Genomic DNA, 144179 nt, shown 5'->3' on the forward strand with positions numbered 1-144179 from the left:
TGATGAAAGAATATACAACCCCACCAGGATGCCAGCGTTTTCATAGAAACTGTACAATGTGAAGGAATGTATGGAGCAGGACTACATAGTTAACATTATCAGAATAAACAAAAAGTTTTACATCCATATGTTCTGTTACAGTACGAGTTGATTTCAATTAAATGTTTCTGGTCAGTTGTGTTTCAAAATCAAATCCTCCTCTCTCATTAAATATTAAGCATGTGTTTCTCTTTTGGTAGTGTCGCCTGACCCTTCCTTTCACTGCTTTCTTCTTTCGGAGAGGGTCACTGTTGGTCAGTTTTCTCTCTTTACTACCAGCGTCTGTCTGTGGGACCAGACTCCGTCGAGGTCTCCTGCAGCAGCAGACGGTGTCTGGCTCAGCCTCCTCCTGTGCTTTCTCTGGTACTACCCCTCCACACCTGCGATTTCCTGACTGCACGCTACGAGTTATAAAGCAATCTGAACGAGCGAGAGCTTCGAAAGGGGGAATGATGTACATTAAGGCAAAAGGGGAACAACAAATAAAAAGGCTCAATTAGAAACATTTGTTTTTCTCTGCATGATCATAGTTAGTGCTAAGGCCTCGTGGCTAAAAGGAACATTGATACCGAGATTCATCAATACTGATTTTTCGCTGGGTTTGGTATCTTTTCTCCAGTTCTTAACATTCAGTCTGCTCCAATTACAAGTTTATTTTGCAGAGCCTGCAAACTGTATAAACAGTCTCTGCTACAACAGGGCTACATATTGGTTATTGGTTGGTAGTGAGAGTAAGCACTACAGACAGTAAGCACTGCTTGTGCTCAACAGGCATGCTAAATAGACAATAAGTTTAGACATTAGTCTAAACATAAGGCAGCTTTTTTTTTTACCCTTATACTTGTTATTCCCTTGTTCACTTTGGCCCCACACCCCATTTGAAGGGGAGTGGGTGAATACATGTAGGGAGGGGAGGGTTCAAAATTAGCACCATTAGTTAATTTTGGACCCTGGGGAAGGGAGAGAGGCTCAGTAGAGCAGCTCTGAATGAATTGTTTTTACAAGGCAGGTATTGGTAATTATATCAAAAGACAGCAAGCAAAGGAAAGTTGAAGGGGTGGGTGGGGGAGGGGGGGGCTGCTATGATTAACAGTGATGTGAATACAGTCACATTACACAACCATTGATACAACCATTGATACAATTATATAAAAAAGGCAAACAAAAGTTGATTGTACAGTTGCTTTTCCACATGTACTTCATACTGAGAGAGGAAGACACCATTCTGGAGAGGTGGAAGGCGGGGTTAATCTCTTCAAGCAGCAAAAATCCGGGACAAAAGAAAAACAGGGCTAGGTGTGAGGAAGAAAGGTGCTATATGGCACAGACAAGTGGGTCGTTTGGAGTGAGGATGGCAGGTTGGTGAACAGAAGTCGTGTGCAATCAATGAATTGTTGGGAAGATAGGGAGGTGCTGTATGGACGGACGGATGAGGTGAATGTTGGGGGGCAGGGGGCTGCTGCTACGGATGCTGACAGAGAGGTGGGAAGAATGCCAGGGTGTTAAGACAGCGAGGCATTAACTAAGGCATGAAATGCACGACAAAGTCAAAACAAAGAAGGCAGAAATGGTGGACACAGGGTTGAGATGGGGGTGCGGCTGAGGAACCAACAGGGCTGGGGGATTTTGGTTCCCTTTGCCCCCGAACACAAAGGCCTCTTTTAGTCTTTCCAGTCTTTCTTGATGTTGAGGTTCCACTCCCAGCACAGGTGGTCGTGCTTGTCATCGTCAGTAAACCTGGATTTGATGACGTAGGTGCCGCGGGCCATCATGCCTTTAGGAGCCTCCTCAATCGTGGTCAGGAAGTCATATTCAGTGGGACGAGGCCCGTAGCTCCCCACCATGTAATCCGATTTATCAACTGTTAACAGATGAGAATGAAGATTATGGTCAGAGAGAGAAATGCTGTATTTGCGTAAATTATACAGTATCCTTATATATATATATATATATATATATATATATATATATATATATATATATATATATATATATATATATATATATATATATATATATATATATATATATATATATACACACACACACACACACACAAATCTTAATTTATTGACTTTTTGTATTTTGTCTTTTAAACCATTGGCTGTCATAGAGCTGGGCGATATGGAGAAAATCAAATATCACGAAATTCCCTAAATATCAATAGTATAGTATGTCAATAAAAAGTCATAAAATACTCATGACATAAAAAGTCAAAGTAGTCATGGTGTGTCATAGAAAGTCATAGTATAGTATGTTGAAAAGTCACAACACAGCATGTCGAAAACAAATCATAAAAAAAGTCATAGAATGCCGGAAAAAAGTCATAGTATAATATGTTGAAAAAAGTCACAAAGTTGTCATAGTATAGTATGTTGATGTCATAAAATAGCCATAGTACTGTATGTCGAAAAACTGTCACAGTATAGTATGTCACGAAAAAAGCCATAGTATAGTTTGTCGAAAAAAAATTATAAAAAGCCATAGTATAGTATGTCAAAAAAATTATAAAAAACCATAGTATAGTATGTCGCCAAATAAGCCATAGTATGTCGAAAAAAGCGATAAAAAGGCATATTATAGTATGTCGAAATTTTTTTTCATACAAAAGCCATACTGTAGTATGTTTGAATATAACTGGTGTGTTTGTGGACATCATTTCAAACAGGTCGACATCAAATTGTTCACTCACTCTTTATTCCTTTCCTGAATGTCTGCTGCACGTACTTCAGACCCGAAACAATCTCCCTGTTCACCTGAGGAGACACAAACGTTGTTAAAGACAACAACAGATTGGGGTTGCACGATATTGACAAAATGTGATACTGTGATATCGATTATGAATATTGCGATATTGATATTAATTTCGATATTTTTAAACATATGTAAAATTACAAAGGTTACAGGAAAATGCATCAAAATAGATTCAAAACAAATTAAACAAGTTTTCTTACAACACAAGGTTTATTTCAACTGGCTTGGACTGGTCCAACATGAATAAACAAATAAGGACCGTGTCTACAGAACAGGACATGTTTTACTGGTTGGACAGTATAAACTATATAAATAAAGAGAACAGGACAAAACTTTTCTTTCGCTTTTCTGATTCGTTCCGTTTTGTTGTCTCTATCAATTTCTTCACTTACACTGTCACTATCTGTTATCTGCTTGGCTAATAACAAGGGTTAGAAATTATAGGACTTGAGGCAAGGTGTCCCTGAGACTTTATAAAATGTCAAAGAATTGGGAAAAATGCAGAGTTGCTTTCATTGAGATAAATCGGAAGATAACATGACTGTGCTGCTCTTTTTACTGCTACTGTCCTGCTCCGGATACACATATCATTTAAGCATAGCATATCAATACCATATATACTGAATCAATATTATGACATGAGACTGAATATTTCCTGGGATCTTGCTATGTAGTACGATACAGCTTAAATTTCCTTTACAGGTCTTAAACTCCCTCCGTCTTTTTGCCATTTGCCTCAGAGCTCACACCAAACTCAGCTTCAGTTTATTGTGAGAGATATCGTCACATTAGTGTTGTGCTTCTAACTATGAACTTGTATTTTGCTAACAAGTAAAATATCTTCCACAATTATTTCTGGAAGTTATGTCTTCACAATTATCGGAATCTTTCAAACATTGTCATTGTCAAATTGAATTAACTCGGATGTGTTGGGACAATCACGTTTTCATGTCAGTGAATACCGAGAACAGATCCAATCATAACCCATGGAGTCAGACTATGACCTGTATATCGCTGTATCTAGCGCAGCTCTTACCTTAAAGCTGATCTTTATTTTGTATTCAACGCCCTCCTTCAGAACAAACGACTGCTTCTTAAAGGCCTCCAGGTCTCCTGTTACAAACCAAAAGGAAAAATGCACAGGCATCAATATTTTCTAAATACATTTTCAAACAGACAACAAAAAAAAAAAAAAACTAACAAAATTGGACAGAAATCATTGCTGGTCTGAGTGTTTGACACTGTTTGGGGAGTTGGGACTCTCAGGGATGTATCACCAGAGACTCTGACACATCATCTGACAAATGTTATCTTCAAATGTTCAAACTAATGGATATTCAACATCGTGTTGAAAACAGCAACAATAAATAACCTTATAATCATTTTCATGTTTTGTTTTATCAGATGGCCTACGTTTAGTCCATTTCTTTTGAACCAACTAGAGATCATTTTGTAATGTACATTTTGTCATGATCTTAAGATCATGACGTGAAATGTAAATGTTGCTCAGCCCCAGCAAACTAAAAACATTTTGTTACCGGTATACGTAACTTCTCATCAGGGTAAAAATTAAACATATTTCCCAAAATGTCTGAGCGCCACTTTAATGATAGCATGTGTGCCTGCTCACCTGCACACTGACACAAACATGCATTAACATACACATGAAGTCCATTTCAATCTTTCATATTTACCTGAATCTTACTAAGTGGTTCTAAAGGTTTTTTGGCTTATGACCACATTAAGCGTCTGTGTCACAGGGTGCATATCAGGTGCTAACGGCGGGTTGTTCCACTAATGTGGGCCCCCTCTTAGAGAAAATCGAGACAACTGCCCCTCCCCAACACAGTATAAAGATATAATGTTGCAATGGAGTCAGTAAGTTATGCTGTTGGCTACAACTTGAGCCTTGTTCTTTTTAGCCTATACTTAAAACATTATTAAAAGTATGCCGAACTAGCTACTGGCAGTTCCTGTTTGCAGTGTATCACTGGATTACTTCGATACTGAAAGAACTTCTTAGGCAAGTTCTGCAGTTATAAAGCAGTGTCTTTTATTCTATGATTTCTAAGTGGATTTATGAATTAATTTGTGATGAACATAGATAATAATGGACATCCTACTACTGTGTTGTTCACACTTCTACGGAGAAAAAAACAAAAAACAGATCCGAGGCAAATATGAGCAAAACGAAAATCTGATTTGAGCCACTTTTGCAGTCTGAACGTGGCCTATGTCACTGCAGGTGTATTGCTCAGGACCAAAGGAAGCGCAGTGTTGAGTGTAAAATTATTTGGATAAGCGGCTCTCGGGAAAGCTGCAAGCAGCAATACCACAGGCCAAACAACTGGCCTGATCCCAACAGGCACGTTCTGAACAGGCACTGCACTAATGACAGACCTAAATAATGCTATTCCCCGAAAGTATCAAGTGCAGCTATGACTGAGTTATTAGTTTAAGGAGTGGGATTTTTTATACAAGTTGTTTCAAACTACCTTAATTGCCTCCATGAAGTGTGTCGGCCTCTGGTGCTACTGCAACTTCTGACCGTGCTAATAAGAGGGCCAAATCAGTGTTAAAAACTATTAACTTTTTAACTTCTGTTTTATTTTAGAACACCTTTAGTTGAAGAGATCATTCTTACGTGAAGCTTGTGATGTTGATTTTTGTTTATAGTGTGTCTAAGGATTTATTCAACCTTATGGACATTGTGAAAGCTACAGTTAGTGGAGGAGTTGTAATGAACTGCATAATACTGAATGGTGCCAAAATTAGGGATGGGTATTGAGAACCGGAACTAAATTGGTACTCTTCGCCCACAAATCCAGATGAATATGGAGAGAAAAAAAAATAAAAAATCACACCCCTGAATATTTGCTAAATCATTATTTATTCTACAAATGTGTTTTCATTGCCTCTTTGCTGCATAAAGTCTTTACAGACAAAAGAATAAAGACACCTGGAACAAATGGAAGTTTTGTCCCTTTTGTGTCTTCCAAAATACTTGGATGGAAACATGGCTTTGTGTTTCCCCGTTGCATATTACCGTTGAATATAAAATCAAGCGTCCTTCTACATGAATTAACAGTCTTGAACCACTTTTTCGTTACGTTAGTTAGGCCTACACAACAGTTTTAGAACAAGCTATTTAAAATATGTTTACATGCAGCAGAGCGCAAGGTTTATTTGAAGCAGGCTTATATTAGAGACATGCCTTCATTTCTAATACATATATAAATATATATATTTGGGCATATGAAGCCTGCTTTTTTCTGATCTGCTCCTGTTTGCCCTGTCAAATTGGATTTACTGCATTATGCTGTTAATACAAACTCCTGTTTCAAAGTCTTAAAAAAAGATATTGCTGTAAAGAATTTTAGCATCCCATTAGGGAATATATATTTGGGGATATTTCAGGGTATTTTCTACTTTAAGAAGAGTTCATTTTTGATTATAGAATACGTTTTTTTGGATATGAAGATGGTCAGATTTAAGGAGCTGAATATCAGCATCACTGGCTATCTGTGACTTTAGGCTAAGATTACAGACAAAGTCTAAATTGTTCTGATCCTATTTGCAGGGTGGGAAGTGATCATTTTTAGCTGAGAAAGTAGGAGAATCATGTTTGATGCAGGAAAAGGTAGGCACAGGACAGAATGTTCTGGATGGATTCAAATCTAGGTCAGCTGGGGAACAAGCAGCTCCACAGACAGGGACTTACCTGCTAAATGGCCACTGGGACTATCATAAGTCCATTTTTACAGCCATCAGCCAAACAGAAACAAAAAAAAAATCCAATCTATGTACCTCATCTATGCCTCTCTACCTCTGTAGGCAATCAGTGAGTCCATATTCATTTACAGCATGCTCAGCACAGATTCAAACCTTCACAGACGGATCTGTAAATACAGTAACGTTGGATGAAAATCAAAATAGGTAAGAGTCAGTGCTGGAGTCAATAGTGGTGCTATATTTGACTGGGACAAACATAATTACTAGATACGGAAAACATTAGTGTTAAGATGATGTGTGGACAATGTGCTGGAGTAACATACTGTAGATTGTCAAAACTATTGAAGTTTGGATCAACAAGAGCTGCTTATGACCCCTTCAATTTATAATACCTTTATTTGTATAGCAGTTTCCAAAACCAAGTTACAAAGTGCTGAAATTGACAATGAATTTGCCGACTATCAAAATCAGCTGATGGCACCCACATTGCGGATAAGTGCCATCCCGTTTTCATTTATGCCAAACACTTAACAAGTAATATCTATTTCTGCTTCATAAAATCAGCCAGAACATGGACTCACCTTGCAGGTCCAGGACCAGGGGGTTGGGGGCGGTTTCACAGATCAGAGACATTCGGATCACTTGGACATTATTTACAGCGGGATCTGAGATTGGATCAAAGAAACAGATGGTTCAATTAACCAGAGAAATTGTAAGGCTGTCAAGTAAGAAACCAAACAGTGGTATTTGTTGTGACAACACCTGTCTGCACACAACTTAGACCAGGCTCCAAACAAGAGGCCTGCACATGACGTGTGTCCTGTAACCAGCAGTTGTCTAAGTGAGCAGGCTCAGGGGAAGTGAAATCAGGACAGCTCTGCTGTAGTTAGGACACCCTCAGCATTTATTAAGACTTAACTGTATTCTCAGAATGATCTTTACCAAGAGACAGCATACTGATTCATCTGGGGTTCAACATAGTGGAAAACACTTGGTAACAGATTGCCATGAATGTATGCATGTTGAATACAAACAACTCCCTCTAGGCTGTCTGATTTAACTTAGTTATGTGATGTGAAAATTTGGAAAGACAACCTATATTGCACCGTAGCCCTCTGTCAATCTCCATCTAAATTGAAATAAAATCTCTGACATGACCCACATCAAATCTTATGTTATGATATCAAACTTTGCTTGCCTGTTTGTCTAAGACAACTGTAAAGCTATTTGGTAAAAACACAGATGCTGTGACAGAAACACTTGAACTACTTTAAATCTCAAACTTTAGCTACAACTCTGATTTAGGGCTGAACGATTATTAATATTTATATCATAGTTGCATTTTGAAATTTTCTATTATTATTGTTAATTCTGTTAATTAAAAATATCTTGGCTGTTTGGTTAATATGCTCTCTTCATGCAGTGTATGTACTATTTACAGTTGGGAGAACAAGTGTTTGATACACTGCCGATTTTGCAGGTTTTCCCACTTACAAAGCATGTAGAAGTCTGTTATTTTTATCATAGGTACACTTCAACTGTGAGCGACGGAATATAAAACAAAAATCCAGAAAATCACATTGTATGATTTTTAAGTAATTAATTTGCATTTTATTGCATGACATAAGTATTTGAGACATCAGAAAAGCAGAACTTAATATTTGGTACAGAAACCTTTGTTTGCAATTACAGAGATCATAGGTTTCCTGTAGTTCTTGACCAGGTTTGCACACACTGCAGCAGGGATTTTGGCCCACATACAGACCTTCTCCAGATCCTTCAGGTTTCGGGGCTGTTGCTGGGCAATACGGACTTTCAGGTTCCTCCAAAGATTTTCTATTGGGTTCAGGTCAGGAGACTGGCTAGGCCACTCCAGGACCTTGACATGCTTCTTACGGAGCCACTCCTTAGTTGCCCTGGCTGGGTGTTTCAGGTCGTTGTCATACTGGAAGACCCAGCCACGACCCATCTTCAATGCTCTTACTGAGGGAAGAAGGTTGTTGGCCAAGATCTCGCGATACATGGCCCCATCCATCCTCCACTCAATACAGTGCAGATTTTAATCCATGACGGCATAGTGTGTTACTAGTGGTTTTCTTTGAGACTGTGGTCCCAGCTCTCTTCAGGTCATTGACCAGGTCCTGCTGTGTAGTTCTGGGCTGATCCCTCACCTTCCTCATGATCATTGATGCCCCACGAGATGAGATCTTGCATGGAGTCCCAGACCGAGGGAGATTGACCGTCATCTTGAACTTCTTCCATTTTCTAATAATTGCGCCAACAGTTGTTGCCTTCTCACCAAGCTGCTAGCCTATTGTCCTGTAGCCCATCCCAGCCTTGTGCAGGTCTACAATTGTATCCCTGATGTCCTTACACAGCTCTCTGGTCTTGGCCATTGTGGAGAGGTTGGAGTCTGTTTGATTGAGTGTGTGGACAGGTGTCTTTTATACAGGTAACAAGTTCAAACAGGTGCAGTTAATACAGATAATGAGTGGAGAACAGGAGGGCTTCTTAAAGAAAAACTAACAGGTCTGTGAGAGCCGGAATTCTTACTGGTTGGTAGGTGATCAAATACTTATGTCGTGCAATAAAATGCAAATTAATTATTTAAAAATCATACAATGTGATTTTCTGGATTTTTGTTTTAGATTCCGTCTCTCACAGTTGAAGTGTACCTATGATAAAAATTACAGACCGCTACATGCTTTGTAAGTGGGAAAACCTGCAAAATCGGCAGTGTATCAAATACTTGTTCTCCCCACTGTACATTTAGCAGAAGATGGTATTCTGGAAGAAGAAACAACTTTTTATGATAACTAACTAAACTAACAAAGTGGCAAGTCTTTAGCCATACACGCACGGGACTAGTGTTACCAGGGGACCTCATGTGATTTAGAAATAGGGTTGGGTAAGGAAACCTGGTAAATTCCCTAAATGACTGGTATCTACAGGACCACATAAATGTCTGCGCTGCTCTCTGCTGCTCCGGAACGGACGTTACAGGTAACAAAAGCAATGTATGTGATGCTAGTTAACACTACAATTGGCAGTAGGTAACGTTAGCCTACCATTAGCTAGTAGCTGGCTTAAACATAGTTAAAATGCTTACAGCTTAACAGTCTAACGTGTGGCTGTGTCACTGGAAAGGATTCCAACAGCATGACGTACAGCCGTCTGCAGCTAAAGACACAGAGAAGACTAGTTGCACTTTTCAGAACACCACGGCCACTGCCGTAATTGCCAGATAAACAACACTGACGGGACTTAATGGTGTGTGTACCTCGTAAGCTCCTGGTGCATTCAATGTTATTGTAAAGTACCCTTCTGCCATCTAGTGGTTCTTCTTTTTGGAATTTAACAGCAATGGACTGGTGAAATAAGTTATTATTTTATTGTTATCACATTTTAAATAAATCATTTAAATTTGATCTATCGCCTTAGCAATAAACAAGCCGTTCTTTAATGTCACAAACCTTCATTTTGTGCATTTTCTTTTTGTAAGTATCGTTTTTCACAGAAAACACAAAAACAGACATCTAACAACCCACACATTTCTGTTTCTTGATTTGTCTTCGCACACACACTTATTTAAGTCCACTTGAAGGGAATACTTTACAGGTGCATACATATTATAGATGCAGTAAAATACATATACAAAATCATGGGCCATTGGCATACAACAGGTCTTCATAATATTAAGCATTTCCCTCCATTCTCATCCGTATAAGTAACAGCATCTTCGCCATATATGGCGGCTGCCTATGAGCCTAGCCGTTTAGCCCTCTTTTTGGGCATCCCAAGCTAATGAAGCCCTTTCATGACAAGCCTGTGCGTGTGTCCTAAGCTGCCAAATATACACACAAATAGTTAGTACTAGGGATGCACCGATCCACATTTTTTCACTTCCGATCCGATCCCGATACCTGAATTTGGATATCGGCCGATACCGATACTATTCCGATACCAGAGCTGTGTTTGCTTTAATATTATTATTATTGTTGATTTTATGATGCTGAAATAAACTCCTCTCAACAGGCAAGTATGATATGTACGTATGTATGCATGTATGTCCCAAAAGGCAACTTGAGGTAAGTATAAGGTCAGAAAAGGAAGTCAGAAAAATAGGAAATCCTATTAACAGGAAAAATCCCATTCTGAAAACAAATATGCAACTGTAAGGGTTTCATATTGTCATGTCAATATTAATAAAATTCCTTTATTAAATTCCCAATACTTGAGTCTTGAAATATAAGAAAAGTGTGGGGTGGGGGATATTGGACGTCAGTGTACGGGCTTATCTGCTAACGTTAGCTGCCGACCGTTACCTTGAAACCATCCAGCAAATAGACGGTACCGTAGGGTGATTTAACGTCACCGCTTATTTTACACACAGTTTAACAACAACACTAAACGCTGAGTGAACATTATTAGCTACGTTTTTCATGTTGGTTTTGAGCAGTATGCACCCCCACTAACCTGGAAAACGGTTTTAAAACAGTAACGTTAATACAGCGTGTCGGGGGAATACAGCGTTCTTCTGCAACGGGAGTCAGAGGCAGAGGGACTGTCACAGCAGCTTTAGCTAACGTTAGCTTCTTGTCAACAAGTAAATTCATCAAAGAGAGGACGACCGTTCGCTTGAGTTCAGTAGAGCAGACGGCTCTACGACTTTATTACTTTTCATAAACAGCCGAAGGAACGGTGGTGCACATAGCGGAAACCCTGTTGTGCGTCTGCCCTATTTCTGATACCGTGGCGCTGGAAAATTTACCGTGGCGCACCGCCACTATGCTATCAACATAGAGGAAACACTGCTGCCTGGAGTTTACCTTGTTTTTGGAATCACTCCAGAAGTGATTTGCTCCTTTTGTCTTTCTAACCCCTGGCAAAAAAATCCTTGTGCTCTTTCGTGTGGGGCTTTTTTTAAATGTTTGATTGCGTTCGTAGTGTTGTACGACGCGAGAGAGCTTCCGTCTCTGAATTACGGCTTTGCAAACATTGCATTTTGCTGTCTTGCTCTGCGGTGTTTCTAGTGTAAAGTATTTCCACACAGCGGACACGTTGGCTAGCCACAATGCTGCTCAATGCTATCCTGCTAGCTGCCTGCAAATTGCGGAATGGATTTCCTGAGCGGGGCCGTGTCTCATAACTCTGTGTCTCATTGAGCCGCGCCTCCGTTCAAGAAATCCATTCCACAGTTTGCAGCCAGCTAGCAGACTAGCCGGCAGGAATCACCTGTGGAGTCATTTCAGCAAACAACGTTAAAGCGCAGATATGGCTCATGGATATCTCCGCAGATTGGATCAGGAAAATCCGATACGTGAATAACGCTGGTATCGATCCCGATACCGACACTGGATCGGATCGGCCCCATCCCTAGTTAGCACCTATAGCCTAGCTCTGAGATGGTGTTTAGGAGTGGTTGGTATTTAATGACCTTGGTCAAAAAAGCTTCCTCCGTGCTAGGATCAAAGGTGCATCCAACCTCTAAAACAAACACCTCACTGGACTCCTCATTTTACACACACACACACACACACACACACACACACACACACACACTTACCAGCTTCAGAGGCCCCATTGCCAAGCAGGGTTTCCTTATATTTGCGTAGGCTCTCATCATCCTTATCCATCTCATGGATCTCTTTTACCGACTTTTGGGCTGGTGGCTTGTAGTTCACCGGCTCTGGCTCTTCATTTTCTGCAGCAATAGCTGCTAGCTGCTCCGGAGTCACATCATCCTCAGCCATGTCTGGAGACAGAGTGGGTGCAAGGAGAGACAAATAAAGCAGGTAGGGTTAAGAAAAAAACGAAGGAAAGAAAAATGAAGAAAAACAAAGTCTTTTAAAACGCATAGCATGCAGAGAAATCCTCTTGTATTCCTAATGAACACCTGCCTCTTGGGAAAGAGGTTGTAAATCACTGGACAAACAGATGACCACAACAATAATGTAAGTGAGGAATGCTGATGGAAAGTGTTCAGCCTATTGGAGCTGTAGCTGCTCTGGTGTGCATCTGAGAGGTTATGCTGTTAAGGCGGCTGCAGCAGCATTTCTCCTCACACTCCTGATGCTGCTGACCTAACTCTGGCTGCTGTGTGATATCATCGCAACACATTTGAGAGTCATGAATGAGGCTTCATTTATCACGATACAATGCCTCTCCCTGGCAGGGTATTATTATTTTTGTGTCTGAATGTTCTTCACCAAATGGTATTTACCAATCTGAAGTACAAGCACAAGATTACTTTTGGGCACATAAAACACTGGATAGGGAGGTCATACAATTCATATGAAGAAATGAAGTTTAATTTTGACAGTAAATAGCCTTTTGTCTGTTTGTTTGTTTGTCTGTGAGCAGGATTACGGAAAAACTACTGGCCAAATTGTTTATGAAACTTGGAGGAAGGGTGTAGCATGGGCCAAGGAAGAACCCCATTCAAATTTGGAGCGGATCTAAATCACGGGGCAGATACACAAATTACTTTGCACTTTCGTTAACATTGCGACATAGGGCATTTACGCTGCATTCATGTGGTGTCGGAATAATCGAAAAAAAATTATCCCGATCATATCTTTGCTCTTCTTCGTTGTCATGCAAATACTGGAAACAGCTATCAACGTGTTGCTTAAACGCACTGAGCAATCAATCACATCTTCTTTGTAGCGTCCATGTTGTTTTAACTAAAAGCACTTGAACACACCAGAGTCGGAAAAACGACTTCCCAACTCGGAAAAGGGACCATCCAAGGAGCATGTGAACGCACCATTGGCCTTGGCGGAGGTCTGAGCTCTCCGACTGCCATTCTAGTTCATTCTTCATTTCCCTATGGCAGGGTCATCGCTTGCTAAGGAGGTCAGTGTTGGAAAAAATCCCTCTGCTGAAATATACTGAGTAACAAAAGCAGGAAGAGCTTTGTTCATGCCAAGAGACTTGGCTTTCACATTAAGGCCATCCCATCTGCGGAACTACACAGGCCTTGAATCCTTTTTCAAGCAATGCAGAACCTAAACACGCCCCTTGGCTGCCCGAGCTCCTCACAGGACGCTGATTGGATTACTTGCGTAACTGGAGGATTCTCTCATTACTACGTTACTAAGGCTAATTTAAAATTGTATTTGAAATGAGGCAGCAAACATAACTAGTACTCAGTTACAGTCAACAACTGTAAAGTCAGTGGTGATTATCACTATACAGATTCCTCCCGAACACACCTCTTCCCGAGTCTCTCCTCTGACCTGCAGAAACTAGCAGCCATCAGAGGAATGTCAGCAAGCAGTAATGGAACAAACTCTGCCGACTGAGATTTAGTCTGCAGTCACATATACGTGCCTGAGCAGGGTCCAAAAGAACTGCTCAAAAATTTCCTTTGCTCTTCCTTACTATTCCTACCCTGGAAATCCAGAGTTTTCGCGAGAGCACAATTTGAATTTGCTCAGCCAGAGTCACTCTGGCATTCAGTAATGATGCTCATTAACTATGCCCTTGTAGCCGAGCTGCACCAATCACATCGGTGTATCTGATATAGGCGGGCCAGAGGCATTAGTCATTAGTAAACATTGCAAGATGGCTACGGATTTCCAGGCTATACTATTCCACCACTATACACACAAATTATTGCACCTTAAGGAACTAACAAGTGCAAAGAAGCATCTGTAAAATATTATTACCTCAACTGGTTGCACAGATTTTCTTCAGTTTAGTTGAGGCAAGTTCTCTGGTACCTTATATATAATATATATATATATATATATATATATATATATATATATATATATATATATATATATATATATATATATATATATATATATATATATAATATAATTCAACTTTTATGGAAATGACAGTGTAGACCCAATAGGATGGATCATAAAACAAAACACTGCAGCAAAAGAGTCCACTATTTTTTATTGAACTTTCTTTTGATCTCAAAATGCACTCCACTGTTTTGCATAACTGACTTTGATATCGGCAAGAGACACAATCGTGATCAAGGGTTTTTGTAATGACAGGAGAGGTGCTGGTGGGGGAGAGGGCTTCAGAGTGAATGCATTATGTAACTGCCGGCATTATAACTATCTGTAACTATGGTGAAAAATCAAAAAGGTCCCTTTCTCTTCTATTTAGGTGGAAAGTCATATACATGACTGCAGTTGCAGAAGGTTGGTCTTAATGAGAGATGCTTATGATTTGTTTTTGAGATACCACTTGAAAAGGAAGTATGATTTCTTGATCATCCTATTCAGCTTGATCATGTGTGCTTTGTTTCTACAGTTCAAATGGCTTCAAGGACAAGAATTAAGGAGCTGGCCAAAACTAATATAAGAGGCCTCATCAAGCGCCGTCATGCAAAATATCAACATTAAGAAGAAATGTCAGGATTGCACTGGAATCCAATGTGACAGGCCCACCCCACCCAACTGCTCCCTACACAAGACAAAGCTAGTACCTTCAAATCCACATATACAGAGGAAATGCACAGGTGGCTGGAGTCTGCTTGACTCACTGTCTCACTAAAGTTTACCTCTTCTGTCTGGCATGGTTTTCTTCTGAGTAAATGTATTTAAGTATTGACAATAACAAACTACAGGGCAGCGGCACAACACATACGATCCCTTTCGGTCCCTACTGGGCTGGCACAAAAGAATAAAGTTAAAGAAATAAAGAATTATATGGAAAAGATGTAAACAAAAGAAATGTGTTTTCCCATTGTGATACACGTCTTATTTAGGTTTTTACTGGCACACCCATGTTACGAATTAGTGTAAATGAATAAAACAATATTTCCCGGAAAGAAGTGATAACACAAGTATGGCCTTTGCCAATGCTACTGAATTAGAAACGTCCACAAGTATGTCAAGTTAAGATTGCTGTCAAGAGGCTAGCCGCAGCTAACACGGTACCTTACATGTCATGACTGTGGTAAGTTAGCTAGCTAACGTTAGCTAACGCTACCACTGTAGACTGGCATCTTCTCAGAAAACCGTTACCTCTTTTGACATCAAACCCGGGTAGCGGCAGCACACTGCTAGCTTTATAAAAGTTACCTAGCCTGAATGATTAATTGAGTTATACTTAACAATAGGGCCTCAACCTTTCATCGCGTCGACCCTCTAATAAAGGGTGGGACTGAAGAAAGAGACTAGTGGTTGGCTAGCTGGTTCGCTGGGAACAATTCAGCCAAGCTAACCAGAGCCTGCGGCTAACATTAGCCTGACAAGTTATCATCAGTTGATGGAGAGCATGAGGGAAATCAAACCGGTTTCAGCGATGTAAACTAGTTCAGAATTTTCTAAAAAATGTTTTATTGACTGCCCTTGAAACTGAGGGACTTACCTTTATATTTAATGCAGTAGTGGTTTCAGGTGCCTTTACAGTAGCGTTAAGTGCGTTCGTCGCTCCAGTGCAAGTATGGCGAACAAGGGAACGGCGCCGCCCCGTGCGCCGCGCACGCACGCAACAAGGTTCCGGGAACAGGCCTGCGCACGCTGCACGCAAGTAAAGTGCAGTGCGGTGCCCGGCGGTGCCGCGCTCCACCAAACGTTTATTTATTTCTTGCATAGTTTACAAGCACAATTTTATGATTTGACTTTTACTCTGAATTGTAATAATTCTGGCGTCTCTTTTTATTCTTGGGCACTACAATTTGACCTAATTGGGGTACATGTCTAAGTTTATAACATACCTAATATGTCCAGGCATCCGTTTAATAAAGGGGGGGATTTTTAAAAACGTAAATAATCCTCTAGTTACAAATAAAAATACATCTGCTGAATCTGAATCAGACAGAATTCTTACTAGTTACAATTTTAAGTTTAGACATCCACAATACATTTGTGGATATATGCAACTGCAGTGTTTTCTAGTCATAATTCTAATTGTAGATATCTGAAATTGCATTTTACTAGTCATAACCAATTGTGGATATCTGTAATGACATTTGTGCCAGTATAAATGTATTTTAGTTCTCCAAAATTACATTATAAATCTAGTATGTTTTCCATATCAGCTGTCTGAAATTAAAATTTGTAAAAATTGGATTGTAGTTATCTGAAATTGGGAGTTTTCCCCTATGAGAATTATATTCCAGGTATCTAGAACATTCATTCTGGATAGGAAGAATGGCATTGTGGGTATCTGAAATGTTCTTTTCGACTAGGACGAACTGAACTATGGATATCTCCAATACATATCCGGTTAGGTATTACATGTCTTAAACGGCTTGCACCAGCTTATGCAAGCAAATGTTAGGTTGATGACCCTGTGTGACTGACATTACCCTTCAACACTCTGAATAGCTCAAGCTGATATTAATATACAAGTTGGTCTATATACTACAAGTGTTGAAGTTTGACCACTTAGATTTTAAGAAAATTCATACTGAAACAGAAAAAAATTGACAAATTGTTTTTCATTTGGTCATATTTGGTTTTTTCATTCATTTAAAAAAAAAAAAGCCAGATATTGTCACATTGAAGAGCAACTGCACATTTTCTAGGGAAGAGAAATCTCTAAATAAGCAAACACCAGAAAGACGATTCAATATAATTATTTATGTACAAAACCCTTTGAAATATGTCCATATGCCAAGTATACAGTACCAAATGATAGAACTGATGTACATTAACATTTTCACATTAAATTAAACAGTTTGTCAAACCATTGAATCACGATATGATGTAAAAAAAAAAAAAAAGAAGCTTTGTTGCAGATTTATAGCAATTGTCTATACATTTAGAAAAGAGCACAGGGGCTGGTGGCCTAGGAAATAAATCCTCAAAAACATAAAGTTGCTCCAGAATACATGGCTACAAAAATATTGAGAAACATTAAAAACAGAATATCTCAATAAAAATGGCTTAAAAACACAACAAAAAGTGTAATAAGGATCCATCATATCTGATCAACCCCAAAAAAAAAACCAAAAAAAAAAACAGGAGCAGCATCCTTTCTTCTAACTGGTGTCCATCTGAAAGTTATGAGAAACGTGATTATTAAATTAGCAATGAGTGTCAAACGTATGGTCAAAATATAGGAGGGAAAAAATGGTTTCATGTAACCAAAGTACATACTTTGGCATTGTAAGCATCCAACTGGGCGTCCAGCTCCTCTGCAGAAAGTTGGGGTCTGTTTCCACCGCCTCTTCCCCGACCCCTGAAACCTCCCCTGCCGCCACCTTGCCTCCTTTCGCCCCGGTCTCCCCCTTTACTCCATTCATTCCTTTCAACCTTGGGCTGTCCAAGCCTGCTGCGGTCAAACCCTCTGTTGGAACTGCAAAAAGAGCAGACATTTTAGATTACAATAAGCTCCAAATACTGATACATGAATGCTGTGACTGTTAGTAAAGCAAGCTTGTTTTACAAATGTTGCCCGGTTCCCTAATGGTTCACAATCACCCATCTTCTCAAACTGCAATCACAATACACACGACTTATGGGCATTCACACACTAAATAAGGCGATTTGCCACATGTTGGTGCAGCGGGGGGAGTCAATGAAATGGCCCATTTGTGCGACGGGCAGTTGCGTTCTTAAACCCCCTAACAAAGTACAAGTAGACAATATATTTCACAATTACCGTTTTCCATTAGATTGTTCATAGATTGACGTTGACATAGCGAGTGCTTTGTTGTTGCAGGAAACATTCAGCTATTACACAAACACCGAGCAGTTCAGAGGTTGCATTTCGTTTCTTTACCCTTGTAGTGTTTTAAAACGTTCTTGTGGCAGCAATAGAGGCAGTGATGTTTCCTGTAAACCATAGCTCAAAACACACTTAAAAGCCTGATCGCCAGTTACATGATTGGCCACCGCAGTGCGACGTGGGGATGCGTTTCTCCAAAAATTGGGTCAGTCTCAATTTTTTTTTGCTGCAGGGCCTCTGCGTTTCTTTTTTAAGTGTCCCCCCCCCCTGCATCAACCCCCGCCACAGCCTAAACGCACCACCGCCATTCAAAATGAGAGACTTGCGTTTTTGCCGGACCGCCGACGCAGGCAGTGTGAACGCAGCCTTACCTTTGTGTAGACGGTCTACTCTCTGTGTCGACGTCTGAAGTCACTTGCTGGATTTTCATGGGACGGCCTTAAAAAAAAAAAAACGTGTGAGAGAGCATTTTTTTTGGTACTAAACAAGCAAACATAGTATGACAATGCTAATGTAGCACGAGAACCAAATTCTCACCATCAAGTGGGACACCGTTATAATGCTTCATGGCTTTGAGTGCTTCCGCCTTAGTCTCAAAGTGAACATCTGCAGTCCCTTTACTGCGACCAGACCGGTCGTAGTGCACAGATGCTTTCTGCAATGTCCCAAACTCTGCAAACAACTCCTGGGGAGCAAGGTAAACAAAAATAATCAGTAAGTCATGTTCACAACAGGTTGAGACTAGCAAAGTGAATTAATGGGGTTTAGTAATTTACCTTGATATCTGAGTCAGAGACGCCAAAGTCCAGATTGGAAACCAGCAGCTTGCCACTACTACTTTCTACACTTCTTTCTGCTGCTGCACTTGGACCTCTGCGTCCACCAGCGTGCTCCTCAAACATGTCATGCTGCCATTTGTCTGGTAACTCTCTGGGCTGTGAAGAGCAACAAAAAGAAAACAAATGTCCCCAGGTTTAACGTGTTCTCTCAAAAACAATGAAACGGTGCACTGGTGATGTAATACAGAATAATATTACTTGACCGTAGAGCTGGGCAATACGGAGAAAATCAATCACAATATTTGTTACCATATACATCGATATTGTAGGGTTGACTACAATGAGGGTTTTGATAAATAACCATAAATAATGTTGATACAAAGACTAAATGGGTAAAAGAAAATAATAAAACCGCTAGAAAGTCTGGTAAGTTCAGAAAATGACATCACTAAACTGTAATGCAGCCTTTAAACCCAGGAGAAAAGAACACTCGAGTCAAATCACAATACCCAAAATTTAAGACAATTTTTCCCAGCCCTTCTTGACCACAAATTATAATACAGGTGAGTGATGAACAGGGTGATTCTTCGTTAAATACTAAATATGTCACACGTGTAGGATATAAAGGCTTGATTGAGATGATGCCAGGGAGGAACCACACAAGTCCAGCAGACTTTCCAGTAGATTTTATTTGTCACGTGCACAACAATAACAGAAGTAGTCGTTGGCAATGAAAATCCTAGGCTTTGGGCCTAGTTGTAGGTCTGATAAAGCTGAGTGTGTGTAGCGTTATGTGGTCATTGTGGTGTTTTTATATTAAAAAAAAGTCAATGGCCTTATATAATCAGTTTAGTAATTGGTTCATAAAAAGTATTGGGATTCCAGCCAGGGGCATCATCCAGTTCTTACAGAGAAATAGTCCAAAGAAAAAAAATAAAATAGGAGATAATGTAGTTTCTTCAATGAGAAAAACAAAGAAAAAAAAAATTCTTCCTGAGAAACTTTTCACTGGAGTGGATGAAAACTAGTCAAGTCCTTAGAAAAGTAAATCATTTCTGTTAACAGCATTTTCACTCTTTTCTTCCTACGGTTCCTTCCATTGGAAATCATTTTAAATGCTGGGTAATGTACATTTCAGGACACTGACAACTTTTCACTGAACGGCTTCAGACACAAAGCAGCACGTTATAGAGAAGCTTTGGTCTCACATGGGGGGGGGGGAAGTGTTTTAATGACGCCGACTAACGTTACCGTGTTTCTAAACACAGCTGAAGTTAAGAGCAGACAAAATAATGTAGACAAAGTAACGTAGACATTAAGTAATACAGGCGGGGCATGGCAATTTTCTTTCAGGTAATTCAGGATTCCTAGCTTCTGTAGCTAGTTAACCGTTAGCTGCTAACCACACGTCGTTACATTAGCATGTAACGCTAACGTGCTTTGGAAGCATTATGGACACATTATTAAAACACCTCGCCACGTTACTTTCATTTACATTTTCGCTCAACTGCAAAAGCTTCTCTCTCATACCCTGGTATACGGTGTGGCTCTGTTGTTTCTCTCACGGTTGAAGTTATTCTGTCGACTCCGCATCGGCCTCGACGATCCACCGGCCCGACCTGAACTTCCACCGGTCCTGGACGATCCTCCTGGGCGGCCGCTTCCTCCTTTCTTATTGAGCTTGATAATGTCGTCCAAAGACATACTCATCTTATCAGCCATCGTCGTGGCTAAGTTTTAACGCTGAAGACGAACAAAGGAATGTCGATATCGAGACGCGGTTGTTTATCAGCTGCTCTCCGGTGGCGCGGTGTTAAAACTAGCGGAAATTGCGTACATACTTTAACGAAGTGACGATATACCCGAAGTCCCGCCCTTTACTTTTTTTCTGAAAGCTTTATTGAAAAAGTTGAACAGGTTAAAAAAAAGTCAGCCAAGAGGCCGTTTATGATTAAGAACGTTTCTTGTTTTACACATGAATTTGTTATTGAAAAGCATATTTCCAAGAATTCAACATTTGACATTGAAAAAGTTTAACTGGTAATGTATTAGACCTTTTCAATGGAATTCATTTGCTAGGAAACAGCCTGGCCCCTTGTTAACTTCGTGAACTTGACTGGTACTTTTACAGTAGTAGGCCTATATAATGTTGAATTACATGATAAAAGAAACCCCACTCTGATAAAAAAAAAAAATCATAATAAGATTTTTATTGACATTTCTTTTATATTTGTCATCTGTCATATCATTTGAACAGTTCATTCCACTTTTTCAAAATTCATAAAGTAGCAATTGCACGTAAAAACAATTTTGAGGTAGTAGGGTTGCACGATATTGACAAAATGTGATATTGTGATATCGATTATGAATATTGCGATATCGATATTAATTTCGATATTTTTAAACATATGTAAAATTACAAAAGTTACAGGAAAATGCATCAAAATAGATTCATAACAAATTAAACAAGTTTTCTTACAATAGAGGGTTTTCACAGCGCGTCATCAGACCCGAAGTCGCCATGTTGGAGGTACTCCGCATCACAACAAAGCACAGGCACTGAAGTAGATCCCGAACGGCGTTAAGGAAAATGGTTAATTATTGCCGTGTTTTAGGTTGTACCAATAGGTCAGACCGAGAAAAACATTTGGAATATTATCGACTTCCAAAAATTATTAAAAACCAGGGAGAGGAATGTCAGAAGTTATCAGAGGAAAGGAGGTGCTTGCGGTTGGCAAAGCTCAACCAGGATCTACGAGGGAAAACTCTGTCTCGTTCGGTCTTTGAATTGAAAAAAAAAAATATTGAGAGTCACTTGGCTACACCTTGAGTATCACAATGATATCATACAGTTAAGGTTAGGTTGATTAAAGACATTATTGCATTACTTACTTTGACCTTCACAACACATTGGTCATTAATGACTTGGTACTGCGTCTCCCTTACCCATCCACACACCATCTGGTTATAAGCCTCCAAACTTTTGTAGGATTTAAGGTCTTCCCCTGTGTATGGGCTTGGTGAGAAAACCATGTAGTTGACTATATCGGGATATGCAACTGAAGGAAGAATCACCGGGTCGCCATGGATCCAAGAAGAGGGAGCCAACTTATAGGGATCTGCACCGCCAGTAAACTGTAATTTCTCAAAATATCGTGCCTTTTTTGTGGTCCAAGTCCTTCCATGCCTTTGCATCTTGGACGTGTTTTGATGAGCTTTTCTGTTGTTTAGACATAAAGTATTAAAGTATCCAAAGTGCACAATACTCCATTACTCCATTCAGTTGTTTACACCGAGTGCCTCCAAAATGCCGTGCATCCAGGTTACCGCCCAGAACGTGACGTCGGTGAACACCCTCTATACAAGGTTTATTTCCACTGACAGTCATATTGGACTGGTCCAACATGAATAAATAAATAAGGACCATGTCTACATAACAGGACATGTTTTACTGGTTGGACAGTATAAAAACAATAAATAAAAGAGAACAGGACACAACTTTTCTTTCGCTTCTTTGATTAGTTCGTCAGTTTTGTTGTCTCTATCAAATTCAGCTCCATGGGGTTTGTCACGTAGTGGACCCGTGCGCTGACGTGTACTAACATGTGCAAGTGGCACGGTAACTGGCCTATGCAACATGATCATTATAGCGTTTCAAGCAGGCTCTACATCCAACACAACTAAGCCACACAGCCAACGGACGAGACGCAGCGCTCCACAAAATAAACAAAATATTGCATACTTATTGCAACACTTTCGATATATTGCGATAACGATATTGAGTCGATATATCTTGCACCCCTATGAGGTAGTCAACTGGCTACCTCACTATTTCTGATAGAAGTATTGAACTTTTACTCTTGTATCTAAATGACCTGACTCATGTAACAACTAACTTGTTGGCAGAGAGTATACAGTATGACACTCAAAAACAAAAGTTACCTAACAGTTAAAGGAGAAATCCGGCCGATTTTTACCTGAATCTTGATCACTAGATGTCTCCGAGTACTGTCGATAGGAAAAAAAACGACCAAAATCGGTACTAGCAAACTGGAGTTGCTGCAGCTAATGGCCAGACCTCCCAGTTAGCTAAAATGCCAGTTAGTAGGCGCGTCTTATAAAGAGTGCATTTGTGCCTCTTAACAGACACAAAATGCAATTAAAATTTCTGTGCAACATGAACAGGGCCCTTACGTGACAACAAGATGCATTTTCAACTCAGACATTGTGAAGACACTGTTTAAATTCAAAGTTTGTACTGTCACCTACGTTGTCTCAATCCTGCCAGTAGCTACATTACATTTAACATTTTGAATTGTTACCTACTGAATTTTGTATAAACATATTTGCAGTACAATTAATATAAGAAGCCTGCACCTCTTTCCGTGCGTGCACCCCCCCCCCCCACCCCGGGTCAGCTACCACCACAAATAGAATCTAATTCTGTGGGAAACACTGAGTGGAGTAACTGCATTCAAATCAGTTTTGCATCCTGTACATATTTCATAAAACCACTAAAATGCATTTTTCCAGTATGTGACAAAGTGAAGTATGAAATATAGCATTGTAACATGTATAGAGCTGAAACAAGTTGTTAGGTTAGCGGTAGGTAGGTAGGTAGGTAGGTAGGTAGGTAGGTAGTTAGATAGATAGATAGATAGATAGATAGATAGATAGATAGATAGATAGATAGATCCCTGATCCCTTTACTTTATTAATTCCACTGTTACAGCAATTTGCAATTTTTGCAATTGGCAAAAAAGAAGGAAAGACAATGCAATAGTGCTAATACTTGACAGTTATAACATGTAGAGCTGAAACAAGTTGTTGTTCAATCAATAGATAGATAGATAGATAGATAGATAGATAGACAGACAGACCAGGGAGTCTGACCTGTTTACTTTCGTAGTTTGTGATTGTCATGACATTTGTCAGAGTTCTATCCAGAATCGGTTGAATCAAAACAAAAGAGCAAAACAAAGGTTGAGTACCAAGCTGTCTAAACTGTTCTGGTTAACATATTTTAGTCATCAGTATTAGATAGCTAATGTGTTTGCTTACTAGCTAACTAGGCTGCATGAAAATGGATAATGACGTTACTGAGGAGGAAAACCATGTTGGCACCACAGGCTGGAGGGGTTTCATAAAAAAAGCATGGGCTTACTTTCTGCAGAATAAATTTCAAGCAGCTGTTGTCCTGGGTAAGTGATGACTACAAGTTTAAGTTAACTAATGTTAGTTGGAAAGAAATATATAACTTATAGCTAGTTAACGTCAGCCTGACTAAAGCTTACTACCTCATTAGACCTCATGATTAGACCTAGCTTGTGTATCTGTCTTTTTTTTAGTGGAATTTAAGTCACTTCTTAAATCACTTTAGTTTATAAATAATTAAAAAAAAAAACATTTATACTGACTGACTGTTATAAGAATGTATTTGATGAGCCTCCTTAACAAAATATCGGTTATTTATCCTTTTTTTAATATTGTTGTGAAATGAATTTAAACATTATAGTGTGATTGTGTATCCTGTTACAACTGTATATATATTTTGTGTACGTTTTCATACCTCATTTACTTACTTTTCTACATTTACTTATTATTAATGTATTATCTGATTAGGAATCAGAAACTTTTTGTGTATTTCTGTTTATATAGGTTCTTTATGTGTTTGTATATTTTATGTTTTATGTGTTTTTTGTTGGTTTTTGCTCTCGGACCTTATATTGTGTATCGTATGTAACCTATTTGGCTTTTATTGTAATTGGTAATTGAATTAATGAATAAAATATAGCCTATTTAAAAAAAAAAAGCTTGTGTAGCTAGCTAACGTTAGCAGTTAACCTAACATAGGAAAGTTCATATTGGCAAAAAATATTTAAAGTGAGTGAAAGTGGAATTAAATCTTAACTGAAGGTGGCCGGGTTGGTTCAGTGGGTAGAGCAGGCGCACATATATTGAGAGACTTATGCCTCGACGCAGAGGTCCAGGGTTTGAGTCCGACCTGTGACGTTTTCCTGCCTGTGTTCCCCCTCTCTCCCCTTTCTCACCTAGCTGTCCTGTCAAAATTAAAGGCAGAAAAGCCCAGAAAAGGGCCTCCAAATTATTGTTAATTTTTGAAAGTTTTTTTAAAAATTAAAAAGTCTTAACATGATTCCAACGTATTATTAGCAAATATAAATCCCCACAGATGGTAGATTTACTGGCCAATAGGTAATGTAGTCACTAAGGTAGCCATCCACAGATACAATTCATCCCAAAGGATTGACTGTTTCACATTTGTTTCACATTTAAGGGTTAACATTAAAACATGATTTATAAAATCATGCCAACAATTATTAGGCTATTTGAATAGCTTAGTATTCTATGCAAAATAAATTATCTAAAAATGCTTTAGGGTGCCCTAAAAGTTATTGTAGGACCAGATTAATATGCAACTTCATTTTATACAATATATGTAGTAGGGGGTCCCTGATCCGTCTCTCTTTCAGTTAAGGGGTCCTTGGCTTAAAAAATGACAGCATTTCACTCTATTAGGTGTTTAGAATTGTATCTTAAAAATGAACAATCAGTCTAAATGTGTTTAAAGCACATAAAGATACGCAAAAAAACAAACAATACAGCCACATTTTAGCCTAAATACGACATAGGTTTTTATTGATCAATGTGTCTTTGCTTAACAATTTGATGTTCTTTATGGATTTCCACCTGTGATTTATGGTTGACTGAATAGAAAACCCCCTTTTTGTAAAAAGGTTTGGGTTTTGTTTTACCTCTATTTAGATTTCTTTGTTATTGTCTCACAGGCATTGCCCTGGGCTTGACTCTCAAGGCCTCTGCCGAGTTGGACACACTCGAACATCTCCACATCGGCTTTCCAGGAGAAATGCTCATGCGGATGCTTAAGGTGGTTGCCGTCCCTCGCATTATTACGAATATGATAATAGGTAAGCCACACAAGTAATGCTCACACTGTTAACTGTTACATTTGGTTATAAATGTTGTACACACTGCATTTAAAGAGAACACACTGGTGGTTTAACAAGTTTCAACTTATTCAAAATATATAGAGTGTTAAACCTTCAAGCGAGTCTTTGTAACTTTTAATGAACACCAGCCACTGTGGCCACAAGTCACAATTACAGGATAAGGGTAAATGCTAAAAGGTAGCAAGTATAGACGATTCAAGAATTCAAGAATCATCTTCATCAAGTCAACAAACTGACTTATTAATGTCACTTCCACAGCCAAGTAAGGCTGCAGCAGAAAAACTTTTATTGAGGGTATTGGAAGAAAAAAAAACTAAAACTACAGTATATCTTTCTGAAAAACTGAAACTAAACTAAAACTAGCAAAAACATTTACATAGTCTTGCTTTGAGGTCTAACAATCATGAATAATGTATTTCTGCCTCTTAAAACATTTGCCAAGCCTTGTTTTATGTTTTGAGACACTGGCTTGTGGTCTCCCTCTTCCTCTTCTTCTTGTCCTTAATTGGCACACAGACACATGTCATGACACGTTATATTCCTTAGCAGGGACTACTTCTTTGTTAGAAAGTGGTTCCAACGAAAACTGTCTACTGTTTGCTCTGTAGATTATCTAGAGTAACTGGAACATCCAGAAAAAAATGAGGTTCTGGTGAATCTTTGGTGAATAGTGACTTTATCATCTGATCTTCTGATCCTCTTCTCAGACCTGCAGCTACAACTCCTGGGATATGTTGTTGTTGGATGCTGTAAATAATGTTTTTACCATGTTACCTGCCATTACAGAAGAACATGTCCATTTTAAGTTGACACATCTCAGGATGAAAGGTGTATGTTTCCAGGGGGAAGCTTGAGGCTACACCTCATGGCCCCCCTGAAGCCTCAAGCTACCCTAATGAATTACTAGACTGATACAAAAAGTACAAATACTCTCATTTATTTAAGCTATTGTCGACAAGTATTGTCAATTGCTAAGTATTAGCTATCTATACATCTATCCACCTACCTACCTATCTATCTATCCACCTACCTACCTATCTATCTATCTATCTATCTACCTACCTATCTATCTACCTATACATCTATCTACCTACCTATCTACCTACCTATCTATCTATCTATCTAGCTATCTACCTATCTATCTACCTATCTATCTATCTATCTACCTACCTATCTACCTACCTACCTATCTACTTATATATCTATCTACCTACCTATCTATCTATCTATACATCTATCTACCTATCTATCTATCTATCTATCTATCTATCTATCTATCTATCTATCTATCTATCTATCCTAAAAACTACACTGCCTAAACTACACTGTCATCACGGCATGACGCTCACTTTTTCTTGCTAAACTCCACAACCACGGCCCATGTAGCCAGCTCGCAGTCACCTATTGGCAGCTAAACAACTGCCGCTGGTAGTGCTATGTAGTTGGCGTCCCAGAGCTCTGTAGCGGCTAAAAAACAACCAGCAACTGCTGCTCAGATTTTATTGTTCGATCACACTGTAGACTGTTCACGTTACAGCGCTTTACTTAGTTTAAAATACTTCTATTTAATATATGGTCTATGGTGAAGTAGCATTGATCACTTTTAGGGGGATTCTTCATTTCATTCTTAATTTTTTTTTTTTTGGGGGGCATCCCACCTACCTACCTACCTATCTACCTACCTACCTACCTATCTATCTACCTACCTACCTACCTACCTATCTATCTACCTACCTACCTACCTACCTACCCACCTACCTATCTACCTACCTACCTACCTATCTATCTACCTACCTACCTACCTATCTATCTATCTATCTATCTATCTACCTATCTATCTATCTACTCATCTATCTATCTATCTATCTACCTATCTATCTATCTATCTACCTACCTACCTACCTATCTATCTATCTACCTACCTACCTATCTACCTATCTATCTATCGCTAGTTTATCAAGATTCAAAACCCAAACTCGAGGCTTCAAAACAGCAGTCCACAAACCAGTGGGTGACATCACAAGTGCTACGTCCATTTTTTTTACCATGGAAATAATTTTTACAGTCTGTGGTGAAACTTTATACTTTTATATGACACTTCTATAAGGTGTGGCTGTTGTACACACAGGATGTGCTGGCTTCCTTTATGTGTAAGACAACATGTTTGACAGCTGGTTGACTGCTACTGCTAAACGTAACTGCGCCACAGTATTTTACACGTCTGACACCAATGTCTCACAATTTAGCGATGACATACTGTATGTCTTCTCACAGAGGTCTCAAACAACACACCTGAAGTCACTTGTTATTACTGAGATGTAACTGTGTTCCCCTCACTCTCCATTAACTACCCTTATGTAAGACTAATACATTACCTTGACCCTCCATACTGTAGTCTGCAGATTGTAGCTCATGTTGTTGTTTTTCCTAGGTGTTTCTTGTCTAGGTGTTCACTCTTCCAGGAAAATCATTCTACGTTCTGCAGCATACATTTTGTGCACTACTCTGATAGCTGTGATTATAGGTAAGAGAAATGTTGTTGTTGTTGTAAATGTTGTAAATGTTGTAGAAATATTGGTTTTACTAGGAAAGATGCCCTTTTTAATGATGAACACCTATGGCATTTTAATGTTTCCTTCTTTTTTAACTCGAGCATGTAAATGTCCTATTTAAAACTCACTCACTAGCCTCTGTCACCATTGTAATTGCAGTTTTTTTCAACCAGGTAACACATTTACTAATTTCTTGCATGATCATCTTCAAGAATGTGTTCTTTTCCATGTGTTATGCATATTTAACCTTTCTCCCAGCAGACAGTTTGTCATAGCAGTGAGCCAGCATGCGCAATACACAATAGAGTCAAAACTTGGACAATGACAAAGTGAAATCTACTAGGAGTTTATTATTATTATTATTCGTTGCACTTGTTTTTGATTAGTCAAAATGTCTGCTGTGAGCAAGGTCTATTATCACATAATCCAAGTAATGTTGAGTTCATTTGTGGTTACAAAAAGCTGCAGGGGGACTACCAAACCCTCACAGGTGTTTTCACTTTGTGGCTAATTACACTGCTGCTCAGGTAGGGGGTGGGCAGAGCGATGCTCGATCAAATATGCGATGTCATCCAACGTCATGAACCAATAACAAAGATGAAGTATCAGTTACAGGAGAGTGAGCCACAAGATGTGTTTTCTGCAACAAACGAGAGCCCCAAAAAAAATATATCCCCCTAGTGGGGACTGGGGAGCTCACCCAACAAATGTTACATAGATATAACTGTGCGTTTTCTAGGGACGCGCCGAATGTTGGGCCGAATAAGTGAAAATGCCGGATAAATTTTACCGAACAATTACGTTTTTTGATGACGCGATCAAATAGCAACCAGTTTGGAGTGAAAGTGTGCGCGCTTTATAAATGCAGCAAACGTGTCGGCAGTGTGGAAGCACTGTCAAAACTGTCAAAAAAACGGCAATATTTAACGATTCCGATCGTAGGTACTCCATGCACAAGCGCCGACAGCATGAGACTCTGCATGTCATGTCATCGATAAGAAGAGTGTTTCCTTTTCCTGTTTCGGGTTCTCAGAACGGGGTCAGGAAGCGGCAGTATTGACAACAGATGAAGGCACTGTGTCTTAAGAAGCTTGTGGTTTTATTATTAACTATTAACTCACTTTACATCGTCTTTGCTATTTTTTTCCCTCTCGCTTTCCCCTCGCACAGCAGCATTACCTGCTCCACATACTCACGGACGTGACTCACTCAACGCACCTGACATTCTCGCTCTAACTTGGCTAGGCTGATTTATATAGATAACTGAGACACTATGCCTCTAGAGTCGGTACTCGTTCACCGTCACTCTCTCACTCCCTTTACCACTCACTCCCCACACACACACACGCCGGCCCTGCTATTCTCTTAAAGAGTTCGACGCACACACCAACGCACAAGTATAAACTTCAGGCCACCTCATAGGCTACGGCGAAAGCTCTGCGTGGTACGGTGGCCGAGACGGTTCAACACAAACACAAAAGCCACAACACAAACGCAAAAGCCACAACACAAACGCAAACGCTACAACACAACGCAAAAGCCACAACACAAACGCAAACGCTACAACACAAATACAAAAGCCACAACACAAACGCAAAAGCCACAACACAAACGCAAACGCTACAACACAAACACAAAAGCCACAACACAAACACATAAGCGACAACGGAAGTAAGTGACAACGGAACTTTTCCTCCTGGGGCCCCTAATGATACTACAATTCACCATGGTAACAACCACAAACAAACTGGTCGGCGGAAATACTCACACGCACACATACACCGAGTTTGAACATATATTTCGTTAAAAAAAGCAACACAGCGGCTGCTGCAAAAGAGAGAGAATTTGCGTGGGACTAAATGCGTTCCAATATAGTGTATTAATTTCATTTAATCATAAGTATAATATTACTGGTGAACAGTGTTGGGAGTAACACATTACAAAAGTAACGCAATTACAGTAATGTATTCCTTTTCGCTGTAACGGAGTAACATAATGCATTACACCGCAAAACATTTCTTCACTGGAAAAAAAAAGCCGTGAGGATCAGGTGTAACAGGTGACGGTACGTCAGCGCGGATAGCAGTGTGTCCGAGCTGCTGACAGATATAAACATGTCGGGAATTAATGTTTAGGCTTGCTACACGTATATATCATTGCATTTTCTTAGCTGTGGAAAGTAACTATGCCGTACTTCAATACAACTGTAAAGTACTTTTAACTGAGTATTTTCATTTTCTCCTACTTGTCTATTGTACATTTTACTTCTCTATTTTTAGAGCTTTAGTTACTTCGCATATTCATATTAATTATACAAAATATTATGGATGATCTATGATGTATTAAAGTGGATGAAGAGGAGACGTTATTGATCCGGTGGTGAAATTTACAAGCTACCTGCCAAGTCAAACTTCTGCTATTATTTTGGTGAAAGTAACTCAAAAGTAATGCAAAAGTAGTGTAAAGCATTGCAATTCAGAGACAGTAATATTGTAATACTCTCAAATGACAGTAACTAGTAATCTATAATGTATTACATTTAGGCAGTAACTTGCCCACCCTGCTGGTGAACCTATAATCTATTTCATTTAGGTGCAATCCTGTGGGCGAAAAAGTCCTAGGCCTACTAATCCCACTGAAGCTGCAGCACCATCATTAACAGAATTATAATTCATAATCTTTTATTTCAAAGGATTTACATCATTCACCTGCAATACACTTGGAATTCCTTTTTAATGGCTCTTACTGGTTTGTGTCCAGCGAACACTACAAAAACTTTTAAAAAAAACGTTTCAGAGCGAGTCATATTCTTCTCACGGCGCTACAGTGGCTTTACTAATATGCTCCGCATCACCAATGTTGTAAAGGAAACTGCTGTTTGCAAAAAAACGTAATGCGACACAAAGAATGTGCTGGGATGTAGAGCATGTCCACGATGGGTGACGTTAGTGATATGAGGACGGATAAGGTTATGTAGGTTACATAACTGATAGACTGGGAAGAAAAAAACGATACCGCTCAAATAGGTAGTTATCTGGAAATGAAAATGCATCTATAGTTGGGGCCTCAACATCATCTCCCTGTTAAGTAATACAGCTTCTTCATCAACGGGATCGTCAACAAAAGGAAATGCCATGTTTTGAGAAAAAAACATTTTATAGTCTGCCTAACATGGTTACCAACCCTGTTTTTTTATTCATGCTGATAACAAACTGGTCTAAAAATGTGCCTGATACAGACTGAATGAATGAATGAGGAAATGAAAGAGCGCTGTGTCAGAGGGAGGAGGCTCAGTTACCATAGTAACTGACCCTGAGGTTAAGTTACTTCCCTTTCTGAAACAGAAAACCCAGAGTTTCCCTCATCTCAGGGTTAACAAACTCAGAGTTTTCACTAAAACTGCTTTCTGAAATGGACCCCTGCACACTGCCTGCGTGGCATGAGCGTGGCGTTTCTGTTGCGTGTCAGCTGCGTGGCGGCTGCGTGGCGTTTTCTATGTCTTTGCACACCAGAAACGTGTCTGACGCAGCGCTGCTGCTGCTGCTAGCCTTGTAGGTTTCTCATTGATAAAATGAAATAATAATGTGTTCGTCAACTGTATTTTGTCAATATTTTTGTGTTTGTACATTTGTTTGCACATATTTCGATATATATATATATATATATATATATATATACATACATATTTTTATATTTCAATTCCCTTTCCTGAGATAATAAAGTCCATGCCATTGTTTTATCAGAATCCAATTGAAATACAATTTACAGTAAAAAGGAGTTCAACAGATTTTGCTAAATTGTTAAACTGTTAAAAGCAAAAGCAGTTGTGGAAATGTACTGCACTCAAGCAGTAGTATACTTCATGTTAAACATAAATATAGACTGATTTCATTACAGCAAAGACAACGTCGGCAGTATTGACGGCAAAATAGGCTACAGGATATTTTGCATATCTGCATTTATGTCAAAACCTAGAGACTTTCAAACAGCAAAATGTCATTTATTAAATGCATTCGTCAAAATGACATATAAACATCTTTTCCTATTCTATTTTGCCTTCCAACACGCTTGCGTGTGGCGTGAAAAATAGGCGTCGGTTCTATTTCTAGCATGCACGCGTTTTCGGCGCGGCTCGAGTCGCGCCTGAGACGTGCGTGTCACGTAGGCAGTGTGTAAGCTCTAACCTGTTGACATAGGAGCCGAAATAAAAACGGACACGCCACGCAGCCAGTGTGCAGGAGCCCTTAGGCCGGCGACAGACTGGCTGCGTGGTGTGAGCGTGTCAGCTGCGTGGCGTGTTACAGAAATATTACAGTCCAGGGGGTTTATTACAGTAATTAATTAAAATGAATGAATGTATCATTGAGGTGAATAATTGTCATATGCACATTTAAGGAGGTTACTTTCCCAACAAAACGCGCAAAAGAGGAGGGAGGAGTAAATTATGCTAGGCGACGTGTGTGGTGACTCAGATATAATTAGAAAAGTCAATCCAAAGGAGAATAAATAGATGAAAGCAATACAGAACGCCTGAGAGCCTTACTGCTAAATATTCCATTATGTTTATATTTGGATTGTAATCTATGTTTCCCTTTGCATAAAGATATTTCCAGCATAAATTGATTCAGAAAAAGGTAGAAATAGGTGCATAAAAATTCACCTGAATGCAGGAAATGAAGTGTTCAATGCTCAAAATTTTCAGATGCAAGCTAGAAATGAACATACATTTAGAGATGCACCGATTACAACTTTCTAGGCCGATTCCAATTTCCGATTTTCTTTGAGTTAGGCCAGCCGATACCGATTTTAGCTGATTCCGATTTCATTTTTTCTAACCACTTTACAGCACACACAAATATTTATTTTCTATCTTTTCTTTAATAGAACGTTTTGCACAGAACATAGAACATTTTTTGAACAGATAATGGATCACTATAAAATAGAACTATATAAATTACTCCTGGTGTGGGAAATTCACACACATCTATAGTGCAACGTTAGAACCATTTCCTTCTTTTCACATCCAATATCCAACAAAAAAAATGTGATTTGGGTTTTTGGTGTCGTCCCTCCACGCCCTACTTTTTCCTTGCAGGTGTTGCATATTGCAAACTTGTTATCTTCTGCACACACGCTGAAGAATTTCCAAACAGCTGACATGTCGCAGGTTAATTCACGAGGTTCCCTACATGTGCGAGAATAGCGCGGACACACGGGTACGCATGACACACGGCGGAAAAGTTGAGAGAAAGGAAAAAGTGACTGTGCTGTCGCGTCCGTGTGTGCGTGCGTCCTTGAAAACTGTAACTCGAATAACTTCTGTTGTCAGTTATTTGTAGCATTGACCGGCATGAAATCGGCATATGTCAGACTGACCTGCCGGTCGGCGGTCATGACCGAGGACGTGAAAACCGGCCAATTCCGGTCACCGGCCGGTCTATCGGTGCATCTCTACATACATTGCTACTCTATTGCTGACACAACCCTGTGGAGATCTGGCCATGCGAGGGGGGGGGCGCGCATAACTCAATCTTGCCTAGGGCAACCAAAGGGCTAGAGCCGGCCCTGGGTACAAGACCGTGTACAGAAACTATCATAGACTTCAATGGTAGAAGCTCACTCTAGCCGTCCGCGGTTTCGCAGGTACGGTAAAAGTTTCTATGGTAACAGCGAGTTGGACCAATCAGACACGTTGCTGTTACGCTTAGGATTCTGGGTAGTGTAGTTTTTCTCCATTAAATCACGGTTAAAACATGTTTTTCTTAAAACAAGGTTGTTTTCATGCAGACTTCTAGCTTCTACAGGAGCAGAAACCTTTGTTTCACAACCACGTAGCTCAGGGGTCAGTCTACCTCGGATGGTTTAGACTATTATTATTATTATTATTATGACTGATATTCTAAATCCTTATGGAGAAAATCAATGGGATTTTTACTTCCGGAGTCGGCTGTGGGCGGGACTGTTGAGGTCTATACATCCATGGACGAGACACGTGTGTGACTCGAACAGCTCACATTTACCAACAAAACTTACAGCGAAAGACCGTGCAAAACATTTCAGACCATCCTGTCTATCTGTTTACATTTTAACATCAATGTCGCTGAAAGCTGCTGCTGTTTCAATCCTGTTGGCTCTCTGCAGCGGGCGGGGGCTGCTCAGTTCCCCCCGCGATTGATGCACGCACACACACACACACACACACACACACAATCACACACGGTGGATGCAGGAAAAACTGGAGATGAGATGTACAGGATGACCTAAATTGAGGACAACTACGCTCGTTATTGTAAGTGCAATGATAAGTTAAAGGTCCCATGACATGAAAATTTCACTTTATGAGGTTTTTTAACATTAATATGAGTTCCCCCAGTCTGCCTATGGTCCCCCAGTGGCTAGAAATGGCTATAGGTGTAAACCGAGCCCTGGGTATCCTGCTCTGCCTTTGAGAAAATGAAAGCTCAGATGGGCCGATCTGGAATCTTGCTCCTTATGAGGTCATAACCCCCCCACCTTCCACCTTGCCCCCCCCCCTCTCCTCCTCAATAGCATTTAAAGCTACAGACACAGAAATGGCACATACTAAGGAAAGCTCATTGAGGGACTGGCTCTAGTGGCTGTAATTCTGCACCAAGGCTGAATTTTGGGAAAGAGACTTCAGATACAGTATTAGGGGACCACTAAGGTCTATATAAAAGAGACTTCAGATACAGTATTAGGGGACCACTAAGGTCTATATAAAAGAGACTTCAGATACAGTATTAGGGGACCACTAAGGCCTATATAAAAGAGACTTCAGATACAGTATTAGGGGACCACTAAGGCCTATATAAAAGCATCCATAGAGCACCATGTCATGGGACCTTTAAAGTCCAATAAGTACTTTATCAAACCATATGAATGTGTGTCCCAAGCCAGGCCAGGTTAGGAAATTAACTAACAATGTAAAGATCAACAAGCCACTGACAGACAGTGACAGATATGTTCATATTTGATTCATTCAATAAATTATTATTTTTTGTCTTAAATCCACCAGCCATTTTCATATTATACCAACATTTGCAGCCTTTTTGGTAAGGCTCCTAGAAAATCTCAGCCCAGAGTAATTAGCCTAATTAATAGTAATAATTATTATTCTCCCCAAAGCAAGTTTGGGGAGTTGCAAATTGCAACTTTTTTTTACAACTTTCACTGTCTTCCGCAACTTCATTACAACAAACATACAAAAGGCATTTTATCGCAATTTTTTACAAAAGCTCCTGCGAAATCAGGCATTTTGGGCCGCAACAATCTAAAAAAGGCCGCGAAATCCTGGAGGGACTGCCCTTGTGTGTTTTTTCATGTGTTATGGTGCGCATTCACCAGTGTTTTTTTGTTGTTGTGGTGCGTGTAGGCTACTCCTGATTTTGTCAGTTATCTCATCTCTTATATGCTGTGTCTCTTTGATCCTATCCTGTCCTATTCATGGTGGCCTACTAGTGGACATTGCGTCATCACGTACTGTAGTAGGGGAGCCTGCCTTGATAATCCTGCATAAGGGCCCAGTGTTGGCTCGTTACGCCATTGAACACAGCACCCTCTGATTTAAAGCGTTAAAACAAAAACCATGAAAATCTGGAAATATTAAAAACAAAGCGAAAATGAATTGTGTTATGAGTTCTTCTGCCTGTGGGAGGGTTCCAGAAACGTCCGCCCTTGGAGCATTATATTACTTGTTTTAGCCGATAACAGATGAGCATAAAAAAAGAGCTGGCAGGAGACCATCCTCCTCTGCCTCCTCTGCCCCCCCAGACTGCTCTTTTGCCCTGCAGGTGTCGCTGTTGAAGCATTTTAATCAGAATTTAAATAATGGCTTTTTTTACAAAGAAGAGAGAAAAAAATACTGTATTAATGATACTGACATTCGGTAATTAAGGAAGCCCTGAAAGGCAAGATGAAAACTTAACTTAAGTTTATCTCCTACGTACATAAAAAAGTATCTCGTATGTCGTAAATACTTCTTCATCAGGCTGTTTTGAGGGCGAGAAAGCCGCGCTGAAGCGCTTACTGCATGATACAAAGGGAATTGAAAGTTTAGCTAAATGCAGCATAAACAAAAGGTTTTACCTTTTTAGTTAATAATAATAATAATAATAATAATAATAATAATAATAATAATACATTTATTTTATATAGCGCTTTAAAAGGTACTCAAAGGCACTTTACAAGGGCAACGAAAAAAAAAAATAACTGATCGGTAACAGGATCAGTTTAACAACAACAGTAACAACTAGAGATAACTATTAAAAGGTGCAGCAAAACAGCATAGAAACAGGATAAAGAAGACAAAAAACAAAAGAACAAACGTTAACAAATGTCTACTGTAAAACATAATGGAACTGTGTATTGGCGCCGACTTGTGTTTAACAGTAAAGCTAGGCTATATATATGAAATCATATTGTGAGGAGTCTGCATGTCCCAAACTCATTGGACTGTTTAGGTAGTTATCGCTATAATCTCTTTCAGGCCATTAAACTCAACTGCTGAGATGAACCAGCCTCTTTTTTTCCCCTTACCAGCGGTCCACATGGCTAATTAATATTCACTCACATGTAGTCCTATGATGTAATTTACGTGAATATTAATTAGCCATGTGGACCGCTGGAAGAGAGTAAAAAGAGGCCCATGTAGCACGGTGACGTGTCACAACATAACCAACCCTGGACAGCTTACTCTCGTGTTGTCTAGGTTTCTACAACAGAGCTTTTTTGTGCTTGCACATTTGAAAACTACAGAAGCTAACGCTAGACCCGCCAGACTAGAGTTAAGGATTTGGGCCTACCTGGATTTTTGACATCAGGCGCCGACGATGCAACTTCCCACAGCGTTGCCACTCGCTTCACAGTTCATTTGTTAAACAATTAAAGATGCGGACTTAACAATAACATTGTTGAGCAACGTGACATCATGACTTCGCGTAAACATACACGCCACTTTCTAAAGCCAAGTGGCGTGTTATCTCTAAGCATTTTCAGCTGTCCGCGTGTATGTCTACGCCGTATACAGCGGACGGGTTATCCGCGTGTATGTCTACGCCATATACAGCAGACGGGTTGGGTTTAGGAAAAGAAGAACGGGACGGTTGGGTTTAGTGAAAGAAGAAAGCGACGGTTGGGTTTAGTGAAAGAAGAAAGCGATGGTTGGGTTTAGTGAAAGAAGAAAGCGATGGTTGGGTTTAGTAAAAGAAGAAAGCGATGGTTGGGTTTAGTGAAAGAAGAAAGCGATGGTTGGGTTTAGTAAAAGAAGAAAGCGACAGTTGGGTTTAGGAAACGTGACACACGGGACACAATCTCCTGGGTGAAAGTCCTGTGTTTGACCCATCCACCACCCCGACCAACCTCCCTATGCAGATTTTCGGGTTTTCATACTACTCGCTTGGTGTAAATTCACATGCAATTGCAAGGTAATTTAAGTCAGTGGAGGCCAAACGGCGTTGATAAACACACTAACACGCGATTATACGTCTTGATAACACGCCAAAATGGCATACGAATTGGCGTGTCATACATACGCCACTTACTGAAATCAGTCTGTGTTGAGGAGGAAACGTCAATTAGCTCAGGAAACGCTGATCCTCTCATGCAGCCTGTTTCTGCCGTCACATGTCCCCAGACTGACCCCCGTCCCTCTGTTTCACCTCTGCTTTGAGCTCTGTGACTCAGAAAATGTCTTATCTGTGGTAATGTTTTATTGTTTTGTGTGGACCCCAGGAAGAGTAGCTGATGTTCTGCATCCTCTAATGGGGATCCTAATAAAATCAAAAATCAAATCCTTAAACAAGTGTAACGGGCCCCTCACCTCGTGACCAAAGATGAGTTCAAAGGACTGAACCCAGAGACTCAGTGGGAGCATCCCGAACAGCAAATAACAAGAACGGGATGGCCTCATCCCATTCCTACGACTGCGCCTCAACAAATGTTTTTATCATGCTCTGTAATGTGCTAAGAAACGGCTCTATAGCTCCCTGTGACTGCGGATAGTACGCAGATAAATACTTGGGCTTTATTTTCAACTCAGCCATGGCTTGCTTATACAGTTTGGATGTCAAATTAGAACCTCTATCTGACTGGATGGTATGTGGCTAACTAGCCCAGGAGAAAAACTTCACACTTCGTATGTACCAGATACTATCATCATTCAACTTTCCTTTATTTCAACAAATTACTCTTTTTTTATATTTTGATCTCCCTCTTGCCTCTCAAAAAATAGAAGAGGAGCAACCTCCTCTGCCTCTATGAACCAGCCTCCTCTGTACTGTATGAAACAGCTATAGCAGATACAGTACTTCTTATGCTAAACCATGGATTATGTGTCATAGGGATAACACTGGTAGTGTTGATCAAGCCAGGAGTTGAATATGCTGTTAAAAGAGAAGAAGAAGAAGAAGAAAAAGATCAGGCCTTCTCCACTGCTGATGCCCTGATGGATCTTATAAGGTAAGAAGAAAGATACATAATTTCTGGTTTCAGTTCAGCAAGGTCTTTAGGTCAGTCAAGCAATTTCAGAAAGTGCTGGAACATCTAACAAGATAATTGACATCCACTTGTTATGCTTAAGCAGACATAATTTGGTATTTCAGGTGTTCTACGCAAACATCCCGCTAATGTGTAATTATGTCCTTAATAAAGCTGCAATTCTTGAGTGGTTTGTTAACATTTCCAAGTCTACTGATAGTGATAGACTTTTATTTATTGTTTATAGGAACATGGTCCCAAACAATCTGATTCAGGCTTGCTTCCAACGGGTACGTTTTTCCATTAAGCTTTCATTGCCTCATTTCCTCTCTTTCCATGTAATACTTCTGACGTGAATACTAATTATTTCTTTTTTCATAGTTCAAGACTGATAGGACGGAGATTGAAGTTGAAGTCTATGATAACAATATTAGCATGATGACGGTAAATATTTTCCCCTTGTCACTATTTAGATTTGCAGTGATTATCTTTTATACATGAAGTTGCTCTAAGATCATTTTTCTTAATGAGTTTCTGGTCTTGTTACAGAATGAGACAGACGTGGGGGGCCACTATGTTAACGGAGTCAACACATTGGGTCTGATTGTCTGGTCTTTTGTTTTTGGCGTGATCCTCAACAATATGGGAGAACAGGGGAAAATCCTTGTTGAGGTCGTCACTGCCATTAATAATGCAACAAGATATTTGGTCAACTTCATTTTGGGGTAAGGTCAAACATTTTATTGTCTTTCTCCACATTGAAAACATTTAGTGATACAGTACAGTAAAAAAAAATCTGTTAAAACATAGCAGTCTTTCACTCTCTCGTCTGTTTATTTGTGTTCTAAAGGAGTTTCAGATCATTTTTCAAGTTTTGTCGCTCAACGTTTTTTTTCATTATCATTTTGATGTTTCCATTTTTTGGAAATGAGGGGAAAATAGCCTTTTTTTTAAGCTAATATATAAATGGTATTCAGACAGCTGTCTCCATTTACTACGTTTTTCTTTCATTTTTTCATTTCACTATTTTCTTTCTAGCTACTTGCCAGTTGGAGTGATGTTCATGATTGCAAGCAATGTTTTGGAGATTTACGACTGGGATACTATCTTCAAGCTGGGAGAGTTTGTTTTAACGGTTATGATTGGGTATGTTTATTTTTACTGTTTTAACTCTGAAATAACACATCAACAATATATCTATAAAACTGGGCCCACATAAGCTCCTAGTTTTATTGATGCTAGCTAATGTTAGCAAAGTTTACTTAGCTAGGCTATTGCCCTATAACGGATTATGTTGGCTTTATCAGTTTTCCCTATTTTTGCTACTTTTACACTGTGTCATAGCATTAGCATTACCCCAAAATTGTAACTTTGGGCCACCGCAGCAGTTGTTCAATAAAAGTTGTAGTCTTGCATTAAAATATATATAAAACAGGTCTGTTACTTTTACTCACTTAAAGCGTAAAAGAGTCATTAGGTAAGTCAAGTATTCACTTGAATAGTCCCGCATTGCCAGACCTTCCTCCACAGCGCTGTGGAGGAGGGTCTGGCTAGTCCACACAGCAGGTTTAGTCGTGCAACAGAAAACTCAGATTGGACAAATAGTCTAGCTAGCTGTCTCGCTTTACCTTGCAGAGATCTGAGAAATGGTAAACCATAAATCCACCGGAGTTTAAAATGTCAACACAAAGAAAGCGGAAGGTAACGGATATCTGGCCTTAATGAGTGAAATCTGGCGGACCGAGCAATCCTGGAAGTGGAACCTCGTGGATTTAGACTTCCACTTGACTGACCTAAAAACTTATGAAAGTTGTAGAAATTGTATAAAATAAGTTTGTAGGAAAAAAAAGAAGAATCTGTGCCATTTATGCCAAACATATAGTAAATGTACATGTGATTATTTATCACTTTCTTTCAAAACCATTCCAAATGCCATATTTAAATGTGAACAGGTAGGCCTTCTCAAAACAAAACAGTGGTCATGCACATTTCCACAGAGAAGCACAAGACTCAGTGTCAAAATTATTCTTCTATACAGAAATAATAAATGACTGCGCTTGACCCCGCAAGGCATGTAGATAACAGAAACCCAGCAAGAATGATATAAAAGAAAGGTGAGCAATATCTAGCTAAAGTTTGCTAACATTAGCAACAAAGAGCTAGTGGTCATATGACCAAATAAGACTGTAACAGTGAAACCCCTGGGTGTAATGAAGGAAGGGTGCATTTTGCTGCTTATGAATTCAACTTTCTGTTTTGTGTCATTTCTTTCTTTCTCACTTTATGTCTCCTTCTTAGCAGCTGCATTGTAATTGCAAACTCTTGCTGTTGTTAGTATTGAATATATCAGTACTGATTGTGCACTTATTTTGTGTTTCAGGCTTGTAATCCATGCAGTAGTAGTTTTACCACTGATCTATTTCGTCTTTACGAGAAGTAGCCCCTTTGCTGTTATCAGGGGGGTTTTTCCTGCCTTAATGGCTGCACTGGTCACCTCATCCAGGTAAGATGATGTAACACAGTAGTATCCAGTGCTGCAGTACTCGAATCCGAGACTCAAGATGTTTTTCTATTGTCTCGGACTGTCTTGGACTCGATGGTATTTGCACTCATACTTGTCACGGACTTGGCCATTGGTTTTGCAAAATATTGTATCTTGCCAAATATTCTAGTTTGTCTCAGCCGAGTCCAGCAATATTTGCTTACTCCTAAAGTAACTTCCTACTTCAAACAAAACTATTGATTAAGCGCGCTTGTTCAGAAAATGGGTATGGTTGAATTAAAAATCCATCTAGAACGGGCATTGACATTGGTCGCCTGGTATATGCCGCAGCACGTGCATGCAGAGGCATCAATCATTTTCATTTTGGCCTCAGACACGTCGGCGAGTACTTTCTACACTATGAATTCTTCAGGACAAGTGATACATTCAAGAATGGGAACATCAATTGTTTTAGTGACACCTGTGTTGCTTGTTATTTGTTACATTTTCCATTGGCAGTACAAAATGTTATTTTTACACCATGACAAAAAGACTCAACATTGTTGTATTTCCGTAATATGGCCTAATTTGTTCCTAAAGTGGTGTTACTCTGCACTCATTCCAAACAATGCAAAATGATCATCCTGAAATAGAAGATATATTTTCTCTCTCGCACATACATTATAAACAGGTAAGTAGTGATCTTGAAGAGGATTCTTTTTTTTCTGTCTCGGTCTTTACTGTCTCTCATGTTGACTCATGTGACTTGTTCTAGACTAGTCCTGAGGCCTGAACTACGACGCAAGATTTGGCATTAACGAGGTAACTTCAGGTTCAACCCAGGGTTTTGTGTATCATGACAGTGGATCACTTGTTATCGGGTTCAATCGCTGTGGTAACTCATGCTGAACACCTAACCTGGTCGGGAGCAGGTTATGTTGGAGATTAGAGATCAACCGGTGTTAAAGCACCGCCTACTGACCAATCAATACTTGGTTGATAACGGCGTCACCGTTCTTAGAAGATCAGGTGGAGCTCGGTGCGGAGAGAGAGAGAGAGAGAGAGAGAGAGGGAGAGAGAGAGAGAGAGAGGGAGAGAGAGAGAGAGAGAGAGAGAGAGAGGAGAGAGAGAGAGAGAGAGAGAGAGAGAGAGGCGCTCAGAAAAGTTAAAACATTTAGAGACCGACAACCCCGTTAATGGGTATTTTTATGAAAGAAATAGAGTTTCAGCAGAGTGAATATACATAATAGGCTATTTGTCGGCTTCTTGAGCCGTGTGTTGCCAATGCGCACATTGGTTTGAATTATGTTTTTATATTTTTTATTTGCTCTCACGATTGCTTACCCCTGCCAGGGTTGCAACTGAAATAATAGGCTAAATCAACGGCAGTTTATGGAAAGCACAAGTGTAGTTATGGTCAGATCTTGTGCCTGACTGATGGGGAAGCGACATTGATAAGCGTAGTTATTTACGCATCTACAGCGTCGGCTATTTGTTTTGCCAGCTTTCCTCCTGTTTTAGGAAGCAGCAACTGTATTGCTTTTTGCCTGTCTGTGTTTTTCATATTAATGTAGAATTATAGTTTGCTCTGGATTCGTTGTACAGGCCTCTGGTCTTTGACTTGACCAAGGTGGTCTTGACTACAGCACTGTTAGTATCACAGAGAGCTGTGACTTCATCCTCTCTGCCTATTAGTTAATTGATCAGTAACATTTTTGAGAGATTTACATTCGTACTATTTTCATATGAGTAGTGCACTAACAGAGGATGCATTGTGTTTCTCCAAGCTCTGCCACAAGTCCAGTCACTTTCAGATGTTGTAATGAGCAACTGAAGATCGACAAAAGAATCCTTCGCTTCATACTGCCCATTGGGTCCAACCTCAACATGAACGGATCTGCCATTTATGAAGTGGTCGCAGCAGTTTTCATTGCCCAACTCAACAAAATTCAACTGGACTTCGCCCACTTACTTACCATTGCGTAAGCCACTCTTTCTTTTCTTAAGGAAATCATAGCATCATCTTCATAGCTAATGCTTTTATTAAAGCGTAACTCTCGCCAAAATGCAACCTAGGGTCTTTTCGTGAATGTACCCGAGTCAAACTTTCGTTTAAAAGCATATTTAGGACAGAATCGCCACTTTTAAGATTTACCGTATTTTGGTTTTTTGGTCAAATGGCCTTTTGAATGGGAGTAATAGGGGCACTTTTATGCTAGCCTCAAAAAAGCTATTTTTAAAACACTAAGAAGGCTCGACACAACATGAAACTTTGCTCGAAGTATCACCAACGAAAGTTTGACTCGGGTACATTCACAAAAAGACCCTAGGTTGCATTTTGGCGAGAGTTACGCTTTAATAGTGGTTAAAAGTATATAATATGAGGCCTTTGAAAAAGGGAGTGACTTACTAAAACTACATGGTACAGTTTAATGAGTACAATATCTGTGTTTGATCTGCAGTGTGACGGCAGCAGTGGCCAGCACAGGAGCAGGGCTTCCAGCTACAGGAGCAGTGACCACTCTTTTTGTGTTGGCGGCGGTTGGTTTACCTGCAAAGGAAGCCTCCACTCTGGTGGTTGTAGAATGGCTCCTGTAAGTTTAATCAGCAGTTAAGAAATTGATAGAAAATGTAATAAATGGATTACTACAGGACTCTGTTTATAAATGTTAGTGCATGTGGCCGTGAAGAAAACATAGATATTTCACATATTGGGGAACAGCTTGTGAGAGCTGCTTGGAGGCAGTCCCAGCCCACTGTGTCTCTTCAGTATTTCCAGTACAGTCCCTTCAATAGCCAATCTTTTGTAAATATAGGTGTTCTTTGTTTGTCACTGTAACTAATGTTTGGTCATTCAATCTGACATTATTAGCATGTTTTGTAATTCAAGCTATATTGTGTAATTGTTGTGAAATGTAATTTAAAATCTTCACAATTGAAATAATTATTAATCAGCATTTTGATCATGTGTCAGATTTGTCGACCAGTTCTTATCACCTCCTTTTTTCTTCATGGTCATATATTAGCAAGCTAATGTTTGTCCAGTCAGCTACACAACATTTTAGAAAGAAACAAACAGAATTAATGTAAAGCAGCATATATCCTCTGCTGTCATAGTCTGATGTTGTTTCTGTCTTTCAGAGACCCCTGCAACACTGCTGTCAATGTCATGGTAAACTGCTTCGGCGCAGCACTCATTTACAGAGTGTCGACACAAGAACTGGAACACATGACAAGGTACAGGTCTACATGGTCTTAGTGTTTTTGTTGTTTTTTAACCCAGTACATTTGCAGAAAAATTTCTACATTTTTCAATCTGATACAAATGATTAATATGAGGCTAGTAGCAGAATGGAGGATCAGAAATCTGCTGCCTAAATCAAATCTATTATGCTGATCTTCTCACACCATTGACGGCCGTGTTGTGTTTTTTTTTTGGCTAGGAGGGATGCTGCAAATCTTGAAAATATTCAGGTCAACGTCAGCAGCCAGGCCTCTGATGAGGACATTTTCTACAGCAATGCGTCCCAGAGCGAGGACATTGGTCTCCAGATCCTGTGCACCCCACCAGAATATCTGTCAGACCAAGACAGCGATGACGAGACTATGTAGTGTCAACTCAGAGTACAACAGGGACAAATAGGGTGGACTTCATTTGAATTGCATTGATGTAACAGATGTGCTGTAGTTATTGAATTGATGTAATAAATGGTAGTTATTGAATTGAATTGATGTAATGTAGTTATTGAATTCATGTTATAGATGTAGTATTGATTTGAACTACATTGATATAATAGGTATAGTTATGGAATTGTAATTGAATTGTAATTGAATTGAACAGGATTTATTTCAGTATTTAATGTTAAATAAATGATTAGATTTTCTTTGAGGTATTTCAGGATTCCTAGTTTCTGTAGTTTAATGTTAGCTGGACTCAAGACGAGTCTCGATGCCGTAGTTTCGGACCCTGGACCCAGAAACAGCATTATCAGAACGTTGAAACGTCACATCTTAACAAGCGGATATGTGTATTGGTTGTTGTTGACATAATTGAGTAGCTTGATGCGCATAAACATGGAGAGACAGACTCTTGCTATGATTCTGGCTTGCCTCTAATGACATCTAACATGTTAGGTAGCCTGGTATCCTATTGATGTTCAAAATCTGTTAAAAAAAAAAAGTGACAAATAAACATATTTGAAATGTGAAATCATTGTTATGTGGACCAATTCCAAAAAATAATACAAACCATTATTCTAAACCAAAATTATGAAAATGGCATACCTTTATTCTATAAAACACATTGGTTATAATATGGGGGGGGGGGTTCCACTTATGGAAGAGTGTAGGTTCCAGTCACTCATGCATCTAAGGGTTAACAAACTGACATGTGAACATGTCATTAGATGCACCTGCAAGACAGACTGCAGCAGCCTAAGGCAGGGGTCTTCAACGTTTTTTAAACCAAGGACCCCTTAACTGAAAAAGAGATCAGGGAGCCACTACTACAAGTTGCATATTAAACTGGGCCTACAATAAAGTGTAGGGCGGTTTACAGCCTTTATACTTTTTTAGTGCATAGAATACTAAGCTATTAAAATAATAATTGTGGGCATGATTTTATAAATCATCTTTAAATGTTGCACATATGTACATGTGGCACAGTGAATCCTTAGGATATACTGTATCTGTGGATAGCTATCTTAGTGACTACCTTACCTATAGGCCAGTAAGCCTGTCATCAGTGGGGATTTATATTTGCTAATACTATTTGGATACATGTTAAGACATTTTATTCTGGAAAAAACCTTCAAAAATGAACAATAATTTGGTCCCCCCCCCCCAGGGGCCCCGGACCCCCTGTTGAAGATCTCTGGCCTAAGGTGCACATGCAAGAGGCATGACATTGAGGGCTCTGTTGCATGTAGCAACTGCAGGATAGGGGTTCGCAAATTCATCTCAGACTACATGTGATGACGATGAAGATGATGAAGCTGAGTCAGAAAACTTACCCAGCAATGTTAAAGTTTTACTTAAAAGTTAACATGGTAGGTTTCCAAGAGTTGATGAAACATTGATGCTGATTAGTGACACATTTTATTTTGTGTTTTAAATTCATGTAAATCAATGCCAACATTTAATATGGCTTAGTGCCAATTTATGTTGCCTTATATAGGCTACTACACTAGTGATTAGTGATAGTGATTTTGTTTTAAAAGGGTAATTTATGAATGATGTGGTATTGTTGTAAGAGTTCATATTGATAGATTTAGGCTAGATGGGGAACAATTCAATTTCCTCACAATTTAGAGCAACCAAACGCAAATGCTGTCCAATTTAGCTGAAACTCATACTGTATCCAATCAGTTCTCAAACACATTTACTGTATACTGCAAGGGTATAAGACTACATTTTACAGCTGTGGAATGTAGAGCATGCAGGAGACAGACAGGGGCAAGAGCCTGCCAGTGCAAGAGGAAGGGGAGAGGGAGAGGGGGGCACAGAGGACAAGGAAGAGCCGGAGAAAGGCAAAGGCACAGAGACATATCAAATGAGATACGGGCAACAATTATAGATCATGTAATCAACCATGGTATGTAAGCATGACAGAGGCTGGTCGGAGAGTGCAGCCTGTTTTCTTTGGTCTTGAACATATTGTACAGTAGTTCCTGATCATTTTGCTGCTGTATATCTTTTTTCTGTACAAGCTTTCTTGTACGTTGTGTTGTCATGTTTCTATGTATTTGCGGGTTGGCTGGTGTGTACATACAATGAGAAATTAATGTTTTGTTGAAAGTATAGTGTTTGCCATGGCTGACATCAATACTATTCAGCTGCCTAAATATACAATGTTAGCAATTGGACAATATTACAGAGGGTAACTATCACCTTTTCAGAGTACACGGTCATTTGACAATCATCTTGGTCCAAGCAATGATTAAGGAACCTTTTGTTTTGATGACAAAGATTTATTAATTGAAGGATTTATATAAAATCGATACAGCATAGTATCGCAATATTTTCTGTGGCAATACTGTACCGATACACAGACGCCAAGTATCGATCTATTATTATATATGTGTTGGTCAGTGTGTCTGCTTGACAATCCCATTTTCCAGCAATCAAATTAAAGTGAGATGAACAAAAATGAAATGCATCTTTTTAGATAGAACAGATGTTGACAAAGTTTCCTTTTGGGGACATCATTTGAAATTGGGAAAAATTTGATTTTGGCTAGGAGGGATGCTGCTTATCTTGAAAATATTCAGGTCAACGTCAGCAGCCAGGCCTCTGATGAGGACATATTCCACAGTGATGCGTCCCAGAGCGAGGACATTGGTCTCCAGATCCTGTGCTCCAGAATATCTGTCAGTCCAAGACAGCGATGACCAGAATGTGTAGTGTCAACTCAGAGTACAACAGGGACAAACACTCTCATTTTTTCTATGGGGAGTGTACGTAATCTGCTTTAAGGCAAACTGAAAAACAAAGATTTTCCGACAAAACTAACATAAAAATGCACTTAAAATAAATGACACTTTCACTTTGTTCAGTGTAGTTATTGATTTGATGAAATTGAACTAACCTGGATTTATTTCAGTATTTAATGGTCAATAAATTATGGGTCAACCGATTTTTTTCTGGGCCAATACCGATACCGATTATTAGTAGTTAATGAAACCGATAACCGATATTTGGAACTGATACAGTATGCATTTACAGTAAAAATGAAAATCTTTTAGTCAAAATTAACATTTTGGAACGGTACAAACTCCAACACAAAAGTTTGTTTAAATGCTTCAAGCAATTATTTGGTAAAACTGAAATTTTAAACATAATACACATTAAAAAAAATGAATAAATAAAAACTAAAATAGCTTCCTGAAGTTTTAACATGCTATCAGTCTGTTTGCAGGTGTTGCAGACTGCTCACAGAGCTGTAGCGGAGCCAAAGTAGCTCACTTTATAGTTAATTAACTTTACTGGTTATCAGTCAAATAAAACACTGATACAGATAATCTGCAAATTGCCAAATATCGGCCACGGCAATCAGCCAGGCCGATAATTGGTAGATCCCTACAAGAAATGTTAAATAAACTGCAGTTATGTATTTGAATACATGTCACATCATAATAGTAAAGTGAGCCAAATGACAATCTCAAACTATTCTTTAATGCTACTGTAGTATGGGCCGTGGTACCCCCGTGATTTGGGATGCTGACCAAAGTGCATTTTATGGGTTGTATTGCCCATTTAAGAAGGTATTTCAACAGGTAAAAAGTAGTGTGTGGGCTGTAATCTGTCAGCTATAGGCCATAAAAAGTAATGACCCACACACTGTAAAACACATTATACATTAAATTTGTAAGACAATTCAGTCAAATGCATTGATTTTATGTGGTTGCCAGAATCATTTTGTAAAAAAATACAGTAGAAATATAAATATGTTTACAGAACAACTTGTACATTTTACGGTTCAAAACAGTTATTTACAAAAAAAAACATTTTAAATCTGTAAATCCAACAGCTCTTTTCTGATGAATTAGCACAATCATGCTGCTACTGAACAAAACATTTCAGTTGGATTTACATGCAGTTGCTGCTTAATTTACATTAAATCACATTACATTTAAATGAATAAATACCCTACAATAACATGTTTCAGCTGTAAAATGTACAAGTTCTTGAAGTTATTTACAACTATATTGTGTTTTTTTTACAAAATTATCCTGGCAACCACAGCTGCCAGGTTTTTTCCATAAAATCAATGCATTTGACTTAATTTTCTTGCTAATTTTACTCAACATTTAGTCCATAATGTGGTGTTTTTGCGTGAAAGCAACATCTAAGAACTGTAATTGAATTTTCTTTCTATTACAACTTAAAAGGCATGAAGTCATGTTCTATGACTCCATTACAGGAACGAACACTATCTGAGATGATTCATTGAATCGGCACTGTCTTCTTATAGACGTTTGACTTTTACCAGAAATGTAACATTGTAATGGGAAAATTACATTTAAATATGATCTTTTATATTCTTTAATGTTTTATGTTAAAAGTAGCTTCTCCTGTGTGGAACAGAATGAAACTGTGAAGTTTAGCTTAAGGCCATTTGGGTCTGAAGGCTCCTGTTCAGCCTTCTGTGTTTAGCCGATAAAGGTTGAAGTCAATAGTAAACAATCTAAACTATGTCTCTGTCTACTTAAATGTCCCTGTTCTGCAGGTATTCCACGCAACGTTGGAAGTGTGCCCTCGTTTAGAAGAAGTCTCCCGGCTAATCCTGCCTTGTACTACTGAAGTTGTAGAAACAAACAGCTGGCTAGATGATGTGATCTTACCTAGCTACTGCGCATGTGCGACTGCCAACAAAGATGTTACAGCAGCGAGAGGTCTCACTCTGTAGAGACCTGAACACAGGGTGAAAAGAGGAGCTGCAGCAATGTGCAGTACAACAACAATAGGTGTTTTTTGAAAATTAAACCATGTAAACCTATTCTGGTACAACCTCAAAATACAATTATGAACCTGAAAATGAGCATAATATGGCCACTTTAAACAGTGGGTGATGCACATCATCACATGCCACAAGTCTTACTGTATTTAGTCCACGTTCAAACATCGCGCCACATCAGAAAGTTCCTGAATCAAGTTAAGGACTCAAGTGAAGATGAAGATGTTAGAGGAAATACAAGAGCAATAAAACTAACAATTGCATACAAACAATTTTGTGTGAAAGTTTGACTTGCCTCTTAAGCATGAAGAACTGGGTAAATGAGCTGAAATTGTGACTGATGCGCAACCTCACATGCCACAAGTCTCTTAGTTTAGTCCATATTCAGGCGTCACGCCACTCATGATCGGAGAGTTCCTGAATCAAGGTAAGGACTCTCGGGACAGGATGTCCATGTCTTCTCCACTTTAGTGCCCTTTTCTGGGTTGATGCAGAAAAAACACCTTAAGAAATAGAAGAAGAAAAAAATATGTCAGCATCAACAAAATAGTTGAATTAATGAATCAATTACTTAAATCCCTTTTTTTTTATTCAAGCTATAATGTTGGATAAAGCCAATCCAAAAAGACCCACCTCTGCAGAAACTCCAGGGTTGAATGGATGTTGAAGCAATAATAGCACCCAAACATCAGGCACAGGGCAGAAATGAAGGAGGGGATGTTGTTGTGCACAATGTTTCGATCCACACTCAGCATGAACCGTCTCGAAGGATAGCAGGATCGTCCTAGAAAGAAAAAAGAAAAAACAAACAAGATGTGTCTTCTTAAACATTTCACAAAACAACACGCATATACTTTTTTAAATTTCCAAGCTAAGTGAGACTGCTTGCCATCAGAACATAAATGACTTAATGTACAGGCTTAGGGGAAAGAAATATAAAACGTACAGGAGTACCAGCATAGAAGTTAAGCAATGTCTTGCTGTGGATGGGGAAAGCAAAAAATGTAAAATTAAAATAAAAATCAGATTTAGTGTTTGCGCTATTTGAATATTTTCACCACTTTACCTCGCCGTCACAGTCCTTTCTAACAGGAAACCGAACACGCATATCTGGTTAAAGTGATGGTTCGGAGTAATTTCACCCTAGGCTGACCTCGAGCCAAACAACCCCCCATAAGCTTTTTTCCAACGTTGGTCGAGTTAGCGTTATCAGCTGGTTAGCTTAGTGCAGGCGCTAATGGATCCACGTTTGTATCTTGTAAATTACCCCACTAATAATGCCCGGAATGATACCAAACTTCTACAGTAGTACAAATAGTTTCTGTACTTATAAAACGAGGCATTAGAAAGTTTGTAACTACGCCAGAAGTATATTTAAATAACACTTGCCTGATGGAAACTCCTCTCGGCTGCTATCGCGCGAGATCACGCACAGAGCACAACATCTATTGCTTTTAAACCGCAGCCGGGATATATACAACTGTGTGGCATCTTGTCCTATCGCCTCACGCTGCAGTAGCTGCTTCTGCTGTTCACTCGCTTCTTCATTCTTCTTTACCAGTAGTCTCTTCCGGCAATAGATGTTGTGCTCTGTGTGTGATTTTGCGGGATCTCGCGTGATAGCAGCCGAGAGGAGTTTCCGAGCCGAGAGTCATGAATGAAATCATTTGAAGTCATTTTGAGGGATAAACAACCTTTCAGTGACAAGGTAGAAGCGGAAATCACTGTTTGGCAAGTGGAAAAAAGGAATGGATTGTTTTTTTTCTCTCTCTCTCTCTCTCTCTCTCTCTCTCTCTCTCTCCCTCTTCCTGTCTTCTTACTAGTGATGGGACGTTTGACACCGAGGCACCGAAGCTTGTATCACTCCCGCAAAGCACATTGGTTCGAAGCAAGGGGCTAAGCTTCGCTTCAGAGCTCGAACCAAAGCCCGTCTACGGAAAGCCGTTCCACTCCCTATTCAGCCCCATTGTACCGAATTTGGTTGCAGTTCCACCAGAGTTCCACTGGGGGTGATCGCGGTCCAGTGCTAAATGAATGGGACTCTATGGAGCTAGACGGCTACATTTGTCTCTTTCGCCTGATTGTCGTTGAGAAATCTCAGATTTGATTGTAGTTTTTGCAAGTTCAACATGGATTATAGGTCAAAAGTTGAATGAACGAGTACTTGTGTCCTTTCGGTTTCTTACAGGTTGAGTCGTTGTTGCCCATAACACGCTAGCATTCTGCTAATGAACGCTGATTGGTCAGTGAAGGACTGATTACGATCGGAGATCCCGCTTGACGGCATCCAAAGCAGAACCAGAATGTCAGAGTGAATATTTCGGCGTGGTCTTTAAAACATTAGCAAACCTCTTTCTAGCACATGTATTAACAGGGAGAGCCTAACCTGTCAGCTGTGTTGTCGATGCTTCGAGAGAACAAAGGAAGCGACTCAGAGCTCGTAAAGCAGTATCTCTGGCCGTATATATGTGTATGACGGCATTGACATTTTAAAAGGCTTTTTAGAACAAAAAAGCCACTTTAAAAAAATCTAACACCCAGCAGTGTGTATCTTCTTAGCCCTCCCCTTTCGAATGCAACATTCAAATTACTAGACAAAAAATGATATCCTGAGAAAAGTGGATTTTGAGCTCCATAGAGCTATACCCCGCCCCCTATATGGAACTCTGGTGGAACTGCAACCAGTTCAGAAGCCGGAAGTAACGAGAGAGTGGAACTTCTTCCCTTATTAGAAATTCTTTGGCTCGAACCTCCTATGGCGCCATTTTGATGCTACCAAACGATCACTCGACGTTAGCATTCCATTGACTGCCATTCATTTTGACGTCACTTTGACAGCGAATAACTTTACATCTGAAGCGTTTAAAGACTTTATTTGTCTATTGTTTATTTCTAAAGAAACACGACAATGTATAAAAGGCTCCATTACCTTGTATCACACGTTATGGCTCCGTAGTAGACGTTTTTGTAAAAATAGGCTAACAATTGTGTCATAACCACGCGACTTACTGTCGCATAGTAGAGGAATTACCGTACAGTACAGGAGAAGCTCGCAGGCAGTTTGGACTTACATTAGCTGTTTAAGTTTAATTACTAATGTTAACTAGCATTTTAGTTAGCAATAATTAGCCTGTGCCTATGTTATCTCCTTACATATACCTATGCTCTCCGTCTCTGCAAGATTGGGAATGGTTGAGATTTCTCTTGGCACAGCTACCAGAAGACTTACAACTTTCAGACAGGTTGCTCACGTCACATTTACGTAGTTTCTCTCAGTTGGAGGCTGCGCAGTAATGCTCAGCGCTCACCGGAAAAGTGCTTCTAAAGGCCTTCACTGGTCTCTGTCCAGAGCAACGGGATCTGTTGGTCCATTCTTATATACAGTGTATGGTTCGAAGCAGTGTCGGAGCTTGTATCAAATTGAAATAAGCACGTGACTGATGACGTCCGAAGCTTCGAACGTCACTGAAACTCCGGAAGGGTTGGCTGGATTCATGGATTCATGTCGCTGCGTGCTTACCAACGGCCCGTTAGAATTCACTGGAACATCGCGGGGTTTATGAGTGTGGCTTGCAATTTATTTGATTAGCCTTTTAATAGAAATTAGTCTACTTACATACACCTGTACATAATTCTACATAGCGGTAGAAGATGGAATTGTTGCTGGAGTTTATTGAATCCATATTTAGCCTAATTAAACATACTTACATTCAAATCTGATCACAGTAATTTATATTATTATATTATGTTGTATTCAAACATAGGCTTTATATTTTGAATTCAGTCATGTCATGTTCATGTCATTTCATTCTTTTAGTTCAGTCATGTCATGCCGTATGCATGTGTCCATTCTGTCTCTCCTATGTTCATGTTGTAGCTTCGTTTGGCCGTGTGGAGTTCATAGCCGCTGTCATTTCTGCTGACTGACCACCAGATGTCACTTTGTTGTTTTTGATGCTTTGATGCTTCCGATCATTTTGCAATACGATCAGGAAGGAGCTTCAGAGGCTTCACAAGGCTTCGTTCGCCCATCACTACTTCTTACTACTGTCTCCAATGGCTAGAATGCCCCCCAAAATACTTTCAAAATGCAACAGTATTACATGTGTTATCTTTTACCTATAAAAAAAAAATTCCCAACACCATACATAGAGGTGGAACAGCAGAAAGTGTTCCTGTCCTGTCACATGAAATAAAAACAGCAGATAAAAAAGAGCAGGTAATAAGACAGCAATAAACTAACAGATATTGTAGGACTATATTGAGCATGAATTATATTTGTCAAAAATCTAAATGTGAATTTAAAACGTTGTTTCTATTACTCTGTAATATGTAGGCCTACTACATGAGGAATTAGTTTTTTTCTCTTCGTTGTTATCTAGAGAAACCCTGTAATCTCAGTTATTTGCGCTCTAACGTCTTACCTAAATTGACGGTGGAGGGCAGCGTTTTTCCTCCCTGCATATACAACCTGCCGGAATTTCAATAGAAGAAGAAGGAACTTTTTTCTCCCCGGGTTTCTAAAATACTAGCTACGTTACGTAGCTTTATGCTGTTGACAGAACATGATTTGTAGTTTGCAAAAAACATTATAACTTACTTCGTGTTGGATATCTGAAGGAGACGTTCAACGCTGCCTAGTAAGTTAGCTAGCTAACATGGCGTGCTAGCTTCACAAGTCGCCTGTCAACACATTAGCTTACATGCTAACGTTAGCTGCTGCTTCGGTTCATATGGGAAAGTGTAATTAAGTGTTCCTGCTTTTGTCAGACGCGGAGGATGAAGGTCAAGATCCGACAGTGGAACGGAGTGGCCTCTTGGTTATGGGTGGCTAATGACGAAAACTGTGGGATCTGCAGGATGCCCTTCAATGGCTGCTGCCCAGACTGTGAGTAACGTTAACCAAGCTAACTGGATGCTATGGGCGACAACGTTGTGCTTTACGTGTAATAGTAGCTGCTTGAAAATCCAGTACAGAACTTCTGCTGTTGGACTTTTTCTAACGTCACTGCCACAACACTTTGTCTTGTTCAGTACATATTGTATTTAAATACAATTAGCAACACAGTAAGAAGGACGTCAGCATTAAAATGACTAAAAGAACGATAGAAAAAAAAAATAAAAGCATTATTGTACTAACACAACATGTTGAAGTTAATAATGTGTCATAATATGTTGTGCTGTGCTTTTATATCCATATGACCATCTACTGTAGTAGCACACAACAGAATAGCACCAATTTGAACATTTTGGCCGATAACCGATATTAACATTGCGGTTATGGCCGATATTTACTAATGTCGATATTATCTGTATAAAAAGTTTCTATGATAATCATATTTTGCGCTGAAAAACACTGAATTAAAAAAAAAAATGAATGTCTTTCTTTATTTGCAAAAAGCCCGTAAATCATTAAATAATATAATAACCATCGGTTGTTGACATGGGCCAGTTTTGCTCATCGGACCGTTGTCGATGTGATTAACAGACCAGATAACCGATATGATTGCAGATATATCGTGCATCCCTATTTTATATACATGATAAATATTTTTAAACAACATGTTGACGCTCATGACATAAGAGGCTAATTACTGGAAGAGGATACATAACCAACACGTGTAAACAAGGAAAGTTTTATATTGTTCTGACGATGTTGCTACACAGAGATTATTTTATTTTGATAAAAATATATCCCGTCTAAATAAGACATCTGTCGCACGTTATGTGTGGACAGGATCGGCGAAATAAATGCATATTGAACTGTAAGTTGAAGTAATGAAGGCATAACGGTATATTCCGTTAAGAATAAAATACATGATGGAAAATTGATGGTTAAGATTCTTTTCTCACTATTGTAACTGAGTTGTGATTTTAAACTTATTTTGCAGGTAAAGTGCCTGGGGATGACTGCCCACTGGTGTGGGGTCAGTGCTCTCACTGTTTCCACATGCACTGCATCTTGAAATGGCTGAACTCACAGCAGGTCCAGCAGCAGTGCCCCATGTGCCGACAGGAGTGGAAGTTCAAAGAATGAACCTGTGGAGTATGCCTGCAGAGACTCTTGTCAGATATCATTTTTATATCAGCTGTACATAACTATGTTTTTCTACTTCTCTATTTGATGTAACGCAAAGGACACTTGAAACCTACTGTATTCCGTTTGCAGATTTAGTATGTGATTAAATGGAAGGGGAAAAAACCTACACTGTACTGTATGCGTCTTACTTTGCACGGTACATGTGAGTGACAAAGTGTTTCATCAGAATGGTTGATTGCCTTTAGAAGCCTCTGGCAGCAGTTTGAAGCATATGACCTGAATGTCAGCGTGCTGCTGACTGATTCTGACTTTAATCCCTCTCCATGAGATTGTTTTGTGTTTCCACTAATGAGGCTTCAAAAGTCAAACTTTTCCTTTGAAATGGAATTGGGAGTTTTTATACATTTGATCATTTTGGCTCAAATATCCATTCAGACTTCATCTTTTGTATCTATAAAACTGCAATAGTTGATTTTTTTTTTTTTTTTTGACCACTTGGGGGCAGTGGAGCAAGATGAAAACAACATTGATAGAGTTGTTAGCAAACGGCTCTCTTTTTATCTGTCCATCCGGCAGACACGGAGCAATATTAGCAATTCAATTTTATTTATAGTGTCAAATCATAACAGGATTAATCGCAGGACACTTTACAGATTAGAGTAGGTCTAGACCACACTATAATTAACCCAGGGTTTCCCACAGAAAATGTTAGTTAAGGTGGTAGAATGGGGTTTGAAGTCAGACTGGGGAGGTTGCAACAACTGAAACAAGAACAGTGAATTAATTTGTGCTATTTTAACAAACACTATACATATATATTCATTCTTGAGCTTGCTTACTTGTGTCTGAAAACGTGCCCATAAGGTGAGGTTGGAAAGAGGCGTCTCCCCCTCTCTTCTTCGGCGTCGATACTAAGATGGGTCACCTTCTCTTTGACCTGAGCTGCTTTAATTTTTCTTAATGTCTCAATTGGTAACAGGAACCTAAATAGACATGCAAATTACATTTACAGATGAAAACTGACATGTAATTCTATAAATAAAAATCAATCTGATATCACAACTTACATGGTTTTTGATTACATGGGCGTGAAATTGACATCTTCCTTCTGGAACAATTTGGAAAGCTGTGCCAGGTAGGGCAGGATGTCTGCCTGCAGGTGAACAGCTGCAACGAATCTGTAAGTTGAACAGTACGTGCACAACCCTCGTGCCACTGGGTCCTTCTTTATATCTGCCTCCTCAGAAAGTGTAGCAAACACTGCAGGCAGATTTCTTTGAAGATTTGAAATGGCCTTCTCTTGTGATAGCCGCCTAGTGTCCTTAACCTTCTGGGGTGGGGGTAGGGCAATTAATTAAAATCCATATTTCTATACTTAGCACAAAAAGTAAGGAAATTTGTGTTTGGTAGATTATTTCTCTGTGGTAACAATGCTTTTTGGCAATAAATCTTATACCGTTGGAAAGCCTGTTTAGTTCCCTTTCAAATAGAGCCCGCTTTGTAAGGAACATGCATTTGTGGGATCAGCAGCAGCGCTAAGTATGTGGGTTGCGCCCATGAAAAATTTGCCAAATCTTCTCTGCCAATGCCAAACAGCTTATTCTGCCATTGACTCGTTTGGTGTTTGATGGATTGGATGATTGAAGTTTGAAGAAACAAGACATATTGGCAATTGAACAATTTATTAATTTCACAAACAGGAGCCTCAGTAGCGTGTGGAAGAACCATACACAGCCACAACAGCCTGGCACCTGCAGTCCTGACCTCAACCCCATTGAACACGTGTGGGATCAGCTTGGGCGTGCTGTCCGTGCCAGAGAGACCAACACAACCACGTTGGCTGACTTGCGACAAATGCTGGTTGAAGAATGGGATGCCATCCCACAGCAGTGTGTGACCAGGCTGGTGACCAGCATGAGGAGGAGGTGCCAGGCTGTTGTGGCTGTGTATGGTTCTTCCACACGCTACTGAGGCTCCTGTTTGTGAAATCAATAAATTTTTCAATGCCCTTTGACGGTGCATCCTGCACAGTCTGCAAAACATCCCTAGGAATAATGCAATAACTCATTTAATATAGCTTAGGTGCGGGTGTTGAGGTAGGCCTGCTTCATCGTACGAAGAAGCCCGCAATTTTAGGTTGTGTTTTTCGGTCCATTTGGCTGTGTGCAATGCGAGAGAAAATCACGTGCAATCGTCAAACGTATAGCTATAAGACAACCACGTATAAACGCAAATAGCCTTGATAAGAAAACATTACGCCTATCATAATAATTTCAGATACTTCGAGCGAACAGTTGACAGGTTATTCTAGAATTTATAGATTTAGAATAATTATCTTACCTCGACATGGACATGCGACAGGTTGATTGTCAGCTCTCCAAATGCCAGATGAACGTCTTCCCCCAAAAATGTTTTCGTTTTCTTTTTCCCCGGATAAAGAATGTTGCAGAATGTTTGGCGAACGATGACAGAGCGCGATGACATCACACGATTCGGAGGCATATCACATATTTAAAGATTGTAAAAAACTGATTATTTTCCAATTCATGGCATGTTTTTTATTATTTATTTATTATTATTATTATTTATTTTTTTGGCGGCAGGTGTGTGTTGCTTAGGCGGCTGCCTTAGCTGCAAAGTGCTGCGGGAAACCCTGATTTACCAAGACACAACCATTCCCCCAGAGAGCATGCATTTGGTGCGACATCGGTGAGGAAAAACTACCTTTAAACAGGCAGAAACCTCGGACAGAACCTGACTCTTGGTGGGCGGCCATCCGACGCGACTGGTTGGGACACAGACTCTGATACAGATATATTGAAATATGATTCATAATAATTACAGCAGTTTGTATGGTGAACAGTGGCAATTATAATAGTCTCGCATTGCCAGACCTTCTTCCACAGCGCCGCGGAGGAGGGTCTGACTAGTCCACACAGCATTCCGGGATGGGAGAAAAACGTGCTCTGGTTTATCGGCATTTCTTTAAACCAATCACAACCTAGTCCTCAGAAATCCACCGGAGTTTAAAATTCCAACACGAAGTAAGCGGAAGGACATCTGGCCGAAAAGAGTGAAATCTGGCAACGGTGCAATCCCGGAAGTGGAACGTCGTGGATATGGACTACAATTATAGTAACAATTAGGACAATAGAACTATGACTAGAAGTAATAGTAGTAGCGGTGCAGGGCAGCAGCTGCAACCACGATCCAGGTGCCACCACAGGCCAAGGAAATCTGCAAGGCGAGAAAACTTAAAGACTCTAAGCCAGGGGTGTCAAACTCATTTTCACTAGGGGCCACACTGGAAAAAGAGAATCACACCAAGGGCCAGACATGGGAGAGAGAGAATTTATTGACTTGCTTTTGTTACTGCATGTCACTTTTTCTTTAACATTTTGGTAGCCTTTTTCCTCATTTTTGACACATTTGTTACCTTTTTGTCAATTTGTTGCTTTTTCCGACATGTTTTTTGTCGTATTTTTGTTGACATGAAGCCCTACAAAAGTCATCAAAAGTGTTCCTTAGCCATCATAGAATTTAGCAAATCAAGCAAAACCATGATTCTTTTTTTTTTTAACAACAACCTGTTTCACAGAAAACTCTTCATTTCTGATTCTCAGAGTTGGCAAATCTGCCAAATTCTGCTTTGAATGTCAGGTAATTGCATTTAAAAAAACACTTTCCTGTGTTTTTGGTTTGGTGCACAACTAGACGGGCCTAAATTTATTGTGAACCTAAATTGATATACGGGCCGGATCAGAATCTGCAAGGGGCTGGATTTGGCCCGCAGGCTTTGAGTTTGCCACATGTGCTCTAAGCTAAGCTAAGTTAGTAACAAGCATTACTGGGACATGTGTCAAAAGAAGTCCTTGGCAGTCTAAAACTATAGCAGCATAACTAAGAGCTGGTGACCACCAAGGCAAACTGCCAACTTTATGCATTATAATAGCGAAATTGTCGGGGCCGATTGCTGAGACAAGTACTGAGTGCCACAGCACAGAGAAAGAGTGACAGAGAGAGGAAGAGAAGTTGGAAGGTGAACTTAATGATTTGTCACTATTTCACTTTTTCAGGTAGTGTTCAGTGGGTTGATCAGAGCTTTTATGTTAAAAAATAAAAAATACTCTGAATGCTGCTGAAAAAGAGGGTGATGAGAGTGGTGTTGGTGGGCAGAAAAAACAACAAAAGAAGATGATATTGATATTGAAGATGACCACCCTTGCTAGTAGGTGAAGTTGTGCCAGAAACCTTCAGATCTGTTGACTTTGAGCTAAAAGTGATGCTCATTCAGATGTTTATGGCAGTGCTTTGGTCAGTTTTGCTCTCACACAGTGCTGGGACCAAAAGGAAATGGCAGACAAGCTGAAATTGTTTGATACACTTTTTATTTTAAAAAGTATAAAAAGCCTTATACAAACAACGACTAATGAATACAGTAAACTAAGTCCAAAAGTAATTAAATGTGTAAACAAATTTGTTAGTAAGGCAGTCAACCCAAGCTAATGTTAGCTTTCAGGTGCTAATGAGCCGACGTTGAAACAACAGTTTCCAGTTTCACAGCGTTCAGAAGCGACATGTCAGATTAAATCAAAAATCAAAATGATTCCTTCAGTTCATTACAGTATGAAAGGACCGGAAGCTCCTGCAGGATACAGTAAATCTGTACTGCTGGAGATCAGGGGGCAGCCTCTGCCAGCAGAAGTTCCCTACATTCAGGCAGCCAACAGGCTGCCAGTCCTACGTCCGCCAGACATCCACAGCCTTCCACCCCCAGAGCTCAGGCAGCTCACTAAAGCAGGATGCTGGACCGACTGTGTCCTTTTGTGTCCATCCCTACAGAACAGTCGGCTGACTGGCCAGTAGCATTCAGAATAGTTCGTGGCTTTAAAAGGCAACATGATCTCAGTCAGGGGTGTAGCACAACATTCTGGGCCCTATAGAAAGACATTCTCTATGGGCCACTCCCCACATCCACAGCTATTCATTCTGAATCTTTTTGGGCCATTCCTCACCTGAGGGCCCTGGGTACTCCGTCCCCCTTCCACCCCCAGTCCGACACCCCTGATCTCAGTCACTGATGGCCAGCCCGAAGAGCTCCTGTAGCTCCTTGTTGTCTAGCTCAATGAGGTCAGCAGGCTTCTCCCCGCAGTCGTTCTCCAGCTCAGGGTCAGCACCCAGCGACAGCAGGTAGCTGGAAGAAACACAATATAACCCCGCTTACTAAAAGAGATGAAATTGCACTGCTTTGCCTCAATGCGAGTCTCTGCCATACTTCAGTGTTAGGAAGGCCAATGGATCCTCCAGCTTCTCTTACCTCTGTGGCGTAGGAGAGCTGTGGTGTGTGTGTGTGTGTGTACGTGTGTATGTGTTGGTATGTGCTTGCAAACGTGTAAACATGTTATGTAAGCTGCTTTCTACTGGCTACTACTTTTTTTAAAGAATATTTTTTATTTTATTAGACAGTGCTAGTGATAGACAGGTAAGGGGGGGGGGGGAGTGTGGGGATGACATGCAGCAAAGGTTTTTTTTCTTTTTCTCTTTTTTTTTGATGCTGCCTTTTTTAAGTTACTGATTTCTTACACTGCACTGTAACTTTTAGTCTTGTATTTCATACCTGTCTGAAATACCTGTTTGAGCGGTTTTTACAATCTCTTTTGAATTGTTTTAACTGCTGTAGGTAAACCACTTTGAATTGTCTTGTTTCTGAAATGTGCTATACAAATAAAGCTGAAATAAATTGCCTTGCCTTGGCCAAAAGTGTAGGCTTTAAAGCGGTACCTACATAACTTTTGACAGATGTAACACGTTCAAAAGTTGTTTTAGTCGTGTAACAGAAAACTCAGATTGGACAGATAGTCTAGCTAGCTGTCTGGATTTACCCTGCAGAGATCTGAGGAGCAGTTAACCATAGTCCTCAGAAATCGGCTAGAGTTTAAAATTCCAACACAAAGAAAGCTGAACATCCAGGCGAAAAAAGTGAAATCTGGCAACGGAGCAATCCCGGGAGTGGAACGTTGTGGATATAGACTACAATTATAGTAACAATAAAGACAATTGAACTATGACTAGAAGTAATAGTAGTATCGGTGCAGGGCATTAAACACGGAGGCAGCTGCAACCACGATCCAGGTGCCACCACAATCCAAGGGGACTTGGACAGCCTTACTCTGTCTGTTTGCTAAATGGTTCCAAACTAGCTAAATATTGCTAAGTGGCTTAGTGATGTACACATCACTAAGCCACTTTGCAGACTCTCCTCATTTTGTCGATGTTTCAGCATTTACCATTATCCCGTAAGTTTCACTTAGTAATAACAGTGGATACTGTTTAAATACACTCACATAGACTCGCTTTAAACTGAAATAGAGATTTGTCTAGTGACCTTTTGCTTGCGTAATGTAAAAAACAAAAACAAACAGATGCTCACCGTGCAATGTGAGGGAAGCCGTCGCTGCAGGCCATGTGCAGTGGGGTCCACCCCTCCTCGTCCCTCTGGTGGATATCGGCTCCGTGGTGGAGCAGCAGCTTCACACACTCCAGGTTCCCCGACAGGACGGCCTCATGTATGGCAGCCATGCCTGCACACGGCAGTGAGAAATAACCGTCAGTTCAGCATAGTACAATATCCTGGTTTTTATTAAGCAAAGATTTGTGACTGCATAAGCGTTTACTAGATCAGGGTGGTGTTAAATGTTTCATGGGGCTCTCACCGGAGGGGTAGATGGTGTCCAGGCTGACTCTCCTGGCTCGGATGAAAAGTCCAATCCTCTCCAGCTCGCCGTGTCGCACGTAGTCCTGGAAAACAATGTCGTTGGGGAAGTGCACACTGCGGATTGGCTTCAGAGAAGCGGAGCTCTTGCAGCTGACTGGGACGCCACAGTCCTGGCTGTAAGCCTCGATTCCCATGGTCTGGGACACGGGGCATTTGTAGTACTTCATCCTGTTCAGAATATCCATTTACCTTTGGTCTCGCTGGAGAGAAAAAAAAATAAAAAATCCAGCAACACTTTCACAAATATTAACTTCTACTTTCTTCAAGTCTTCAAAAATTCACAGCAGATATTCTTAAAAGAGCTCAGCCGTTCTCCTGCAGAAAGATCAAGCAGTGCTTCTTAGTGTGGCTTTCTTGCTGTCCAGTGTCGTCCCCCCCCTGTGTATCAGCAGGCCACCCTCGTGGGTCTCTTTATGCTCTCTGTCGGGCTATTTTTGGACGCGACACCTCAGAGATCCAGTGGCGAGATTTGGAAGATGAGTAGCCCTCTGGCTAGGTCCCTCCAACTGGCATGTCACAAGTCTCTGATACGACTCACGTCTGCACGTCTGACACGACAGCCAATAACCCCTGGCCTTGGTTGTCACACCCACATACCCAGATGCTGCCCACCTAAAGATAGTGGTGATATCCCAGAAGCTGGGAATGGGGGGGAAGCTTCTAGTAAACACCAGGAAGGATAAAAGCAGTTTTACTGCTGGAGTGTGTCGGTGCCAGCTGCAGGGGCAGGGGTGGGTCAATGTGCAGGCTGTTGACCGTCAAGTGCACAGACATAAACGGTCAGTAAGGCTCATGTCTTCATAGTCATATTCTACCTTAATCTCTATGAGACACACAGCACGGGTCATTGACAAGTGACTGAATGGTTTGCATCATGTTCTTTATTACTGGTGGGAAATCAGCAATGTTAGATTTAAAAAAACAGATTGTTCAAAGTAGCACAAATGCTCAACATTGTCTGGTTCAGGCTTCTTAGATGTGAAGATTTGCTAATTTTCTGTAGTTCATTGCATTTTTTGCTGCCATTTATAGACTAAGGATTAAAGAAATATATATTTACACATTAAAAGAAAAACAAGAAAAATAGTTGTTCGTTTCAGCCCTGATTTCCAATACTAAAATGTTCACTTAAGTGAAAGTATTTAAATATCGTTAGGAAAATGTACTTGGAGTATATACAAAATAAAAAGTATTCAATGCAGAAATACCCTCACATTTTAGAGACTGGTAATGAAAAAAAGGGTAGAAAGCATCAACAAAAGTGTAAAAGGCATCAATAACCTACATGTTTTTTCTGTGCAAAAATCTTAATTTGTAAAGTAACGAGCATTCAGACTAATGTAGTGGAGTAAAAAGTACAAGATTTCTCTCTGAAATGTAGTGGAGTAGAAGTAGAAAGTGGCATGAAAAGAAAAGACTCAAGGAAAGTACCTCAAATTCATACTTAAGTACAGTACTTCAGTAAATGTCCTTAGTTACATTCCACCACTGCTATTGTCATGTCCCACAACACTAAATTCTAGAGTGACAATAATGTAGACGGGGACATTTAAGACCGTGTGAATGTGAGGTGTAAACGTAGCAAAAGATATTCAATTTTAAACCAAAAATGTAGCAATGTAAATGTAGCTTAGACACTTCTGTTGTAGAAGCGTCCACCCATATGAATTCTAAATTCCCATTGAGTGAAATGACATTTTCCCTTCCAAGGTTCATTTGTAGAATAACATGTCACTCTGTCAATCTGGAGGTACACGTCAAAGAACAAAAACAAAACTGAAGACAAGTGTATTTTTTTTCTAATTTTTTTGTTTATTGGCCACCATTTCACGTTTTCCACATCAATTTGGATATGATGGAATGCTTTGTAAAGTTTCCCCCACCGCTGCAGCTGTCAAACCCATCACCTTGCTCTACTCATGCCTCCCCTCCCTGCCAAACACGCAGTACATTCATCCTCCTGTTCATGGACGACCAAAAACATGAACTAGTCATTCAACTCACACCATTTAAACACCATTCACACAACACATTATGCACACACACACACACACACACACACCTGTGGCAACAAGGGTGTTGGGTAGAGCCAAAAGGGATGCAGGAGGTACAGTATGGGTGAGGGGTGGGGCTGTGCAATTGTTCCCTCCCCACTTCAGATATAATAGACACTTCCCTCAGACCAACCTGACCAGTAAACGTACCAATCTCTGTCTGCTTTAGTAACCACAGTGAATCTCTGATTAGGCATGAATGCAGTGCGACCTATCAGAACTGGCTCCAAAAACCCTCCCAGGTCGGAGACTATGGTACAGTATTAAAAATGACAAATCCTAAATAAAAAGAAAACAAAAAATAGTGAAAGCAATTAAATAAAATAGGAGTTTCTCTGAAAAGTTCCTTTTGGAAAAATAGTCAGTAGCCGTGAGGAAATGAGGAGACTAAACTGAGATTATTTGGGAATGAAGAAATAAAAACACACTCTCTCCCCCCCCCCACCAAAAGAAAGAAAACAATTGTCTTAGCTACAGATGCTTTGGGGGGGGGTCCTTTGTGCTACACTGGCCAAACTCTGTGGGGTTTATTTTAATGAAGACATTGCAAAATAAACCCATCTATTGGATGGCCCCTTGTCCCCTGAGAGATCAGTCCTTACAAAACGACCACACAAAACTCTGGTCCTCTGGATTTCTATCAGAGGGAAAAGAACACTGGCAGCCCCCCACTTACCTACGAATACAGGTTACAACACTCATTTAGCTCATACCCACACTGAACAACGGCAAGGCTTTTTTTTTTTTTTTTAAAGGAGGAGGGGAGCAAATTCAACAGGAAAAAAAAAAGGAACATTTTTGAAAACTGAATCCCATTGCCATTTTTACATTTGGTTTAAAATATACAAGGCAAACAGCTGATGTGGAGCTTCGTAGAGAAGGCATTGAGGTCTCCCATAGAGGTGGTGCTCCACAGAGTCGCCCCCCCCCCCTCAGGTGGGACAAGACGAGTCTGGCCAGACGTTGCGAGGTTAGAGATGCGGCTGGCGAAAAAAGGCCCCGCCACGCTACTGATGGACTGACTGGCTGACGTAGAGGCAGTTAAAGGGGAAGTATTAATGTTCACAGGACTGGGAAGGTCCACAAAGAAGTGAAGGGGGTGATGGTGACTGGTTGGAAGGGTTGGGGCGGGGCGGGACTCGTCTCCTCTTTCTCTCCCTCTCTCTCTCTCTCTCGCTCTCTCTCTCCTCTGCCAGCTCTTACAACTCGTCATGTTCGTCGTCGTCAGAGTCCAAGTCCTTTTCATCGTCCACATCCTCCAAATCCTGGAGAGCAGAGGAGAAAAGAGGGATGTTTACCGAATTCAATACTTTTTAGGCACCGACTGAATTGCCTCCTTAGTATCGAGTATTGAAAGATGCCTCGTCATTCATTACCCAATTTCAATACCTAGGGAGTAAAGCTCATCAGCGTCAGTGAGCCAATAAGCACGCAGCGTGCTTCTACCAAGATTGGATGATGTTTGTGATTGGCTGTCTAACGTTACACGTCATAGTGACAAGCTGGAAAAACAGGGCTCACGTAGTAGGAGCTGAAAAATAAATGAAAAACATTTGTGCCATAATGTGTAACGCTGTAACTTCTTTTTGTTAAAATGGATTTCATAAAAAGAATTGGTAATCGAAAAAAGTATCCTTCAGGAACTGGTATCTGTATCGAAATGTTTTGAATGAGACCCAGCCCTAATTAAGACAGAGGACCGATCCCAATCGCCACCCTAAGGCATTAAGCCCTGAACCCTGACTGACTGTACTGGCGTCACCTGTAGGCGGCGTGCAAGAGGCTGCAAGGGTACGCAACGGTAGAAATAGGAATGGACAGCACGTGGCTGCGACATATTACGAGACCTTGACAACGCCAAAACTTTGGGTAAAATTGTGGGTTAGGGACTTATCTTTTTACCTTCTTCATGGCCAAGGGACATTTGAACGTCTCTCACGCTCTTAACAGAGTGGAGAAGTCAATTATCAATTTACTCTTTTTTGCAAGGCTACAAGACAACGTTTTTGTGGTAGGCATGGGGCCGTCGTGAGTTCTAACAAATCAAATCACTAATCAACACCGTCACAACCACAGCTCGCAGTCGACACGTAGATGACGTCTTGGTTCTGCGCAGCCATTCCTTCATAATTCCTCTAGTCTGAGGACCGGCGTGTGAGGAGATAAGTCCGATACAGGAAGGCCCTAACGTTGCCTGCAGCGCTGCACGTGCCGCTTTGATCAGGTCTCCAGGCACGGCCCGGTGAAAAGCTACTAGTAGAGAGGATACCCTTCGAATGCGCGCTGGATGCAGGAGAGCTGGGAGCACAGAGGACGATGCATCCTCTACGTCTTTAACCAAGATAAGGTGGCAAGTATCTCCCGAGGGATCGCTCACAACATCCGTCTTAACATTTTGCACCGAGAGTAAGTTAGGAAAGGTGCTATTTTTGGCACATTTTCTAAAAACAGCATGGGAGGTTTTCTTCAAACAGCTGTTTAACCCAGAGACCTTATAATGCCTGCTAATGTTCTGTTAAGCCAAGTGGGTTAGTTCTAAGGTTACAGCATAAAATCCCCATGAGTCCGTCCCGTGAACGTTACTTTGTGTAGCGTTCAGACATGATGCTGAATATGCCTCCAGAAAGCACTGAGGTTTCAATGACACATATGCATGCACCTGAATCTAATTTCTTGACTGTAACAGTATTATATATTAGTACTCGACTACAAAAACAAAAAAAACAAAAAAAGTAATGTCAATATGATGAATAATAATGCACAGGTTATTGAAAATGAGCCCATATTTCGGCAGATTAACTTTAGGGCAAGGTTTTTTTCTGATATGCTTTGGCTGGATTTTTTGGGTTAAAAACAAAACAAAAACCTAAATGTAATAATAAAACCATTCCCTAAACACTAATTGTTCATGAAACAACTCTAGATGAGAACAATCATCCTCTAAGTCCTCACACTGCAACTACTCTTTCAAAGCAGCAGCTGTTGTTCTTGTTTTAGTCACCATCATCTCCAGTTTCCCTCATTTATGGCTACCTCCTCATTATTAATATGTCCCCACTGGTGTTGGGTATCAGTACACAAACAAGTGTATAAGTGTATACATACTCATTTGGCCACAGTCATTACAGTTCAACAGAGCACTGCTGTGCGGTTAGAATACTAAGAATTAGGGCTGCACAATATGAGGAAAATATCCAATTGCGATTACTTTGACTGATTAGCGATGTGATTCATGATATTGGAGGGAATGATAATTTTGTATCATTATTCTCATTTGGAAAAAAAATAAATAAAAAATTGCGATTAAGTGCAGCCCTACCAAGAATGCTGCTTATTTTATGTTCTCTCAAAAAGGAACCAATACTAATGGCCTGAACAGATGAGCTACATTTATTAAAGCTCAGACAGTGTCTTCTTATGAGGCTACAACTGTGCTTTAACTGGGTCAATGCATCTGGGAGACAGTGGAGACGATCTTACCTCTGTGTCCAGATCGTCGTCCTCGTCTCCGGCGGGGGCACCGCCCTCTTTACCGCCACTCTCCAGGAACTTGGTGAAGCCTTCCAGTGTTCTCTCCCCGTTGTAATCAATCACCTGTTGATCAGACATCATTTCTGATTAACGTCCGCTTTGTGTTGCGTTTTATCCCCACTCCGAAACAAAAACGTCTAGAAACATGATTGGGTTTAATTGCAGAAACAAAAATATCCCTGAGCGAGAGCGCTATATATAATGTGCGACAGTAGAAATGTTTTCACCGGTAGAGATTTGGCAGTACAGTCTCCACCGTGGGACTCATTCCTGTTTGCATGATCTGATGACTTGAATTCACTGCCTAATTTACTCATTTTCATACTGCTTTAGTGGCTGGCCGGCCGGCCGGCTAGTTAGCCAGCTTGCTTGGTCTAGCACCAACCATGGCCAACCACAGAGGGAGGGAGAGATTTCTACGGTCTACTTTAAATTAAGTTTTACGGTACAGGACATTATTTTATTAGTTTATTTTGTAATGTGTAGGTATGTAGATCTTTCAAAAGACATGTTTGTGTTGACATAAATATACCTATGCAAGTAGTTACGCATCTTGTTGTACGTTTGGCTCTTATGGACATAATGTGCAAAAACAGATATTCTAATAGTTCGAACTTGTGTTTTTATAGAAGGAACATTCAAACATCCTTTTCGGCCAGTTTTGACAGCTGTGTGTATTGGATTGATGAGATAAAGATGAAAGATTTGAAGAGCCTTCTGTGTGTGCCCTCTTGACTTCAGTTATTTGCATGCTTTTCTCACTACTGCTTTTCTTATCATGCACTAATTCACTAAAGCTGAATGGCCAAATCAGAGGGATTGCTCTCTCACAGACACTGGACGCAAAGAAGCCGAAGAGGGCTGACAGGCATCGACGAGCAGCGATGGTGCGTGTTACACTACAAAAACTAGCACCGTGACGCGCACAGTCAACGATCTCCTCCTAAAATACAAATACAGTATGTGTGATCTTTATATTGCACTGACTGAAGTCAGGCTGGTATTTTATTTGCACTGTTAACCTTAAAACCTATAACACTTTTTTTTTTTTTTTTTAACCAAGTAATTATTGTTCTCAGTAACCTAAAAGCTTCCATTTTGAAAGAATTGTAGTTTTAGTACTTTTGATTTAAACTCAAGTGTTGTCTCACGTGGGGGGAGTTGTTTTTGTTTGTAATTAATTAAATGTGATTAAGTACGTTATGGTTGATATTTACCGTTACAGTGATAAACGATTACATTTGGTTTGGTCTATATCGCCCACCCCTACGCTGAGCCTTTGACACCCAACTGTGCCATTTAAAAGCAGCCAATAAACTCTGGCACTCTCGCTTCAAAACAGTCCCAATAACTTTTCCAGAGGTCAGTCTATCAATAAATACATTTTTATTTGTCACATGAAATCGTACGAGGCACAATTCCAGTAAAATGTAATCCCATCAGCTCCTTCAACTTGCTGCATGACTCAGCAGAGAGTAGAATGTGGCCGTCAGATCGGCACACAGAAAAACAGTCACCTAGTAGTTGCTGTTGATCTATGAACAGTAGCACAGCAACAAGGCGGTGGGATAAATGCTGAAATAAGTTAGCACGTGAAAGGGACAATCGAAAGGACATCTGCAATAGGGGTGTTGAAATTAATCATTGCATAGATGCATCGCGATGCGGACGATTCTGCACCGATGCAGTGGCAGACCACAGGGCTCAACGTTAAGGTTTTTTTTTTTTCCCCCCTCACTTGTCCGGTCAAGCAAGTGAAAAGAAATTCTACTTGGCCAAAGTCAATTTTTACTGGCCCCTAAACAAATCTTGCTTTTCTCACTACTGCTTTTCTTCTCATGCACTAATTCACTAAAGCTGAATAGCCAATCAGATGGTTTGCTAACGAGTAACCGTGTTTAATAATCGTGATTTCAATATTGACCAAAAAAAAAAAATCTGGATTCTGGATTTTTCCCATAATTGGGCAGCCGTAATGGAATTGGGAGACCAGTGAAGATTCACAGCTCTGCAGTGCAGTTCCATCCCTTCTTAGCCTTCTTCTGGGTCCTCTGCATGCTTCATCCGAGTGGGGTCATGGGATAATCCTCGGACTTACTATGGGGTTGCCCCGGTGCACACACACCACGCATTTAAGATTGCTTAACATGAAGGCTGGCACGTGAATGCCTGGTCAATAAAAGGAGCGCTACGGAGTGAGGCGGGTGCAGGCTGAGCGGAGAGTCTTATGTGAGTCATCGAGCAGGAATCTATAAGAACCAAACACCAACATAATGGTGCAGAACCTTACGAGGCCAGCGAGCTCAGGTTCCCGTCAATGGTTAACGCTGCTAAATCAAGAGGCACTAATGACACTTGGGAGGCCTGTACGGCAATGACTTTGGATCCAAATAACCACCCAGATCAACATAACTCACTACTGCAAAGGCGTGTAATGAATAAGCGGGCAAACCTGATTATTAGGGCTGGGTAAAAAAAATAATAATTTATTAATCAATGCATTGCAATAAAAAATGTCCAATTGATTATCGATTTAGAAAATTCTGATATCAATTGTTGTAACCACGTTGTGTTACAAAGGGTAAAATAAGATTAGATTTAATTTGTGATCAAGGTCCACCCGTGACGGAGTCACCCTAATGTCGTTTTCTCATTGTACGGAACTCTCCACTTGACCAAACAGCGGCTGATCAGGAGCCAGCCAGCCAGCGCTGCACCAGAGCACAGTTGCATTACGCACGACTGTGCTACGTTTACATTCGTTAAAATCGCCTGAAAGTTACACCAGGCTGCTGCAGTACACACACACAGATTAGAACTCAACATCTCTCCGTTCTCGGCTGAACTGGACGACATAGCGCTGCTGTGTTTCAATAACACTGCATAAATTAGCCAGAGGGCTGGCGGACATTTAGCTAGCGGCGTCATCCCGACAACCACAGTGGAATTTAGCCTGCATGCACGGTTTTTTTCAGCCTAACATTGTTGAAACGGATCAGCTAATATTGGTAGCGAGAGCAACAAGTTACTGTAGACCAGACTCCCAACACTGAGCTGAAATGGAAACACTGCGCTGCAACACGTCTTTTGGTTTAATTAAAAAGGATTCCGTTATTACAGTATTGAAGGAATAAAGGGAATATACGAATCCCAAAAGGGGTGGAAAGGAGATTCAGGCTTATAGCGCAGTCAACACAAATGTAGATGTTTACAGAAGATTGTGAAGATGAGAGAGACGATGCCAATTACACATTTAATCTCGCGCTCTGCTTATGGAGCAAATGTAACAGAGAAAACACACACTCACCTTGCGCTCTTCACCTGCAGGGAAGAACTTAAGAGTGGGGAAGCTGTGGACTTTAACTGCCTCGATCTCATTGGCTGTGGAGTCCATCTTAGCCACGATAATGTCAGCGCTGTCCTTGTACTTCTCTGCGAGCTTCTCCCAGATGGGAGTCAGCTGTTTGCAGTGTCCACACCAAGGTGCATCTGGAATACCACACACAAACAAAACCATTACAGACTACATATGCAGTACACGTTGATTGGCTTTAGCTCCGTTACATATTGACTAGGGCTGCATGATTTGAAGAAAAAGTCATACTGCGTTAGCGATATAATGGTTTCATGAGACTACTTGCTTGATTATCAAGGAAAAAGCAGTAAATACCACAATTTTGAAATGTGCATTTCTTCAACTTCAACATACAAAGTTAAACAAGCATGAAAAGAAATACATAAACAAAAAAAAAAAAAAGTGCAATACTTTTTTAAATAACTTATTTTACAAAATTAAATCTTTTCAAAATAGACATTTTTTGCTTTGCTCAACTGTACAAATGAACCGCACAATTTTTGCGGTTATGTAATCGCACAGAGTGAAATCGCGATTGCAATTAGATTAATCGTGCAGCCCTAATCTTGACCCCTGAACACATTTGAAATGAAATACGTCAGTCATGCGTTTTCTTTTCAGCCATTAAATTAAGCTCTGGTAAACCGGGTGTGTGGAGGTTTGATTTCAGACAGGTCTGTACATTCTGCTGCCATGTATAGCTGGAAGCACACAAATGCACACTGATCACATCCCATGCAGCCTTCGCCTTCATGACCCCGCTCCCCTTTGACGAGCTAGGAAACCCCCACCCTCCTCTCCAAGGGTCGGGGAATACGGGCCATCCCTGCTGTGCATGACTGGACATAATCTGTACTTAACAGCCAGCGATGGAAAATTCCTCCTCAAATAGTGCAGAGTGGTCTGAGAGGGGGAGTGTGCCTCTAGCATCACCTCTTGGTATTTGAAAAGAGCTTAGCATTGGGAAAAGTAAAGAAGGGATCCATTTGAGTTTGAGGCCAAATCTCACAGATTAGCAACTGAGCTTTGACTGCAAAATACCCCTTTAAAAACAGGTGAACCCCTTTATTACCTCAAACAGATTATTCATGAATATATTTTAATGCCGTTTAATAGGGCTGGGTTTAAAAATATATTTAAAAAATAACCAATTTAAATCGATATTCATTTGATTGATTCAATTACGATTCATACAATCTAGAATCAATCTTTTTCTGTATCATATGACTAGAAGACCTAAGGAATCCATTGGTACCCACTACGTGATGCTAGCTTGCTGGGAAAGGGGTTACATTTTTAATGTCAACATTGATACTTTTAATTCACCAGGTTCGAGGGAACCTTGTACTTGTAATTGCTTGCAAATGAAAGAGATTCCACAAAGTGAAATATCCCAAATCGACACTGAATCGGAAATCTAATTGATTGGTCATCTAAGGCGGACCTTGTGAATTGGAAATCGGAAAACCAGTGGCAATACGCAGCCCTACTGTTTGAAACGGATGCGTCTGCTGACAAGGAGGAGGCTCTTACAGAATTCCACAAAGACGTTCTTAGACGAATCAAAGACGACCTCCTCGAAGTTCTTGCCGACCAAAACCCTGACGGGGTTTTTGTCCCAGTCTTCAGGGATGTCCTGACTCATGAGGTGGGGCTGCGAGAGGGAAAAAGGTCAACTCAACATTAAATCACATATATCTATGACATGCATGTTCTGCCATAACTAACCACCGCTCTCTTTGGGTCTCACCTTCAGTTTGCCCTCAATGAACAGTTTGCAGAAACTGATGATGCTCTCTGCTGTGATGGCGTCGCTCTCGGGCCTGTACTTGGTCATCTCGTCCTCCAGGGTGATGAGGCGGATGGCGGGGCACTCCTCTTTCTTCAGGCCGAAGAACTCCAGGATGCGCTGGTTGTCGTCCACGTCGCTGTCGATGAAAATGAACAGGATCTGGACAGGGGAGACGGAAAAAATCAATATTTGATTGGGTCATTCAAAATATCCTGTCGGAGCAGTCTTCCATTTATAAAAAAAAAAAAAAAATTTAAGTGTGTTTACACAGAATGCACGTTAATCATATTTGACAGGTTAAAGACAAATGCATTGGCGGGTGCTTTTATACATTTCACTTACCCGACCCTTGAATCCCTCTGCGGCTTTCTTAAACTGGTCCATTTTGTCCTGGAAGTCTTTAGCAGTCTTGGGCAGAAACATGAGGATGTGGGACTTGATTTCTCCACCGAAGATTTTAGGGGCGGTCTGCAGGAAAATTAGATATACATGTGACATGTGGGGATAACACTGGGACTAGTACGTCTTACTGTAGCGGACAGTCGCGGGGAAAAGAGCTGTGCGTGGCCCCGGTTGTTACCTGCTCTGTGAACTCGATGACCAGAGGCAGCTGGTTGGCCTTGACGAAGGCCAGGAGGTTCTCTTTGGTCAGCTCTCCGTCAAAGGTATTGCGCCCCTCATCAAACTGTAAGGGAAACATGGAAACATTTAGAAACTAATATTAACCACCCATCTAGTCTGCCTGTGAACACCACAAATAGATTTACCAGACAAACCACTTTTAAAAAAAAATCCCCTAGTAGCCCCCAAGCTGACAAACAAGCTTTTATTAAGTGTTAAGAATAGCAGTAGTACAGCCTTGCCAAGCAACCCTTACTGGCATACAATAGGAAAAAGGACATTTGGCTGGTGGCATACTGCCAGCCTTGCGGCCACTGACCAAGGCTTTAGAACGTAAACCCCGCTGCGATCAACAAGTGAAAGAGCCCAGCTGTTTATTGGGACTGAGCCCCTGCTGTGGGAGGGATTGTCTCACTGTAGGTAACAAGCCCACATGTCAGCGGTGTTTGGATCAGAGTAAAGTTACTAGCACGGATCAGAGGCCAGACAATAGCAGTGGGAGGACTGAGCTTTGGTCCGTGTGCCAAAATGAAAGAAGATCGTCCATAGCTCAAAGGACTGCAGAAAACACAGAGATGTTTGTTTGTTTCTGAAGCAGCTGGGGCTGCATGAAAGTATTACTTCATTACCGATCTACTGCAAGTTTAATGATAAAATGATGCCCGTCATGAGGCACCACAGCAAAAAGTGACTGAAGGCATGACTGTTAAATGAACACTATATACACGGTATATAGAAATCACGTGTGAAACAAACATATGGTGATTGAACTATAGCTATATAGCACCTAAAAGCCATCCAAAGCACTTACAATGCCTCACATGCACTGAGCAGTGCTGCCATGCAAGGATCTGGTCTGCACGTTAGGAGGTGTGGGTAGGGGTTCAGTGTCTTGCCAGTGATTGAATCACAAACCCTGTGAGTGATTAAATACACACAGTTTACCAACTGATGAAGTATCCGACTCGTCAGCTGCTAAAAAGCATGCCATGTTCACCAGCTAGTCTCTAACTGCATCTGCCTGCTGCTCACTTCAGCCTCTTTTTTTCCCTCTTAGTGTTAAACAGCTATTTTGTATTCATTTGTTCTGCATTTATCGTTTATTTCACATTTGTTTATTTACACACTAACCACCAAAGCTAATTCCTTGTGTTACTTACTTGGCAATAAATCCTCTTCTGAGTCGGATTCCGATTGGTGGAGCATGGGTAGTGTGCAGTGAGCTTTCAGAAGCTTTTCACTGAAAACAGCTGCTTGCTGCAGCCAAAAACGCTGACAATGTTCACAGTTGAGCTGAACTGACTATAAAGCTCTGTTAAAAAGGTCCCATAGTCTATTAAGCCTATATTTTTATAATATCATAAACACTGTTGTATTTTTTGAAACCATTTCAGCTTGGGTAGGCCTATCAGTGCTTTCTGAACATATTGAACACACTTTTTAAAATATCGCGATAATACCGAAAAACCGTGATAATTTTGGTCACTATAACCCGTGAGGTTAAATTTTCATACCGTTACATCCCTTGGGAGCCACAAATGGCAAAAAGAAATGGATTTTTTTTCCTATTGTTGCTGAGTAAAGCAACCATCATAGCCGTAGAGATGGTCCGATACCATTTTTTGCTTCCCGATACCGATTCTGATACCTGAACTTGCGTATCGGCCGGTACCGATCTGATACCAGTGTGTCATATATTTTATTATGTTTTAACAACTGTATACTACTAACCCTGTATGGATGCGATTTCTATCTTTGTTGTCGGTCTGGCTCAGGTTAAACTCTTTGTGAAACATGAACACAAACGAACGCCACAGAACTCTTTTATTCTGCGGTTTGACAGTTTGTCAGTTATAACGGAAAAAGAACATAAATAAACTACTTTAACAGATTTTCTTTAGGGCTTTATTACGTGGTATTGGATCGGTGCATAAATTGCAGTACTTCCCAATACTGACACCAGCGTTTTAGGCGGTATCGGAGCCGATACGGATACTGGTATCAGAACATCTCTACATAGCCGTAGGCTGTGGGATGAGGGGATATTTGCTGTTGTGAACTAAGGATTTCAAGAGTGAGAAGTACACCCTCACATCGCTCGGTTGCTTAATATTTTATTGACCAACATACTGGACCTTGACCCAATTTGACAAACCCACACGTCGACTGAGATACTGTTGTGCTGATAAGTAAGCTAAATGATTTCTAACCTATTACGCAAGGGACTTTGTAGTCAGTTACCGGGATTCAAGACAAGCATCACCTCCGTTTAAAAAAAAAAATATAAAATTACCCGAAAGAATCGGCACCGCGTTCGCACCGTTTTTTGCCCATAATACAGGCAGACTAAAGACTTCCACCGCCTGAGCCAGCCACTTCGGCTTCCAAATGTTAGCAGAGCAAATGGATCAAATTCTAATAGTGAAAACGGGTCATTTTGCGGGGGTTGTGATGCTCAAAAGAAATGTACCCACTGAATTACAGACATCTCTTTCACCGTGCAAGTGTATGGGGGAAAAGTCGAACCTGGTAGTTACAATTCCATTGTTTTGCTGAAAATTGGCTGCAATGCCCGGCCTAATTCCTGGAAGTCTGGCAACAACACGGGAGGAATGAAAGCTGGCCTATTCAGGCTAGACAGAGTGCACACAGCGGCCATTCATTCTGCTCATAGCCGAATGGGGATAGTTTAAAGATCACCCGATACAGCTCTTCACCATTTATCACCATTAGCTCAACATTCACCGATCATCACCGTTAGCTCAACATGCTGAGGTCATTTCCCGGGTAAGTGGAGCTGCAGGCCCAAAGGCACGTCTAAAACGCTAAAGCACCTTAGATGAGCCAAGATTAGCAACGGTGAGCGGATACTGTGAGGTCGAAGGCATCACATTACCAAAATGTATATCAAAAACACTGGGGTGTCTTCAGCGGCTCGTAAACACATGCGAGCGTGTTTCATAAGCTGATGCAAGGCCACTAATAACCTGTTCACAATATGATATGACTGCAACTGGGGCAATGAGTAAACACTTAAAATAATCACGATGTCAACCAATCAGGAATTTGTGTCTTATGAGATGTCCTGTGACCACAGTTTGTTCATAGGTAGGAATATTAGGGCTGGGACGATATGCTTTTGTCCCGATTCGATTCTTTCACAATACATGGGTGACGATTCGATTTGTGTTGCGATTTTCATTTATTGCGATTCTACGAGTATTGCGATTTGATAGTATTGAGTATTGCGATATTCTTTTCATTCTTTAACAAAAACAAAAGTTGAATAATACACTTCTGGAGAATATATCCAGAGACATTTCTGAAAACTAAAAATTGTTTTCTAAAAAGAATGCACGTCACTCTAAATAAGCACATAAAATGGATTTTCTGCGCGTTTTGCTGGAAATGGATATAATGTACCATATAAAACAAAACATTTAGGTGAATCATTGGTAAAAAAAATAAAATAAAAATCAATTCTAGGGAAAAGAAATGATTTTAAAAATCGTCGCTAATTTTTTTTGTCGCAATACATATGATTTTCGATCCCCCCCACCCCTAATGAATATACAGTACATATATATTTAATGTGTGTGCTGTTAGATTGATGCTCTATACACCTTATGTGTCACTAAGACATCTACATGACTTATTATGCTACATTGAAGAAATAAACTTAAGAACTTGAAGTCACCTTCTTGAAGAGGACAACACTGTCCTTGGACACCTCAAACTTGGCGAAAACGGCATCGTCGGCGGTCACGGCGAAGGGAACGTCGTCTGTGGTTTCAGCTGCTTTTTCGAAGGCCTTGGCCCCCTCAGAGTCAGCATCCTACACACATGAAAAAAAACCTTTCTTAAGATAAAAGCACTGAGCAAGTGATCCCCAATTATTAAACAAACTTTTAAACAGCAGCATTTTTCTTTCAATGCTTTGAAAGCAACATAGCATGAGAAATATTATGCCAGACAATCATATTTGAATAATGATGACAGTAAATGGCCAAACATGTATTCATTGTGCTTTTGAGATAAAGCATTGCCCAACAATAAACTCAATAAAAAGAAGAATCCAGCCAAAAGGTGTGTATACAATATAAACAAAAGCAGGCTTTATTTACAGAAATGTCTTTTATTTAATAACTTGTTATTTTCAGACCTTAAGAGATCAGAGTCGTACCTTAAAGAATCCGATGACTGCCACCTCGTTGTCAGCGATCAGAGACTCGGCCTCGGTGACTCCGGCCACGGAGGCGACAGCCGGGCCTGTGCGCTTCTTCAGCCAGGCGACGATGTCATCAGCCTGCCTGCCAGCTGCAACACAACACAACACAATGACTCAAGCACTTTTGTATGCACAGACAGCATGGGACTGGTCAAATGCTAAAAACAGCCTCATTCATCCATATTAGGAATGTAGAGAACTGTACGTGTTTCTTAGTTTTTTATTTTACCTTTCCTTTCCTTCGGTCACACGGACAGATTCTGTCATTCCTCAAACCTGTACTGCGTTTGGTGAAAGTGCTTTTAAAGACCACTGAATGCACATGTCCCGTTAATGAACTCTAATCATTGATTGTAATTTGCTGTTTAAGTCAGTTTCTTTTTTATGTTGAAACTTTTTAATGCTGCCGTCTGCCGGCCAGGACTCCCTTGTAAAATAGACTGAGTCTCAATGGGAATATTCCTGGTAAAATGAAAGCTTTCCTAGTAGTTAAATAGGCCAAACAGATGACATCTTGACTCAGACAGATGGGGATATACCTGACCTCAACTTAAATACTTACTGCGCAGATGTTCTGTGAATTTACACTGCCTTACTGTGGTCAAACTGAATATGTGCAGACACACAGACGCCCGTCGCACATTTTCTGGTGTAAAAGTTTAGGTGCATTTTGAAAGCCAAAATAAGTCTACAGAAAAAGCAAACCACGCATTTGCATTTGTGAAACCTCTGACGGTGCAAGAGCTGATAGCTGGATGGCAATAGAAAACACTGCTTATTTGTTTTGACTTTCAAATCCAAGCACCATGTTGTATGATAAGTGAATTATAACTTCTTTTTTTTTTCTTTAAAATCACTAGGCCAACCTTTTGAAGCTGCAAAAACGTCTTTTTTTTGAGTAATACTGCTGCAATTAAACTGGACTTAGGATAGACCTGGCTGTCAGACTGAACCACTGATGCAACATGGTAGCAATTTCATTGAGAAACGCACACTGATGAAGTGATTCAGCATTTAGTCAGTGCTGTGAGGTTTTGTGGTAGTTAATCCCACACACAAAAAAAAAAAAAAGAAATAAAAATAACTTCCCAACCTACTCTCCCCTCCTTTCCAAACAAAGACTGGCCCAGGCCAGCAGAGAAAAGGCGACGTGAAGGACTGCACATATCTCTGCTGGCTCAGAGCGAGTATGAGAGGAACGTGCAGGGTAGGCCCAGCCCACATTTTGTCTCAGTGGTGTTGCACAAAGCTGACTGGCTGACTCAGTTTACGCAGCTGTGCAGATCATATTACCAGGATGAGGGGGTTAAAAAAACTCAATAGGGCTTTTCCTTTAGTTGTCAGAACGGATTATTGATGCCATCCATGAAGGCTTTCATGAGATTGTATTATGAAATAATTTTCACTCACTTTCCTATGGCAGGAGTTACTCAAGATTACGTCGCTTTGTGAGAAACATTTCTCCCGTTCATTAAAAGTGCAATGGGTAGAGAAAAACCAAGTTGGAGAGAAACCAAACCTTTTTAGGAGAAAAAAAAAAGAAGAGCCTAAGCATAAGAGAAAGGTAACATTATAAACCTCAAATCTTAACCTAACATACTAATACAGACAACACCAAATCCACACGTCTGCAGTATATAAACGAGAGGTAATTTCCCACCACTGCCTCTAACTTCTAAGAAAATCTCTCTCATGCAAGCAAAACTGTACGAATGAAAATCCCAATAAATGCTCACCGGAGTACTCTTTGGGTGACTCTTTCTCTCCGCCCTTGAAGAACTTGATGGTGGGGTATCCCCGGACGCCGTACTCCTGGGCCAGCTCGGTCTCCTCTGTGGCGTCCACCTTACCCAGGCGGACCTCGGAGCCCTCGGCCTTCAGCATGCCAGCGGCCTTGGCGAACTCTGGAGCCAGGGCCTTGCAGTGACCACACCATGGGGCATCTGCAGGAGTGTGAGGAGGACACACGTTTACATTGTTGCTCTAGAGCAGATATCTTCAACAGGGGGTCCGCGACCCCTAGGGGGTCCCCAGAATCACTGCAAGGGTGGGCTCCAAATTTGTCAATTTTTGAAAAAATTAAAATGTCTTGACTTAATTCCAACATATTACTGGCCTATAGGTAAGGTATTCACTAAGATAGCCATACACAAATATAGTTAATTGTAAGGATTCACTGTGCCACATGTATGTGTAACATTGAAAGATGATTTAAATACTCATGCCAACAATTATTTTAATAGCTTAGTATTCTATGCAAAAAAAAAGGTATAAAGGCCGTAGGCTGCCATGTAAGTTATTGTAGGCCCAATATGCAACTTGAGTTTATACAATATATGTAGTAGGATCCTTGCCTTAAAAAAAATGTTGACGACCCCTGCTATAGAGGGTTGATCGTTTTTGGGAGAAAAAAAAAACAAATCCTTCAGGATGACTTAAGTTCTATCTTATAATATTGTTAAAAAACAGGTTTATTTATAAAAAAGCACTGGACCAAGACACTGTCCTGCTTATACAGAGCAGAATAAAGTGGTGGAAACTATTAGTGGATTAATCGATCGGTCGGTCAATGGACAGAAGTCATTACCAACTGTTTTGATAAAGGATTACTTGTTCACCACCAAACCCAACTGATGATGTGCTGTTTTTCTCCATTATCTTCAATTGTAAGTTAAATGTCAGTTTGGGATCTGGGAATGTGCGATCAGCATTTTATACTATTTTCTGACATTTTATAAACTAAACTTTACACACACACACACACACACCCCAACAGATTAATTAACGATGTTTCCAGACAACTTGTGGTGAAGTTCATTTGCAACCTTTTTAAAAAGGAAAAGTTTGAACTTAAAAAAATAACTCCTGAGGATTAGTGACTGGGGGAAATCGCCATAAACCAGAGCAAGCTGTCTAAATGAGGTATAATTTAATTGCCACTGTGGTTTCCCCTCATTTATTTTTCTACAGTCTATGGGGTTGCACATGTTGATTTGTAAGCCATGGTGTCCAATTGTACATGGAAAAGGTACAGGCACAAATATCAAACACATAATCTCCTAATCAAAAAACGACACGTCGAATAAAATGACCTGCATTGCATCACCTGAAATTCTTGACAAAGAACAAAACTTCCTTGTTCCAGTCCAGCCAATATAAACGTACAGATGAACTTTTGTAAAGTACACGTCAACCTAGCTCCACATCACACTCAAAATCCCGCCCAGTTGACAAATACGAGGGCAGCCTTCATCCCTCCTATCCTGAGCTCATTGGATAATCTTCCTAACGGCCATCTCTGACTGGTCCACGGATTTTTCACACAGTATGTGAGCAGGTCAACAATCTGACAAAGTATAGCGGGATGGGCCAGCAGATAAATGACTTAATAGAGCCTGTGCTATGACACAAATGCTTCCTATTATTATTATTATTATTATTATTATTATTATTATAGAAAATAAGTAAAGAACTGCATGGGAATTACAGTAAATGAGACGACCGGGCTGCACTAAAACATGTAGTATGAAACCACAGCAGGCAATCGAAAATAATAGCCACGCACGGATTCACTTAACCATTTTCGGTTATGGCTACTTATGGCGTTAATGGTTATGTTGTTATAATCCCGTTATAACAACGGCAAAAGGGATAATGCACGCCGTGGCCGATTTCTAAAAATGCAATATGGTGCGCTGCTCTACTATAATACCCTGGAGCTAACTATAACCAAGTTAAAGCAAGCATAAGGATAAACATAATTTGCAATATGATTAGCTAACATAGTAGTAGTTAATCACGCTGGGGGGGTTAATGCGTTGTGCCAAATTCCGTATCCCCATCAGAATACGTTCACACTTTGAGGATAACATTGACGTTACTCGGTGCTAGTCAAATGTAATGGAACGCAGTCTGAGAAAGAGAAAACGCAGTCTGATAAGCAATGCCCCGTACATTTCTTACTCAGTTTGAACTAACGTTACAGAGAAATAGCTGGTGTGAAACTAGGTGGAATAGATTCACGCATAGATGCCAAATTGAGCACGACATCATTAAGTTCGCCACCAAACAGCAGTGACTTTAACTTGTCAAAAGTGTCCAAGTGTAATGCTAACATTAACCCAGGCTGCATTTAACGTTAAGTTAGCTAGCTAGCCGCGCAACCGGTGAGCCTGCTGAAGACGGCTAGCGCTAGCTGGAGAGATTTTGTAGCTGATGTTACTTACAGAATTCAACCAGGATGTTAGGGTGAGCTTTGAGAGCCTCTTCGAAGTTACTTTTCTTCAACACCAGGACATCTTCTTCCTCGCCGACCTCAGCTCTGCTGGCCACGGCCAGTGTGCAGATGAGCAGAAACTTCAACATAGTTGCCGTCGAATATTCTTCTTGACAGAGAGACGAGAGCTGCAAACACGGTCGGCTAAGGTTTAGCTGTGAAATTGGTCTTAGTTTTGGTCTGCTTCCTTGGTAGGGTTGGGAGAGTAGCTGGAATTTTGTGTCTACCGCTACTAACGTGGCATTGCACGCAGAAACCGGAGGGGTCAGCCGTAGTGCGCATGCGTATTTATCAGGCCGAAAGCAGTTCGTGTTGAAATGTGACTGGACCGCAGCAGACTGTACCTGGAAGTGAATGAGCGGCTGCTGGCATGCCTACACATCACACACATCAGCCCTGGGTGATAACACACAGGGAGCGTGGACAACTGCATGGAATAAATCTCTTTTAAACACCCACACTATTTAAACGGACAAAGTAGGCTAATCTGCATTTAAACACAGTTTCAATCATATTGTATAGCCTACACACAATGCAGTATTCATGGGGAGGGGAGGTGTCTGGAAATGTGTGTGTTGTGTTTGCAAAGGGCCAAAGTCTAACTTACACACCATATATGCCACGTTACGTTTTTATTAACAACTCTGCTTACACTCTAGTCTCTTTGTTTTACTACTTTTCATCTCCTTGCAATAACCATGATCTTTATAGGGACAGTTAGTCTGTTGGTCCAGTCCAGTAATAGTACACTGCTGGTTTAGGGAAACGCCCTGTTGACACTATACAGAAAGGAGAGATGGTGTGACACTTTACATGATGCATTTAGGCTAGGCCTGTCACGATAGTCAATAAATCAATTAATTGCACGAAATTTTTTTTTTCCGGCCGCGATAATTACCATTTGCATGCTTGTTTGTTTTCCCTCTCTCTCTCTCTCTCTCTCTCTCTCTCTCTCTCTCTCTCTCTACCAAAGAGACTGGATGACCACTCTCGGTTCCTTAGCATAATGTGGAGTGAACCCTCTTGTCAGTTGCATGGTCTTTGTGTGGGGAGGCGTGACTCCTGACGAGAGAGAGAGACAGGCGGTGAACTGAGACTCCGTTACCTGCTTGTCGGTCAACGGTTAATGATCGGTTATTTAATTTCATTGTGCTTTCTTTTGGAAGGCTGGCTGCCAAACATCGCCACTTACTAGCTAATTAATTAGCCTGAGGTAAACAATAGCTATCAAGTAAACAGAAGTGACGTGGTGGCTGGCATCTGGGGTCCGTTTCAGAAAGCAGGTTTAGTGAAAACTCTGAGTTTGTTAACCCTTAGATGAACTCTGGGTTTTCTGTTTCAGAAAGGGAGGTAACTTAACCTCAGAGTCAATTACTATGGTAACTGAGTCTGTGAACCTGACCTGGTCTGGAGCAGGTTTTCTTCTACAAACCTGGAGTTTCTCTCAGTCTCCTCCCTCTCATACAGTGTCAGAGGGAGGAGACTGAGAGAAACTCCAGGTTTCTTCTCACTCATTTCCTCATCCATTCATTCAGTCTGTATCAGGCGCATTTTAATGCAGTTTGTTATCTGCATGAATAAACACTTAATAAATGAAACTTATTGTTAGGCAGATTATAAAACGTTTTTTTCTCAAACGTCATGTCCTTTTGTCGACGATCCCGTTGATGAAAAAGCTGTATTACTTCACAGAGAGTTTACGTCGGGAGATGATATTGAGTCCCGACTAAATGTATTTTCATTTCCACATTTTTTCACAGTCCATCAGATATGTAGATACCTTATCCGTCCTCATATCACTAACATCCACCATTGTGGACAGATTTTTGTATTGTTCCCTGCACCAGTGAGAGCCATTAAAAAGAAATAAATGATTATAAATTATAGTTCTGTTAATGATCATGGTGCTGCACCCTCAGAATGGGATTAATATAGGTTAGGCTACTTTTTCGCCCGCAGGATTGCACCTAAATGAAATTATAGTTGTAATGCAATTCCAGTTTTCACCAGTAATATTCAGTAATCGATAGTCGAATCTCAGGTTGAAGAGGAACAATGCGGATTCCGTCCTGGTCGTGGAACAACGGACCAGATCTTTACTCTCGCAAGGATCCTGGAGGGAGTCTGGGAGTATGCCCAACTGGTCTACATGTGTTTTGTGGATCTGGAGAAGGCGTATGACCGGGTGCCCCGGGAGATACTGTGGGAGGTGCTGCGGGGGTACGGGGTCCCTTCTCAGGGCCATCCAATCTCTGTACGACCAAAGCGAGAGCTGTGTCCGGGTTCTCGGCAGTAAGTCGGACTCGTTTCAGGTGAGAGTTGGCCTCCGCCAGGGCTGCGCTTTGTCACCAATCCTGTTTGTAGTATTTATGGACAGGATATCGAGGCGTAGTCGGGGTGGAGAGGGGTTGCAGTTCGGTGGGCTGGGGATCTCATCGCTGCTTTTTGCAGATGATGTGGTCCTGATGGCATCATCGGCCTGTGACCTTCAGCACTCACTGGATCGGTTCGCAGCCGAGTGTGAAGCGGCTGGGATGAGGATCAGCACCTCTAAATCGGAGGCCATGGTTCTCAGCAGGAAACCGATGGAGTGCCTTCTCCAGGTAGGGAATGAGTCCTTACCCCAAGTGAAGGAGTTCAAGTACCTTGGGGTCTTGTTCGCGAGTGAGGGGACAATGGAGCGGGAGATTGGTCGGAGAATCGGCACAGCAGGTGCGGTATTACATTCAATTTATCGCACCGTTGTGATGAAAAGAGAGCTGAGCCAGAAGGCAAAGCTCTCAATCTACCGGTCAGTTTTTGTTCCTACCCTCACCTATGGTCATGAAGGCTGGGTCATGACCGAAAGAACAAGATCCAGGGTACAAGCGGCCGAAATGGGTTTCCTCAGGAGGGTAGCTGGCGTCTCCCTTAGAGATAGGGTGAGAAGCTCAGTTATCCGTGAGGAGCTCGGAGTAGAGCCGCTGCTCCTTCGCGTCGAAAGGAGCCAGTTGAGGTGGTTCGGGCATCTGGTAAGGATGCCCCCTGGGCGCCTCCCTAGGGAGGTGTTCCAGGCACGTCCAGCTGGGAGGAGGCCTCGGGGGAGACCCAGGACTAGGTGGAGGGATTATATCTCTAACCTGGCCTGGGAACGTCTCGGGATCCCCCAGTCGGAGCTGGTTAATGTGGCCCGGGAAAGGGAAGTTTGGGGTCCCCTGCTGGAGCTGCTACCCCCGCGACCTGACCCCGGATAAGCGGATGAAGATGGATGGATGAACCAGTAATATTATGTTACCTGTGATTAAATATGAAATTAATACACTATGTTAGAGCTTACGCATTGACTCGAGCAGCAATTTTCTCCCACACCAATTCTCTCTCTGTTGCAGCAGCAGCCGCTGTCTTGCTTTTTTAACGAAATACATGTTCAAACCCGTTTGTTTGTGGTTGTTACCATGGTGAATCGTAGTATCATGGCTCCATTCATACTGCCTTTTTATTGTGGTGGTGCACACGCGTGAACATACTCGGAGTTGATTGAACCAACTCATATCAGCTGTTCTGGAACCGAAAACTCAGAGTTTCCCATCTCAGGGTAAATCAACTCAGACAACAGGGTTAGACTCAAAGTTTGTTAGAACTCCTTCCTGAAACGGACCCCTGGTGTGTGTGCCAGTGTTTGTGTGTGTGTGTGTGTGTGTGTGTGTGTGTGTGTGTGTGTGTGTGTGTGTGTGTGGGTGTGGGGCTGTGGGTGTGGGTGTGGGTGGGTGTGGGTGGGTGTGGGTGTCGGCCCGCCCCCACGAAGCTCCGACCTGCAGACAGCAGAGGAGCAGAAGAAAGTAGCTGCACCTTCGCCAAAATAAAGACTGAAAAACAGAACTATTTTGATACAAACATTTACTTGCTATGTGTCACAAACGGCAATTCCACAACTGTACAACAGCATGAAAGACGACATACTAAAGGAGATCAAAGACATATTGTGGATATTTAAAATGTTCCAGTGTTAAATATTCTTAAATAAAAAATAAAAATATTTTTAGGCCATAATCTAGATGACCATTAACAGCCAGAACTAGTTGAGAATAGACGTTGACGCTGGCTATAATCTGGATGTCCATTGACAACCAGAATTAATTGATGAATAACACTGAGAAATGATGTCCAGTCAGGCTATAATCTACACGTCCACTAACAGCCAGAACTAGTTGAGAATAGACGTTGACGCTGGCTATAATCTGGATGTCCATTGACAACCAGAATTAATTGATGAATAACACTGAGAAATGATGTCCAGTCAGGCTATAATCTACACGTCCACTAACAGCCGGAACTAGTTGAGAATAGGCGTTGACGCTGGCTATAATCTGGATGTCCATTGGTAACCAGAATTAGTTGATGAATAACACTGAGAAAAATAGCAAAGAAAAAAGATCCCAGTTGTGGTGGAGAGACAGCATGGCTAAGAGACAGCATGGCTAAGAGACAGCGTGTCTGTGTACGCATCTTTTCATGGCTATATAAATGTAACGGGAATCTGAAAAGTGTCATTACTAGGGTTAGGGTTAAAAAACACAAAACTGTTCAACCGCTGAGATAACACTCTCAATACCTCACACATCACAATACTGCACTGTAGTGCAACTTGAACAAACATCTTTATATTACACTATTTAAGTAGGTTACATTTTTATTTGTATATACGTTGTACATCATTTCCTGCGTATATTTTTTTTATGTAGAGCAGAGATCTTCAACAGGGGTCCTCAGAATTACTGCAGGGGGGCCACCAAATTGTCGTTATTTTTTTTAAAGTTCCCAAGAAAATTAAAATACCTTAATATGAATCCAACATATAATTTGCAATATTATTAGCAATTATAAATCCGCTTCACAATTTGTGAATCAACTCCTCTGTAGACAGGCTAACTGGCTAGGTAGTCACTAAGCTCCACAGATACAGTTAATCCTAAGGATTCACTGTGCCACATTAAAACATGATTTATAAAATCATGCCAAAAATTATTATTTAATAGCTTAGTATTCTATGCAGTAAATAGGTATGAAAAAGGCTTTAGGCTGACCTACACGTTATAGGCCCAGTTTAATATTCAACTTAATTTTATACAATATAAGTAGTACTGGGTCCCTGATCTGTCTCTTTTACTTAAGGGGTCCTTGGCTTAAAAAATCTTGAAGACCCCAAATGTACAGTGTTCTTGTTATTTATTGTATATCTGTATGGGTGTTGTGTACTTGTTGCTGTAGCACAGACATTTCTATATATCTAGTCTTTCTTAACATGTTTAAACACATTCACTGCAAGTTAAAATATGTTTAGAAACATGCCATGAACATAACTTGTAATGTTGCTCTTCAATGTAAAATGTTCGATAAAATAGACAAGCTGCTTCATTATGACCATAGACTGTTAATATTATACAGTCTATGATCATGACACAGTACACACATGCACACACAATGCATTTGTAGCATTTGTTTGGTTGCTTGTCACTCAAAAATTCTAAATTCAAAATAGCTGCAGGTGATCACAGAAGAGAATTGCTACCGCGTGGCGAAAGCTTCCGAGGGATGCAGTAGTCAGATGGTCCGGTGGCCTACACTGCCTGGATCGGCCAAACGACAACGTTCCTCAAATACAATCTCCCCAACCGAATGCTTATAGTTAGGGAGGGAGGAGTCGCAGCGTATGCCTAGACCGGCGGGGCAGGGTGTATAGCTACAGACACAGCACCCCAGCTTCCCTCTGCTTCTCCTCATAGTCATCAGATCTACCTATCATATAATCAATAATATAGTGAGAGTAGAGGGAGGCAGGAAGTACAGCCCGTTCCGGCAGGGGAGAGTTCAAGCCCGATCTGGCACCTCTCTTTAGCCTGCCTCTCTTAGTTATGCTATTATAATTCTAGACTGCTGGGGAATTTCCTTCCTCCCTATGACACAATGAGCTGCTCTTTCATCTCTCTTTTCATTTGTTCCTTTTATGTGCATCCTTCTCCCAGAAATGCTTGTTACTAACCTAGCTCTGGGGAGTTTAATCCCCGGAGTCCTTATGTTTCTTCTTCACCCAGAATATTGCCTTGGATTAGGGTGGCACCAAGACCTGATCTTGGGTGCAGCTGTCGCTGTGGACCTACTACACCCTGCTACGCTCTACGATTCCCTGCAGTGTCCGGCTGCGTCCCTGCTGCATCCTACTGAGTCCACCCATGCTTTGCTGTCCCACATTACACCCTGTAACGCCCTGCTGTGCCCTACTATGACATGAACTACTATGACTACCATTGTAGTCACTGTTCCATTATCTTTATTGTGACTATTACTACCACTGTTCATCACACCCCCAACCGGCACCGTCAGACACCGACTACCAAGAGTCTGGGTCTGTCCGAGGTTTCTTCCCGAAAGGGAGTTTTTTCTCGCCACTGTCGCAATAGCTACCGCTAATGCTTGCTCTTGAGGGAATTATTGTAATTGTTGGGGCTTTGTAAATTATAGAGTGTGGTCTAGTCCTACTCTATCTGTAAAGTGTCTCGAGATAACTCTTGTTATGATTTGATACTATAAATAAAACTGAATTGAATTGAATTGAATTGATTGGGCGTGGAGGAGGAAAAGGGCGGAGGTTAACGAAATTGAAAAAAGGCGAACTGCAGAGGGTCAGAGGAGCGGTTGACAGAGAAGCAGACACAGTGGGTAAGTTTTGTATTTATAATTTATTTAGCTAGATAATAAATAGATGGGTACTGGTTTGACTGAAGTTTAGTCGAGCTAATCAGTAGCCAACCATTGTATTAGCTAGGTAAGCTGAAGTATGTTTACTTTAGTTGGACTTCGTTACCAGCTCATGCTAGAGCCAACGTTAGCTTGTCAGTGTTAGCTTAAGTAACGTTAGCATTGAGTTAAACGTTATTGTTATAGCTAGTTAAACTGGAATCTTCAGCTGGGTTTGTAGTTTGAAGTTAGTCCGTTTGAATGAAGCACAGACAGACTGCCTGGCAGGTGGTGTGTTTGTGGCTTCGTTTTTAAAAGGACTTTTAAAGAAGTTTGTTAATATATTTCATCAATGTTTTGAATTGAGCCAATTAGTCATTGAGTCATTAACTTAAAAAGTAATCAATAGTTTCCTACTGTGTACCAACAAGCCTATAACCATGACGTAAGTTGTCACATTTACTGTGAGCAAAGATTTTAATCCAACAGTAAAATTAGTTCTAAACTGTCTCTGGTGTGGGTAATTTTAGCTAACGTTACCACCAGTACCAGGGTGTGCTCAGGCACTGAAATGTTAAGAAAGCCAACAGGATAATCAGAGACCCAAATCACCCCAGTCAAAAACTGTTCTGCCTGCTGCCATCCGGGGGGGACAGTAGCCTACCGCAGAATCTGGACCTGCACAGCCAGTCTCAGCTTGTTTCATCCCACAGACCAAGACAAAGCAAGAATGTTGAACTTTTGAGCTCATCACAGGACACTTTACCATAATGATGTCACTTTACATTTTAATTACTTTTTACTTACTGTTTTACAAACTGTTTACACCTCTCTCTAAACACCCACTTCATTAGGTACACATGGATAATGTAATGCAATCAAATGCAACAGCTCTGCCATTAATTATACTTTTACAAAGCTTCAAATTTATAACTCTACTTTATGTTTCACCCCCAAATCAAAAATACAAATGTTTTCTGTCTCTTACTTTAAGTATCCATTGTTTTGGTGTGAGTTGCCCAGTGTCAGAGCTATCGGCAATAGTTGCGTGACGTTTTTTTATATAATGTCACTATATGGCACTCGGCTTGCGGTGTTTAAAGCACAAAAAAACATTGTTTTGTTGAAAAACGTAACAGCAATGTTTTTTTCATAATGTTTTTTCCAGAAATCATGACTCAATTACTCAGGATTACCTGCGGACCTCTTTGCAAGCAGTTTCATGTTGGAATGACAAAAATTAGTATGCTGTACATGAAACTGCTCACAACAAATCTGTAATTAATCAAAAAAGGCATCTCTATGGCCGATATCTCCAAAACTCGGCTACTCACACCAAAACAATCTATGATAAACAGCACTACAGGAAAAATATTTATTTTGATTTTGGGGTAAACTGTCCCTTCAAATTTGACTATTAGAATGTTAGAATAATTGAATGTTTAATTTATTAGCTGTTAATATTTTGCTGAGAACCTCATTAAAGATTAAAGTTATCTCTTAATTTCAAACAATGTCATTTTTAATAGATAAGATTTCAGGTATTTCCAATTGTAAATACGGTTACTAAAATGTCTTGGACAGATGCATCTGAGGGATATAATTTTCTATGTACAGTTTTAAAGAAGTATTTCTGTACACTGCCTACTAAAATCAGTTTGATTAAATACCATGTGGTGTTCCAACATTGGAACAATAACCTACATGCAGGTTTGATGACCAAAACATGGTATTCAACAAAGCTAATAGTAAGTAAAGACATGGGACTCTGGTCTCATTTACAATTAGTGGTATTTTCTCAATGCTCTTATCTTTTGTTTTTAACTCACTACCATTATTTTAAAATTAAGGTTTTTTAAAAGATGAATCCTTGCAAATGTGGACATTTGGGATTGTAATGTCTGTGCGTCTTTAACAAGTCTTTAATTGACATTTATACTATGTCCAAAAAAGCCATTCAAAACAACTTTCATTCTGGCTGCCTTTGGGACGTCTTTTGGGTGACGTCTATAAAACGTCCAGAAAAAAATGCACACTGGTCCAACAATTACGTCTTTAAAACATTTTTAATTGACGTCTATACACCGTCAAGAAAAGACGTATAAAAAACTTTCATTCGGGTTCCTGTGAGAACGTCTTATAGATGTCTAACAATTACGTCTTTAACACATCTTTAATTGACGTCTATACAACGTCCAGAAAAGACGTATAAAAAACTTTCATTCTGGCTTCCCAGAGGACGTCTTCTGGATGTCCATAAATCACATCTTTAACACATCTTTTATTGACGTCTATACAATGTCCAGAAAAGACGTATAAAAAACTTTCATTCTGGCTCCTGAGAGGACGTCTTCTGGATGTCCATGAATCACGTCTTTTAGACGTATTCTAGACGACTTTTCTCCTAATAGGGTATGTAACATCGGTTGGGCTGAAAATGGCCCAGGTGCTATTCTATGGGGCCTAATGCATCTCTGTGGAATGGCTCTATTTGGAACGAGAGCTTTTCTTCCAAATATGGTATGCTCATGAATATTTAGATGAGCTGTGCGCTGATTGGTTGAGCCAAGCACATACACACATATTAACAGTTTGAATTTCGTCACGGCATTTATATCACAGCTACCCTAAGGTCTTACAAAGCTAACACTTTTGTCCGATTTCAATTTAATCCATTTTTGTGAATTTCAGAGGTCTCGTTAGGAGGAGGCTAGCTAACTCTCATTGATGGAGCTCCGTCCTGCTCACCGCGGGCTCTATCAATGAGACTCACAGATAAGAGGCGTTTAGTTCCCCGATCATTTGTTTAAATAACTCAACACACATACTGTATCTATTATAAGATTATCTGGAACCTGTGGTAAGAGATTGCGGGCGTAACAAGCTCGATGACCGCGCTCTCACTCACACACACCGGCCATTTAGCAGGAAGAGGGGAGGGAGAGCAGTGAGCTGCAGGCCCTGGAGCTCCATCAGGGCCTCTGCATTTGGTAGTCCAGTAACCCAGAAATGGCCGGCCGTGACAGAGCTCCATCTAGCTCACAGCGGGCCGGGGTCTATGAAGGAGGACAGGCCCGGGCAGCGAGGCAGCAACCCAGGCAGCACCGGCCGCTGTCACGTTAGCCTGCGGAGCTCCTGAACTCCGACACACAGTTGGACAAAATTTGCAATTAGCCATCAATTTTCGTAAAACGGCCCATATTTGACCTCTACACAGTTGATTTCTCGCATAAAAAAGTCTCAGAAGTGAATTTAGTGATGAAATAGCAGACGAACAATGTATAAAATTTCTGAGATCTGCGCGACCTAGATTCACAAGACACACTGGTCCCAGATCAGTCAGTGGCCTATGTAAATTTTGGGGCGTTACAAAGCTAGAAGGTAGAGCCAAATGTGGTAGGAGTTGAGGAGTTGACGTCAACTTTTAGCTTTGTTGAGTTTCACCCGTTTTCAGTAGCAGTTTCAAATTGTGAGATTTGCATTGGAAAGAGGTGTTGTTGAGGTTCTCTCTATGTCCTTTTTATCCACCGAATGTCATAATTCAACTATGAGAATGTTATGGTTATGGTTTTGGTGTTTTGTCTTGTCTTATTGTAGTCTGTTTTCTTGTTATTTTTGTAGCCTGGTTTTCTGTCATGTCTTGTTTCCTTCTGTTGTGTGATTATTGGTCTTGTTTTATGTTCTGTTTCCTGTTTTACTTTGATAGTCTGTTCTCTGTCTTGTCTAGTTTTACTCCCTGTGTTTTCCCGCTCTTGTGATTGCCTGATGTTTTCCACGTTTCCCAGCCCTTGTGTCACCTGCCTCTCGTTACCCTCTGTATTTAGTCTTTGTGTTCCCCTTGTCCTGTGTCAGATCATTGTATGTGTGTGTGTGTCCTGCTTGGCCGCCTGAGGGGCTCTTCGCCCACTTGTTCGGCCGCCTGAGGATCTTTGCCGTCCTGCTCGACCTCCTGAAGGTCCTCGATGGCCTATTCGGCCGCCCAAAGGGTTCCATCTTTGCTGCTGTCCGCAGCCCTGGACTAGCTGGCTGCAGCACCTTGGTGCCCAGGCCTCTCTGTCCCCTGTTGCAGAGGCCACTCTGTCCCCTGTTGCCGAGGCCACTCTGTCCCCTGTTGCCGAGGCCACTCTGTTCCCTGTTGCCGAGGCCACTCTGTCCCCTGTTCCCTGTGCCCCAGTGCTCTCTGTTCCCTGTGCCCCAGTGCTCTCTGTTCCCTGTGCCCCAGTGCTCTTTGTTCCCTGTGCCTCAGTGCTCTCCGTTCCCTGTGCCTCAGTGCTCTCCGTTCCCTGTGCCCCAGAGCCCTCTGTCCCTAGTTCCCTGGGTCCCGCTGTCCTCTATTTCCCTTGCCCCGTGTGATTCTGGTGCCTTCCCTCACCCCTCCAGGGTTGATTTATTTTGTTTTTTGGGTCCTTGTCCTGCGTCAGATCATTGTATGTGTGTGTGTGTGTTTGTTCCGGACGTGTTTCTCCGTGTCAGCTATTCTCTGGACTCCCTTGGTTATTTTTTGTGTTTTGGTTTAATAAATCGCCATCTAAACGAAAGGCACATCTGATAAAATATTTTGTTGTTTTCACACGCGAGCGTATTTGTGTAAACAGGGCCTAAATATCTTATAGGCTAGGTTGGGCAACTCCTATTGTATGTTCAGCCGAATGAACCACTCTGTGCAGGTCCTTGTGGTCCTGTTTAGTTCTGTTTCTGTAGCCAGGCGGTGATGTACCCCGTCAGGACACTCAATGGTGCAGTGTAGATATTGGAAATTTGTATTTGAGGGGATACCTGGAATTTCCTCAGGCGTCTGAGGTAAAACAATCTTATTCACCATAATCACCATAATTCACCATACCTAGAGATTGGCATGGGGTACTTTCCATAAAGTCATCTCTCTATCCTCTCTTTATCAGGATGCATAGTATCCAGGATACTATGCATTAAAATAGCCCCACATTATCACACACCCTTCACCATACCTAGAGATTGGCATGGTTTTATTTCAGTTAACCTAAAAGCTGGTTTGATTTGCATTGAGAGATGATTTTATGGAAAGTACCCCATGCCAATCTCTAGGTATGGTGAAGGGGATGTGATGATGTGGGGCCATTTTAATTCCAAAGGCCAAGGGAACTTTATCAGGATGCATAGTATCCTGGATCCATGAAATAACTGGCCTTTAAAAATAAAAATCTGACTGCCTCTGTGGGAATTTAACATAGAGGTGTACTTACTTATGCCCCCTGTATTTTAAGGAAGAACATTTATTTATTATTACATTATTCATTCACAAAGAATTGTGTCCTTAAAGGTTGGGTTTTTCCTCTTTTTTTTAATTAAGGTATTAAGATCAATTTCCAAAAGATGATTTTTTTATTCCTCTTTTTAGTCAACTTTAGTATGGGTTCATAAACTTATGAGTGCCACTGTAGCTACATACGACAATGTTGCATGACCACCGGACTTAGTAGTACTCTTTAAGTAGAGGATAATAACCTGGATGATCCAACCAGCTGTTCAGTATTTAGGTATTTTAAGGGATAAATGCAGATAAAACTGTAGTCAGAACTCAATTAAGTCAGGATACTAGATGAACTTAGACGTTCCTACTCACACCCTGCTGCTTCCAGTGATTAAATCTGACACGTTAATCATCACATCAAGTCTTCAAAAGACTTTGTGCTGCCACAGGCCTTGTGTTGGAGTATGATTACTCAGGGACTCCTCTGGCAAACAGCAGTTCTCTGTTTTCTATTCAGCCTTTAACTGTTTTACTAAAGGTCCCACAAGATTTTATGAACGTGATAAATATAAAGAGTATTATATATATTCAATCTTTACATTGCATATAACGTCTACACTATTTGGAAACTGGCTCATGTTATCCAACTGAATAAAAGTGGAGACCGACTATACTTTCCTGAATAATAACTGCCTCACAAGTACTACAAGACCATTTCTGTGTTAATCCAATTTACTGCATTTTTTGGGCAATTAGGCCTTATGTAATTAGACAGGACAGCTGAAGATAGGAAAGGGGGAGAGAGAGGGGCAATGACATGCAGCAAAGGGCTGCAGGTCGGAATCTGACCTGCGGCTGCTGCAGCAAGGACTGAGCCTCTGTACATGCGGCACACACTCTACCAGGTGAGCTACCAAGGTGCCCCAATTTACTGCATTTCAAGAGAAGATGGGGGAAGAATGATTGGTTTAAACTATTTGGCTGAGACACACCACCAGGTCAAATTTAGTTTGGGTGGGCTTTAAAGTGAGAGTGAAGATCAAAAGTGGGTTCAGTTTCCTGGCAACAAGCTTTTCTAAATGAAGCAACAGCAGTGTTAAGTCAAATTAGTATTCATCCTTAGAGCCCCTTAATTCCACCTCTCTGACTTTGGAGCTGTTATGAAATGTGATATAACATGGTTGCCATATAATCACATGGATAACTTATCAGTTAAGGTTGCTAATATCATGTTTACCTACAGTCTTTGTACACAAGGTGTTCATAAAATTACTGCAGTACTCTGTGAACTGGTGTTTACTTTGCTCAAATTCAATTGTCAATATTTGGTGTGTGCTGATGCAATAACAGTGCTCGTAAAGCAGTGCCAGCTTTACATTTTCTTACTAGCAAGGACAAAAAGACAAATGGCCTCCCTCTCCTCTTTAAATTCAAAGCGTATGAGTCATTATGACAAAGCGACGAGTTCTGCGAGCCGATTGGCTGAAGCAATCTAACAGTTTGTCACTCTTACACTTGGTTTAACCACAGCCTCCAATCTGTCACAGAAGAGAAACCCAAATATCTTCATCATGCTAAAATACATAAAACACAACACATTTATATAGTAATACAAAGTCACTGATATTATGAAATGAATACAAATTGTAAAATTTGATTTACAGCAGGTAATCCTGGTGAATGGTCTTTTTTTACTGCACTGAAACAATGAAGTGTGGTAAAGGGAGAGGCTATCTGCTTATTTTATCAGGGGTGGTTTTTAAATGCAAATATTGCCCTCCCTAACAACAGTTCAGCAAATGTCATCTCCTTTTTATAATTTGCTTAACTGTTATGTAGCAGGCAGGTCAACCCGAACAGTCTGCTGTGTGTAATGATAGGAGATGAAGAAGATTAAAGGAAGAAGATTCAAATAAAATGATGTCAGTATGCAGTATGCTTTTTTGAGTGACTTCTTATAAGGTGCAAGAAGGGAAAGTATAGTGTAGTATATGAATACCAACCTGAATGGGACCTTATTAGGCCACCAAACTCGTAAGACTTAGCCTAGAAATCTAGACACACCCTAGCGGCAGCAAATTTAATTTGCAGCCAGGGGGGGTCTAGACACTCTCCGTTGGCTTGTGAGCTGGAAAAACCAAACTCTGGTCAGGCCAATCACATTGTGTATAGAGTCGGTGGGCGGGCTTATGGCTGCTGCTGCTGGGAACAGCGGTTTTCTGGAAGACTTGGAGTTAAGCTTTTCTTTGAACGGCACTGAAATCATTCTTAAAAAAGGAAGATGTGTTCGGAGTTTTGCTGACCGGATACAGCAAAAGTTTAATCTATCAGCTAGCTCTGCTACCTTCTTCGTTGCTCTGCCTGGTTGTAGCGCTATCCTATCGCATGCAGAGGGAATTTGAAAGACAACCGGATTGAACCCTGTCAATGGTGAGTTCCCAGACCCAACATCTTGATGTGGGTCTGGCTTTTCAGGCTATGTGAGACTCACAATAATGTTGTTTTGTGTTGCTGGATACCTCCAGATTAGAGATGTGCACTGATTAGATTAAATATTGAGGTAATCATATCAAATGAATCCAGGTACAGGCGCTAGAGGTTCATTTTAAATGTCTCTAATATTTTGTGCAGTCACTGAGTGCGCTGCACTCTAAAAAATAAATCCGTAAAATAACAAAAAAAGTTCTGGCAGTTTATTACCCAGACTTTGTCATTAAACACAGATGTTGTGTGTAGCTACGGTAAAACACAGAAACTTTATTGTTCAAAATTCTCTCAGCCACAGCTGCTCCGTTAGTAAACTTCTGAAAAGACATCTGTTTTTTATATAATTTGAAGGGCTCTTTTACGTACATGAAGACTTTTTTTCCGCTTTGGAGGCTTTTTTTTATGCTTTTGACTAATCCAATTAGCCTACTTACCGCCGAAATGCAGACGAATAAAATTGTGTCACTTTCTCCTCCACAGCCGCGAAAAGTGCAATTATTTCCATAATGCAATTTGAAATGTAAATAAACAGAAATACAACTGTTAAATAATGTTCTATTAGTTACCTTCCACCCGTGTGTGTATAATATTAACACTAGAAGAAGCTTTTTTTTGTATTTTTGTATTGTAATTTTAAGATTATTAAAATATTCTATGTATGAAAGATTGATCAGCTCTGCGTTTTGTTCTCAGTAGGGATGAACAACAGGTGATTCTGAGCCGCACTAACCCAAAAGGACATACAAAAAAAAAAGCTGGCAAAGAGGAAATGTAATTGTTCTTATGAATGACTGCACCAGGAAGTTCAGTAATAAGCTGGATGAATTCAGAGCAGGACCGAATGAAAGACGGGTACACGCTAATCGGCATACACCGCGCTTGAGCTCATGTTTTCACCAAAACGGATGAATACAGGTCATTAAAGCTTAATAGGATTTTAATAAGGATGTTGTCGGAGAGAGAGAGAGAGAGAGAGAGAGAGAGAGAGAGAGAGAGAGAGACGTTTACCTTTAAATACATTTATTCAAAGTGCAGTTGCCATGCCAACACTATCAGCGCAGGCCCCTGGATTCATTGAGGTTATTGGATGCAGAACATTCAATTACAGGGAACTCTAAATATAAGGTCAGTTTGTTATAAACAAGGCGGACACTGATGTCATAGCTGAAATGAGTGGGTGCTTATGGGTTCCATTCATAATGTGCACCATGTGAGAGGATGGCATGAAAAAAACTAAAGAATACATATGAGCACATTTGTGAATGTGTCTGACAGCACACGTTTTGTATTTTCAACACATTGGAAGAACACAAGGTTAGGAATATATACACTGTGATGAAAATCATCAGATGTATGTGTTCACAAATGACATTGATTAAATGTATAGATTGATGAGCTATACATATATTGATAGATTGATTGATAGATTATTATTTTGTGGGGTTGATGAAAATAATGTTTTTCAAGAGTGTATAATAGGTGCATATTACTCGTCTAGTCCCAAAAGAGTCCTGAGAAACATTAACAAGGACATCCTGCACAGTCTCAGGGTTATATTGCATTGCATCACTGTATCTGTGTGCCTCTTCTACTTGCTTAATGGTCTTGCGTAAATACAGTGACATGACAGCATAAGATTGTTGTGAGATAATCATTTGGGTTTTTTTGTTTTTAAAATGATGCAGTCAAATTGAATTGTGTGTGTGTCTAAGAGAGAAAACTGTGTGTACTGTGTATTGCAATGGTATATATTAATTATTAGAATAATTAATTAATTATTAATCAGTCATTTTTGTGTGTATTGTAATTTAAGATTGGAAATAAGAGATTGCTCTCAATTGGCCCTCACTGACTAAATAAAGGTGATATGATATTTGTGATTAAATGGATGTTTGCAGCTTCCCACAGAGCAAGGTGCTTACAGTAATAATGTAGGCCTATGTGCACATTCTGATCTTAGAAACTATGTTCATGTAAAATAACCAAATTCTGTAAGTCCTACTTTTAGGCTGCATTAATAGATTTTTTTGGGCACTCCATGGCACCAGAACAAGCAGAATAAACAATACAGACATATTATCACCTTATAAGTTGTTCTGGTGTGTTTGCCTAATTACACATCAAGCAGACACAAAGCAACATCAAAATTCATTTGGAGTCATGCTTTTGAATATAAAGTCATACATTCTTGAGCATTTAAGGGTATACATGGAATTTTGTGTCTGAGGTGAAACAGTCTCTGCCTTGCCTTTTTCACCAATGAGTCAGTATGCAGCACCCAGGTCAGACTCTCAGTTAGGTGGACACCAAGGTACTTAAAGCTGTCCACCCTCTCCACTAAGGACCTGTTGATATTGAGGGGGTGCATAATTACTTCCCTGCTTCTTCCCAAAGTCTACCATCATCTCTTTAGTCTTGCTAACATTCATCAGTAGTAGTAGACACCAGCGGGTCACATGGAGTACAGCAGGGGACTCAGAACGCAGCCCTGGGGTGCTCTGTTAGGGATGAGGGTGGAAGAGGTGTGTCACCCCCCCCCCACCCTCTGCCCGGTCTGTCTATTGTGTTAAACGCTGAACTGTAGTCAATGAACAGCAATCTCACATAGCTTCCTTTCTTTTTTCAGCTGAGATAGGGTGGTGTGGAAGATGTGTACTATGGGGTCTTACGTTGATCGGCTGGGACAGTAGGCAAACTGTAGTGGGTCCAGGCTTTTCATTTTTCATAGTTCTTAGACCTTGCCCTATGCTTCTGCAATTGTAGTTCCACTTTCTTCCCATAGTCCCTTTTCGCCTCCTTTACTGCTCTTCTCAAATTATAGGCTGCTGCTTTATATTTGTCGAGACTGCAGTAGGCTGCAGTGCGTGTGTTTATGGCCTACAGGATGATTCTGGTAATCCATGGTTTCTGGTTGTAGAATGATTTAGCTGTAGTTTTGGGTACAGTTGCTTCTGTTGTTTTGCAAATTAAATTTACCACAGTGAATCCATTGATGTCATCTGTGACGTTGGCGGTGATGTCCTGAAACATGCTCCAGACTGCGATTTGTAGTACAGAACGTCAGCGCATGAAGATGATTGATAGAGGGACTGATGTTTTAAAGGCAGGTGAACTTCCCGTCATTCAAGGACGAGCTGGCTGCCCCCAAAGATTTACATAAAAAAACAGACAACAAATATGAGAAATTTACCAGGTCATCATTACAAGTTAAAAATGGTTATTAATGACACTGAATAATGAAGGGTTGAAGTTTAAATAAAATCCCTATGACAACAATAAAAGATGTTGTGGACTATCTGATATCAATGTAGGTTTTCTGTATCTATACTGCATATATATATATTTCTTCACATACTGTCATCTTTTTGGGTATTAATATCTGCTAATTGCAATCCTTGCCTCAGTTTCAAAGTTTCAAGTTTTCAAGTTCATGTAATATCATAAGAACTGATTCTATCTTACATCCGGTTGTGGACTTCAATTTTCTGCCACAACATAGATCCATGCACATGTGCCACCTACACCGAAAACTGTGTAAGGGAAGAATAATTACTTTCTGAACATTATTGATATAATGGCGTCCCCTAGTGGTGAATACAAGGGAAATCATACTTTGGAAGCATACATCACATTGACTGAAACCAAGTATGGGTTACCTATTTTCTTGCATTCTGGTTCATTTTTATGCACCAAATGTCTGCCTTCTCTGCATATATTTATGGTGGAAAGGTCTTTAATTATGTAAAGGGTAAACACAACATTTAGGCGCCAATTCAAAATAATATAATGGAATACAATGCAGTATAAGGCTCTCAGGCATTCTGTATTGCTTTCCAATATTGTTTCTCCTGTAGATAAACTTTTTCTCATTTAATGTTATCTTTCTGCTGAGCCAACACACATGTAGGCATGATTTAGTTCCCCGTCTTCCTTTGTGTCTTTTGTTTGGGGCAAGTAACCAATTTAAATGTGCATATGGCACCTGAAATACATTTTAAAGGTCCAATGTGTAGGAATTTCTCCCATCTAGCATTGAGATCATATATCGCAATCAACTCTTTCGTGCCACGCAGTTCAAAGTACGTATTACAGCTACAGTAGCCTTCACGCTTTTTTCTGATGACGCTGGTCTCTTGCTCTTTTTAATATCCTTTTTCTTTTTCTGGGCGAAGAAGAAGACTCCTGTTCCTGAAATTTGGATTTTGAATACGTGCGGTCCTCCATGTTTCCTTCTTCAAACTTGCCGGGGCCGGGAAGCTACGATACCCATTAGCAGCATTAGCAGCACCTGTGAGTTTATCATGTGACAGTGAAAACACAAAAGGCAGAGCAGTATGTCCTGTATGTCCCTTACCGGCTAACGTATTTCAAGATGCACAGTTTGACCAAGGTGCATGAATATGGAGTGTCTACCCCAGTTCATGCAAACACAAATGTACAATTTCAAGCCAATAGGAATACTTGGAATTGATGGTGGTGGTCAATATTCATGATTTTGATAATAAACGACTAAAAATTTTACACACTGGACCTTTAATGAATTTATACACCTCTGGACTTTAATGTGTTTCAGCAAAATGTCTGTTCATGTTCAAAACGTTCTGCACATTCAAAATAGGCTATAACCATCTGTGTTCTCTGAGATTTGGAGTATAGTCGTAATATTTTGAGAATAAAGTCGTAATTGGGGATGTCCCAATGAGCTTTTTTGGCCCCCGATCCCAATCCGATTTTTAAAATATTGATCTGCCGAGTCCCGGAGCTCGATGGTGTTTTTTGCCCCCAACGTCTCCTTCCAGGCAGCACTGCGACCGCTGCCTCCAAGGCACCTAACCATAACCTTAACCCTAACCCTAACCCTAACCAGAGAAACAGAAACAGAAACAGACAGACTGAGACAGAGACAGACGGAGACAGAGACAGGGAGAAATCAGGGAGAGAAACAGACAGACAGAGACAGTATTTAATATGTGATATGTACTATATATGCATTTTCCGTAAACTGCTTTGGCAACATGTTTTTTTTGTTCATGCCAATAAAGCAAATTGAATTGAACAGACAGGGAGAAACAGAAACAGACAGAAAGAGACAGGGAGAAGAAGAAAGAGACAGACAGAGACAGAGACAGGGAGAAACAGACAGACAGAAACAGACAGAGACAGACAGAAACAGAGACAGACAGACAGAGACAGACAGACAGAGAGAAACAGAAACAGACAGACAGAGACAGTATTTAATATGTGATATGTACTATATATGCATTTTCTGTAAACTGCTTTGGCAACATGTTTTCTTTGTTCATGCCAATAAAGCAAATTGAATTGACAGACAGACAGAGACAGGGAGAAGAAGAAAGAAGAGTATCCTGGATCCATGAAATAACTGGCCTTTAATAAAACTCTGCCTGCCTCTATGGGAATTTAACATAGGGATGTACTGACTTATGCTCCCTGTATTTTAAGGAAGAACATTTATTTATTTACGATACATTATTCATTCACAAAGAAAATTGGTGTCCTTAAAGGTTGGATTTTTCCTCATTTTGTTAATTAAGACATTAAGTTCAATTTCCAAAAGATGATTTTTTATTCCTATTTTTATTCAAATTTAGCATGGGTGTACTCATTTATACTGTGCACTGTACACTGTATGTAATATATCATCGTCGTGTCACATATATCTAAGTAACCTCAGGAAATTGTCCAGGTGCAAAGCACATGCAGTTTGGTGCAATAGAGCAACCGCAACGGTCCATGTAAGGTCCAATTAGCCTACTGGTGAAACCTGTGCAAGCTAGTGCACATGCTCACACCACAAAGGAACAATACATTATTTTATTTTTTCTTAGTTATGGCGTAAGGTCGGCGCTATTATGTGCCTGCACGAAAAACCAAATCAATTCAAAATGATTTTATTCCTTCAGCTATACTTAACATAACCCGTTGATGTGCACTTGTGATTTGCATGTTGGGCTGGCAGGGTTATTTTATTTACATGGATGGGATAGACTGTAAAAATGAATTACCCCTTGGTAATAAAGCATTCTGAATCTGAATCAATATACAAAGTACATAATAGTATTTAGATTCAGAAAATGTATTGTCTGTCATGACAGAAAATCATCTTAGAAATGGCCTCAACATATAGTGCAAAAACAAACCTGGACAGTACACATACAATAGCTTATAAAACTAATTTACACAATATATGTTTGCAAAGTGGTATTACAAAGTTTGTGCAATAATAATATATATCTATTTTTGTATTTTTATTTAACCTTAATTTCATTTTATACCCACCACCCTCTTCTGCTTGCATTTTCCTTTTTGACATGACTAAGAGAGCCATGCAGGTATTCCAGTGTTTGTACTCTGTGCCAATGCAAATGGCAAATAAAGTCATTTGAACTGAAGTTAAGGAAGAAGCACTTTTGGATGATGTTACTGATGACGGTAATAGCTGAGTTACTTTCTGCTAATCAAATTTCTTTGCAGCTGTACTATCCTGGCCCGCTGTCACACACAGGAAAAACACAACAACAAACAGTAAGAATACGTGACATGCCTTTATTGATAGAAAACAATATTAATAGCTATTTTAGCAGTTAATTATTTCACAGATTGGAAACTGAGAATGTACTTTGTAGCGATGAAAAAAAGTGGATAAGAGATGGGAATGGAAACAAAAGAAGGCGATTGTCACTAATCCACCGGCGCTGGCAGCTCCTGGTGGCCGTTGACTTCTGGACGGTAGTGATTGGTCTCAGGATGTTCACTGTTGAGCTCAGCGTACTCGACTGAACCCTGCTGACACACAAAGCAGAGCCATTAAACCCTGTCATGGCTGATATATTTATCATCCTGATCCTTAGACCCTGGCACACAACACAGAGCAGTTAAGGCTGTCTCAGTCCTCTGTGATATTTAAAACTATCGCAGGCATCAAGGTCATAAATAACTTTTGTAGCTTCTGGTAATATGTGCAAAAAAAAAACAACCGCTCCTGCGTGAGTTCAAATGGGATTTTAAACTGTGTTTGCATCCATCTCCCTAACTACCTAAGTGCTAATCCTCATTTTTACTGAAGTGAAACCCAATAACACACTCCTGGAGGATGCTCTGTTTTTTCTCCATAACACAAACTTGAAATTGTCCACTGAATATCAGTTTCCTGACGAGCAGAAAAAACATTATAAGACTACTATCAGGCCAAACCGCAGAATCCACTGATGAAAGGATCAACCCTTTTCAGATCATGATGTCACATCCTTAGCTTATTATTTCACATTCCTCTCTTTAACTGCCTCTAACACCATGTAGGGATAAAACAGTGCAGTTAACGGTGGTTAAGGCATGCTGGGAGGGAGGGGGGTGGGGGGGACAGTAGGCTGACTGAGATGGGCTTGGAGGTAATTTGACTGGGCCACAGCGCTGATCTGATCGGGCGATAGGGAAGGAAGCCCCAGCCCAAATGCCTTTGTTCTTGTCTGGAAACTTTGACGGTCGTTTCCCTTTTGCTCTGGATTATCGGCCTGCAAAGGATCCCTGTGACCAGGAGGCGGCCAGCGCAGAGACAGCGATGGTTTAAGTCACATAAAAGTAACATACATGCAGTGCTGGAAGAAGTGTTCATTTATTTAAGTAAAAGTACTAATACAACACTGTAAAAATATGTAACAAGTAAAAGTCCTGCATTGAAAATGTTACTTAAGTAAAAGTATCATCAGGAAAATGTACTTAAAGTATTAAAAGTACATGTAGTAATGCAGAAAAATCCTCCCATTTTAGAAACTGGAAACGATCCAAACGGTTCTGTCAATCAACTAAGTGTTTAATCGGCCTATCATTTGAGCTGGGCTTGTAGGCTGTTATATTGTTGGGTAGTTCATCTTATAATAAACACTGTTTTTTATAAACTACATGTGTTTTGTGAGCAAACATTTTAATTTGTAAAGTAAGTAACTCAAGCTGTCAGATTAATGTAGTGGAGTAAAAAGTACAATATTTCTCTCTGAAAAGTAGAAAGTGGCATGAAAAGAAAAGACCCAAGTAAAGTACAAGTACCTCAAATTTGTACTTAAGTACAGTACTTGAGTAAATGCACTTAGTGACATTTCACCACTGCATACATGAGTACTGTTACTGTATAAAACTCCTTTTCTAAGTCAAGTTAATGGTGAAGAACAATTGTATCACCACCTAACATGTCACTTTAATCAGCAGTAAATTAGGTTTGGTCAAAAGGCTTCTTATATAATGTATCATTTCCTTTGAATAAAACATACAGGACAAATTAAAAGGTGCAACTAGTGAAGCGTTTCCTGTTAAAATACATGATTGGTTGATTTTTTCACGAGTTTATAATGATCACTCATTGACTTTGGTTCGAATGTATTACCTGAGTTATAGATGTAACGGAAGTGATTAGATGCTTTAAAACGCATTAGCATTCAAAGCGTTACAGCATATATTAGGGCTGTCGAACGATTCATTTTTTTAATCGCGTTTAATCGCTGAAGTTCTATAGTTAATTGCGATTAATCGCATATTTTATCACATGATTAAAATTCTATTATTTTTTAAGTATTATTTAACAGTTTTTAAGTACATATTAACAATGGAAAGCAATTGTTACCAGTGTATCTTGATTGGGAATCATATGAATGCAAAGAAAGTTACTTTATGAACTTGACTTTAAGATTTGTAATTATTTATTTTACTGTAAACAAAAGAAAAATGTGTGAATCTGTCATTATTGCACAATTCCTCCAAGTACCTAACTAAAAAACAAAAAATCCCTATCCTTACTAGAGTCAATATAGTGTTTAGTAACTCCTAAATAATGTTGATTACTCACTGATGTCCAGTGATCACCTTGCAGCACTTTGCAGCTGTTCCAGTGTGGCTGCTTTCTCCGTGTCGTACAGGCTGTGTATCTGTGAAAACTACTGTCCCCCTCGACAGCAATAAGACGGGTCAGAACATGCCAACCGCAGTACGGCTTTAAGACCCGAGTCCTCTACGATGCTGACAGGTCTGCAGTTAGTTTCGTAAGAGCTGTAGTAATTTTTTGGGATTTGGTTTCATCCACTGGTCGGCAAGTAGCACTCTCCTAAATAGTGCTTTGCCTGAGTGGGTAGCATGCTAGCGGGTAGCATCACGTTAACTGTACTACTATGCTTAGCTCCGTAGGTGGTAGCTCAAGCTTGACGTGCTTCGGTGATATTTTAATTCGGCTTTACACAACGTGCATATGGCTTCCGACTTGTCTACAAGCCGTCCGGGAGTTTTGGGAAATAAAAAGCGCCATTCAGGATTTCATTGCTGCTGTCTTTCTCCATCATGCCTGCTGCTGCATATATATGTATATATGTGTGTATATCTGTATATATACTGTATACTTGTATTCATGTATTTCTCCAAATGTTTTGTATATGCAACCGGAAGACGTTTGCTAAATAAGTTTGTGGTGTCTTGTAATTCCATGGGATGGGCCAAATGTTTGGCATGACACATCAATAAAATTAAACTTAAAAACTAAACTTAAAACTAAACTTTGTATATGGGATAGCTTTTGAAACTGAATTCTTTAAAAAGTTGTCAATCTGGAAAAGTCATAGCATCTACAACATCTCTAGGCAGATTTGACACATGAATTGTTATGATAGCATTAAACTGTAGTAGGAGATGCAAATCTTATCTTTAATCTAGCTTTTTTGTAACAATATGTTTATTGATTTTCAGTTTGCAAATCACATCAAGTTAAACAGTGTACAGTTATAACAGTTATACAGAATTTCATCTATATTTTAAAAAAAATCCTGTTTATTAGGGATATCAAATTAAATATGTCTATAGGTATAAATATAAACCGTTTAAACCGTTTTTTAAGTTACGTGTGAGCAAAAAAGGCACAGAAGCATAATAATGAAAATAAGAAGCGAGAAGAACACGAGTATGATTGTGCAGCGACTACTCACATAGTCATGATGGTCAGCAGCACCTAAAGGAAAAAAAAGCATCACAGTTTAAACGCGTATCCTGCTAACTCAGTGGCTCACCTCAGAGTTATTCATTAGTCATTTGACAGTTATGATGACGTGGCTGAGATTGCTGACTCACTTGTTCCCCCCACTGCAGAGGCCTTTGTTTCAGCCATTCCTGTCCCTGTCGACTGAATCAATACTTAGAATATTCCCTCATACTCTTACAGATGCTTCTTTCAACAATTCAGGTTTCTTTTGTCACTGTTGAACAGGAAACATTAGGACTCTGATGGACTGCTTGATAGACACATCCAGTGTCTGGCTGCTGTTTTAATAACAGGAAGTTCCTGCCAGCAGTAACAGGATATGGTCACAGTTCTATAGCTGGCCTAGGTAAACTGTCCATCCAAATACCTAGCTCTTTAGCTGTCAGATGCTCCACTATCTCCACTAGCTAGTTGCTAACTTGTGGGCAGGTAGTGTACAGTCAGTGGGTTTAATAGCTGTCTGTTGTGGCCAGAGTTGGAAAGTAACGAATTATATTTACTCACGTTACTGTAATTAAGTCGTTTTTTTTGTGTACTTTTACTTTTTAAAGTATTTTTTAAAAATCTGTAATTTTACTTTGACTTAAGTATGTTCTGTTTGAAGTATTGTACTTTGCTACTTTTAAAATCACATCCGTTACTGAATAACATAAATTAAATAAAAAAGCTCTCTAACATTGTTCTCATCGTCTTTTTAAAATGTTGTGCCCTTATCAAATTGCCAAAGACTGTTATTTCAATAAATAAGTATGAAAAGTATAAATAAGATATTAAATAAGTATAAATATGTTAAAAAGAAACTTTTACTCTGAGTAAATTGTAAATGAGCTACTTTTTACTTTCACTTGAGTCGTAGTTTTACTCGTACTTAAGTAAAAGTTCATCAAAGTAATAGTACTTTTACTTGAGTAGAATATGTTTGTATACTCTTTTCACCTCTGGTTGTGGCTAGAAACTGTGAGCGGTTAGCATGAACCAAGACTGTAACATTTTCAAAAACCAAAACAATGAGCCGAAAGAAGCTAAAACGCTCTGCAGAGCTGAAGGGAAATGAGTTGGCAACCTGTTCTCACTCCCAACTCGTCAAAAAGCGATGCATGATCAGTGGCTGTCAGCGTCAGATACAACGCTAAAGGCCCCTTTAGGGTCTGTATGGGACGCACCGGGCATAGTGGCAGCTCTACCGCCACGGCACTGTAAGATGACGTAGTATGAAGATCGACAACGGTAGCGAGTAGTATGAAAAACCGAAAATCCCCATTAGACAAGTTGGGGTGGTGGATGGGTCGAACAACACAGGACTTTTACCCAGGAGACCCAGGAGTGTCACTTAAACTTACATTTTGTAACACCACCCAATATATTTAACACTAAGTGTTTAAAAATGACGCAGGGGCGGACTGGCGATCGGGAGGTTCGGGAGATTTCCAGAGCAGCGGTCACATTTCAATTTCAGATGTCAGTTACAGTCATGGACGTATGCTAACAGGTGACAGTACGGCCATCAGCCGTGACATGGGGCTGGCCTGGCTCTCATATCCGCAGACCTCGCAAATCGGAGCTCTGGCATGGCCGTCAGACTGGGCCAATTTAATACTGTCAATTTAGAGGGGGGAGGGGGGTGCGAGCGGCCCCTCCCAACTTGGAGGCAGGTGTGCAACACATCCTGAGTTGAAGGTCTTTAGCAACCTCAGATTCTCTTACAAAGGCTATATTCCTTTTTATTGTTTTACATCTGTGTTACATTATGTAGTATTATTATTACTTTTAAAATTACTTCCAACTACGTGCCCTCTTCACACACTCTCATAAAAGGCAGCTCCATCCCAAACCCCGGGCCAAATTATTATTCCAGTTCATCCCTGCGCCAAGGGGTCCCGACCAAACACGTTAAATAAATGACGCCAAAGAGGTACCCAGAGCGTCAAATATCACCGCAGATAGGGTTGCAATGGAATTAGTTGAAAGCCCCCTGCGTCTGACTGAGATGCTAAAGCAGACTTTATGCGTCAGTAACTACTGCAAAAGACACATGACCAAGACTCGTTTTTGACGCGCTGGGAGTGATACTGTGTTGGAGTTGTGCGATCATTTTGATTTGTCACTACGAGCGACCCCCTTTCGCAATAACAAGCGGCATTTAATCCATCGGAAATATAAAAATAGTCATCAGTGCAGCTTTAAAGATGTTAAACTCACCATATGGAGAGTTTTGGAGCTCACTGTACACTGTGTCTGTACCTTTTCTCAGTGGGACTGTTAATGTAAAAAAGCAACACATTAGCCTGCATGAACATCAAAAGACAACGTTTAGCAGATACTGTCTGTCTGATTCAATCATTAGCAGAAATCTAAAAGAAGGCGGGTTGTGTCACATTCTGTCTCTGCCATCTTCAGCCTGTCGGGACCTTGAGCACAGGACCATAACGAAGAGGGGGCCAGTATCAGAAATCAGCCTAGCAATTAGCTCAGCCCTTCCTGTTTATGAGGTCTACAATGGTTGTGAAAATCCCAGCAGTTATCTCTGCAGTTACACCAACTAGGAGATGTATAAATGATGGGTAATTATACAGCCCCTCCCAGGAAGTGTTGCTCTGCATTATCAACTGTAAAGGAATGTGGGAAAAGCAGAGAAAAAAAAAATCTACGGAGAGGTTTGGAATGGAGGGGAGAGAATGTGCAATATGGTAATAAATAGAGGGACAAAAAGTTATCAAAATAATAGAGTTTGGAGAATAAGAAACAAAACAAGCCGGAAAAAAAAGATTGGCTGAGAGATGGACTCAAAACAACATAATTTTTTTTCTTCACCTCTGGCAGGATCTACCGGCCGGGGATGCACCACCTCAGTGTACTCCACATCAGGCTCCTTGGACACCATGCTGCTCTCCTCGTCATTGGCTGCACCCAAACACATTCAAACACTCTGTAAAACATGCTGAACCCTCTGCACTTCATATTATTTTACTGTTTACTTAGTCTCGCATTGCCAGACCTTCCTCCACAGCGCTGCGGATGAGAGTCTGGCTAGTCCACACAGCATTCCAGGATGAGAGAAAAATGTGCTCTGGTTTATTGGCATTTCTTTACATCAATCACAATTGTCTTGGGCGTCGCTAAGTGCAGGACGGAGCAACGGTGCCGCTGCAAAATAGCCTCAGGAAGGAACTTGTTTTGGTGGAACGTGTACGTTCAAAAGTTGTTTTAGCCGTGCAACAGAAAACTCAGTTTGGACAGATAGTCTAGCTAGCTGTCTGGATTTACCCTGCAGAGATCTGAGGAGCAGTTAACCATAGTCCTCAGAAATCCACTGGAGTTTAAAATGCCAACACAAAGAAAGAGGAAGGTGATGGACAACTGGCCTCCCAGACAATCTCAGAAATGAAACATCGTCGATATAGGCTTTACTGTTTTTTTAAAGTTACAATCTTGAAGATCTTGGTTTCGTTCTCTTTGGCGACACCTGCGGTGATAATCAGTAATTGCAGTGTGTTTTTGGATGTCTCTCCCCACTGATCCAAACAGTATCGCTTGTGTCAGTCAGTTGGCAGTTGGCACCTGGGCTGTTTGCTCGCAACGATAGCAGACGCGATCAAAAACAGTACGCCGCTTCACACACAAGTGAGTTGAAGAGCGAGTCTGTTGCATTAGCTCCGCCTACCCTCTCTTACATACCAACTGTGCTGGGTGACAGAAAACGCGTCACTAACTGTGTACCACTTGTGATTTTCCCCAGTAATGTCGCCACAGACACCCAGTTAGTAATACTGCAAATGCAAAGGGCTTTCATCAGTGGACCATGGGCTCAATCACCATTGTGTTACCTCATTCAGCGATAGATAGTGACTTAACCATAGAAATAAACACTACACTTACTAGTCTTTTCCCGAGCTTTCAACCATATGAGTTGTGTTAGTTTTACTTTAGGTCAAGAATGATCCGTTATGCTTATCATGGACATGGGAGAGATGTCCTAAAAGAGCTATGGATAAAATTTTAACACCTACTGAAATTTGAAAGCTCTGGAAAAAGCTACTAAGTGGACCTTGAGTTGGTGTTGTTTTGTGAAAATACTGTTTTCATGTATCTTCTTTCTTTATCTACTTTTTCAGAGGTGGATAGAGTTTACCTCCCAGAAGTGGTTCAGGAACTTATTAGCAAGACTATGTAACTTTTGAAAAAACAAATGACACATTCTGAATCTTACAAATGGAAAGTATAACCAGTGGCTAATGTTAGCTAATGTTAGCAAACTTCAGATAGATATTGCTATGCAACTGACGTTACTGAATCAGTTTGCTGACTTTATAACTCTTCTATACTTGTGCAACTTTTACACTACATTTGAACATTTACCTATATCACATCAATGTCAATTGTTTGACATGTTGCTTTAAGGAAGAGAAGTTAAAGCTCTGCTGCTCAATGCTCAATAGGTCCACCTGTGTTAAATAAGCATGTGTCCATGGAGACATTTTCAGGCAAAGCATTAATATAATGGTACATATTACAAGCCCAGCTCACCTGCTTCAGGTGGTCGCTCACTCCACACGCTGACTGCAGCTCGGTTCACCCTTACTGTGAAACACAGAGAGACAAACATCAGGTCATAAGATGGACTGCAAAACGCAGACTTTAATTATGTTGTAAGAATTATACATATTACATATACCTTAACAGGTACTTAGCACTATAATTTCACATTACAGAGCCACATGTATGATGAATATCACCGTAGGTAGTAGGTGACGCGTGTTTGAGTCATTCCTTAAGAATTTTATTAGGAAACACACTTTTACTTTCTTGCTAAGAATTGTATGGGAAGAACGATGCCACTCTTAGTCTATGTGCTAAATATGAAGCTGCTGCCAGAAAGCAGTTAGCTTAGCATAAAGACTGGAAACAGATAAACCAGCTCTGTTCAAAAGTAAAAACAAATGCCAGTCTCTGAACCCAGCTAATTCTTTTTTTGGGTGTGGAAACGTAAAGTGTGCAGCTTTACAGGGAGGTCACTTGTTGTTTTTACACTTTAGATTTTCTTTAGACAGAGCCAGGCCAACAGTTTACCCCTTCCAGTCTTTATGCTAAGCTAAGCGTCTCCTGGCTCAGTCAAACATGAGAGTGGAATCAGTCTTCTCACCTAACTCTCGGCAAGCATGTGGATAAGCATTATTTCCCAACATGTCTAACTACTTTTTTACGTGACCAAAGTCAGATATCAGGATTATGTTTTGTTCTGAAAGCAATAATGGAGCGATAAGATACACTTTTGGCCTTCAGTGGAGGCTTTCTTGCTCTCAAAATAAAACCAGTAACAAAGGAGCAGATTCCAAGTCTTGGTCTGGTACATAGAGAATACTCCTGCTGCCTTGTGCACAATAGGCCGTTAATATGGCAGCGGCTACACAATAAGTTCTGGCTAAAACAACTTCCCATTGCAACTTCCCAGTTGGTAACGTAATCTCACAAATAGCTCAAGCGAGGCTTATGTGATTGATTTCCTCCACCTGCTGCATGCATTCAAAACTTGCCTGGACTGAGCCAAATAAGCCCCGCCCTTCCCAACAGCACCAATTGTATCTGCTCTGTGACAACATAGGAAGTTTTTTGCAGACTCTATTGTTTCGACTTTTCAAGGAAGTCTCTGTCGTATGTTCCTTTTTTAGGAAATTAATCAACTTCATGTTATGTTGGTATTCTTGTCTTGGATCTGTGCTTAGGATGGTTGCACCATCCAGCACATAGTGTAATGGAAGTTTAATACAGGCATGATAATAATAATAATAATAATGTTCTTGGACAGCATTTTTTTGCAGTATAAATAGTTGCTTCAGATACAACAGCTGGAGCAAAATGAATGGTACTGACACATTTCTAAATAAAACCAACGTCTTTATTCTACAGGTGTCTCTGAGATGAACCAAAAATATATACACACATTTCCTGTGATGATGATAAAATGTATATACAAATCAATCTGTCACCAAGGCCATTTAAACATGCACATCAGACAAATGGAGCTGTTGCAACAATAAAAGGACATGAAATCACACGAACATGGTGATCGAAAGAAACAAAGACAGTAATGGTACGTTGAAAATCATAGGCCTTCTAGAGCGCAGGAAGAGGGGAGAGGGAGCAGCGGGTCCTAGTTTAAATTGTTTATAACACGCCCCTCCTTTTCACTGAGGAAAGTCATCAGTGAAGAAAGTGTTCAAATCCCACAACACTGGACATCAACAGGATCACTGCCTCTTGTGTTCCTTTCCATGTTTGCCCTCAGAGTCCTTTCTTAGAACTTCCTTTTCTTTGAAAGTAAAAAAAAAATAAGAAATTGAATTCAAGTCACTTGTGGGGCATCTCTACACTGTGGCTGGGATACTGTAGCTGCTCCTGTTGCTGATGTCAACGGGAAGCGAGGCCACACTATCTCGCGCCCCATTGGTCACTCTCCCCTCCGTGCCATCATAGAGTGGCGCTGCGTCTGGAAGAAGATGATAGTTGATGCTCTGAGCAGTTTGCAACAATTGACAAATAATAATTTAACTACTCAAGCAGCTTGCTCCTCCATAAACACAGCCTGTCCCTCAGAGAGTTTACTTCCCACAGTACAACATCTGTATTCTAACAACATCCTACTCATCCTGCCTCTGCAGATGTGTTACATACTTAGACACAAACACAATGTACATGCAAAAGAAAGTCAGACACACACGAAGGCAATACTCTTAAACATACCCATGTTGTGCATGCACATAAACTTGAACAGGAAAGCGACGTAGACAGTTACATAAACATGGGCCCTGCATGCATATTAGAACATGGATCATTGGATGAAAATGGGTTACCGTGGCTATAACAGGAAACATGCTATGACTGTTGAGGCGAGAGACATGGCTGTTAAGATGATGACTGAGTGATGACAGTGGTACACAGAAGAATAGTAAAACCAAGCTACCTGTGGCTGCTTTATAAACCTCTGTGTCGTGGGTTAGATTCACTGTTAAAGAGTCATCTGATTTAGGGCTCGAAGGCTTTCTGAGAAATGGTGAAAATAAAGTCAACTCGGGCAGCAGTGATGTGAACAAAAAAAATCAGCTAAATGCCAAAATTATCTAAAGCATGAAAAACTATATGCATATTTTTTTTAAATTGACACACGGTCATGGTCCTACTTTTAGTCCCTATTTTTTTTAGGTTTTATAGTTATTTGTCATTTTTAATACTTGTATATAGTTTCACACCTACCTACCAGTATTTATTTATTTTTTTGTGATTTATTGATTGACTTGGCTACTGTAACACTGCAATATCCTGTAGGGATTAATAACTTAATAATAATATAAATGACGATAATAAATATGCTTATTTGCTTTCTAGCCAAGTTTCAGATTTTGTTTTAAAGGCCATCAATGGCCTGGCCCCGACATTTTGGATTTTGGCCCAGATACTTTTGGAACAGGTTACCCACAGATTGACACTATTATAAACGTAGCTCTTTTGAAATCTAACCTCAAAACATGGCTTTTAATACATAGTCACGCTGTGAAATTTTCCTTTCTTCCTCCTGCTTTAATGTATCCTTTTTTGATCTTACTGTATGTTATGTTTTATTCGTGTTGATTTGTGTCATGTTGATTGATTGATTGATTAATTAATCGATACCACTCTTATGTGTGTACGCTAAATATGAAGCTGGTCTCAGGAGACAGGGCTCTGTCCTGAGGTAATCTGCCAACCAGCACCTATAAAGCTCACTGATTAACACGTTATGTCTCGTTAGTTTAATCCACACAAAAACTTAGATAAAAAATAAATCATTATTTCTTGGCCTTGGGTTTAGAGTATACACATGCAAAATAACCAGTATGTGTTTTTTCAAAGACCATTGCAGCCCCCTCCCTCTGGAACGCCCTACCCATACACATTCGTGACTGTACTGACCTGGACACATTTAAACACTAATCAAAACACATCTCTTCAGATTAGCTTTCCACATACAATAGTCTTACATTTCTCACCTGATGGTTACTGGTTTTATTGTTTTTAATTGCTTCTAATATGCTTGTTTTATGTGTTGGTTTTATTGCTTATCTGTTTTCAATGTGCTATATGTGCTGGCTTTACTGTAAAGTGTCTTTGAGTACAATGTAAAGCGCCATATAAATAAAATGTATTATTATTATTATTATTATTATTATTATTATTACTATAAATAACAGAAACATAACACTCAAATACCCTCATCTAAGCCAGTTTACAAAACTAGATAGACTGTCACTAACTTCGACAGCATCTGTCACATTCAGAGGAAGCAGAGGAAGAGCCAACTCACACTGACAATTCAGCAACTGCTTGTCTTTTACCTACAATAAGAGAGGAGAGGTGAGAAGAAGAGCAGGAGGAAGTAGGTGGAGGAAGGTTGGTTTTCATACACAGTTAGAGATAAACGGCCTGAGTTGCTGGAGGACTGTAGGTCTCTCTACCTCTCTTGCATATGAAGCACAGCACAGAGACCACCACCAACACAGACACCGCCAGCAGACAGAATGCCCCGATCACCAATTTCTTCCACAACGCCAGGTGCACTATGGGGGAGAGAGAGAGAGAGTCAGTGACAAACCACAACACAAGGGGAAAGAAGGGGAGAGAATAAAATGGGACAGGGTTGACAAAGGTTGTTCAAGACAGAGAAAGGAAGAGAAGACTAAAAAAGGTTTGAAAAGATACAAAAAAAAAGGCACAAAGCTCAACAACATTTCTGCTCTTTTTTGCAAAGCTTGATGTTTTCCCTAGTCTGGATCGGCGGTTCATTTAGAGGATAGTTCCGGCGACTCCGGAAGTTCCACCGGATGTCCCTCACCTTCTGCTTTTTTTGTGTTGTCGTTCTTAACTCCCTTAGCTTCGGAAAACAACAACCAGAACCTCCGAGCTAGCAAGCTGAATATGTTATGTTTTGAAGAAAATTTGGATCGTGCAACAAGGCAGGCCTGCTTGGTTCTTTTGGTGAATGATTGTAAAGTTTTACAAAGAATATGTTTACGGGATTTACTCTCTAACTGGGACGTTTTGGGACAGATTGGCAGGTATATGCTGTCGACAAAATACACACAGCAATGCTACACTAGCAAGAGCAAATTACGTTTAACCATGTATCCAGCTAATTTAAATGGCTCACGTTACTGTATTGTGTTCCACCAAAACAAGTTCCTTCCCTTTGCAGATCCACCGTCTTTGCGACTGGAGCGTAGCGCCGCCCAAGACGATTGTGATTGGTTTAAAGAAATGCAAACAACCCAGAGTGTTTTTTTTCTCCTATCCAGGAGTGTATGTGCGGAGGGGCCAGACTTTACAACACAGCGCTGTGGAGATTGGTCTGGCAATGCAGTTTACCTATTAAGTCTCTCTTTATACAAATCATGAGGGACAGAAACCATAACTTGTACATCTGGAGTGTATGAAACCAAGATATTTTTTTTGTTAGCTAGCTTTAGGAAATATCTGGCCAGTCTGAGTATTAGGGCTTCAACTAATGATTATTTTCATAGTCGATTAATCTGTTGATTATTTTCTTGATTATTCGATTAGTTGTTTGGTCTATAAACTGTCAGAAAATGGTGAAAAATGTGGATCAGTGTTTCCCAAAAGCCCAAGATGATGTCGTCAAATGTCTTGTTTTGTCCACAACTCAAAGATATTCCGTTAACTGTCACAGAGGAGAGAAGAAACTAGAAAATATTCACATTTAACAAGCTGCAATCAGAGAATTTTAACTTTTGTCTTAAAAAATTACTCAAACCGACAAATCAATTATGAAAATAGTTGGCGATTAATTTAAGAGTTGACAACGAATCGATTAATCGATTAATCTTTGCAGCGCTACTGAGGATAGGCTGCTTGTAATAAAAACAAACTGCAAAAAGCGAGCAATTAACGGGAACTCCATACTAGATATTGGGGCGGCAGTGGCTGTACGGACTTGGCTTGGGGAGGGTGGACGGTTCAAGTCAGCCAATTGGAACGATTTATGGACTGGCACCTGGAGAGGAGCCAAAGTCCTTGAGCAAGGCACTGAACCCCCAACTGCTCGGAGCGCCTGATTATGGCAGCCCCCATCACTCTGATATCTCTCCACAACAAAAACAATAATGCATGTCTTTAGGTATGTATTTATGTGTTTATTTTGGGACAGTGTGTGTGTGTGTGTGTGTGTGTGTGTGTGTGTGTGTGTGTGTGTGTGTGTGTGTGTGTGTGTAACAACGGAGTGAAAATTATTGAATTTCACCAAGAGGAATTAATAAAGTAGTTCCTCTTCTATATCATATGGAGTAAAAACACTGAATCAATGACCTCTGAGGGTTTGTGGGTAAGGTAAAAAAAAAGTTCTTAAAAATGTAATTTCTCTGCCTGGATTTTTAGCTTATGTTTTGTGTACAGAATGAGACCCTTACCGTTTCCACAAAGGATTATGCTAATGGGCCGACTGAGCTTGACTATGTTTCTTTACTTAAAAAGAATTAAATAAAATGCATGCCCCAGAGGTCAGGGTCAGTCACAGAATAGCAGGTCTAAAACAGTTGGGGGTCCCTACTGAGAGTGAAAACCCATCAGTCTCACCCTGTATGTTGACCCGGTCACTGACGACGACATTGTTGGCGTGGTTGAAAGCCTCGCAGTAGTACGTGCCACTGTCCTGTTTGGACACCTTAGGGACCTGGTAGTCCGTGTTGTTCTTGTTGGAGGTGGTGGTATATAGCGGCTGTTCATAGCCAACACGGTACCACTTAAAGGTGATAGGCGGAGTGCCGGCAACACCACATATGAGGTAGAGATGATCTCCCTCAGTGATTTCTGGTAGGTTGGGGATGACGGTCATAATCGGGTTCGTCAGAGGCACTAGGAGAGGCAAAGACGGGACATTAGTCAACATTAACTTAGTGATCTTAAGAGTTGCTGTGGTAGGTGGATTTTGTTACCATTGGACATTGTCTGTTGCCAGTCTTTATGCTAAGCTAAGCAAACCGGTTGGCTGCGAAAAATGAATGGGACAGTTTACCCCCAAAATCACAAATACATATTTTCCCTCTTACCTGTAGTGCTATTTATCAATCTAGATTGCTAGATTCTAGGTTATTTTGGTGAGAGTTGCTCAGTGTTGGAGATATCAGCTGTAGAGATGTTTGCCTTTACTCAAATATAATGGAACTACAGTAGATGGCACTCGGCTTGCCAAAAAAATACATTTGAAAAAGTCAACAGCAATGTCTCTTTTCAGAAATCATGACCCGGTTACTCAAGAAAATCACAGACCTGGTTGTGAGCAGTTTCACGTAGGAACTATTTTCTTTCTTCTGAACTACATCCGCCAATTTTTTGACACTTTTAGCACCACAAGCCAAGTGCCATCTAGTTCTATTATTTCGGAGAGAAGGCAGACATCGCTACAGCTGATATCGCCAACACTGGGCAACTCACACCAAAAAAATGTATCAATTAAATTACACAATAAAATAAGGTTGTCAATAATTCCAAAGTTTAATCTTGACCTTGGAAACAGCAGCTAGAAAAACTGTTAAGAGAACCGGGCAAACTCTGACGATCGTGTAGAAAGGACCTGAACAACTAAAGGGGCATTGAGGTGAAATTGTTCTGCCAACTGTTGTTTCAAAGGTCAGGAATCCACCGTAAAACCCCAAAAATTCACATCCACAATACAATGACAACTGGACTAAGTCCACCTGCTAATGATGCAGTGGCTCATAAAAACTATAATTTACACGTGGTAATCCATTGATTGATCTGGGCAGTGATGATGAGGCAAATTAAGAATATGCTACCCATGTCAGAATGGATATTAAATTATTACCTATGACAGTGGCGTTGAGTCTTTTACTGAGTGGGGCTTCCTTGTGATTATTCTTCGCCTCGCACATGTACTTGGTGATTTCGTCAGGCTTGGTGATGGTGACTGTGAAGAAAGCTTGTTGAAAGGGCTGCTTGACAATGGTTGTGCTCAGTTCGTCATACTCCCTCAGAAGGGTGTAGTTTATTGGCAGGCTGCCACTGTCTGACTGACAGAGGATCTTGAGGGGCTGTCCTAGGACTGCTCTGCCAACCATCGAGATCTTTGGAATGGAGACAGACACTAAAAAGGGGAAAGAGAAAAAAATAAAACAATTCCTATAAAGCAAACCCAATAGCTGTGTTCACACATGGTACATGTAACCTAGCTAGTTGTATGCTTGTTGTGCTCATTTGTCATCAATTACATCATTTAAAGGCAGGGGTGATTCTAGGATCAGATCTTTAGGGGGGCTCAGCCCCTAATGAGAATGTGACACGGATACAGTGCCTTGCAAAAGTGTTAACCCCCCTGCTAAATCAGTAATTTCACTGGATAACAATGAATATATGTATTTATTATTATAACAGAGGGTGAATGAAAAAATAAAGTCCATTTATGGACTACCAGAATCAAATGATAATGAGGTGTAAACAATAAATAAATAAAAAATAAAACTTTCCTTGGCTGGGTTACAGGTGCATAGCATTGGCGACGGCGACACAGGATATTAAACCTGTTTCTTTGAACCTGTAATTGTTTGCCCTCTGGCACTAAAAGACAAGTTCGCAAACTCCAACTTGAAGCACTAAAATTGATTTAGAAAAAATAAAAACATTTTTTTATTATTATAATTTTTAGGGGGGCTGAGATAAATTTATGCCCCCCCTAAAAAGAAGGTGAAGGTATTAGGCCATGATCACACTCTTTTTTGAAAAAGCAGTCGAGAGCAATAGCGGAGTGGCAACGGGAGAGTTGGGACATTTCCCTGTGGGCTGGTAGTGTTTGGAGGCCGCGAGGACCGGTCTGATAATAGTTATACATTGGAAGTTCTTAGCAACACCATCCGGCAGCCTGGAGTGTGGCCGCTGCCCGCTGGTCAAACTGTGCAGCCTCTGCTCAACCCCTATGGCGAAGTGCAGGTCACAACCATGTCTAGGATTTTAAGAAAACCCTTCCCAAATGGCATAGCCCTGGTCGGCCTATGACGTAAAGCCATCGAACACCTCTTCTTTTCCTCGTCACGTTTGGAAGTCTATCGGTAACATTTACAAACAGTGTGTGAGTCTAATGATGGAAAGCCAAAAAAGAAAAGGGAAAGGTGGCGCTGAGAAGGTCAGACTCAAAAGGAAAAAAATGATGGAGGAGGATGAAAACATTACACCTAATCAGTTTAAAACTCGGACCCTCCCCGGTAGAGTTTTTGGTCCCACTCCGCTCCTGGTCGAGAGCGTCTTTTGTTGCTATACAACTGCTACTGCTACAGTATGCAAGAGTGCTATGTGAAACGGTGCTAGATAAAACAAAGCTTTTTAAAAAAACAAAAGTTGAACTTTTTTCAACTTCAAAAAGAGCCCTCGAGCTGCAGAAAAAAACGTCAGCGTGAGGTGCATTACTCATTAAGTTCACTCTTAATCTGTGTATTAAAAATTGCATCTGAAAGAGACATCAGGTAAGCTTACCTTTAGGACGAACAGTCAGGGTTTCACTGTGTTTCACGATGCCCCTGGCTCGAGCTACACAGGTAAAATTGAAATCATACTGTAGGGCTTTGCCATGAAATACTCCTGGGCCCTTGGGGGTCAGTAGGTTTTCAGGTGGATCAAGAGTGTAAGTCAATTCTTCCCTGCGGAGTCTTTCAGAGGCAAAGCTCTCACTTTTGCAGGTTAGCGTCATATCTTCCTTTTGAAAGACTTCAGCAGGAGACATGGTGAAAGTGGGCACTGAAAACAGCTCTGTGGACAGATTTCAAAAACATGGAAAGTCATCGTCTGCATAGATATCACTTAATAATGTAAATGCCCAACAAAATCTAGTAAAAGATGTCAGATAGTCAAAAACAATTTATTTTTATTTATTTATTTGACAGGGACAATGAACTCAATGCAAATCAATAATACTTTATTACACTGTGAATTAGGTAATTAAAATGGAGTGTAGAATAACTTCCCCTTGTTTGATTTTATAAAATAAAATAAATATTTAACTTATTTTTAAACTCATTTTTAAACATTAAACACATTTTATTCATTGATGTTTTCAGTTATATTTCTTGTCTCATAACCTTTTACTATATTTTGTCCGTTTTGGGGCACTATGGATGTAGCCTCCATAGGATAAAGTTAATGCTTACAATTATCAATCATTTTAAAGATTTTTTATAGGCATTTCCACCTTTACTGATAGGACAGCTCAGGCATGAAAGAGGAGAGAGAGGGGGAAGACATGCAGGAAAACTGTCACAGGTCGGACTCGACACCCTGGACCTTCTATTTATGTGTGTCTGCTCTACCAACTGATCTAACCGGCCACTTATCAATCACTTTAAGATGAAAAACACATCAGTAGTTAGAACACAGATTTATATGTACAGTATGCACACACCGGCCATCTTTCTGTCATCATCTGTCCACTCACCAGTCACTGAAACCGTCTTTAAGACGAATTTCGTTACATCTCCCATCTCAAATCTGCACTCAAACTCGCCAGGGTCCTTGGCCAGTGCAACCATGCTGTGGTTGACTTTGGTGTCTCCACTGCTGAGAAGCTGGTTCCCCTGGCTCAGGTAGAGTTTACCTTCAGAGTGCTGCAGAACGGTTCTGACGGTGCACAAGAAGTCCAGTTGGTCTCCTTCATAGATCTTGGACCGGGGGGAAATCTCCAAAACTGGTGTGATGGGAAGTTCTAAGTAGAAAAAACCATTGAAGAGAAAGCCCTGTGACAGGTCCAATGCTTTGAAGAGTACAGACATTTCAAAATGCTACTTACCTTTGACGGAAACAATGACAGCGCTGCTTTCCTCGGACTTGAAGGAGTCTGGCGTTATAAGGACAGTGTAGGCACAGTGAATTTTGTGGATGCCAACGCTAGTGATGCGAAGCTTGGCCTCTGCCTGGTTGGACTTGACCTGCTTCTCCTGGACCTCTTTGGAGTCCTCGTAGAAGTAAAAGAAAATGGAGCCTGTCTCACCGTGTGCCATACATGTGGCCGTTATCTCCTCCCCTTCGTTGACCACATCCTTGTTAAGGTGGAGAACTGGTTTCGACAGGCCTGGAAAGACAATATGCAAGAAATGTGCTCAGATTTAATCCAACAGTGTTCTAATAAAGTAAGCAAAAATGAAACGGCACCATATTCTGCAAATGTTGAAGAAATGATCCCGCTTGCTGTTGCACATAACACCGCATTCCCATTATGCACATTTTTTGAACCTACATACATAGGATTTAGAATCATGCTTGCGTTAGTTACATTATTATGGCTATAGTCTGGATCAACAACAGTTCATTTCCAGGATAATTGCTGCCGGATGTTCCGCCGGATGTCCCTTGCCCTCTGTTCGTTTCGGGAAACAAAACCAAACTTAGCTGTAGCTAGCAAGCTACATGCTGAAAATGGCAAGTTTTGAAGAAAGTTTGGATCGTGCAACAAGGCAAGCCTGCTTGGTTCTTTCAGGGAGTCATTGTAAAGATTTACAAAGAATATGTTTAACATTATGGCATTTACTGTCCAACTACAACGTATTGGGACAGATTGTGGCAGGATTGCTGTGGACGAAGTAACGTTACACAGGGCGATACACTGTTAAGGGCAAATTACGGAGTATCCTGCCAACAGGTGATTAACTTAACCACACTTTAAAAACTGTTCACTTATCTTGTTAAAAAGATGACTCACAGTTGTAGCCTATTAACCTTATCTGAACACATTCACACTGACCTGAACTTCTCAAACCACAACAGATAATACTGGATCCATAATAACACACCAACCTGTTACTGTGAGTTTCTTGGCTTCGCTGGTCATGTGTTTCTCCTCAATGTTGATCTTGCACTTATATTTGCCGGTGTTGGAGACTCTGGCCTCGGGCAGAGGGTACAGAAGATCCTCCGAGGTGCTGGAGGTCTTGGTGTAGACTGTGTTGCTTTCCTTGTATATAGTGTACTCACGACTCAGCGCCTCCTGCCCAGAGCTGCTGACGACGGCCTTGCATCTCAGAGTCACATTGGTGTTCCGAGTCACATCAGTACTGGGCTCGATGGACAGGGTGATGTCTCGTATCGTGAATACTAGGGAGTGAATAAAAAAAAAATGTAATCAGTCTGAATGTACAAGCGAATCTACTGCACTGAAAGAGTGGACAGTTGACTTAGAAGTCTTAGGTTTTAGCTTTTACATTTGACCTTTAGTCCATTTTAAAGGTGCAATATGTAATATATATTTACTGTATTTAATCAAAAAATGACCACAATGTGTCTGATATTAAGGAAACATGCTAAGTTAAAATACTATCTTTTCTGACAACAATGCAAATGCCAGTATTTTCTCCTTTTGGAATTTCCGTTCCGTGACGGAATGTCTGTTTGTGTTTTGGTCTGCGTGTTGGTATCAACCTCCTATTTTGATAACAGGGCTGGGTTGCCAGATATACCTGTAATATTGCAAACCCAGCACGCTACAGCTGTAGTACAGCCATGGAAGCAGCAAACAAACAAACGGGATCAACGGAGATAGATTCATTCTACCCGCCCTAAAAAAAACAAAAACTTGCCATCTTTCTAAATGGTTGCATAAGGACAAGTTCAAACACGGGTAAATATTGGAGATGCATTTAAAAGATGGTGACAGCTTAGAGCCTGAAAGGACACAAAGTTGACTAATTCCCTCCTAAACAGGCAAGCATTAAGCTTCGTTCAATTATATCACGGCTAACATAGGGATAGTCATTTTCATTCATTTCAACATTCATGTGCTCGCATTACATTATATATAGTAGAGTACTGGAGTTAGTTACAAACAAGCAATTTAACTATGGCAAAAACACCCGTAGCCTGAATTGTTGGATTGGGACACAGCGTTCTCTACAGGTCGCTTAGCAATGTATGAAATGTTATGTTATGTTATTGTGGCTAACGATACCATCGCCATCTTCAAGGTTATGATATGTTGGACAGTAAGATGATTCCCACTTTCTTACAAACTGGCATACAACCATAATGTGTAATGCTACTGATTGTACAGTGTATAGACACGCTGTATAATGGGTCTGGAAGCAGTAGTACCGACAATCTTCCCGCCCTGCCGAAATTGTTCCCCCGCTTCTGTTCAGCGGGCATAGCCGACAGACAATGACTGTGCCCTGGGTACAGACGACCGTGAGGTTGCGGTCTTTTTAGCGGCTGTTGCGGTGACTTTAAGCCGAGAAAAGGTGGCTGTCAGTCGGGCATTAGGATTGAGAATTATGTATTAGGAAAACGCACATTAATCAACATTTCTGTAAATGTGCTGGTGGCTAATTTTCAACTGTAGTCCTAGTTACCTAGCATGCATGTCTTTATGGTGGGAGGAAACCAGAGCACCCGGAGGAAACCCACGCAAACACGGGAAGAACATGCACAGAAAGGCCCTGCCCTGGACCAGGGACCGAACTTTGCAGTGCCTACTTGCTGTGAGGCAGCAGTGCTAACCAGTGAGCCAATGTGCTGCCATGATGATTTGTGATTTTCCTCTCTTTTGCATTTGCTGGCTCTTAGACTGGGGACACATTGAATCTTTTCTTTACCTTTCAATGTCTATTCCTATGTTCAACTTGATTCCTTGACACCTGTCCTATACACTAGGCTATATATGTCCGATTCCAGATGATCACAGATTTTTATCCTGAACTAGGCCATTTTGCTGGCATATTTGAATTGACTACAGCTGAAACTTCAATTACAGGTGCTATACAACCGAGTATCTGCTTGGCAGCTGATCATAGAATTTCATCATACTGGTGACGGCATCCCGTAAGAAACAATGCATGTATGCTTGACTCTAAAATTCATTGGTATTCATCTGATGGTAAGAAAACAACAATAATGTGGCCGGGTTGGCTCAGTGGGTAGAGCAGGTGTACATATACTGAGAGGTTTATGCCTCGACGCAGATATCCAGGGTTTGAATCCAACCTGTGACAATTTCCTGCATGTCTTCTCCCCTAGCTGTCCGGACAAAATTAAAGGCGGAAAAGCCCAAAAAATAATCTTTAAAAAAAGAAAACAACAATAATGCCAGCAGATAGAAGTAGATAAGGAAGAGCCCATTCTCTCTATATGGAGCTGGATCTGATGGAACCAGCTTCGGTGCTTTTTTGGAGCCATTAGAAGTTTGGAAATGAGAGGGAAAGAGGTCTTGGTGAGTTTTATTGGTAGGTCTCAGGATTTGGCATCCTCAAATCGCCTCCTGGCATCAATAAACCAATGAGATCACTGATCTTACTGGTATGACATGTTTAGCTGTCGAAGAAAAGAAAGGACAGCCAACCCTTCTGCTTTTTACACAACAGCTACAGAACTGGTGTCTTGCTAACACAATATAAAGTTAATATAATAGTTAATATAAAATCTCTTTACAGTTCAATCAATCATAGTTTACTTTCAGTACGCTCTTCAATTCTCAGCCTAATTGCCTCTGGATTGATTACAGCAGCCGAACTACATCATTTACTGTGACATGGCCATCTGCCAACACTTTGATGAATCTGTTCAAATGCTCATGTGGTTCACAGGCACGAACAGGTGGAAAGTAATGAATGATTCATAGGAGATGTTTAGTGTCAGGTGCACAAATGTAGAAGGAGCAACAATTTGTCTTTTTTTTTAGAAAACACTTAAAAGTAACTTTTAAACGTGACAACAGTTTCGTGTCCCGCAGTGTAACAGGAGACAGAAAGCATCTGTACACGTACGTCAAGCCTCCCCAATAGATCACCCATATGGTCGAGTACTACAGAAAACAGGCTGTGTTGTGACTCAGAGGAGGGTGTTGTGGGGCCGTAAACAAACCTGGAAAACAAGAAAAAAAAGGGCAGGAAAAGCACTTTGTCAGACAAACTGCCCACCCAGGGGACCTATCACAATTTTAAAGCCTGCTGAATCTGGCCCACAGCCAGCATCATTCAGCAGGACCTGGCAGCGCTGATGATGAGAAAAATCAGGAGTGCAGGGCCGAGATTTACTATGGGCTCTCAATACGCCTTGAGTTATGGTAGATACATGCTGAGCCAGTGCTGGAAAGTAACCAAGTACATTTACTTGTAAGACTTTATAATAACCATCACTAATAAATAATAGTTATTCAAATTTAGTTTTTTTATTCAGCATATGTAAAAAAAACTAAAAATACTAATACTAAAAATAATGCTGCATTCCAGACACAATTTTTAGCCCATAAGTTACGACTTCAAGTCACGACTCACGACTTGGTAGCGTTCCAGGCATAGTCACTGACCAACCGACATGCAGCATTTATATTATAAATATATATATATATATATATTATTATATATATTTTTATGCAAAACTTTCTATCGCCAAAGGAGGCCTTGTTCAACTGAGCGAAAAGGAGGAGGTGGAACTGCGTTGTCTATTTATTTCTTATTCTCACTGTTAATCACCGGCGTCTGTACAGCATCAACAGGGGTCGCCATTGTTGTTTGTGTGTGTGTGTGTGTGTGTGTGACGTCAAAAACTGTAACTGGGAGTACAACGATCTGGTACGAGTTCACGGGTAGTAAGTCACGGGTTTGACTTCCGTTCCAGGGCACTTTCACGGGTAGAAGGTTGTGAAAACACGGGTTATGGGTTGCCCGGAACGCAGCATAAGGGGAAAAGATATTCAAAGGAAACCCAGAAAACCCTCAAGGGGCTTGGCATGTTGGGTTCCCTAAAATAATTAAACGAAAGTTAGCAGATGGAAAATAAAAACATTAAAAAAACATAGTAGACTTTTACTGTTAACAAACAATGAAATGATAATTAAAAATGTTTACTTATCATTAGTAATGCCACAATTTATGTTTTTGTAACAGTTTATTACTGCACACACACATTATATTATATTAAGTATTTGTTAATGATTTGCAAACCTTTGAGAAATTATTTGTAAACTGTCAATAAACATTATTTAGATGGCTATCATAAAGTTGCAACTAATGACTTTATTAACTTGTGAATGGTTAATAAATACTTTGTATAAAGATGTCTTATAGATCACCAATGAAAGATTTAACAGGGCCCATTCATGTTACATGGTGCTCTAATAACCACTTAATAATCATTAACTAATTATTATAAGCATTAGTTGCAACTATCCAAATAAGGTTTATAGATGTTTACAAAACACTTATGAACCATTGACAAAGCATTATCTATCTAAATGTATAAACTCATTATTTTATATCACACTAAACTAATGAAAAACAAAACAAATTATAACATTGTTAATAATTAGTAAACATTATAAATCACCGGTTCATTGTCTGTTAACAGTAAAGTAACTATTAACTAAAGTTTAATTAACTATCAACGTACCATTTATTAAAGGTCCTATGACATGCTGCTTTTTGGATGCTTTCATATAGGCCTTAGTCAGTCCTTCCAGAAAAATGCAGAGTTTTTTTGTGATTGTTGCGGGAAAAAATCCTTGATTATGCGGCACGTTTTCTTAAAAAATGTGATGGAATATGCGGGATATTTAGGAAATTATTGCCATGAAATTGCGGGAACTTGCAAAAACTGCGGTTTCATCATGGCTTCATCACGGGGTTTGCAGCTTTTTGATGATGTTCCCATGGCAACGGGAAAATGGCTGCTCTTGTGTGAAGTAAACGCAACATTGTGTGACTTTTTTGCAACGAAAATGCGGGGATTATGAAACCATGCAAGCCCTGCATATCTTGCGCGGAAATCGGCAATTTATGCGGTGAAAGTGCGGCGTATTTGAAAAAATGCGGCTCCCTGCATAAATATGCGGACTTTGGCTAATTATTATGCATAATCGCGTTTTTCTGGAGGGAGTGCTGAGAGGTGGAGGGTGGGGATGTGGCCTTGACCAACTGCCACTTTGCTTGTTTTCAAACCATGATGTCTCTTTCTCATGGGTGGGCCAAATTTTCTGGGCGGGCAAAGCAGAGAAAGGGGAGGTAACCTTCCTCCTTATGATGTCATATAGGGAAGATTCCAGATCGGCCCATCTGAGCTTTCATTTTCTCAAAGGCAGAGCAGGATACCCAGGGCTCGGTTTACACCTATCGCCATTTCTAGCCACTGGGGGACCATAGGCAGACTGGGGGAACGCATATTAATGTTAAAAAAACTCATAACGTGAAATTTTCATGTCATGGGACCTTTAATAACTAATTTGAGGTACATGTACTTTAGTTTTCCATTTTATGCTACTACACTACATTTCAGAGGGACATTTTGCACTTTTTACTCCACTACATTTGTATAACAGCTATGATTACTTTTGAGATTAAGATTTTACATTCAAAAACATTTGATAAGATTATAAAATGCAACACATTAATACAGACCAAAGAAGTCAAATTATCCAATATTTCATAAAAAAAAAGCAAGATTAGAGAAATATCAAAAAAAATTAAAACAGGTTTGTGTAGCTGACTTTGTTTTTTCTTCTCTCCCTTCCCATTCCCCTCAGATTTATCTCGTGGCCCTTTGGAGGGGCCTCACCCCTAGGTTGGAAACCACTGCGCAAAACTACAGAACTGTATATAAAGTAGCTAAAGTTAGCTCCACCAGTTACAACAATAAGATGCTGCTTACATATTGATGCACTAGTGTTAAAAATCTAATAATGTCATATACAAAAATGTATCTGTCACAGGGACATTGAATTCTTCTGCAGAACAAGTACTTTTAGTCTTTAGTCTTTTGATACTGTAAGTACATTTCACTGATACTTCTGTACTTTTACTTAAGAATTTAAATGCAGGGCCTTTACTTGAAATTAAGTATTTTTGTATTGGGGTATTGATACTTTTACTCAAAATCTAAGCAGTAAGCACTCCTACTATGAATAAAGATTTTTTTTCCTATATATTTTCTAATATATGTTTTCAGAAAGAAACACGAACCAATCAAAATAACGGTCTTTCTTCATGTCTGGATCTTGGCCCTGGCTTGGACAATGGCTCCATCTCTATTACAACCGATCGGGGCTGACTCATGCCTTCCATCACCAACCAACTCTAGAGGGAGGGGTGTGACACTGCTCACAAACATGTTCCCAACGCTTCCTCCCACAGCTTTTCCACCAGTACCACACACCAGCGATCAGAAAGCTCTGATAACAAACATGACTGTTTCCACTAATTGACCATGTGTCTCTCTTGGCTTTGGGAGTGCTCTTCAGTGGGTGGCAACTTATTGAAAAGTCTTCCAAGTCAAAGCTCAGTCCATATGGAAAGAAAAAACAATGATGCTCCATAAACACTGGGCCCTTTTTAAACTCCACCTTCTGCTCCAAGCAATGCCAATTCTTTGGAAGATTTCCAAGTAAGCTGTCTCTATGTAAAGTGTAATTTATCTTAGATTATACTTACATTGCTGTGCGTTCACCGTCCTCCCTGCATGGAAGTCTTGGAGCAAGATAAGAAAGTAAAGCACCAGGTTAGAGACAAATCTTATAAACCGCCCCCACAAAAAAGCAATCCAGAAGAAGAAAAAAAGAAGAAGAAGATAGGTCAGTGGTCTTACAGCTGGACAGGAGTGTGGAGGTGAGCAGTAGTAGGGGGCCCATCCTGTGTCAGGAACACTGAGACTCCCAACGCTGCTGGCTGTCCTGGGGGTTAACTGACTTGTGACTATGCTGGCTGTGAGATCTGACTGTGGTGGGCGGGAGCGGACACTAAGGTGGTGCTCTACCTCAGCCACTCAGTGGTCAGCCAGCGGTGGTGGTTATCAACCCGAGCAGCCGTCGGCTTGGCTTAATTTGACAGGAAGTGAATGTTGTTTCCTCAGGATGTTCGTGCCACCCGGCTCTTTGCTGTTGTGAAATGTTCTCCTCTGGTCTCCTTCGTGTGTGTGTGTGTGTGTGTGTATAAAGGTAGTCACAATACTGTTGTATTGATTGGGGTGCAGCAGTCAGGCCCTTGAACTCTGACCTCGGCTGGCAGAGCCGCAGGTAGAGACATGAACAAGATGGGAAAATATGATTTGTGTAGCAAAGCTCATTTCCTGAAGGGAAGATAACAGTTTAGCTCAGCTACTGAAAAGTGCTTTTCACAGACAAAAATGTCAGCCTGATGGTACATGTACTTCCCATCAGAACGGGCTCAGGCGAGCCCCTGGTGAACTACCAGAACAGTCAATTTGGAGTTGAAAAAGGAGGTTGGGCTTCAATAACGGAGATTATTGGTGGAGTGCTAAACCCAAAACCTAAAATGAAAACCTAGGCATGTTCCTCAGTACATTTTGAAATAAAATGAACTGTAGTTAAATAAAATGTAATTCGAATGAGTTGACATTTCATTGGAATGCATTGAATTGTAATTGTGTATTATTACTTTACAATTTATTGGTTTATTTATATATTTAGCTCTATTCATTATTTCTGATGGCTTTATTAAATATTGAAGACAAGGTGTGACACTTTATTGCAAATTTCAGGTGGATTTTTGAAAAGTAATTTTGGTTTTAATACCAGCTGTGCATTTGCAAATTGAACAGCATGTTCCATGACTGCGACCCCATTATTAGAGTGTTAGAGTGTTGAGGTAGGGTGCAGTTATAGTACATACATCATGTTACATTTCAGACTCCTTTCAGCCCTTATCCATATCCAAGGTAGACATTCTTAAAACCTTCAGGGCTATGGCACTATACTTTATGCGCCATTTCACTTCATTTACATGACAAAGTCAACTTAATATATTTGTAAGTACTACTCAGTTGTATAATGTCTTCTGTGGGACATCACCAGTTTAGGGATAAAAGTCAGGATATTTTGGCCTCTATGCAATACCATCCCTTTAACATTTTTTCTTGTCTTAATCAAAAGCAAGAGCAATTAAAACATTAAAATCAACACAAATTTAAAGGTCCAGTGTGTAACGTGTTTACTTGTTCATTATCAAAAATCTGTGTTGCCCGTTCACAAACTTGTCCTTTTTCATGAATATTGACCCCCACCATCAATTCCAAGTATTACTTTTGGCTTGAAATTTTACATTTGCATGAACTGGGGCCATCTTGAAATACGTTAGCCGGTAAGGGACATACAGGACATACTGCTCCGCCTTTTGTGTTTTCACTGTCACATGATAAACTCACAGGTGCTGCTAATGCTGCTAATGGGTATCGTAGCTTCCCGGCCCCGGCAAGTTTGAAGAAGGAAACATGGAGGACCACATGTATTCAAAATCCAAATTTCAGGAACAGGAGTCTTCTTCTTCGCCCAGAAAAAGAATCAAGAGACCAGCGTCATCAGAAAAAAGCGTGAAGGCTACCGTAGCTGTAATACGTACTTTGAACTGCGTGGCACGAAAGAGTTGATTGCTAGATGGGGGAAATTCCCACACATTGGACCTTTAAAATACCCGGCTAAATACCTTGTCATTATTTGATATTTAAATGAAATATATAAAGACATTAAATAAAGTGTACTTGACTGTTCCCAACAGAGGCTTTAAGACTGCATTAAATGTAGTGTTGAAGAGAGAAAAGAATTCACCTTAGAGCATTGATACAGCTAGACAATATGATCACCAAAACTGGTCAAGATTACGATTTTTATAATGTGGACCAAAGACTACAGCATACTATTGTTTCGAATGCCAGAAACAGACAGAATCCGGTGTAGTATTTGGTTTATTTCATTGATTTCATCTCCTGTCTTATAAACCAGTCAGCAAAGCAGTCTAAAGTCACAGAGAGAAACCTGATTGTTTGCATTTTTCCTTTACTACTTTGTTGAAGTCTCTTGTTTTTTTTCCAGATCTAAAATCTTAAAAGTGGAAGCAGGATACTTAATAAATTTATGTGATTCGGAGCCAAAACACACGTTATTTGGGCTGAGTGGGTGAAGCAGGGCTCCGTGACGGGGTGATTGGGGGGGGGGGGGCCCCAAAGGGGCGACTGCAACGGCAGCCGCTTATGCAGACTGTGTGGTGTGTGTTCCCAGTTCACTTCCAGTCCACGAGCCCAGTCCTTCTGCGGGACAAAGCAAAGCTCTGGACAACTGATGCAGAGGGGAGAGGTGGGCGTGGCAGGAAAAAAAGAAAGGAGGGGAGGGGGCAGCTGTTGGGGTACGTTGGCGATGAAAAGGGGGCATGGCAAGAAGACTTAAGTGCAGTGGGAGCATGTGTGTGTGTGTGTGTGTGTGTGTATGTGTGTGTGAGAGAGGGTAAGGCTGTCCACATTTTTTCCCCCTCGACCTCAGAGGCTAAGGCAAACATATGGAAGAGGATCAGGGCCACACGTGACAATTTGAGTTCTGAGTTTAAAGTCAGAATTCCAACTGTTTTTCTTTTAAAGTCAATTTTTATATATATATATATATAAAAACTCAGAACTCAAATAAATGTTTTCACATGTGGCCCTAATCCTCTTCCCTACAAACAAAATGCCAGCAGAATAAAAACATAAAATTACAAAACAGAAAAAGAAAAAAAAGATTTAAAAGACTACATAAGCAAAGGCTGCAGCCCCAGAGAAGAGGCACCTCGATGGTGAGACCACACAAAAAACACAACTCATAGCCCCAGTTCTAATAAAAGAGGCATCTTTACCAAACAGCACCACAATGACATTTACGTCAACAATGTCCATGATCTCTGGCGTGACCATGCACCTGTCCATTATGCTGCAGACACGGGAGGGGGGGGGGTGGCTCATGATATACCTGAGCGAGATTTCGGATGCAGACCAAGAGTCGACACAGTGAGCATGTACAGGTACAGAGTTAGAGAAGAGTGTGACAGCTCTGATGCCACCCATGAACATGCATCTTACTTTATGCCTCCAACTTAGTGAAAACAAAAATCAGACCAAACAAGCCTGGCAGTAAAATCAAAACTCAAAGACGGTGGAAAAAAAATAAAAAAAGCTTACAGAAAATGAAAGATGGTCCAAACAGTGACCCCTGGTGTGATGAGTCACATAACCTAAACGTTCTCGAAACCTACAGTGCTGTGTGCTCAAAGGTTGCCTTGCCCTCACTGTGGGTTAGATAAACAGCCAGGGTCAACTTTGACTTATGAAGCCAGAAAAAGATAGACTGACACAGGTTATTGGGACCAGTGTGCTTGTCTGGAGCAGGTCAACAGAGTATTTGCGGAGCTTTTTTTTTTTTTCTTGCCATCTTTTGATTCCACATGGGGAGGATTTGGACATATTGATTAGCAGAAAGTCTAGTCAATTACTGGAAAATCAATTTAACTGATATCTTTCCTGTCACTGGTGTGAGCAGATGGTGTAATAACTCACCCATCTGGCTCTCTTAAGTATATAAAATGTTTGTAATGCTATACAGTGGCACCTTTGGATGCCTCAGGGCGAGTACAACTGTCTGAAGCTATTGATGCTGCCATCACCTTTCGAACTGAAGCGATACTTTCAGTCAGAAACGTCAGGGGAGGAGCTTGAAGCTGAATCATGTCAAGGTTTTTTTATTGCTTTGGAGGGCAAGGGGGCAGGTACCGCGGGCTCCCTGGAGGACGTGGTGCTAAGCTTTTACCGACGCAGCCCTCCTCTCACTGTGCTAGATAGAAGGGGATGTATCATCCTAGGGGCAATGGAGGGTTTCCCTTTTCTTTTTTTTTTTTTTTTTTTTTTACAGGCGATATGTTAAAAACAAATAAACCAACAATTAAACCAACAAAAACACCATCTCCCCCCCGAGCCGCAACAAAAAGGGGCTTGTATTGTAAATGTGACTATGTTTGGCACGCTGGGGTCAAGCAGGTGAAGCAGGAAGGAGAGTTCTAGCATGGGAGCAGGCATCTTTTTTGGACATCAGTCAAAGTCCAAGGCTATGAAGGCCCACTGTGGGGCACACATCTGTGCTATAACCCACTTGCTCTCACGCACGCACGCACACACACACACACACACACACACACACACACAAACACTCATCACGTCGATGCGTCAGGCCAGAATGAGCACAGTTCTTCCATCTCTGGGTCCGTCCCCTACAAACGTCTTGCCAGCAGTGCAGCAAAATAGCAAAGAGTCCTTTGGCTGTGAGATGCTTGTTAAAATGAGTTCATAACACACCGGGGGTCCAGCGGAGGGCCAGTCTGTGTTTTCTGCATGTGTTTTTAACAGTGTTGGTGGGGGTCAGTTGGTTCACGTAGTGATGCTTGCTGCGTGGCGAGGGCGAGCCCCCTGGTCACCGGTGGGTACCACTTCTTTTAAAATAGAACCTCTAATCTTCTGTATATGCTATTTTAAATATCACACACTCCTCAGCACAGCCAAGTCTACAATCATTAGCTTCATAATAAGAATATGAATGAACAGTGAGAAGAATAATAATAATAATAATAATAATAATAATATATCGTCGTCCGTAGCAGTCAAGCTTTTGTCAGCAGCCATCACTAGAACATTCAGGGTGGTAATTGCATATGTACAAAACGAAGACGTCATTTACATCCCGGGGCTCTGGGCTCGGGTTCAGAAGTCATATGTGGGGGATTTGGAGTTGGGTGGCGGGGGGGGGGTTGATGAATGCTGGTGTGTTATCTGAGCCTCTTCTCTGCTGAATAGATGGACATGTAGTAGTCGTTGCTGCCTACCGCCAGGTGGGGCTGCAGGGAGACAAAGAGAGAAGGCACTTCAGACTTGTTTATTACTTACTTCTTGTTTATTTCAGCTTTTTTTAAATACTGAAAACAGCTGCCTGCTAGGGCTACACCATATGAGGCAAATATGCAATATCTGATACCGTATTGTTGTATTTTAGCAGAATACTGAAAGCAGCAGAAATGCAGAACTGAGTACACTTCAATATCTGTTTACTTATTGCATGTTATATCGTTATCGCGATATTCAACAACGGTATCGGATACTGCATATCATATCGTGCGGCCCTAACAAGCGCAGCTTTAAACGCTATCATTTTGAGTTACCTCACTTAGTGTTTCCTTATACTTATTCTGCTCTACATCTCAGAAGGAAACATTGTACTTTTGACCCCATTACATTTATATGACAGCTACACTGTAGGTACTTTAGTAAGTAAGTAAACTTTATTTATAGAGTGCTTATCACGGATATTAATCACAAAGTGCTTTACATAAAACATACAAGATGATATTAAAAACACAATCATTATGACATAGTAATACATACAAAATAAAGTGCAGGCAGGTCAACTGAAAGCCTGTTTAAGATTTTTTAGAACATAACACAACATCAATTTGAAAAACGTAATGCGGTATTATAAATGACACTAAACTCACAAACTCCACAGAATGTAGAGCCATTGTGAAATGTTTGATAACTAGTGGCCCAGATGAATACTGCTGTGGTGTGTGAACAGAAGTGTTGGGTTACCCAGTGAGGATGGAAGGCCAAGCAGCTGATGGCCCCGATCCTTTGTCCCATGAAGCCGTCATAATACTTGATGTTGCTGATCACATCGCCGTTAGCGTTGTAGACCGCTATGAACTGGTTCATCGACCCGCTGGAGAGCAGAGGATAAAAGAGAGAAAAAGAGACATGACATGACGTCAATCATTCGCTGTGTGTTTACATGATAACCTATGTCTGATTGCAGGGACCCAGGATCCAGTCAGCCCAAGATTATTTGTTCTGGGAGATGGTTCAATCCTAAATGGGATGGGTCAACACATAAGAAGCTGGGTCCAGACTAGTCTAATGATAGCCAGACAGATTTTTTTAAGAGGATGGAAGAATGAAGGGTTGCCGTCAATCCAGGAGTGGGCTAGTGAGATGGCTGGGGTGGAGGCGTTTGAAAAACTAGAAAATAGGAAAAGTACCTGAGCCTTCTGGAGGGCTCCTAAGAAGCTTTGTGCTGGGGAGAGACAAGTATGATGGGCTTATGGTGTTGTCATCTAAACATATGTTTATTTGGTTTAAGGTTTATTGTCTATTTTGTTGAATGGTCTGGAATACTGTATTTACTGTACTGTCATCTTTTCCTGAATTTTGTCTGGGTGGGTGGTGATGACGGGGGGGGTCTTTATATTGCGAGTTGTATGTTGTTAAAAAAATAATAATTGTTAATCACAAAAAAAATTGTGTTGTGGTGACATGCAACCTTCTGGACGGATGTCAGGTGTATTGTCCAGTTAAATGTCGTCATCGTTCATCAAGCCAAGTAAATACATAAAGAGCGATATTTTCCTCTTCTGATTTAGACAAACGGAACAAAGTTCAGGACAGGATCTGACGTTAACATTGTGGACACTAGATTAACTTTTTCTTGGCTGGGACCTGCATCTACACAAAGATTTCTAAACAAGTGACGCTGAAATTCCTCAGACCTATTTCTACTGTTATTCTCACTTGTTATAGGTTAATGTGTGTTGCATTTTATCTATTAAACCAATGCTTAGACTGATGGACTAAATGTCTTGGGACCGCTTAGGTAGGGTTAGCGTAGTTATAGTCACGCATTGCCAGACCTTCCTCCACAGCGCTGTGGAGGAGGGTCTGGCTAGTCCACACAGCATTCCGGGATGGGAGAAAAACGTGCTCTGGTTGATTGGCATTTCCTTAAACCAATCACAATCGTTTAGGGCGGTGCTACTGATGGTGCTACAGGATGGAGCCGTGTGTACGTTCAAAAGTTGTTTTAATCGTGCAACAGAAAACAGACAGATAGTCTAGCTAGCTGTCTGGATTTACCCTGCAGAGATCTGTAGGTATAGACTAGGGTAGTTAGGGTTTCTTCTTATTGTAGGTTGTAAATGATATTGTATTATACATGTTTCCTTTTTCATCCAAACAGTATGACAGGATTTATAATGTGCAAGCTTCAAATAGCTTACCAGGGTGTCCAATTTCACATATGTGCATCATGTCTTATGATTGTACTTGTCGTTTAATAAAATTGAACATGAACATGAAAGAGAACTCACCAGGCAAACAAGTTGGCCTGTGGGTGGATGTCCAGGGCTGTTAACCCCTTCACTGTCTGCAGCACGTTGATAGAGTCCGGTGAGCGCGGTTCAAAGAATCGAACATCTCCGTTAACACTGGTGGGAAACGTCAAAGTCAGTACAGGCAAAAAAATAAATAAAAAATACAACAAAATAGTTTGTGTCATAAAAAAACTCAGGAGCAGCTCCACTCTGGATACGTGAAGAAGGTTCAGGAGACTTTGTTGACTTACACAGAAGCATTTCATGAAACCTCGATCAAGGAGAATTTAGGATCAAACATAACAGTTTAACCAGAGTGCCATCCCAAATTCTGAAATTCCTGTCTTCTTGAAGGTGTATTTAAACATCATGCTGAAGGTGTTATGTTTGGTTGAACCTTTAATGTAAAAAGGTAGGGCCATCAAATCTAACGCGCTAATAACGAGTTAACGCAAATTCCTTTTACGCCACTTATTTATTTAACGCGCGAAGACGCACGGACGTTCTGAACGGGAGTGGATGGCTAGCAGAAACAAAGCTCCTTGAGCAGAAATGGATAAAGAAAAGGCTCTTCTGAATGGCAAGTTTAGTTTCAAAGCCCTTCCAGTTAGATATCTCCATGAGAGGCACCAGTGCACTGCCCGTTCAAAACATGCCTGTTTGGAATGGGCCTCCTGTATTGCTGCTTGTAGCTTTCTACAGAACCATTGTACCCCAAAATAACTTGCCGCGCCCCCAAAGCACTTAATAACCCACCTGTAGGCCTATACTACTGACTTACTGTGTACTTGTACTTCAGAGGAAAACATAAATTGACCTGACACAATGTTGCAGATTCAGATTCTACTCACAAAATACCACCTTAAAAATATGACACATTGAACTATCCAGCATTATATTAAGAGTTGAAAATCTCAACCTTGAAACCCATTGTGCTGAGTGATAGTGCCTCTCTTTTTACTTTAATTAAACATTTGAAAGCAGAACTTGCACTGTGGGGTTACAGGTGTTTTTATATGGCATTAGTAAAGCACCTCCTGAATGTGTGTGTTTTTTTTAATGAATCTCAACCTGTAACACATGTTGCAGGTTTAATCGGTCGCGGTTCAGCTGCGGCTCATGTAGAGATTTAACGTGTGCGCTTTTTTCGTGTAGCAGTCACACATCGTGGCAGTTTTAGGTGACGTGGCCCGGGCGTTAGAAGCAGGGAACACGGCTGAGTGGCGCGCAGAACGGCTGGAGAAATTTGTGCAACAAAACAACGTGCTGGAGCGCCCCAGAGAACCTGTGAACACAGGTTGCAGCGCGGCTCAATCAGTCGCGACTCGGCTGCCGAGCATCTAGAGACTCAGCTTGTCCCCCATTTCATCATTTGCATGTAGGGTAAGATAGCAATGAGTTTTTGGTAAGACACCTGTAGCCGGTGAACCGCAATCAATTAGCCCTGTAGGGATTCAGCAACTCCCCGCCCCCCGCTGCTGTACTGAGCATGTGTGGGGACACACAGAGATATCCCGACTTATAGATAGATGTACCGTCAATGTGAACTGAGTTGCCAACCAAGTAGAATACCACTTAAGCATTAAAAACTTGAAAAATATCCCTTTTAAAGTACATTTAGAACAGATAAAAAAAGTGTGATTATTCCCGAGTTAACTATGGACAATCCTGCGATTAGTCGCGATTAAACATTTTAATCGATTGAAGGCTCTAAAAAAATGTATTGCAGGGGCCGTAAACACATGTGCTTACCTAGATCATGAACCCAAACACCTGAGCACAGACTGAAAACAATGTCAGCCTACTGCAGCCTACTGCAGAAGAGCCTAACCTTAGGTGTGTGTGTATAAAGGTTAAGTGCGTTTGTGTGTATGTGCGCGTGTGTGTTACGTGTCCCGTCATCTGCGGGGACATAGAGTAGAACTACTCCTCTGCCTGAGACAGCTTATGACCTGCTGCTGTTATGTCGGACACTGACCTGAATGAAATCGGGGTACCACTGTCTCAACTCGCACAGCATGAGTACGTCAGCTGACAAGTTCTAACACAGTTTTTGTGATTTGTAACAGACAGAGGCAAGAGCGTACCTGACACTGATAATGTGTCCGTCTGTTTCCTTCTGTAGATGAGCTTTGACCACCCAGGCTCCGTGCTCCCTGTAGGTCATCACCCGACTGCAGAAACACACAACACACAACCAATGTCAGCTGAGGGAGCGTTAAATGGTGTGTTTCTCCGCTGACAGGAAACACAGAAAAATAACATCAGCAGCTCCTGTATGTTCAAAGCCTAAAAAGCAGATATACAACCATTATAAAGCCAAAGTAGGGTGTTGATGTTTTTAAAGGCAAACTTAAAACCTACCTTTTTAGTCAGGTCTTTTAATAAACAACTTATTTATTCCTTTTCTTTATTTATCTACTTATGGTCTATTTTTCATTTATTTATACGTGGTTTGTTTTAGTAAGTCGAATCAGTTTTATACATTTTTTAGTTGTTTTTATTCTACAGATTTATGTATATTTATGGATTGTTTTTAACAATCTACAGGTTATATACTTATTAGCCACTGTTTAGAGCTTTTTTTTATTAATTAATATGTATAAGTATCTTTTGGTTTTTAAGTGTCATGCCTCTAGTGCAGTGTTTCTCAAATGGGGGTTTTCGACTATTTTCAACCTATTCTTGCCTTTGGCTACTGCCTTCCTTCTTTCTACCATCTTTTTTCAAAGGTTTTGTCTTCTTTTTTTTTTTTTTACAGTTTTTGTCTCCTTTTCTCATCAGCATTTAAATGTTTTTTTCAGTTACAAGGCTGTTGTTTAGTAAATCTATCGCTGACAGCGCTGTACTGTTATAGACCTTTTTTCTACCAAAAATGATTAGCGCTGGTCAGGGGGTACATGGCTTAAAGAAACAATTCAAAAGGGGTACATTATTGAAAAAAGTTTGAGGACCACTGCTCTTGTGTTTCCACACTTATGATGGCGTTTCCTCAGCCCGGTTCCTGTTTGTAATGAATTCATTTTTGGTGATTGGGCTGGGGGAGTGTATATATATATATATATATGTGTGTGTGTGTGTGTGGGGGAGAGGATATTGTACGAAGCACATTTACATGTATGAAAAGTTCTATATAAATATAATGTGATTGATGAATGGATGCATCATAAAACCATCCACTGACATTCAATACGTGGGGAAAAACACAGGAACAAGGTGGCACCCACGCTTGTAGATTGGTTCAAACCAAAATGGTTGACATGGAAAAGCTGACAGACCGACTTAAGATGGACGTATTTGATGAATGTCGGAAAGGATGGATTGATTTTATTAGCCCACATAGATCAGATTTGACGTATTAATGGAATATTCACTGTAACATAACCCACACGGTTTCTTTGCCACACACCTTTTTCTCTTGCTTTCTTTTTTCTTCTTTGTATGATTAACTTAAACTGCATTGTTTTAATTGTTTAAAACAATATACAGAAATATCTACAGAAAGAGTAACATGTATTATACTCTGTACCGTGTTGACTTGGTAGTTCAATAAAAAAAGCAATATAAAAAGAAAAAGGAAAATACAAAAACAGTATTATTACATTATTGTTATTATTATTTTTTTTGCTGTGAGGAGCAGATGAACCAATGATAATTATTATTTTAGGACACACAAAGAAACGATGGCTTAAAGTTGAGGACTGGAATCACCTGGATAGATTTATAGAAGTTTTATTTTGGAATAATGGAGTCTGTATATTATTTTAAACTGATTAAACAGTGTCTATCATTGTCTGAAATTTAAAAAAAGAAAAGAAGTAAAAAGAAACCAGCAGTCTGAAATACAAAAGCCTGTCTCTTTCTGCTGTAACATGCAATACAAGTGAAACGCCACTGGGTGGCATCATGCGACTATGAAAAGTCTCCTGGAGAGACTGAGGTTGCATTAGAGCTGAAAACAAAACCCCTACAATCAAAAAAATTTTTTAGGACAGAGCTGTACCGAAATACCCACTACCCATAATGCACTCTATTAAACTTGGTCAGATATATCCTGACTACAGGCGTGACAGGAAGTGCATTTGATCTCCCTCCCTACACCGTTCTTTTCAACCTGGACCCTATGTTCCTATGTTTTTGTGTCTAAGTGACTGATGGGAACAACAATCTTTGACATTGGTCCAGTATTAAGCAAGACTGCTGCAGTCGGCAGCGGAGAAACAAGCTACAATGTAAGTTAATTGTCCAGCTGGTATTTACCTTCACAAAAGTGCTCGTTTTGCCACCGACAGGGTCAGATTAATATTCTAAGTGTCTGACAACATTATGGAAAGGATTTCTAAGGAGGCCAACCTTTCTGTTAAAGAGTAAGATCCTTTTTTTTAACATAAAAACATCTGCGAAATTACGTTTGCTAAAGCCACCAGACTCCATGTAAATAAAAAGTAATTTTAGCATCGTAAAATACACTTCATTCAAAGTCGACAGAAACTAAATAAAACTATGAAAAGCCGTTTTGGTTCATCTTTTCACTTCTCCAACCATCACAACTCTAGTTTCGGTTGAAATAAACACATAGTTTACCGATTTACATGTGAAAATATGTTGGCTCTATACACTACTATTAAATTAGCTTTACCTAAAGATTTATGGCCCACTTCATGGTTTAACCCCCCCCCCCCTTTGGGACTGAAATTAAAATGAAGTTTAACCAACCGGGGGGATACGTTGCCACCAGGGTCCACTAAAAGAGGTGGCAACGCCAAAGGGAGATTTACAGCACGCTATAATTATTAAGTATAGATTAGAGAAGTGAATAATGTAGGACTGTGTAGGAGTTAATGCCCACAGAAAGTGCTGCGTGTGATCTTCAATGTATTTAAATAGCAGTCAGACAGCAGAAGAAAAAAGAGAAGTGGGAATTTAAACTGTAAATAAATAATCATTTTAACCTTCTCTGGGATTAGGATTGGGCATCGAGAACCAGTTCCAACTTGGGATCGTTTAAAAAATGAATCGTTTCAAATCTGATTATCAGTTCCAAATTTAACGCACGCAAGTTTTGGTTTCTGTGGCGGCCACCGTGCTTCTGGGTGCTTGTTGTGTTGCAGCCACGGGGCACAGTAAGCGGCGCTCTAAAGTGTGGCTTTATTTTACGGTGACAAATCCCGGTAAAACTGTAAATCACAAAATAAACTGTTCCTCTTATCTGTGAAATTAGCATGTGATCCGTTTCAACTCCACCCCTCAAACAATCCGAATCGAGAATCGATAAGAACTGGAATTGGAATCAGAATTGTTAAAATCAAAACGATGTCCAACCCTATCTGTGATAAGACAACGGCGAGGTCAGACTGCCAGAGAGTGTGTGTTTTACCATTCATTTGGACCCATCCTCCTGTCGAATACGCGTACAGATCCGTCACCCAGACCGGCAACGATGAGCGAACGCTGTGAATCGCAGGAGAGGCTGGTCACACAGCTGTCTGCTCCTGTTGGGATGTCCTGGTGGACACACAAACACAAAAATACCCCATTAAAAGGCTTGTAAAGCAAGCTATGCCGAGGCACCGCTGTCAAAACAACACTCATTTCACATTAAACCTTCTTTGAAATCATCAATCATGTGCTCCGTTGAGTGTTGGCTCATTCAAAGTTGCACTCAGACATCAATATGCAGCCACAGGCGAGTCTGGGCCATTTGTACTTGTATTAAGTTCATTCATCAAGACCATGATTAGCACACCAAGGACCATTAAATGTGTAAAAACTAGAATTACCGCCTCGCGGTTGTATGCCTCCGCCAACCAGTCAAGTTGCAGTTTACATCCATGTCTGTCCAGACTGATATCATATACTGTATGTAGTGATGGAAGAAAAAAAAAACGTGCACAGCAGTGCTTCTCTCCTGAGTGTGCCAGCTGGTGCAGGGTGAACCACAGTAAACCAAAAAAAATAAAAAAAATCACTTCACAAAAATTACTTCTTTTGGGACGTACCGTGGCGCAGCTGGTGGAATATCCAGCATTGACTTGAATGGCTGCGATTGCTCGCAGGCACGCCTGGTGGGAAATATCGGTAGGGTAGCCATCCACAGATACAGTTAATCCTAAGGATCCACTGTGCCACATGTATGTTTAACATTAAAAAAGGATTTATAAAATCAAGCCAACAATTATTATTTTAATAGCTTAGTATTCCATGGCCAAAAAAGGACTGTGTTAAGGCTTTAGGCAGCCCGCACGTTATTGCAACTTAATTTTATACAATATATGTAATATGATCTGTCTTTCTCAGTTAATGGGTCCTTGGCATAAAAAACCGTGAAGAACCCTATATTAAAGAATAGAAGGTAATATACAAAAATACTTAATGTTACATTACAAAAGTTGGAGGAGGTGAATACCCAAACAGACACCCAGAACACCCATCTTAATAAGGGAGGGAAAGGGATTCAAGTGGCTCAACTACACCTACATATGAGGTTACCTGCAGCCACAGAGAGACAATGCAGGTTAGATATAGACATAAGTTACACAAGTATGTCTAATGCCTCATTCAACCCATGTGGCTCCAAGGAGTTGAGAGTATATAATTATATCCAATATGCTCTCCTTTTCAATTACTGATTTCTGATATTGCCACCCCCTAGGGTTAGGAGTGACTCCCTCAAAACCTATGAGGCAGCAGACCGTGGTTTCTTTTTTTGTAATGTCTCACAGCAGCGTAATCCATGTTTTCTTGTAGCTGCTCTATATTCAGCTATTCTCAATTTAAGATGACGCTTAGTTTGGCCTATGTATATAAAGCCACATGGACATACAATTAAAGAACTCTCTGATTATATTTTTTACATACATTACGTTCCACTTCCGGGATTTCTCCGGTGCTGCCGGAAGCTTTCTTTGTGTTGACATTAGCTAAACTGTAGTTTTTCACCTCAGCTATATTGGGCAGCTATAACCATGCTGTGTGTTAAGTTGAATGCAACAGTAACACTGGCATACTAACATGCATAAAAGTGCATACACTAACGCATGCAATTTCTAGCACGTTCACTTGTTAACATTAGCACGTTAGCATTAAAGTTACAATCTCGAAGATCTCCGTTTCAAGCGGTAATTGCAGTGTGTGTTTTTGGATCGCACTTTCAATTGT

At 40.5% G+C, this 144179-nt stretch overlaps 8 protein-coding genes and 1 long non-coding RNA gene across 25 annotated transcripts in view; 2 read left to right on the forward strand and 7 right to left on the reverse strand.

The window, feature by feature from the left end:
- Window positions 1–1093: 1093 nt before the first annotated feature.
- Window positions 1094–15973, reverse strand: LOC144527450 (rho GDP-dissociation inhibitor 1-like). Its single transcript, XM_078265468.1, has 6 exons — window positions 15868–15973; window positions 12092–12280; window positions 7107–7190; window positions 3830–3906; window positions 2732–2795; window positions 1094–1900 (listed from the first exon to the last, which is right to left on the reverse strand). The coding sequence occupies exons 2-6, from the start codon at window positions 12276–12278 to the stop codon at window positions 1701–1703; spliced, it is 612 nt and encodes a 203-aa protein (XP_078121594.1). The 5' UTR covers window positions 12279–12280; window positions 15868–15973; the 3' UTR covers window positions 1094–1700.
- A 1091-nt stretch (window positions 15974–17064) lies between these two features.
- On the reverse strand, window positions 17065–20788 carry LOC144527455 (THO complex subunit 4-B-like). Its single transcript, XM_078265480.1, has 6 exons — window positions 20484–20788; window positions 18951–19109; window positions 18712–18859; window positions 18546–18612; window positions 17604–17802; window positions 17065–17500 (listed from the first exon to the last, which is right to left on the reverse strand). The coding sequence occupies exons 1-6, from the start codon at window positions 20673–20675 to the stop codon at window positions 17486–17488; spliced, it is 780 nt and encodes a 259-aa protein (XP_078121606.1). The 5' UTR covers window positions 20676–20788; the 3' UTR covers window positions 17065–17485.
- A 3248-nt stretch (window positions 20789–24036) lies between these two features.
- LOC144530482 (excitatory amino acid transporter 3-like) lies at window positions 24037–45082 on the forward strand. Its single transcript, XM_078270068.1, has 13 exons — window positions 24037–24154; window positions 25760–25900; window positions 28374–28466; window positions 38853–38970; window positions 39236–39278; window positions 39370–39432; window positions 39538–39713; window positions 40027–40134; window positions 41369–41491; window positions 43258–43452; window positions 43933–44064; window positions 44612–44707; window positions 44914–45082. The coding sequence occupies exons 1-13, from the start codon at window positions 24037–24039 to the stop codon at window positions 45080–45082; spliced, it is 1575 nt and encodes a 524-aa protein (XP_078126194.1).
- Window positions 45083–47418: 2336 nt separating this feature from the next.
- Window positions 47419–51121, reverse strand: LOC144527460 (uncharacterized). The gene is made up of 2 exons (XR_013502824.1): window positions 50559–51121; window positions 47419–50428 (listed from the first exon to the last, which is right to left on the reverse strand). It is a non-coding gene; the product is annotated as an uncharacterized LOC144527460 (long non-coding RNA).
- A 3268-nt stretch (window positions 51122–54389) lies between these two features.
- Window positions 54390–56131, forward strand: anapc11 (APC11 anaphase promoting complex subunit 11 homolog (yeast)). Its single transcript, XM_078265503.1, has 3 exons — window positions 54390–54565; window positions 54696–54813; window positions 55817–56131. The coding sequence occupies exons 2-3, from the start codon at window positions 54705–54707 to the stop codon at window positions 55960–55962; spliced, it is 255 nt and encodes an 84-aa protein (XP_078121629.1). The 5' UTR covers window positions 54390–54565; window positions 54696–54704; the 3' UTR covers window positions 55963–56131.
- A 4250-nt stretch (window positions 56132–60381) lies between these two features.
- Window positions 60382–63008, reverse strand: ppp1r27b (protein phosphatase 1, regulatory subunit 27b). Its single transcript, XM_078270079.1, has 3 exons — window positions 62679–63008; window positions 62396–62546; window positions 60382–61159 (listed from the first exon to the last, which is right to left on the reverse strand). Exons 1-3 carry the CDS (start codon window positions 62923–62925, stop codon window positions 61036–61038), a joined length of 522 nt encoding a protein of 173 aa, XP_078126205.1. The 5' UTR covers window positions 62926–63008; the 3' UTR covers window positions 60382–61035.
- A 1523-nt stretch (window positions 63009–64531) lies between these two features.
- Window positions 64532–82874, reverse strand: p4hb (prolyl 4-hydroxylase, beta polypeptide). Its single transcript, XM_078265515.1, has 11 exons — window positions 82548–82874; window positions 80058–80264; window positions 78277–78410; window positions 77791–77928; window positions 74053–74157; window positions 73815–73940; window positions 73431–73631; window positions 73214–73334; window positions 71633–71814; window positions 68275–68388; window positions 64532–66059 (listed from the first exon to the last, which is right to left on the reverse strand). Exons 1-11 carry the CDS (start codon window positions 82684–82686, stop codon window positions 65994–65996), a joined length of 1533 nt encoding a protein of 510 aa, XP_078121641.1. The 5' UTR covers window positions 82687–82874; the 3' UTR covers window positions 64532–65993.
- Window positions 82875–103579: 20705 nt separating this feature from the next.
- pecam1b (platelet and endothelial cell adhesion molecule 1b) lies at window positions 103580–129839 on the reverse strand. 14 transcript variants are annotated; one of them, XM_078265528.1, is made up of 16 exons: window positions 129664–129839; window positions 129510–129545; window positions 122896–123192; window positions 121892–122173; window positions 121541–121807; window positions 120586–120858; window positions 118928–119206; window positions 117679–117957; window positions 115548–115649; window positions 115397–115427; window positions 114020–114099; window positions 111586–111639; window positions 109873–109962; window positions 109261–109317; window positions 107009–107031; window positions 103580–103832 (listed from the first exon to the last, which is right to left on the reverse strand). In XM_078265528.1, exons 1-16 carry the CDS (start codon window positions 129704–129706, stop codon window positions 103731–103733), a joined length of 2295 nt encoding a protein of 764 aa, XP_078121654.1. In that variant the 5' UTR covers window positions 129707–129839; the 3' UTR covers window positions 103580–103730. The 14 variants fall into 14 exon arrangements, 12 of the variants coding, with proteins under 12 accessions (XP_078121654.1, XP_078121663.1, XP_078121671.1 ...); XM_078265537.1 differs by lacking the exon at window positions 109261–109317; XM_078265545.1 differs by lacking the exons at window positions 114020–114099; window positions 115397–115427.
- A 1918-nt stretch (window positions 129840–131757) lies between these two features.
- rptor (regulatory associated protein of MTOR, complex 1) overlaps window positions 131758–144179 on the reverse strand; it is a 231411-nt gene continuing 218989 nt past the window's right edge. For all 4 annotated transcript variants that reach the window (XM_078265674.1, XM_078265658.1, XM_078265666.1 and 1 more), the window contains 5 exons: window positions 142399–142526; window positions 139109–139195; window positions 137019–137135; window positions 135469–135598; window positions 131758–134720 (listed from right to left, as the gene is read on the reverse strand). In XM_078265674.1, the coding sequence (XP_078121800.1) occupies window positions 134652–134720; window positions 135469–135598; window positions 137019–137135; window positions 139109–139195; window positions 142399–142526 (531 nt within the window). In that variant the 3' untranslated portion in view covers window positions 131758–134651. The remainder of the gene's footprint in view (window positions 134721–135468; window positions 135599–137018; window positions 137136–139108; window positions 139196–142398; window positions 142527–144179) is intronic.

The sequence above is a fragment of the Sander vitreus genome, chromosome 2 (genome assembly GCF_031162955.1).
Source record: "Sander vitreus isolate 19-12246 chromosome 2, sanVit1, whole genome shotgun sequence".
Classification (NCBI taxonomy): Eukaryota; Metazoa; Chordata; class Actinopteri; order Perciformes; family Percidae; genus Sander; species Sander vitreus.

Excerpts from the sequence above, each read along its gene's own strand:
- LOC144527450 (XM_078265468.1), bottom strand. The coding sequence starts at position 12,278 with ATGGCTGAGGATGATGTGACTCCGGAGCAGCTAGCAGCTATTGCTGCA. Across the intron at positions 3,907-7,106 it reads CCTGGTCCTGGACCTGCAAG|GAGACCTGGAGGCCTTTAAG; the intron begins GTGAGTCCATGT and ends GGTTTGTAACAG. Across the intron at positions 1,901-2,731 it reads ATTCAGGAAAGGAATAAAGA|TTGATAAATCGGATTACATG; the intron begins GTGAGTGAACAA and ends ATCTGTTAACAG.
- LOC144527455 (XM_078265480.1), bottom strand. The coding sequence starts at position 20,675 with ATGGCTGATAAGATGAGTATGTCTTTGGACGACATTATCAAGCTCAAT. Across the intron at positions 18,860-18,950 it reads TCTCTGACTCAGATATCAAG|GAGTTGTTTGCAGAGTTTGG; the intron begins GTAAATTACTAA and ends CTTGCTCCCCAG. Across the intron at positions 18,613-18,711 it reads TAACGGTGTCCCACTTGATG|GCCGTCCCATGAAAATCCAG; the intron begins GTGAGAATTTGG and ends TTTTTTTTTAAG.
- LOC144530482 (XM_078270068.1), top strand. The coding sequence starts at position 24,037 with ATGGATAATGACGTTACTGAGGAGGAAAACCATGTTGGCACCACAGGC. Across the intron at positions 39,279-39,369 it reads TTCAGGCTTGCTTCCAACGG|TTCAAGACTGATAGGACGGA; the intron begins GTACGTTTTTCC and ends CTTTTTTCATAG. Across the intron at positions 39,433-39,537 it reads ACAATATTAGCATGATGACG|AATGAGACAGACGTGGGGGG; the intron begins GTAAATATTTTC and ends GTCTTGTTACAG.
- anapc11 (XM_078265503.1), top strand. The coding sequence starts at position 54,705 with ATGAAGGTCAAGATCCGACAGTGGAACGGAGTGGCCTCTTGGTTATGG. Across the intron at positions 54,814-55,816 it reads CAATGGCTGCTGCCCAGACT|GTAAAGTGCCTGGGGATGAC; the intron begins GTGAGTAACGTT and ends CTTATTTTGCAG.
- ppp1r27b (XM_078270079.1), bottom strand. The coding sequence starts at position 62,925 with ATGGATATTCTGAACAGGATGAAGTACTACAAATGCCCCGTGTCCCAG. Across the intron at positions 62,547-62,678 it reads GGACACCATCTACCCCTCCG|GCATGGCTGCCATACATGAG; the intron begins GTGAGAGCCCCA and ends TGCCGTGTGCAG. Across the intron at positions 61,160-62,395 it reads GGCTTCCCTCACATTGCACG|CTACCTGCTGTCGCTGGGTG; the intron begins GTGAGCATCTGT and ends TGTTTCTTCCAG.
- p4hb (XM_078265515.1), bottom strand. The coding sequence starts at position 82,686 with ATGTTGAAGTTTCTGCTCATCTGCACACTGGCCGTGGCCAGCAGAGCT. Across the intron at positions 80,265-82,547 it reads TAACATCCTGGTTGAATTCT|ATGCCCCATGGTGTGGTCAC; the intron begins GTAAGTAACATC and ends ACACTCCTGCAG. Across the intron at positions 66,060-68,274 it reads ACGACGATCTGGACACAGAG|GATTTGGAGGATGTGGACGA; the intron begins GTAAGATCGTCT and ends TCTGCTCTCCAG.
- pecam1b (XM_078265528.1), bottom strand. The coding sequence starts at position 129,706 with ATGGGCCCCCTACTACTGCTCACCTCCACACTCCTGTCCAGCT. Across the intron at positions 111,640-114,019 it reads GGTTTATAAAGCAGCCACAG|TAAGGGTGAACCGAGCTGCA; the intron begins GTAGCTTGGTTT and ends TGTGTTTCACAG. Across the intron at positions 109,318-109,872 it reads GCCGGTAGATCCTGCCAGAG|TCCCACTGAGAAAAGGTACA; the intron begins GTGAAGAAAAAA and ends TTACATTAACAG.